Source organism: Trematomus bernacchii, unplaced genomic scaffold, assembly GCF_902827165.1.
Source record: "Trematomus bernacchii unplaced genomic scaffold, fTreBer1.1, whole genome shotgun sequence".
Lineage (NCBI taxonomy): Eukaryota > Metazoa > Chordata > Actinopteri > Perciformes > Nototheniidae > Trematomus > Trematomus bernacchii.
In genome coordinates, this window is record NW_022987714.1 from 16,718,586 (window position 1) to 16,862,764 (window position 144,179).

General features: G+C 42.4%; 5 protein-coding genes across 8 annotated transcripts in view; 4 read left to right on the top strand and 1 right to left on the bottom strand.

Annotated features, from left to right (window-relative positions):
- The first annotated feature begins 31,639 nt into the window (after nt 1-31,639).
- On the top strand, nt 31,640-73,748 carry LOC117491199 (phosphatidylcholine-sterol acyltransferase-like). Its single transcript, XM_034141055.1, has 7 exons — nt 31,640-31,790; nt 52,671-52,827; nt 53,455-53,570; nt 53,761-53,856; nt 63,396-63,620; nt 64,392-64,584; nt 72,670-73,748. The coding sequence occupies exons 1-7, from the start codon at nt 31,640-31,642 to the stop codon at nt 73,031-73,033; spliced, it is 1,302 nt and encodes a 433-aa protein (XP_033996946.1). The 3' UTR covers nt 73,034-73,748.
- An 18,400-nt stretch (nt 73,749-92,148) lies between these two features.
- pla2g15 (phospholipase A2, group XV) lies at nt 92,149-106,464 on the top strand. The gene is made up of 7 exons (XM_034141481.1): nt 92,149-92,484; nt 95,489-95,642; nt 98,405-98,523; nt 98,682-98,780; nt 102,272-102,496; nt 102,856-102,968; nt 104,665-106,464. Exons 1-7 carry the CDS (start codon nt 92,334-92,336, stop codon nt 105,064-105,066), a joined length of 1,263 nt encoding a protein of 420 aa, XP_033997372.1. The 5' UTR covers nt 92,149-92,333; the 3' UTR covers nt 105,067-106,464.
- A 1,958-nt stretch (nt 106,465-108,422) lies between these two features.
- Nucleotides 108,423-114,227, bottom strand: usb1 (U6 snRNA biogenesis 1). Of its 3 annotated transcripts, none has more exons than XM_034141122.1 (8): nt 114,118-114,227; nt 113,874-114,035; nt 113,056-113,195; nt 112,785-112,968; nt 111,961-112,014; nt 110,576-110,681; nt 110,239-110,322; nt 108,423-109,062 (listed from the first exon to the last, which is right to left on the bottom strand). In XM_034141122.1, coding segments are annotated over exons 1-8 (840 nt in total). In that variant the 5' UTR covers nt 114,120-114,227; the 3' UTR covers nt 108,423-108,954. The 3 variants fall into 3 exon arrangements, with proteins under 3 accessions (XP_033997013.1, XP_033997014.1, XP_033997015.1); XM_034141124.1 differs by having other exon boundaries at nt 108,426-109,062; nt 113,874-114,017; XM_034141123.1 differs by having other exon boundaries at nt 108,424-109,062; nt 113,874-114,227.
- Nucleotides 114,228-114,855: 628 nt separating this feature from the next.
- znf319b (zinc finger protein 319b) lies at nt 114,856-118,422 on the top strand. The gene is made up of 3 exons (XM_034141104.1): nt 114,856-115,213; nt 116,149-116,254; nt 116,340-118,422. Exons 2-3 carry the CDS (start codon nt 116,250-116,252, stop codon nt 118,195-118,197), a joined length of 1,863 nt encoding a protein of 620 aa, XP_033996995.1. The 5' UTR covers nt 114,856-115,213; nt 116,149-116,249; the 3' UTR covers nt 118,198-118,422.
- A 5,086-nt stretch (nt 118,423-123,508) lies between these two features.
- csnk2a2b (casein kinase 2, alpha prime polypeptide b) overlaps nt 123,509-144,179 on the top strand; it is a 22,267-nt gene continuing 1,596 nt past the window's right edge. Inside the window, exons 1-10 of one of the 2 annotated variants that reach the window (XM_034141931.1) lie at nt 123,510-124,554; nt 128,607-128,718; nt 129,283-129,384; nt 132,322-132,372; nt 133,562-133,621; nt 133,783-133,866; nt 140,059-140,169; nt 141,928-142,029; nt 142,358-142,458; nt 143,131-143,279. In XM_034141931.1, coding sequence (XP_033997822.1) covers nt 124,451-124,554; nt 128,607-128,718; nt 129,283-129,384; nt 132,322-132,372; nt 133,562-133,621; nt 133,783-133,866; nt 140,059-140,169; nt 141,928-142,029; nt 142,358-142,458; nt 143,131-143,279 — 976 coding nt within the window. In that variant the 5' untranslated portion in view covers nt 123,510-124,450. Of the gene's footprint in view, nt 124,555-128,606; nt 128,719-129,282; nt 129,385-132,321; nt 132,373-133,561; nt 133,622-133,782; nt 133,867-140,058; nt 140,170-141,927; nt 142,030-142,357; nt 142,459-143,130; nt 143,280-144,179 lie in introns of both variants that reach the window. The other variant, XM_034141932.1, reaches the window with a different exon arrangement.

Here is a 144,179-nt window from a genome sequence, read left to right on the forward strand (position 1 = left end):
ACACGGAGATCTGCGCACTCCTCTCTCTCTTTCATAGTGAGCTTTTCTGTTGGGAATTCCTGGTGGAATGGGTCTCGGATCCAGTCATAGTCCTCGATGTCAGCCACACGTGGAAAATAGCGGTCAAACCTCTCTTTTAAGGTCTGAAGGTGTTTGGCATATACAGCGCGCTCCCTAGCTGCCTGCGGCGCAGCTGATGCCAGCGGGAACATGTCCATGGAGCCCTGTTCCAAAGCCTCGCGCCACAGGATAAGTTTGCCCATAAACCCCCGAATCTTGTCTGTGGATGATAAAATGTTTTCATTCCTGCCCTGAAGCTTGGCGTTTAACTCGCTGAGATGCCCAAATATGTCTGCGAGGTAAGCCAGCCTGGCGCACCACCTCTCATCCGCGAGCTTGTCTTTATGTGGGACAGCGTGTTCACGTGAAAACTCCAAAAGCTCTTCCCGAAGCTCATAAAGACGGGATAGGACTTTCCCCCGTGACAGCCAACGTACCTCTGTGTGGAGGATCAGGCTTTGGTGGTCGGCTCCCATCTCGGCGCACAGCTGGGAGAAGAGGCGAGATTTCAGGGGCCTTGATTTGATGTAATTCACCATCTTCTCCCGTAGTATGGCTTTCCATTTCTTTGCAGAAGAAAAACGTCTCTTTGATAGAGTCAGCATCAACATATCTGACGTTTGCCAGAAGTTGGGCAGCCCCACTTATGTCAGTAGATTCGTCTATTTGTAGGGGAAATCTGCCGCTCGCCTGCAGTGCCATAAGACAGGTAACTTTCATGATACTGTCAGCTGACAGTTTTTTTCCTCTTTTCTTTCGGTGGTGGGTTGTCGGCAGTCTCTGCACTGGTGGTTGGTAGTTTGCTCCGCACAAGAAAGCGCTCCATTTTCCCTCTTGCGTGTTTCTCTGTTTTAATGTTGTCCTTCAGCCTTCGATGTGTCACGGTCTTATAATTCCCACCTGTGCAACTGCGTTAACAGCGAAATATGGGGTTCTGTGAGGATTTTTTTTTAAATAATTGTTTTTAGGTATAGAGTTTGCCTCTGTATTATGAAATGAGTGCATACAAAGTACTGATATAGTAAATAAAAAAATAATTATTTTTGTGTAGTTGTATATTGCAATAATAACGTATGGTTGTCACAAAATCCCACGGCACACCCGGACTTGCCTCACGGCACACCGTTTGGGAACCACTGCTGTAGATAATCACAGTAACCAACAATGTACTGTAGAAGATCACAGTAACCAACAATGTACTGTAGCTAATCACAGTAACCATCAATGTACTGTAGATAATCACAGTAACCAACAATGTACTGTAGATATTCACAGTAACCATCAATGTACTGTAGATAATCACAGTAACCATCAATGTACTGTAGATAATCACAGTAACCATCAATGTACTGTAGATAATCACAGTAACCAACAATATACTGTAGATATTCACAGTAACCAACAATGTACTGTAGAAGATCACAGTAACCATCAATGTACTGTAGATAATCACAGTAACCATCAATTAACTGTAGATAATCACAGTAACCAACAATGTACTGTAGATATTCACAGTAACCAACAATGTACTGTAGAAGATCACAGTAACCAACAATGTACTGTAGATATTCACAGTAACCAACAATGTACTGTAGAAGATCACAGTAACCAACAATGTACTGTAGAAGATCACAGTAACCAACAATGTACTGCAGAAGATCACAGTAACCAACAATGTACTGCAGAAGATCACAGTAACCAACAATGTACTGTAGATAATCACAGTAACCAACAATGTACTGTAGAAGATCACAGTAACCAACAATGTACTGTAGATAATCACAGTAACCAACAATGTACTGTAGATATTCAGAGTAACCATCAATGTATTGTAGATAATCACAGTAACCAACAATGTACTGTAGATAATCACAGTAACCAACAATGTACTGTAGATAATCACAGTAACCAACAATGTACTGTAGATAATCACAGTAACCAACAATGTACTGTAGATAATCACAGTAACGGGCCGTCTCCACGGCAGCGTTAAAAAATCTTGAAACGCTTCTGCCCATTCACTTTGAATGGGGTGACGTCACTTTTTTTCGCTTTCGCCAAAATGCATTGTGGGCAGGCGAGCGGAGATTCTCAGGATTTTCAAGATCCAAAGTTGAACAATGTTCAACTTTTGAAGCTGAGGAGGAAGCGTCAGCCAATCAAATCCCGTGTACGCAAATCTGACAGTTCAAGCTCTAGCCAATCAAACGGCGTGTATGCTGGGAGAGCCAGACCGCAGGTCATTTCCTCATATTCCAAAACATGGAGGAGAAATTAGCGGTAGCGAATCAATCACCCGGTGCTTTATGACCAGACCTACCGGGATATAAACCGGAGGAGCCAGGCATGGAGGGAGGTGGCAGAGACAGTGGTATGTTTTCGCCTGTTTTGGGGAGTTTATATCCAGTTTACTTCAGGCTTTTTGGCTTCATATGTCGCGGGCGGGAGATTCATGTGATTGGTTGATCGCAAAAAAATCCCCAAGCCTCAGATACGCCCACCTCCAAGATTTTTTTAACGCTGCCGTGGAGACGGCCCGTAACCAACAATGTACTGTAGAAGATCACAGTAACCAACAATGTACTGTAGAAGATCACAGTAACCAACAATGTACTGTAGAAGATCACAGTAACCAACAATGTAATGTAGAAGATCACAGTAACCAACAATGTTCTGTAGAAGATCACAGTAACTGTTACGTGCCGTAGTGTTTGTGTGTGTGTGTGTGTGTGTGTGTGTGTCTCTCTCTCTCCCTCTGGTTGTCCCTAGGTGCAGCCTCTCCCCAGGTGCAGCCTCTCCCCAGGTGCTCCCAATCCCCAATCAGGGCCTCCATATAGGACCTGAGGAAGGCTGCAGTCGCTCTCTCCTTCTCCTCTGGCTGCATGTGTGCAGCATGTCTCTGTCTCTGTGTGAGGCCTGTGTTTTTGTGAAGTGTTAGATGTGCTCCAGTTTGTTCGTGTATTGTTTATTTTGGTTTGCTTTGCAAGTTGGCTGGTGAGCCCTTTTTCTTTATCCATTAAATCCTCACTTTGTGGCTTTATAGCTCAGTTTCCTCTCTTTTTTTTTCTCTCTCCCGGTTATTTTCATATGTTGTTACTTCCCTCTGGTTCCCCTAGCCCAGTAGGGAACATAACAGTAACCAACAATGTACTGTAGAAGATCACAGTAACCATCAATGTACTGTAGAAGATCACAGTAACCATCAATGTACTGTAGAAGATCACAGTAACCAACAATGTACTGTAGATAATCACAGTAACCAACAATGTACGGTAGAAGATCACAGTAACCAACAATGTACTGTAGATAATCACAGTAACCAACAATGTAATTTTCGCACCTATGCCACCAGTCATATTATTTCATCCAGTAGCTAGTTAATCTTTCACCAGAAAACCGTTGAAAATGGCTTTTATGATGTTCCGAGGGATTCGGCGGCTCAGCCTAAGGTCTCAGCCTCTTGTGCGCACGAGCATGTTACCGGTGCGCCAAGTAGGAAGAGGAGCGCACAGGAGACAACCGTTTGATTGCAGACTGTTATGTTTATGTGGGGAAATGGTGGTGCATACATTATTTGAGATATATTTCAAACTCGGACTTCATTTTAAGGACATGTCGGCCAGGGGTGTAGAGGGAGCTATTTGTTTAAGCACCGGATTGGCAAAACAGGAGAGTAAACCAGTCTGCCTTGATCTATGAATTAATGTCCGGGACTCTCACGGTATCTGCTGCCCGCAGCTGTTTCATAGAAGGAAAACCTCCTTCACTTCATGAAATGGCTGTAGCATCAGGAGGCAGCGGGACGTACTCGGTAAAGAGCTGTGCCTTTTTACGCACCGCCTTCGCTGTGTTTAACTTAATCAGAACAGTTTAAGAGTGACTGCAGGCTGCTACGTGTTAACCACACACACATCTACACACATCGAACAACCAACAATGTACTGTAGAAGATCACAGTAACCAACAATGTACTGTAGATATTCACAGTAACCAACAATGTACTGTAGAAGATCACAGTAACCAACAATGTTCTGTAGAAGATCACAGTAACCAAAAAAGAAAGAACCAACCAAAAAACGCCATTTCTAGAATATCTAGAAATATCTCAAATCTTAAAGGGCCCATGTCATGGCCATTTCCACTGATCATAATTACATTGTTGAGGTATACTAAAATAGATTTATACTGTGTGTAGCAGGATGAGAGTCCTAATCCCTTAGAAAGCATATTCTCCTCTTTTGGCTCTTGTGAGCATGTCACCACCAGGGGGCACCCTATAAAAGGGCAGAGGTTTCTAGCTGGCTGTCTCTTGTTTGTTGGTACACAGACCCGCCCCACTTGCGTGTTTGCCGTGTTTGCTTCCGCCACCGGTGCAGTGGTGGATCCTCCGGGTGCAGCCTGTCAACGCTGCCATAGAGAGCATGAAGCTCTCTCCTCTCTGCGTCATCGATAGAAAGGCCTGATCGGGCCAATCCAATGATTAAGGGACATCTGCTGTTTTGCTTCACCGGATAAAGTGTATTTATCGGCACAACTGCTGTTGATCCTGCCTAAATGTTTGGGCTGCTGCTACTGTGTTGCTGCTTCTGATTGCTGCTTCTGGCCAGCTTTGCGTCGCCTACTGCGGAGGCTCGCTCACCAGTTAAAGTGCTACTTTAACTGCACGCCTTCCTGCTGCCTTGCTTGGGCCGACACTTGAAGTGTGGAAGTCATTGAACTCTGGGGCTAACTCCCCCCTATAACTTGTCCTTACTTTGGCCAACTTGATTTAAATTAGTTTGTTTATTTTATTCTAGTTAATTGTTTATTTTGTTTAACTGAACCTTTTCTCTTGTGATTTGTTTTTAAATGTTTACACAAGTTATCTGTTTGAGAACATATTTGCTATTGTGTTTGTTTATTACTTTGATTTACTTATTTAGCCCCCATTAACTGCATTTCCCTCTTTGTTCCCCTACTTAGTTACTGAGAGCTGAAGGTGGTGGTGCTGGTGTCCAAGGTGGTGGTTTTCCTCTCTTCTTTTGTGTGTGATGTGCTCCCCCGGGATTTGATTTCCTGCACGTATGACTGGGGTGATTTAAGTTTGGTTCGTTTGGGGATCCTTCCACTCACTCGTCGACCCTATCCCCCCACTGGTAAGCCTCAGCCCCTAATTCATTTTGTTTCCCTTTGTGCTACAGCCCTGTGTGACTGTTTCAAACTGCATTTTAAACTATTGACTTGTGCTAAATAAAATTGTATATTTTTGATAAATTGAAACCACGTCTCCGGCTCCATTAGTATTCGAACCTATGTGTCCTCTGAAAAAGTGTTAATATTTCCTTGGGTGAAACTCCCAAGGTGGCGTTGTCGGAATTGTGAATGGTTTAATCAAACCAACTTGAACAAATACATTCACCTATCCTCCCCTCTGCGGCTACTGCCACAAACTGGCGTTGTCGGCAGGATCGTGAATGGTGTAATCAAACCAACTTGAACAAATACATTCACCTACCCTCCCCTCTGCGGCTACTGCCACAAACTGGCGTTGTCGGCAGGATTTACTTTTTGAGAGCAGAGACGTGTGTTTCAATTATTATTATTAGTGTTGTATTGTGGCCATTGCTAGAAGCTAGTTTACCCTGTATTAAGTGTTTTATATTGTGTTCCGAAGCAAAACAGCAGTTGGTTTCTTGTGGACCTTTGGCAAGTCAGTGTTTATTATTGTGTATTGCCTGTCTATTTTGGTGCCCTATCTCCACTGAATTAGCAACGGTGTAGCTATGGAGGGAGAGTTACAAGAGTTGAGGGATTTAGTTGCGCAGTTAAAAACAGACAATGAGAGGCTGTTGCAGGAACGGGCTGTGGAGGTGCCTGGTCCTAGTGCTGCACCTTTAACTGCTACTGTTCCCCCTTCTAATCCTTCCAATGCTAGTGCCCCTTCAGTGGATAGACTGGTTTTTGTGCCCCGAGATAGGAAATGTCCTATGTTTAGGGGAAGATCAGGAATAGGGTTGAGTGAGTGGATCGAGGAAGTACAGGCTTGTATGAGAGCGCGCCGTTTGGCTGTATCCGATCAGGCATTTTTCTTGTTTGACCATCTTGAAGGAGAGGCCCGTGATGAGATAAAATACAGAGCAAGTGCAGAGCGGGAAGACCCTGTCAAAATAATTGCTGTGTTGACAGAGCTGTATGGTTGTTCTGATTCTTACGTAGCTTTACAAGAGGCTTTCTTCTCCCGACGGCAGCAAGAAGGGGAGACTTTGCAGGAATTCTCCCTTGCGTTGCTTAGTCTTATGTCATCTGTAAAGCAGCGGGCGCCTGATGACATGCAAAATGCAGAGGTTTTGCTACGCGACCAATTTGTAGAGCATGTCATTGATTGTGCATTGCGACGAGAGTTAAAACAGTTTGTGCGTCGACAACCTACTGCGGCATTACTTGATGCTAGGGCGGAAGCAATCAGGTGGGAACGTGAGGGTTTGCCTGGTGGCAATAGGGGCCGAAGTCACTCTGTCCCTTCAGTTCTTGGTCTACAGTATGGAGTTCAGGGTGGTCCTCAGGTGGTGACTGGCTCACAGGTGTCTGAACTGAGTGAGATGAGAGAGATGCTAAAACTCCAGCAAGAGCAGCTTAACACGCTTACTCAAAGCATTTCTCGTTTCCAGGGCTCTCAGCTGCGCAGTCGCCCCCCCTATAGTGGCCCCATCATTTGTAGACGTTGCCAGCTATCCGGTCATTTGGCCAGAGAGTGCGATGGGGTACGTGCTGCTCCTCGTGCTCGGCCGTCCTCACCTGCTCAACAGTCTAGCGGGCAGCGTCGTTTCACTCAGCCATCGGAAAACTAGCGCCTGCCGAATTGCGGAGCCACAGTTCGGGGGGTGGAGTCACAGGCTCAGGAGAAGCTTCTAAGCTCATGTCTTCTTGTCCACATTTAGATGTAAGCATGGGTGGAGTTAAGGTTCCTTGTTTGGTAGATACTGGGTCCATGGTGTCTACAATCACAGAGAGCTTTTTCCATCAGCATTTTGAACCCTGGGGCCAGGAGAGGCTCCAATCTTGTCACTGGCTGCAGCTCAGAGCAGCCAATGGGTTGGCCATCCCTTACATTGGCTACTTGGAGCTAGAAGTTGAGCTTTGTGGAAAGGTAATGGCAAGCTGTGGTGTGTTGGTGGTGAAGGACCCCCCCGGTGGTGTCTCTTCTGCAGTCCCTGGTATTCTGGGGATGAATATAATTCGCAGATGTTACAAGGAGCTCTTTGGCCAGCATGGTTTGGCCTTGTTTTCTTTGCCTCCTGTATCGGAGGCCCCCGAATCATTCATTCAGGCTTTGCAAAAATGCCATCAGGCCAGTGTGCATGCCCCTCCTGACATTTCAGGAGGGGTAAAAGTGCGTGGAAGGAAGGCTTGTCGTATCCCTGGTGGCATGATGAAGATTGTTGCAGCCACATGCTCAGAGCAGTACTCAAGTGGCACTGTGTTATTTGAGCCCTTGGATTCGGGTCTTCCGGCTGGATTGCTTGCCTCTCCAGCTCTGGTTCGGGTGGAAAGGGGCACCGCCTACATCCCTATTGTGAACGTAGGCTCCGCAGACGTGTTGCTGTATCCCCGCACACTGGTAGGCACACTCGATGAAGTTAGGCTAGTCAACTTGCCTGTTGGTGTCACCGAAGTACCATCCTGTGTGGCCAGAGTGGCATCCCAGGCTGCCTTTCCCTCTGTGCCTGACCAGCTGGATGCTCTAGACCTGTCTTCCTTGCCTGCTGAAGAACAGGTTAAGGTGCGGTCTCTTTTGACGAAGCACACATCTGTCTTTTCTGCTCACGAGGGGGACTTGGGTTGCACCACCTTGATCTCTCATGACATCCCTCTTCTTGATGACGTCCCCGTGAAGCAACGCTATAGGCGCATTCCCCCGTCTGAGTACGAGGTAGTGAAGGAGCACATCAACCAACTTCTTGAGTCACAGATCATAAGAGAGAGTTGCAGCCCCTACGCATCCCCCATCGTGCTAGTGAAAAAGAAGGATGGTAGCCTGCGCATGTGCGTAGACTACAGGCAGCTGAACAGCAAAACCAGGAAAGATGCTTTTCCTCTCCCTCGAATCAAAGAGTCCCTTGATGCGCTGACGGGTGCTCGCTGGTTTTCCACCATGGATTTAGCCAGTGGGTATAACCAGGTACCAGTTGCAGAAGCAGACCGGCCAAAAACGGCGTTTTGCACCCCGTTTGGCCTCTTTGAGTGGAATCGGATGCCCTTTGGACTCTGCAATGCTCCTGGCACTTTCCAAAGATTGATGCAGCGGATCTTCGGGGACCAACAATGCCAATCTTTGCTTTTATACCTTGATGACATTGTGGTATTCTCTTCCACCGTGGATCAACATATTGAGAGGTTGGAGGTTGTGCTGAGAAGGCTACAGCATGAAGGCTTAAAGGCTAAGCTCTCAAAGTGTGCTTTCTTCCAACGAGAGGTGCGTTACCTGGGCCATGTGATTTCTGACCAAGGTGTCTCTACTGATCCCAGCAAACAGGAGGTGGTAGCCAGTTGGCAGCCCCCCACTACCATCTCTGGACTGCGGTCGTTCCTTGGTTTTGCCAGTTACTACCGTAGGTTTGTGGAGGGCTTTGCCAAATTGGCTGCCCCTCTACATACGTTGGTGGCTGAGTTGGGAGGCACCAAGTCCAAAAGGAGATCAGAGCGTGAAATCGCTGGGAACTGGACTGAGGAGTGTCATAGGAGCTTTGAGGCTCTCAAGACAAAGCTCACCACGGCACCTGTGCTTGCCTATGCTGACTTCTCCCTCCCATTTATTCTGGAGGTCGACGCAAGCTTTGGTGGCCTCGGAGCTGTGTTATCACAGGAGCAAGGTGGTAAGGTCAGGCCCATAGCTTATGCCAGCAGAGGTCTGAGGCCCACTGAACGCAACTCTGCCAACTACAGCTCCATGAGGCTGGAGTTCTTGGGGCTCAAGTGGGCCATGACCGAGAAATTCAGGGAATATCTGCTTGGTCATAAATGTGTTGTTTTCACTGACAACAATCCACTTAGCCACCTGTCCACGGCAAAGCTTGGAGCCACTGAACAACGTTGGGCAGCCCAACTTGCGTCTTTCGACTTTGAGATTAAGTACCGCTCTGGTAGAAGTAATGGAAATGCTGATGCCCTGTCCCGTCAGCACCCACCAGGAGTGCAAGATCTTGAAGCTATGCTCCCTAGCACGTTGCTCCCCTTGCCTTTACGGCAAGCCTTGCCAGTAGCAAAGGCAACACAAACGGCTGTCATAGCCCTGCCTCATTATACACAGTCTGATATGGAGGCACTTCAGCAAGCGGACCCTCTCCTTCAGGAACTCTTGGTGTTCTGGAGAAGGAGGCAGCGTCCTAGTAATGATGAGAGGAAGCAGTTGTCCCGGCAAGCATTGGCACTGCTCCGCCAATGGGACCGGTTAGTTGAGAGGAGTGGGGTCCTCTATCGCCAGATCTTTCGCTCTGATGGGGCTGAAGCAGTTCTGCAGCTGCTTTTGCCAGCTGCTTTGAGAGAGCAGGTGCTCACCGAAGTCCACCAGAGGCATGGCCACCAAGGTATTGAAAGAACCTTGGAGCTACTTAGGCAGCGGTGTTACTGGCCAGGTATGTCCTCCGAGGTGGTACATTGGTGCAGCAGTTGTGAGAGGTGTCAAATTGCCAAGGACACTCGACCAGCAGCTCGTGCTCCCATGGGACACTTGCTGGCTTCTAGACCCAATGAAATTCTGGCGATTGACTTCACTGTCTTGGAACCCACCTATAGTAGGTTGGAAAATGTCCTTGTAATTACAGACATTTTTAGCAAGTACACTTTGGCCTTTGCCACCTGTGACCAACGAGCCTCTACTGTGGCTCAAGTTCTGGTCACAGAATGGTTTTCAAAGTTTGGTGTCCCAGCCCGTATACATTCGGACCAGGGTCGAAACTTTGAGAGCATTCTTATCCAACAACTTTGCAGCCTCTATAACATTGAAAAATCTCGCACTACTCCCTACCATCCGGCGGGCAATGGTCAATGTGAACGGTTCAACCAAACCCTTCACAACTTGCTGCGTACTCTGCCTGTGTCTCGGAAACGGGATTGGAACTCCTGCTTGCCACAACTACTGTATTCTTACAACACTACTCCCCATCAGTCAACTGGTGAATCTCCATTCTTGTTGATGTTTGGACAAGAGCCAAGGCTCCCAGTTGATTTTCTGTTGGGTAGAGTCCCTGATCCAGTCGGTGGTCCTGTCCATGAGTGGATTCAGGAGCATCAGGCAAAATTGCAAATTGCCTTTGAAGGAGCTCAAGAGAGGTTAAAAACTGCAGCAGAGCGCAGAAAGAGGTGCCATGACCAGTATGTCAAAGATGTCCCATTGAACGAGGGCCAGTTAGTTTGGTTGCGAGATTGTGGTGCAAGAGGGCGCCATAAGATCAGGGATATTTGGAGTTCTGTCAGGTATATAGTGGTGAAAGCACCAAAAGGCGGTTCGGTGTACACGATTGCACCGGCAAACGACCTGACCAAAACCAAACGGGTCCACCGCACTCTGTTGAAAGCTGTGGTTGGAACCCACTCTCCAGATGATGTCCCTGTCCCTCTCTCAATTCCTCCTGACTCACCACAGTCAGATGGTGAGCTTTCCTCTGATGGTGACCTATGGGTTTCAAGAAATGAAGCTCCGAACCCTCGTTCTACCAGATCAGCTGTGGTGACCCAAGAAACCCCTTGGTTGCTGTTTCCACCATCTGACGAAGCCTCCATTGAGGCCGGCCCTTCGGTAGCTCTCGCTGCCATGCCAGAATTGCCTTCCTCCCGCTTGGCTATTCCTCCAGCCACTTGCCCTGATTCTAGCGCAGTGACATTGCGACGGACAGCACGGTCAACCGCTGGGCAGCATCCTAATGTCCATCATCTCCCGAGAGCGTTGGGAGAATTGGTGCCTGTGGCCGAAAACTCTCCTGGTCCCGTGTCTAACTCTGTGTCGGTTATCTTTAGACCTTGGAACTAGGTTGGCTAACATTGGCTTGGATTCGTTCATCGTCGGGCCGACGATACAAATAGGGGGGGTAGATTGTAGCAGGATGAGAGTCCTAATCCCTTAGAAAGCATATTCTCCTCTTTTGGCTCTTGTGAGCATGTCACCACCAGGGGGCACCCTATAAAAGGGCAGAGGTTTCTAGCTGGCTGTCTCTTGTTTGTTGGTACACAGACCCGCCCCACTTGCGTGTTTGCCGTGTTTGCTTCCGCCACCGGTGCAGTGGTGGATCCTCCGGGTGCAGCCTGTCAACGCTGCCATAGAGAGCATGAAGCTCTCTCCTCTCTGCGTCATCGATAGAAAGGCCTGATCGGGCCAATCCAATGATTAAGGGACATCTGCTGTTTTGCTTCACCGGATAAAGTGTATTTATCGGCACAACTGCTGTTGATCCTGCCTAAATGTTTGGGCTGCTGCTACTGTGTTGCTGCTTCTGATTGCTGCTTCTGGCCAGCTTTGCGTCGCCTACTGCGGAGGCTCGCTCACCAGTTAAAGTGCTACTTTAACTGCACGCCTTCCTGCTGCCTTGCTTGGGCCGACACTTGAAGTGTGGAAGTCATTGAACTCTGGGGCTAACTCCCTCCTATAACTTGTCCTTACTTTGGCCAACTTGATTTAAATTAGTTTGTTTATTTTATTCTAGTTAATTGTTTATTTTGTTTAACTGAACCTTTTCTCTTGTGATTTGTTTTTAAATGTTTACACAAGTTATCTGTTTGAGAACATATTTGCTATTGTGTTTGTTTATTACTTTGATTTACTTATTTAGCCCCCATTAACTGCATTTCCCTCTTTGTTCCCCTACTTAGTTACTGAGAGCTGAAGGTGGTGGTGCTGGTGTCCAAGGTGGTGGTTTTCCTCTCTTCTTTTGTGTGTGATGTGCTCCCCCGGGATTTGATTTCCTGCACGTATGACTGGGGTGATTTAAGTTTGGTTCGTTTGGGGATCCTTCCACTCACTCGTCGACCCTATCCCCCCACTGGTAAGCCTCAGCCCCTAATTCATTTTGTTTCCCTTTGTGCTACAGCCCCGTGTGACTGTTTTAAACTGCATTTTAAACTATTGACTTGTGCTAAATAAAATTGTATATTTTTGATAAATTGAAACCACGTCTCCGGCTCCATTAGTATTCGAACCTATGTGTCCTCTGAAAAAGTGTTAATATTTCCTTGGGTGAAACTCCCAAGGTGGCGTTGTCGGAATTGTGAATGGTGTAATCAAACCAACTTGAACAAATACATTCACCTATCCTCCCCTCTGCGGCTACTGCCACAAACTGGCGTTGTCGGCAGGATCGTGAATGGTGTAATCAAACCAACTTGAACAAATACATTCACCTACCCTCCCCTCTGCGGCTACTGCCACATGTGCAATTTTCCAAACTCACATTGGTTTCGCATACAGCATCTCTGTCAAGCATGTGTATTCAGCAGTATTCACTTTTTCCACTAAACGACTCGTTGGAGCTCTTGCCCCCCCCTCCCTGTGAGCCTAGTGTGCTCCGATTGGTCAGCTCGGCCACTCTGTTCTGATTAGTCAACCACCAGAGAGGCTGCGCCCATGTCTAACAGTGCTTTTCCCGGCTGCTCTCAGCGGAACATCAGTCTTATCATGGCGTCGGTACAGCCGTATATTTTATATACATATATATTTTTAACTGTTGTTATAGAAGATTGTGACGGCCCCAGGGCCTTTGTCTTACGATGGGGTGGAGCTGAAGAGGCTAATCAGCACGATCACGGACACCTCCGGAGCCGAGGTGCTATTAAGCCCAGCTGCCCGGAGTCACACGACGGCCCCTGTCTCTCTCCAAAGCGGCTGCAGGAAGACTAACTCTGCGATCCTCTCAACCACCTATCTCTGCATTTACCACAATAAATGTGCCGTGGTTTTGTAAACTCGTGTATGTCTCCTTGTCTTTCCGTTGTGGCCTACGAGCCGCTCATAACAAAGAGTAAGTTATTTTTACCCGTTATAAACTACTACTGTTTGATGAGAAATCAAATCATGGTTTGCTATATATGAATGATATGTTATAGTTGCAAATAATTCAGGGAAGAAAGGATAGGCCTACTAAGTATTTCCATTAAACTTTATTTTTAGAAATGTACAAAATGAACGTAAATATACATATATTGTTGTCGGCATCTTGCCTATAGCAGCCGGGGCTTTTTGAGACGATGCCTCAGTGTGGTCGTCCAGTCATGTATTGTCCGGCAGGATCTGTCTGGACGAAATAAAATGCAAATCACAAAATATTAGAGAAACTTAGTTGTTTTAGATTCGTTAGTAGTAGTTGTGGTAGGAGCATACTTGCCAACCTTGAGACCTCAGAAATCGGGAGCATTTCCAAAACCACCGCGGGGGGAGGGGTGCTAGTGGATCGCCGGAGCTGTATTAGATTAACCTAGTGTTTAACATGCTTATTGTAGTTGTAAGTGCACTGCCTTGCGGCCTGTAGCACCATCCTTGATGGAGCATATGTGGAAAGGAAAGGAAAGGAGTGAGCAGAGGGTTGAATTGTCGATTCTGGTTCTGTTTGCTGTGACTATCTTCCTCACCCTCTCAGACATTCAGTTGCGTCTAAAGAGACGCGCTACCATGGAAACCAAACAATGGTGTAGCTGTATTAAAGTCCGAGTGGAAACAGTCCTGAGTAAATCTGATTTTGTCAGAAATCGGGAGAAATGCGGGAGAAATATGACCCCGGGAGGAAACCGGGAGAGGGCAATGAAATCGGGAGTCTCCCGCGAAAATCGGGAGGGTTGGCAAGTATGGGTAGGAGTGTGGATATATCTAATGAACAGCTTGCCTGCTAATATGCTAACCTAGCTTTGTTTACCTTGGTAGCTAACACGATATGAACGTTAGCTTGGAGGAACGGAGTGTAATAAAACTACTATGAACAAAAGTTAGTGGTTCATATTAGGCTAGCAATAACGTGTTTATAATTGCATTATTCTACGGGTAGTCTGCTACGTTCGGTCATACAATGTTTCCCGCTAGCATGTATAGCTAGCCTCGTAGCTATACATGTACTGTCACAATGTACGGTAAATCACCCGGAGTATACTGTATGAGTATTCCGTGTGTGTGACTGCAGACATTCTCCTGCCATGACAAACATGTAAGGCCATCTGCTGACATTGTAGTTGATATATTTAAACTCTAGCAACTTAGTTAGCACAGTTAGCACTGGCTTAGCAGACCGAAACATGTTTACACATTTAAACAGTCGTGGTAGCTACCTTGTTTGATAAATACACAAATAACAATGCAAACTCACAGGTTGTGTACCCGAATCTTCCCCTGCTCCAAACGGTCCAAACAAGCTGTGCATATCCGGCCTCAAACTGGGCAATGTTTTGGAAGCTTTCGTCTGTGAAATGCCGGTTCTTCGAACCTCTGGAGGAACACGCCGCTGCTGGTGTGGCCATAGCTCTTCGGGATTGGTCCATTTCGTTCCGGGTACCGCATGACATCAGGCGGTACCCGGAAGAATCAAATGGGCAGTGACGTATCTCCAACGAGGCGTTTTGGGGAGGTATTTTCTGTGTTAGAGTTTTACTCGCTACAGGGTGTACTTTGAGGGTTTTGACTCTGCACACCGTTTACATGCATAAAAACCTTCATAACACACAAGGGGACGGGTAATAACCGGAAAAGCATGACATGGGAGCTTTAAATAAACCAACATCTTTTTCTTAATATACATAATCTTGATGCAGTGTAATTACTAGTTTGTCTATACTATATATTTTATATACTTAGTAGATATATATCTTTAAGACCCTATGTCTTTGCAAACCGGAAGAACTACAACTGTGGTGCTTCCGGTTTCTTAGATAATGATTTGGGGGTTTTCATTAGCTGCAAGCCGTAATCATCAAGATTTACAAAAAATAAAGCCTTGAAATATTTCACTTTGTGTGTAGTGAATCCATATAATATATGAGTTTCACTTTTTGAATTGAATCCACGATATTCTAATTTATTGAGATGCACCTGTATATAGTGGCTTGGTCAAACCAAGTTGAAACCAAGGGATAATTAATAGTAACAGAATACACAAAGGACACTGACAAAAACCCAAATCCCCCCTTTAACATGGAAGCAGGTGGTTTGTCCCAATCTGTCCCAATTGGCTCCTTGCAGTATTTATAAGTCCTCAGTGCTCGGCCACTAGAGATGGCAAATCCGGATCCTTTTACGGACTCAGGGTCTTCTGAGTCAGTCATTGAAGAGATCCGGATCATACGAGTCATTTGAGTCATATGAGTCAGCATCACCAAGACCGTAGAAATCCTATCGGTGAAACCGAAAAGTTGATGCATTTCACGAGCATATTATTATTCCATATATTTTGAATATATATATATATATATTTGTATATATATATATATAATATCTGCATGTATATTTTCTATTTCGACATGTATATTTTATATTTTATATTTTATTTTATTTTTCTTTCTATTCTTGTATATTTTGTAGTTTTGTTTTATTGTAAAATGCCTTTTATGCTGCTGTAACAACAATTTCCCAATTTGGGATCAATAAAGTACTATCTATCTATCTATCTATTAAACTGACGTTATATTAACCTCCACTACACAGTGTATTTTGCTTTAATAAAAAATGTTGATCACAAAAAAAAGGGTTATTTTGCGATTTGGCGAATCTGAGTCTGCTGTTGACTCGTGCATGAGGACGAGTCTGCTGGATCTCTGGATCTGCTGCTATATACGGCTCCGAGTCCGCACGAGTCTGGATTTGCGAATCTGAGTCTGCTGTGGACTCGTGCATGACGACGAGTCTGCTGGATCTCTGGATCTGCTGCTATATGGTTACGGCTCCGAGTCTGCACGAGTCTGATCCGCTGTGTGTTGCACAGTGAGTCAGGATTTGCGAATCTGAGTCTGCTGTTGACTCGTGCATGAGGACGAGTCTGCTGGATCTCTGGATCTGCTGCTATATACGGCTCCGAGTCCTGCACGAGTCTGGATTTGCGAATCTGAGTCTGCTGTGGACTCGTGCATGACGACGAGTCTGCTGGATCTCTGGATCTGCTGCTATATGGTTACGGCTCCGAGTCCGCACGAGTCTGATCCGCTGTGTGTTGCAGCGAGTCAGGATTTGCGAATCTGCGAATCTGCGAATCTGCGAGTCTGCGAGTCTGCTGTTGATAGCGCGGGAGCCGGGTGCTGGAGGAGGGGCTATGCTCGTGCACATGACGAGTATGGATCTCTGGATCTGCTATGCTATTACGGTTAGGAGCCGTCGGCTCCTCTGAGTCCCCACGAGTCTGCAGGAAGTTTCACTGATCCGCGTCCCCTCCCCTGAGCCAAACGATCACTTCTGGCAGGCAGCTATCCTGTATACTTGCTAAAGGGTAGGTAGATGGACTGGGGTACGTTGTAATGTGATTTTACATGTTATAATGAGAGTAGCAAGTGACGCAATTTATAGTTTTAATTTGTACGTCACACCAAGTGTGGGACTCAAGGACTCGGGTTAATGGAGAGGGGAGACTCGTCACGACCAGCTCATTTCTAGGATCCGGGTTAATGATCCGGATGAATCAGGACTCGCCCATCTCTATCGGCCACACCCTTTGCTGAACCAGGAAGTAACCTCCCCCAACAGCCATGGTAACTCAAGAGACAAAGGGTCCTTCTCAGGTCGATTAAATGGAATCCTTGCGTCCCTCACTCGCGTCGTTTCCCTGCGTTTAGTCCCTCCCACCAGGGAAGCATGGAGAGACGCAAGGAAACCACGAGAAGCAGGGAAATGAGTTTTAAGAGCAATGGGACGTCCTTTCCTCCGGAGCGTCACGTGAAGCGACGTCCGTTTGTGATGACGCCGCACAGCTGATCGTCTGACAGCAGCCAGCTCTGTCCCCGTTATTTTCAATATGGTCTAGCTGCGGCCGCGGCCAGTACACGACACTACACGACACGCCCCCTACACGACACGCCCACCTGACACGACACTACGGTGGCTGAGAGACATTACCGTACATGGCAGATTAAAAGCGAGTTGACGACCCTTATTATTATTGAGATCGTACATGGCAGATTAAAAACGAATTGCAAATGTTATTGTAGCATTTTAAGCAACTATTAGGCAAATAAATTAATAACCTAGTCTATCCGTTTGAGACACAACAGTATAACTTTCAACCCAAATCATTTTGTCAACAAACGGTGGTTTAGTAAACTTTTCTTTAATATATAAAATAGGTATTAATGAGATAATCTATTGATTATGTTTGTCTAACTGCTACACATGTATTTTATACATAAATGTAGATATTTGTGAACATCTAAATATAGTTGTTAAAGGTTTTAAGATACATAATCACATCATGGGGTCATTAAGGAACAAATTAGGAGGGCCAGTCAGGCCACTAATGAGCTCAATCATTCACATGTATTATTATTACTTTATAAATTAAAAGTACTAGGGGTCTATTACAAAACCTTTGAAGGAATCGCATCAATTAAAATAAATGTATGGCAAGTATGATCAAATTAACATAATGTCAAGATATAGCCAATAGACAATCAACATGCTTTGAATATAAAGGAAGAAGAACAATAAACAGATGAACATTTAGGTTTTATGTGTAAATTGTGAACAAACCATCTTAATACATCTGGCAGTCTAAGACAGCAAACTCAGCTTCTTTAACTGCTGCTAGAACACAGTTTTACCATGGGGTATTTCTAACAAGACCAAAAAGATATACAAGGCTTCCAAAACACAAGAAACCAAAACAAACAAAACAAATAGATTTGGGGCCAAAGACCTTGGCAGACTTGAGGGCCCTTTTGAAGGCGTCAAGCGTGGGGATGTTGCAGATCTCCGCAGGGAGAGCGTTCCAGAGAGTGGGGGCTGCCATACTGAAGGCTCTGTCCCCGAAGGATCGCAGGTTGGTGCGGGGGGCCAGAGTCTGAAGACCGCAGGTTCCGGGGTAGGGCATGTGGGAATTGTATTGATTTGATACAAGCAAGCCAGTGTTTCATTGTGTACTTTCAACTACAGTATATGGTCCGGCAAGTTCAGCATTCACTGCATTCACTGTGATGAATATACAATAAGACACTGATACCGTTTTCCTCAATGAACATTTATTGAACAGAACATCATGTGGAAAATCAGAGGGGCACTATTCAAGCTGGTCTGCTTAAAAAAAAAAAATAACCTTTTAAATTGATCCCAACAGTAAAATCAACATGATTTTAAATAAAAATGTAAGTAGCCAGGATTGACCTGCAGGAGGTTAAAGCCTATTTAAATTGGTAGAGCACATTTTGTGTATTGATATCTTGTTGAAAAAAAAAAAAGTTTAACTCCATCTGATTCAGCCAGCTCTACCCTTTTGGTTGACATGTTATGCACAAAACAACCTCTAGATGTCACTGTGGTTCGAACAGAAAGCCCTTCAGCTAGTTTAAATCTTTATATATACAGTCTATGGTTTAAATGTCAGGCCTACAGCATGGCCACAAACCCCATCTAAAAACAGAGGCCTGATTGCATCCACCTGGGTTACTTGGCTCTACCCAATAACTATCTATCATTTAACTTTAAACCACACTTAAAATAATAATATAATTATACATATGTGCATGTCAGTATAGCAGCTAATACATGTTTTTTTTTTTAAAACATTCAAATGTGAAAGACACCTTCAATGAATATTTAAAACTTACACAAAATCAGATTCTTGTAAAAATGCGAGTACATTCCATCTGTCAAGCTAAAATATATACATATATCTTAGCTCTTAGCTTGACATGCTAACTGAACGAGCATGTTCAGTTAGCATATATGCTAACTGAACGTCGAGCATGTCAAGCTAAGAGCTAAGATATATATATATGTATTCCATTCCTTTACATTTAATATTTAAAATACAAATTAGCAAAATAAACACAATTACACTGCGCTAAACAGCCACATCGACAAACAAACGAGAACCTAAATAGTATGTAATTATATCTAAAACCACAATACGTTAATTACCTGTACTCGGTGCGCCATATTGTTTGTCTGTTCTCTGTAAACCTCATGTCTCCTTAAATATCCTTGCGTCAGCGTCAGTGTCGTCAATTAGCTTTTAATCTGCCATGTACGGTAATGTCTCTCAGCCACCGTATTGTCGTGTCAGGTGGGCGTGTCGTGTAGGGGGCGTGTCGTGTAGTGTCGTGTACTGGCCGCGGCCGCAGCTAGACCCTTCTCGTTATTTTCACAAACACCCCCGCCTCTGTTAGTACACATTTACTGACACAAACATTTGTATCATCTGTTGTAGACCCAAATACATTAAATAAAATAAGAACTCATTCTCAAAAAAGATAAACGCCATTCTTAAAATGTATAAACGAACAATAGTTGGATTAATATTGATTAGAGTGCACAATAGAAATAAAATAATTCAGAGAAGAAAAAGAGATATGTTATCCATCAAAACCCAGTTAGATTAACATTCATTGGATTGCACACTTAGTTTGTTTGTGTGGATATGTAGCAAATTAACATTTTGACTGACTGAATGGAAATGACAATAAATGAAAATGTAAAACGAAAAAGCGATCATGAAAATGTTTCCAATAAATGAATAAAATAATTTTTGACCACTTTGTTGTTCAGATATATCACATATTTGTAACTGAATGATGCATTCATTGAAACAAAACACAGTATAAACTGAGGAGTGAGTCCCGTGAGTTTCATGTGTTTTCTTCACTCCGCTGGGAAACTGCTCTCATGTCAAGAATCAACAGATCAGTGCATGCGCTGCATCGTCCAATCAGTGAGCGATACACAGTAAGGGGGCGGGGAGAGTATCTGAGGATTTCACCGGAGGATGGTCTGGTGGTTCCTCGGTTATCGCTCCTCCATTATCGCTCCTCGCTCCTCGCTCCTCGATCCTCGGTCCTCCGGCAGAAATAAGAGCCATGGGACGCTACTCAAGATGGCGCAGACAAATCAACTTCCGGTGATACCGAGGACCGAGGACCGAGGAAATGAAAATAGTCGACCTGAGAAGGACCCTAAGAAAGTAATTAATACAAACAATTTAGTCAGTTAATTTATGTAATCAAAATGTCTTACACGTGTAAGGTTTGTAAGTTCAGTACAGGGTCCATTCCTGCATGCATTTGGTTGTTTGCAGTGGCGTTTTTATATGTACAAAAGTGGTGGGGCACAAAAAACTTAGATGTCTATATATAAGCTTCTGCAGTGACGTGCAGTGAGGTTCATGGCTGGTGAGGCACTGGCACTGACTCTTCAGGTTTACAAATATTATATTTTGACCTAAACCAAAATATAATATTATTTTCAAAAGCTTTTTTTGTCTGATGCTTCGATTAATTTTAAACAGACAGTTCAACAAAAGGATACCCAAAAAATGTCATTTTATCATTTAAATATTGAATTGTTCTCTCTTAGTAAGATCCCATTTTCAATAAAATGGCGGTCTTACCTTGACTTGAAGATGAAGTCCATTTGCCTATCCTTCTGGACAAACATTTCTATTACTTTTTTGTAAAAGTCCTCCTTATGTTCTTGTAGTTTCAAAAGTCTATCATAAATCTAATCCATAGATTTATGATAAAAAAATTATAAAAGTAGGGTAGACATGTGGATGTTATCCGGCTAATCAAAACGTGCATTTATCTAACAGGTACGTTTCCCACAGATCTTATTTCGAGCTATTTTCTAAAATCCTCTGGAGAAATCTCATTGCTTTTTTGTCGAGGGAAGCCATGCGCAACTTACTTCCTGGTTTTAGGACGCGCCACTGCAGCTCTCTCGTCTCCTCTTCACACAGCACACTTTTCGCGGCACACGTACTTACAGCCAATCAGCTCTGAATGATTTGAGACGACGTATAGTGGGGATGGTAGCTCCGTGCCCCTCTGGTCATTATTTTTTTGCCACACACATTTCATTACAAAATACTCTGAGCATGCGCAGTGTAGTTTTTACAGTCACCGTTGACTTCACAGCGAGAGGAAGGGGCATAATCAGGTTTTGTCCCACATGGCTCTAAACAGCTCAATAGGCACACACTGTGACTGTAGACACACTAATTAGAAGAACACAGACTAAAACAGCAATGTACAGACGAATCAGATGATTAAACATGATCTTAAAATATATTTTATATATTTTTTTATTTTTTTTTTTGCATTTTTGTAATCATTATTTGTAATACTTTCTGCTGACACTAGGTGGGGCTGTGCCCCACCTGCCCCTAATGACCAGTCGCCACTGGTTGTTTGTATTCAAAGTGTTTTAAAATATTGTGTATTATCTAAGAATAGTGATAATCTCCATGTCTTTGGATATGAATATCGATTGTTTTATGGATGAAAATATTTATCATTTAGCACAAGAAAATACATGGTCTTGATACCGTTCAACAATTAAGAATACATTGTTAAAATGTATTGTTTGCTGTCTCCCTGTTATTGGTGAGCTTTAAAATTGTGTCAAGAATTTCTGGTAATCTGTAAATTACCAGCATGACATGAAATATACTATAATAAATGATTTTACAGTTACAATACAATACATTTTACAGTTGAAACACTATTACCGTAAACAAAAATAGAGTACTTTTTAAATGGCAGTGTTTTATTTTATAGTTAAAATACTATTACCTTAAACAAAAATACAATGCTTGGAAATTACTGTGTTTTATTTTACAGCTATAACACTACTTCTGTAACAAAATTAAGTAATTCAATATTACAGTTTCATTTTACAGTTAAAACACAAATACAGTACTTGGAAGTTACTGTGTTTCATTTTACAGCTATAATACTACTACTGTAATACAAAATAAAGTAAATGCTATTTACTGGGTTTCATTTTACAGCTATAATATTACTACTGTAATACCAAATAAAGTAAATGCTATTTACTGTTTCATTTTACAGTTAAAACACTATTACCGTAAACACAAATACAGTACTTGGAAGTTACTGTGTTTCATTTTACACTGTTACTGTAAATAAACACTTGTAAATACTGTGATTACCTTTACAGTATTTAACTGGCAACAATTGACAGGTTACTTACTGTAATTCATTTTACAGTATTTAACTGGCAGCAATTGACAAGTTACTTACTCTAATTCATTTTACAGTATTTAACTGGCAGCAATTGACAGGTTACTTACTGTAATTCATTTTACACTATTTAACTGGCAGCAATTGACAGGTTACTTACTGTAATTCATTTTACACTATTTAACTGGCAGCAATTGACAAGTTACTTCACATTTTTTTTTTCTACTTTTGTTTTGAAGTGAAAAAGAAGACATATCGTCGATAATGCAGACGAGAAATGAAATGGAGAGACATGTGGCGCGTTCACACCAAGTACTTTTCCCACAATAGTTCATGAGAACTTTAGTTCATGAGCGCTCTTTTAGTTCTGATGAACTAAAGCAGATCGCGTTCACACCAAAATGAGTTCCTGGGGGTGGATTAGGTAAATGAACCGCTGACGTCACTTCTTCTTCTTCTTCTGCTTTGGGTTTACTGGCAGGCCGCAAACAACTTCACGGCGAGTACAGTAGGTGGCGGTATGCACCTTAGAGTTGCAATCCGCCAAAAAATCGAGAGAAAAACAAGAAGAAAAACCTCCCGCGCCCACTTGCTGTAAATGAGGCGTCTGTTTACCTTCCGACCTCAGACATGAGCTTCGTCTGAGTTATTTAAGCAAACACAAATACAGATCGTCGACCAGTCAAATGCAATAGCAATGCTGATTCGGAAGCGTTAATTAATAATTAATTAAAAATATTGAACTCACAACACTGGTAATAACAAACTTAACCATTTCTCTTTCTATAAATAAATAGTGCTTGTGTTGGACGCCATTTTGAAATACAATGAAATTATCTTTTTGAAAGCCACAATAAATAAAGCTTCGCCAGTTTATAACCGATGAAACATGATGGTATCAGAATAATCACTTACATGTGATGTATCAACACAGTCTCACGGCATTTCGTGTTATAGTCACAAAATTAATCTATTGATTCGTGTTCACCAACACGATTTTCCCATTTTTTCCCATGAAATGTAATGAAAAATGTAAGATACAGGCTCCGTTTAATCGCCATGTAGGTTCTCTTTTATTGCACACTCAAGACAATATCAATAACAGCATCACGCTGTCCCAGGTGTGTCGTATGCATGTAAATAGAAGTTAACATTTTCAATATCAAATAAAGTGTCAGTAGTATCAAAACATATATATATATATATAATAACAATATAATAACAATAGGTAGGCTCAGCAGCAGACACACCTTAGTGCAAAGTGAAGTGTCAGTATTAATAACAGTGGCATATATATATAATCACAATAATACAAAATTAACTGTCCCAGGTGTAGGCAATTTGGGGTGAAGTGTCTTGCCCAGGGACACAACGACATGCTGACTGCAGTGGGTTTTGAACCTGTGCTCCCCTGATCCGAACACCAACGCACCAGACCACTGCACCACACGCCTCCCAACAAGTCATTGTACAGTTTATCAACGACGACAAGTTTTTCTTTATTTTTTTATTGAAGGCCTGTTGGATTTAATCAGCTCGCTTTGCACTGCCAGAAGCCCAGCCTGAAAGGTATTTTGTTGCTCCACCTGGCGCGCCGACACCTCCACCTGGCGCGCCGCCGAGTCAACATGGCGCTGCATCACCATGAGCAGCTGGTCGTCCGATTCCTGGGCCTTGTGTGAATGCAGCAGCCGTTCGTCGTGCATCTCCTTGGCACGCAGGTCCTCATTCTCCTTGCTGACCATGGCACGGCAGTCTATCGCCATGATGGTGTCAAGGAAGCTGTCATCCCGTGCCCGCTTTCCTAAGGAGAAATAAGCAAGATACAAGATCAGTTTAATCGCCTAGTAGGTTGTCAACAGAGACAACATTGGGCATGGTGCAGGCAGGGACAGTGTACAAAATGCAGGTGTAAAGTAGAAGATAAGATAGGATCAAATAATATCAAATAAAAAATAAATATCAAAGTGCCCTTATTTATTGTTTTGTGCTTAATGTATGCTTAAACTTTGTTTTATAGGGATTAGTGGACATCAGTTAGATGTGTAACCTTCTTTCAAGGCCAGAGTAGTTACAGTGTAAGTGGATTGACATCTAACATAACATGGCTGAGTACAATTATAACAATCAATAAAAAAAAGGAAAAATAAATAGAATTTCAATTACATTTCTACTTAAATGTGCAAAAATATTAGAACATCAGTATTTGGGGCATGCAGGTAATCAACTGTTTAAGCTTTTACCATTAACATGTAGAATGAATGGGGGGTGATAACATTTAAACATACACTTTATTCTTTACTTTTCCGTCTTTATATGTAGAAGATATGACTTATCTCCATCATGTTGTTTCCATAGCAACAACAACTTCCTGTCAACAGCGTAAACTCGCCTTCAAAATAATAAAATATTTTAGGTGGAGCTGTGGAAATGGTGACCAAACAATACACGGGGGTTCGGGGGGGATGCTCCCCCGGAAGAAACATATTGAGAAATGACCCCTTAAATGATGACTTCTGGTGATGTTAGAGGGGTGGGGAAGGACAAATTGAGGCTTAAAAATACGAGAAGACTGATCAATACCTCTATAATCTTCAGTGTGGTTAGCTATGAATCTTCCAAAACTTTGAAACACCTTGTCCTGGACATAGTTTCTACAGTATAAACTGTGCAACACTACAGTAGGCCCACACAAACTGCAGAACACCGGGGCTTTGGGAACACTCACATGATTTAATTCCCATTTAACCTGTTAAGGGGCTTTTTCCCCCGTTTTCTTTCTCACGAAACTATGTCTCAGGGCTTCTTAAAATGTAATAAACTATTCATGTGTCATACTCATTTAACGGGAAGAAACTCAGCTAACTGATGATATGAACCATTTTTACCGAAATAAAACACAAGTCTCACAAGAAGCTAACCTTTTGCTAAATGAGCCCTGAGCGAAAAAATGCTAACGCACTCTAGGTATAAATCGATCTATGTACTTATCGGATATGCACAAACAAGCTTATGCTAACAAGCTGAGATTCCACAGATTCTAGAAATATAAGTATCATCACTGAGCGATCAGAACTCGCGACAGGGGAAGCAAATACAGACATCACACAACGTAGCTTTGGGTAGCAAAACACGGAGATATGCTCACCTTTTGCTGTTATTCTGATCAAAAGTTGTGTTCAATGGCATTAAAACGAGAAAAACGCGGCTGAAGGTTAATCCATAGGTTAATCCAATGTGTCTGTCACTTTGAAAAAATTATTGATGATCCATAATTCAATTTTTATGTCAAAAACTGAGTTTTCATATTAGCTGCTAATGATAGCTTCCAGAGTGTATGACAGCTCCCTGTTTTGTCTCCTTGGATACAAGCCAAAACAACTCACAGACTGCCTTGGTCCGGGCGCTGAAATTGTAGCCCTTGGACCATCAGATCTGACGACGCTGATTGGCTGAAATTATGTTTCGGCGGCATAGTACTTTTCAGGTAGCAACAGTCAGCACTTTGTTGGCTGCTGCTGCACTTAGAGCTCTTTTCTTACCGCCCAGACGAGAGAGGGTAATGATACACGGGCAAAGATTTCTGCGGCCAGGCAGGAAACACATGACTTATCAGTAACTTTAGACATCGTAACACAATTTTAAATGAGATTTTATTGTAGATTATAATTTGTTCTGATACCTACTATATAATATGTACCTTGTTTATTAAAAATAAAAATGAAAATAATTTTTTTTTAAATATATCTTTTTATTTTATTTTTAATGACAATCTAAAATGTGGGAAGAGGGGGGGGCGGCGCCCCTAGCGCCCCTATGTTTGGTATTTTAAGCAAAAAACTTCACAGACATGTTTTGTATGGCCCTACAATATATTTTTCCAATATAGCATCATAGGTCCACTTTAACATAAATTACATTTTTATCACAAAAAACAATGGACACTTCCATTGTTAAATTTGATCTAGCAAAGAGTATTTTCAAAAACTAATCATATATTTCATTTATATTGTTGGGGAATGAGTTAAAGACAATATATATAAGGTATTGTGCATGTTGAATTTAGTTCTGTATTTTTTTTAAACCCTGAAATATGTCCCGGGTCAATTTGACCCGAACATTACCAAAGGGTGCGAAATGTGAACATAACACAAGGGTTAACCCTTGTGTGATGTTCGGGTCAAATTGACCCGATTTCCATTTTCAATGAATACAAAAAAATATAAGGATATTTTCGTTCAACCTGAAACTCAATGGCCAGGGCTTATTTATTGTGAAGGACATGTGGAATTGTTTTTATTTTTTTCCACTTGTGAAAAAATGCCCACCCGCATTTATGTCCTTCATAAGAGGTTCGGGTCAATCTGACCCGGATACAATACCAGGACAGACAGACAGAGAAAGACAGACAGAGAAAAACACACAAACTAAAGACACACACACACACACACACACACACACACACACACACACACACACACACACACCTGTTTGATCCTGTTTTCCCTTTATCTTTACCCTTTGTAGTGTGTACACAAAACTATCCTAGAACATTATAAACATTTTAGATCTTCCAGAAATGTATAAACATTTGACATTTTCTCGCACTGTCCCCCTCGCACATGCACGCCGGAGGAGGGACTAAACAGAGACATAACCTCACATTACAGTGTTTTCAATTTTCATTTCAAACCTTTATTTATCCAGGTGTATCCCATTGAGATCATTGATCTCTTTTTCAAGGGAGACCTGCTCAAGTAGGTTCCACATGAAACATTAAAACATAAACAGAACAACAAAAGGACATCATACAGCATCATTACAGGGATTACAATTTACATAACTATCCACATGAACTGGTACCAACAGCTTCCGATTGAGTAGCAACCGAGCTTTAAAAACATTTAGTGGCACCAGATTGCTCAGTTTCCATTTCAATTGCAGACTATTCCAAGACAGTGGAGCTGTGCATCTAAATGCTATCTTCCCTAAGACAGTCCTAGCAGTTGGCACATTTAACAAAACCACAGCATGCGATCTCAGGCAGTAGCCACTTACAATTCGCCGTGAGATCAGGGAGCAGATGTAGGATGGAAGTTTCCCTAACATGGCTTTGTATATAAAAATGTACCAGTGACTGAGCCTCTGTACAGTTAGTGAAGGCAAACCAGCCCTTGCATACAGGGTACAGTGATGGGTTAATGCTTTACAGTTTGTCACAAATCTCAGTGCACTGTGATACGCAGCATCTAACTTGACCAGGCAATTGGCAGGTGCATTCATATAAATCAAATCACCATAGTCCAGCACAGGTAAAAAGGTCACAGTGACTAGCCTTTTCCTGGCCTCAAGCGAGAAACAGGACTTGTTCCTGTGGAAGAAACCTAGTCTAACCCTCAGTTTTTTAAGCAGGTTATTGACATGACATTTAAAAGTGAGACAGTCATCAAGCCAGATACCAAGGTATTTGTAACAGGTAACCACTTCAAGTTTTATTCCTTGCGTAGTTACAATATCTAAAACAGGCTCTGGTGTCTTTTTAGCTTTTGAAAAGAGCATTACCTTGGTTTTATCAACATTTAAAAGAAGCTTAAGCTCAGAGAGCTGAGTCTGAATAATGTTAAAAACAGCTTGCAATTCAACAACAGCCTCCTTAATGGAGGGACCTGCACAGTACATAACGGTATCGTCCGCATAAAAATGTAAGGTTGCTCCATCGACATTTTCACCTAAACTATTGATGTAGATGGAGAATAAAAGTGGACCTAAAACAGAACCTTGAGGAACACCATTAGTAATGTTTAACCACTCATGGTGACAGCCCATCAAAATGAACACATTGGGACCTTTCAGAGAGGTAGTTCACAAACCACCCCACTGCATGGCTGGATAAGCCAATACTGAGTAGCCTCTGCTTTAAGATGCGATGATCGACGGTATCAAACGCTTTGGAAAGGTCAATAAATAGAGCTGCACAACTCTGCTTATTATCTAAAATACTCGCCACATCATTCACCACTTTCATTGTGGCAGTGATGGTGCTATGTTGCTTTCTGAAGCCTGACTGATGTTTAGACAGGATGTCATTTGTACATAAATACACCTTTACCTGTTCACTGACTAGGCGTTCAAGAACCTTAGCCAGAACTGATAATTTAGAGATTGGCCTATAGTTATTTAATAAAGTGGCCTCCCCACCTTTTAGTAGAGGCAGGACATACGCTGACTTCCACAATTTTGGAATGGTGTTTGTGCTGAGGGAGAGGTTAAAAAGAGTAGTGAGAGGTGGAGCAATAAAATCTGCAGCTATCTTTAAAAAGAAAGGTTCTACGTTGTCCGGGCCGGGCCGGTTTCTTAGGATCTAACTTGGTTAAAGCTTCTCGAACAACATCAACAGTAAAAGGAGTAAAACTAAAAGGGTTTTCCAAAACACGTTTTTCAGAGTCACAGACTGTGGTGTTCACAGAAGCAGAGTTAGTGACAGAATCAAACAGAGAGCCACAGGACACAAAATGCTCATTAAAACAATTTAACATAGTGGCCCTGTCCGATATAGTGCCAGACGCTGTGGTAATATGCACGGAGGTAGCTCATTATGGATATCACCGGTGGATATCGATTTTATGGCTTTCCAAAATTTTCCAGGATTATTCAGGTTCTTTGTGGTAACTGACAGATAATACTTAGACTTAGCACTTTTTATTTGTGATGTGAAGCTATTTCTTAGCTGCGTAAAGCGTAGCCATTCTACCTCTGAGCCTGATTTCCTAGCCTTTGCCCAGGCCTTGTTTCTCTCATGTAGGAGACTAGATAATTCAGCAGAAAACCAAGGATTGTCTCGTCCCTTCACTCTAAATGTACGCAGGGGTGCATGTCTATCTATAATTTCCATAAAACCAAGATAAAAATAAGACCATGCAGTTTCTACATCAGCACACAGATCGATGTTACCCCAATCAAAATCAAACAGATCATGTACAAAACCCTGCTCCACAAAATGTTTTTTGTCTCTCTTACTGATAACGCGAGGTTTAACCTTTTGGACTTTTGTGTCCCTAATTGTGGCTACAACACAGTGATCACTCAGATCATTTGCAAATACTCCCACAGATGAGTATTTATGGGGAACATTAGTAAATGAGATCAATTAAGGAGGATTTATTTGGGGACTTAATGTTAGGGCAAGTAGGACTGTCTATAATCTGAGTAACATTCAGAGAGATACAAAGGTTTTTAAAATCCTCTGACACAGAAGTTAACCAGTCCCAATTAAAATCACCAAGCAGCACTATTTCCTTGTAGTCAAGTTGAGATAAAAGTTTTGCCAATGAAGATAAAGAGTCCTTGACAGCTGAGGGGGGTCTGTAGCAGCCCACCACCATGACCTGTTGACCCTTTGCTACTTCGATATTTAAGGCTAAAAATTCTAGTTGTTTACTAATAGATTTGGAAACCATCTTGGTTACACAAAACTTATTTTTCACATAAATGGCAACGCCACCACCTTTTTTAGGACGGTCGGTACGATATACACTATAACCATTTAAGTAGATGTCAGAGGCCAAAATAGATTTATCTAGCCACATTTCTGATAAGACAATGACATCAGCATCAGTCGAGCTCGCCCAAATGCGGACAAAATCTAACTTAGGTAACAGACTGCGCACATTTAAGTGAATGAATCCGAACCCAGATCTAGAAAGAAAAAAAAAGAAAAAGAAAAAGAAAAAAAGAAAAAAAAGTGTATAGTGCAGAACTACAATTATCAGCAAAATGGCCAAAAGATATTCTGCTCAGAGATCCTTGGAGCTAATAATGGATGAGAGTGAGTGGAATGCATTAGAAGAACACGGTGAAGTGGAACAGGAAGACATTTCTGAAGATCAGGATAATGTGGAGGTAAACTCAGAATTTGACAGCGATTTGGAAGATGAACTTGACTCAGAGCCAGCTGCTGGAAGACCCCCACAGCCAGCCGCTGAAGGACGCCCACAGCCAGCCGCAAGAAGACCCCCACAGCCAGCTGCTGGAAGACCCCCACAGCCAGCCGCTCAAGGACCCCCACAGCCAGCATATTTATGTATATTTCACAGCCAAATACCTTTGGATGTGTGGTTCTTGTGTTTCAATTGCTGTTAAATTGCTTTATTTCCTTCAGGGCTTTGATTATTATATGACAGATTAAAAATAATTAATGAAAAAATGTTTCATTTACATTTGTCCTAGAAAAGCATGAGCAAAATGTAAACCTAGTTTTTATTACAGTGTATTTTTTTTAACATAAATTACATTTTTATCACAAAAAACGATGGACACTTCCATTGTTAAATTTGATCTAGCAAAGAGTATTTTCAAAAACTAATCATATATTTCATTTATATTGTTGGGGATTGAGTTAAAGACAATATATGGAATTGTGCATGTTGAATTTAGTTCTGTATTTTTTTTAAACCCTGAAATATGTCCCGGGTCAATTTGACCCGAACATTACCAAAGGGTGTGAAATGGGAACATAACACAAAAGTAGCAATACTACAGTGTAATGTACTCTGTTGAAAGTAAATGTCCTACATTCAAAATTGTATATTCAAAATATACTTTAGGTACAAAAAGTAAAAAATAATAAAAAATATTGTATTTTTTTGTACTATAATTTTGTATGCATTTGTTGCACTTGGTAAAGTGGGGATTATAACAATTACGTGATATACTGCTGGGTAACTTGACCCATAATAATACATAATAATGTATTAGTTAATCTATATTCTCTATTATAAATACATCGTGACAATGTAGTAACAACATTTGGAAAATAAATGTAGTGGTTTAAAAAGTCAGAATTGCCTCCAAAATGTTTTAAAGTAAAAAGTATTATAATTTGAAAACTCTCAAGGGAAGTACAAGTACCTCAAAATTGTTCATAAGAACAGTTTGAGTAAATTCCACCAATGTACACATGTAAATTCAACTTAAAAAAAAAATGAAATTAAAACAGTTTACCTTTGCCGGTGTGTCTTTTAATTTAATAAAGTATAATTAATAATAATCCCAAAAGAGGCAAAACAACATGTCTTTTTAAAGGAACACTTAACACAATTGAATTATTTTTCGTAGAAATAAATTGATTTCTTGTCTTCTCTTGGTCAGTCATTGACATTCTATTGTGTAAATACATTGGTGGGATTGGGGAGAATCAATAGGGCAATGTGACCTCTTATTATACATCCATGAATGTGACACGTTGTATTTGTCCCTGTGCCTGCTGCCTCCTACATGTGTGTTCTGACAGCTTGATTCATCATCGCGTTTGAGAGCCAAGCATAACAGAAATGTTCTGTAATTTGTTCCAAGTCGTCCAGGGAATGTAACCTTTACACTGGTCCGCCAGCTCCCCGCCTCCAGCACACACTCACACCGACACCCAGCACCGCGCAGTCCCACACGCAGTCTGAGAACCATGGGGCCGGCTGCTCGGCTCTGCTCGGGGCTGCTGCTCGTCTTCCTGCTGGGGCTCCATCACGCCTCCGGCTTCTGGATAATCAACGTCTTGTTCCCACCAAACGCCAAATCCATAATACCGAGCAACAGCACTCCACCTCTTATTATCGGTAAGCCAAGCAAAGGGACTGTGCAGTCAATGTTTAAATGTCTGATTTATTTTAGCATATCCAGAATGTAATATCTGCCTGCCTGACCAAGGTTTAATATCAACAGGGGTCCTGAAAGCCCCTAGCTAAAAGTTTGTCATATAGTTTTCGCTTATTTCATTGAAAGCATATGGGAACAGTGTGAATATAGTATTTGTCATATTTACCGTAACTGTACTCTCAGTTTCTCACATATTATAATTTTTTGTAAATATTATATTTATTTTTAATTTGAAATAATAGTCTTAACATTTTTTTTAAAGGTGGGGTAGGTAAGTTTGAGAAACCAGCTCGAGATACACTTTTTGTTATATTCCATGGAATGCTCTTAACATCCCGATAGCAATGAATATCTTAAGTGCTTTGACAAAAAATCCATAAAATGTCATCTGTGGAAGCCGTAATACTGTAAAAAGTACGACCAATCATTTTAGCCGGCCCGGCTAAAATAACTGGATGGCCTACCTGCCTGTCAGCCTTCCATCGGGGCACAAACTTATCTCGTGCCCTCATTGGTCATGTGCGCGTTCGTGTGTGTTGGAGGAGGGGCTCTGTAAGGAAGTGGCAGATTTTCTCCGGTTGTGTATTTTCAAATTCTAGCAATCTCGAGCCGGTTTCTCAAACCCCACCTTTAAATGCTTTAATATTAGTACTATTTTTTGCTACGTATTCTTGCCTTTGTGTCTTTGTATGCACCATTTATACCAAAGCAAATTACTGGTAGGCCTATGTGTAAACCAACCCACTCTCTTCAGTAGCGTGGCGTGGGGAAAAATGTAGGGGAAGCCCATTTTTTTTGGGTTGGGGGGGGGGTGGTCAATAACGTAACCAGATGAGTGATTACAGCGCCCGGTATCATTTTACACACATTTGTATCACACAGATGCAGGACTTGCACACGCCTGTTATCTAACCGACAGGTCCGCACGCACTCTCCAGCCGAAACAGCACAATCTATGTGATTTTTGGATTTACCGTGCCTCTCAATTGCCCGTGACAGGTTGGCAAGGTCGATGAATCCTGAAGTTGCCCATTAGGGTTAGGGTTAGGGTTAGGGTTAGGGTTAGGGTTAGGGATTGTTCAGGGAGCACGAATCCTTGTCAAAAAGAAGACATGGCCAGCAAAATAGACGCTGAAGTTTAGCGCTTCCAGTTAGCCACTCCGTGCGGACATAATTGTCCTCATTGAACGTCCGATTCGCTCCCTTTTTCCTCTGTGTACACAGCTCGAGTGTGGGCATTGACCTGTCATCTGATTTAATTTTTAGTTGCTGCTGTAGCGGAAGTTTAGTAAAGTTATGTTTGATTAAGTACGCCAAATCTCCACCCTCCATAATGCTTCATTTGCTTGATAATTTCAAACGGCGGTGATGACAGCTACAGTAGGCTACTACAGTACGTAGTAAAACTGATGTTGATGTGATTTGATTGGATGGCAGTGTCCAATCAAATCGCCAGCCGCCAGCCGCCTCTGAAGGGAAGCCAGAGGCGGCTGGCTTCCCTTGGCATGGCCCTGACCAATCACAGGTTGGCAGGGGCATCACGTGGGCCTCATCTGATTGGTCAATCCCTCAATTTTTTTTCACCAAGGGAAGCCCGATTCGGCTGGCCTCCTCTCGCAACAGTGAATGCAATCTACTGTTTCACCATAACATCTAGAGGGGCGCTGTTTGTTTCACTCTTTGTAAAATACTCAATGAGAGTGGGGGAGAGACGGGCCGGCAGCAACACACAGCAAAGGAGAATTATCTAAACAAAACAAAGTGTTTTTATTTATTTATTTAAATTATAACTACAATCCGAAAAAACAGGGGAAGCCTGGCTTCCCTTGGCCTCCGGGAGAAAACGCCACTGACTCTCTTCAGTCTGCGTACAAATTAGGGATCGACCGATATGGCTTTTTCAAGGCCGATATCGATACCAATTATTAGTAATCAAGGAGACCGATAACCGATATTTGGAACCGATATACATTTGCAATAAAATCAGAAAATCTTGGTGTCAAAATGTAGAATAACACAAACTCTAACACAACTTCTTTGAAATGCATTTAAGCATATATTATGTTTAATGAACTTTTAAACATCTTACAACTGGTTTCCTCTCTGTGCCCTTTTCTTTAGTGCAGCCATCTGCAATGAGTTAGAGAGAGACAGAGAGTTAAAAGTGGGGCTGCAGGCTGACATGCTTAACTAACAATAATGCTTAATTTATTATATCAAAACAATGCCTGTCTATCTAGCATAAAATCCCAATAAGCTGCTAGCAACTGCAAAACACTAGTGCTAGCTAATGTTTTGCAAAATATTAAAAGTGAGGCTATTACAGTAGACCTAACGTTAGTCTAGTAGCCTCACTTCTAATATTTTGGCTAGCTAATGAGCTTCACATTGTATCAACCTGTGAGACGCTGCGAGACGCTGTACACACCCCCAACTCTGACTGACTTCCCGCGTCCCTGTGTAACTGGGAAACTGATAGAATTGGATCATAAGATCGTGGTGTTTTTGCCGGCCCGGCTAAAATAACTGGATGGCCTACTTGCCTGCCAGCCTTCCATCTCAAGGTTCAAGGTTCAAGGTTCTTTATTGTCAAACTGACATAGCTACAGAGTAATTATGTAGTTGAAAATCTTATGTCACAGGCTTCTCCAACAATGCAACATAATAATAATACAGATAGTAAAAGTAATACAAAAAGAAAAATAGTTCTAAAATAAAGTGAGTATGTGGAATAGTGCAGTACGAGTCTATATACAAGTTATTGGAATGATATATATTAGATAGTAGATATATATTACTAAGTAGCAGATGAATGTTTGAAATTGTTTCAGCAGTTCAATTGTTTAACAGTCTCACTGCCCGCGGGAAGAAACTGTCAGAGTCTTTTTGTTTTTGCCAGGATGCTGCGGTAACGTCTGCCAGACGGCAACAGAAAGAACAGTTTGTGGCTGGGGTGATGGGGGTCTTTGATAATCCGTAGGGATTTCTTCCTGAGCCGCTGGGAGTAAAGGTCCTCCATGGATGGCAGCTCCGTCCTGGTGATGTGCTGTGCAGTTTTCACCACCCTCTGTAAAGCCTTACGATTGAGGTCGGTGCAGCTGCCGTACCAGGCCGTGATGCAGCCAGTCAGGATACTCTCTATGGTGCACCTGTAGAAGTTGCAGAGTATCCTGGAATCCATTTTGAACCTCCTCAGCCTGCGGAGGAAGAAGAGCCGCTGTCGAGCTTTCTTGGTGATAGTGGTGGTGTGAAGAGTCCATGTCAGGTCCTCAGTGATGTGGACCCCAAGGAACCTGAAGCTGCTGACTCTCTCCACCGTAGTCCCATTGATGGCGATGGGGGCATGTCCCTCTCCCTGCTGCTTCCTGTAATCCACTGTTACGTTCCCTCCCAAAATCTAGGGGTACGAAGGGGAGTAACAAAACACAGAACGACCAGCACGAGAAAAAAGAGAGGAAACTGATCTCTTTGTTCACACATGAGTTTTAATCCAACAATAATGGACAACCAGGTCCCACACAGAGACCCAAGATGACGTGCTGCACCCATGCAGCCAGAGGAGAAAGGGAGAGCGACTGCAGCCTTCCTCAGGTCCTATATGGAGGCCCTGATTGGGGATTGGGAGCACCTGGGAGAGAGGCTGCACCTGGAGACAATCAGGCTGCACCTGGAGAATCAGAGGGAGAGAGAGAAAGACACACACACACCCACACACACACTACGGCACGTAACACCCCCCCCCATAAAACCAAACAAGTGTTTGGCCACAGTTACCAAAAACACTCAGACTATTGGACATGAATCGTGACCCATTGTAATCGTAATCTCACCCACAGTACAGTACATCGGCCACCACCTTATCTGCTCCCCTCTTGTGCTTGATGACGATATTGTATTCTGGGTGCTGGTCTTTTGACTTTTCCGTAGACTGCTTGGAAGCTGCCACCTGCTGCTTCCAAGCTACACACCCTGCCACTAGATGACCAGGATCAAGACAAAAGAAACATAATCTCTTGGGACCTCGAGTTCTGGTCAAAACACAACCTGCAAACACCTTCGGATGAGTCTGAGCTAGGTCACCACCTGCAGCACCAGGGACTGAAACGTCTACAACCTCAGCAGTAGGATACACTTTACCCCCGGCTATATCGTTACCCATTATGAAATCCACTCCGTCGACAGGAAACTTGGGCAGCACAGCAACTGGAAAGAAACCAGTAGCCAGTTTAGACTGTACCTGGATCTTGTGAAGAGGTGCAGGCACACAACCCATCCCAATACCTCTTACCACCGCACTTGCATCACAGGCAGACTCAGCACTCAAGGGCAGAACACTGGCAAGAATGAACGACTGTGAGCCACCACTGTCTCGTAACACCGTGACCTGCCGCTGGTCCTCCACTTTTCCTGACAGAGAGACAAAAGCAGTAGAGATGAACGGTTTCAAACACTCATCAGGCCCTTTGTTAACAGTGGCCCGTCCACTATGACACACTGCTGTAACCAATCCCACCCCTTCTGGGGGCTTGCCAGCCGCTGTCTGCTCTCGCTTCCAACCTGCACAGTCTGCTATCACATGACCTGGGTCATGACAAAAAAAACACGCTCTGTTTAGCCTGGGATCTAACACTGGAGCACTGACACAGGGAACGTAATTGTCAGGAGCTCTACGATAAGTGTCTCGCTGAGGAGGATCACGCTGAAAAAAAACGCTCTTGTGTATCAGTGCAAACTCGTCTGCCAGAGTGGCAGCCTGCTGAAGGGTAGTTACCTTCTGCTCGTTCAGGTAGACTACCGTACGCTCAGGCACACAGTTCTTAAACTCCTCTAACATCATTAGCTCACACACTGAAGTAATGTCGTCAGCTTTACAAGCTCTACACCACCTGTCAAAGAGGACTTTCTTCTCCCTTGCGAAGTCCACGTAAGTTTGGCCAGAAGTTTTCATCAGGCCGCGAAAACGCTGCCTGTAGGCCTCAGGCACAAGCTCATATGCCCTGAGAACAGCACTTTTAACATTCTCATACACTAAACTATCCTCGACAGAAAGAGAAGAGCAAGCTTCTTGAGCCTTGCCGACTAGCTTACACTGTAAAAGAATAGCCCACACGTCTTCTGGCCAGCGCAGAGCAGCAGCAATGCGCTCAAATGCACCAAAATAGATCTCCACCTCTGATTCACGAAACACAGGGACCAAAGAAATATGCCTACTTACGTCGAAGGAGGCAGCAGGACCAGAAGATGTAACGGCAGAATCACCCCCCCCAGCTGCCTGAAGCTCTAACTGACGCATCCGGACAGCAGTGTCTGCCTCCACTTTCCTGATCTCCAGCTCCGACTTCCTGATCTCCAGCTCCCTCCTGACATCAGTGTCTGCCTCCAACTTCTTGATCTCCAGCTCCGACTTCCTGATCTCCAGCTCCCTCCTGAACTGAAAATCCCCATCACGCTCCTCCTTCTCCCACTGTAGACGAGCCATACGCACTTTTACCCTGGCATCTAATTTAGACCCCGTAGGTGAGGACCCTGCCGAAAACGAGTCCAACTGAGGCATGTTGAAAAGTTTTGCCTGTTCCGTAGCACTCAAAACACCTGGAGTAACACCAATGCGGCCTCCACCAGGAGACTCTGCTTCTACCGCCCCGGCCACCGTTCCAGGAGATTCCACTGAAGTAGGCAGACTCAAAACCCCCTGTTCAACTAGTCCAGTTAGCACCGTAGCCTTGAGTTCCCTCTTAACAAGAGCAGAGGAGACAGAAACGTGATAATGGTCAGCAACTAACCGCAAATCAACCTTCCTACACCAGTCTAGCTGACCCACAGTAGGACTGGCCACAAACTGCTCCAAAACAAAAGCCATCCTTATCAACGGCTACTTACAATGTTTTTTTTTTTTTTTTTTTTTTTTTTTTTTTAACAAACTTCCCCAGATCCTGCCTACCAAACTTACCTAACTATCTTCTGGAGCGTGCCGGGCTCGAGGCGACTTTAAAGGCAAACATCAGCGGCCGAAACCCTGAAACGCCTGCCCCCAACAGGGAATAAATCCCCACCCAGGATTACCCCGAAAATAAAAAAGGCAAAATAAAAAATGAGTGCCTGAAGGAAAGACTGATTCAGCCCAGCTAGACACTCCCCTATCTAAACTGAGGAAGCTTTTAAACAGCAAGAGACTTCACAGCCAATGCTACACAATATCAACGCTAAACCACAAACAGATACTCACTCTGTCTCAAAGATCCCGGACGAGCCCCCATTTGTTACGTTCCCTCCCAAAATCTAGGGGTACGAAGGGGAGTAACAAAACACAGAACGACCAGCACGAGAAAAAAGAGAGGAAACTGATCTCTTTGTTCACACATGAGTTTTAATCCAACAATAATGGACAACCAGGTCCCACACAGAGACCCAAGATGACGTGCTGCACCCATGCAGCCAGAGGAGAAAGGGAGAGCGACTGCAGCCTTCCTCAGGTCCTATATGGAGGCCCTGATTGGGGATTGGGAGCACCTGGGAGAGAGGCTGCACCTGGAGACAATCAGGCTGCACCTGGAGAATCAGAGGGAGATAGAGAAAGACACACACACACCCACACACACACACTACGGCACGTAACATCCACAATCAGCTCCTTTGTTTTGCTGATGTTGAGATGGAGGTTGTTATCCTGGCACCAAGATGTCAGTTTTTCAACCTCCTCTCTGTACGCCGTCTCGTCGTCGTCTGTGATCTGGCCGATGACGGTCGTGTCATCAGCAAACTTCACGATGGTGTTGGAGCTGTGTGTGGCCACGCAGTCGTGAGTGAACAGGGAGTAGAGGAGAGGGCTGAGCACGCAGCCTTGAGGGGCACCGGTGTTGAGAATCAGGGTGGAGGATGTGATGTTTCCCACCCGCACTGCCTGGGGTCTGCCCGTCAAGAAGTTTAGGATCCAGTCACAGAGGGCGCTGTTGAGCCCGAGCTCTCTGAGCTTGATGGCCAGCTTGGAGGGCACAATAGGCACGTTCACACCAAGTAATTTTCCCACAATAGTTCATGAGAACTTTAGTTCATGAGAGCTCTTTTAGTTCTGATGAACTAAAGCAGATCGCGTTCACACCAAAATGAGTTCCTGGGGGTGGATTAGGCAAATGAACCGCTGACGTCACTTCTTCTTCTTCTGCTTTGGGTTTACTGGCAGGCCGCAAACAACTTCACGGCGAGTACAGTAGGTGGCGGTATGCACCTTAAAGTTGCAATCCGCCAAAAAACCGAGAGAAAAAGAAGAAGAAAAACCTCCCGCGCCCACTTGCTGTAAATGAGGCGTCTGTTTACCTTCCGACCTCAGACATGAGCTTCGTCTGCGTTATTTAAGCAAACACAAATACAGATCGTCGACCAGTCAAATGCAATAGCAATGCTGATTCGGAAGCGAAGGCGGTTAAGAAGGATTGACAAAAGGATTAGACGACGACATGCACGCGCTACGCTACGTGTGAAATGAATAAACTGTGCCAGGTGTGTCGTATGCACACTAAATAGGCTCAGCAGCTAACACACCTTTATTATATATCCTCCTGAGAGCAACTGCATCCGTCTGCCATGAACCCTACAGAAACCTACGTGTTAGTTTTGGCCCATAGTGGCCTCCATTTGTGTCGTGTAAAATGGGGGAAATCAAAAGTTAGCAAATCCCCATGTTCATAAAAACATTTAGTTTTAGGTCAAATAATTATTACACTGCTCTAAAACTCACTACACTAACTCCTAAGATGTTCCCTTACTATAATTAATTAAAAATATTGAACTCACAACACTGGTAATAACAAACTTAACCATTTCTCTTTCTATAAATAAATAGTGCTTGTGTTGGACGCCATTTTGAAATACAATGAAATTATCTTTTTGAAAGCCACAATAAATAAAGCTTCGCCAGTTTATAACCGATGAAACGGGGGGTTACGTATTGTAACCCTAGTTATATAAACACAGGCGGAGCCCTCTACTGGACTCTATGGGTACTACCTTATCCCGCGTGCATTCTCCCACTGAGACTTCTATAGACGTAGCCGGCCCAGGGCGGGCCTACCTGAATGCGCGCGCATCACACCGTATAAAAGGAGGCCTCGCCTCCTGACTGCCATCCTATACCTCTCTTCAGCGAGCGGAACAGGACAGACAGTGCCCTGAGTAGAGGGCTCCGCCTGTGTTTATATAACTAGGGTTACAATACGTAACCCCCCGTTATATCTCTCACAGGCTCCGCCCTCTACTGGACTCTATGGGTACAGTGGGTGGAGCCCTGATGTATACGCGCACTGTCGTCCAACACCAATCCACCCTACTGCCCCTGACCGGCTTTTCTGGTCAGCAGCTGCTGCCCCACCCTCTCCTTTAACCTGGTTGTGACCGAGGAGAAATCTGGGCTGCGGCTGACAGAGCACACCCTGCTGCGCTTACCTCGCAGAAAGTGTGCTCAAAAAACAGTGCCGGGGGACCCCCCCCCCCCCCCCCCCCCGCCCATAGACGGATGGGGAGAGCCCCCTCGGGCCCTGTATGGGCTTACTACGCCCCTGCCTTCCTGAATCCCTAAGGATAACAGGGAGAGCGCCAGCGCCCATGCCTCACACTCAAGCACTGACCCCATGCAGAGTGTGAGAGGACTAAAAATGTGGGGGGGCTATCCTCCCCCTGCCTCTCGGCAGGAGGGGGGCAGCCCCTCCGCCCGTAACGGGCCAGCGCGCCCCTTGCCTATCCCGGGACCCTCAGAGGGCCCAGGAAAGGCGAAGGCGCATCACGTCCGGGGAGGGGGTCAGATGCCAACTGACCCACAACCCCCCCCTCCCCTACAAATCCTGTGTTGCCCCAGCAAGCACAGACAAGGAGAAAGAGCCAGACATGTCCAAGAGATAAAACCTTATAAAGGGGCCTGGCGTCGACCAAGACGCCGCTGTGCATATATCCTCCACACTCACACCGTTGAATAAGGCTGTTGATACAGCTACAGCCCGTGTGGAGTGCGCACAAAACCCCATGGGGCAGGCTCTCCCTGCCTGTCCGTAGGCATGTGCAATGCACTCGCAGAGCCAGCCTGCCAGGCGTTTCTTGGACAGAGCTTTCCCGATCACCCCGCCCCCGAAGCACACGAACAGCTGTTCGCACGCACCGAGCAGAGGAGGTGCAGTTTAGCCTCCCTGGCCCCACCATGGGGGGGAGACTAAAACCCCATAACTGAATAGCCCTCGACCTGAACGCACTCCTTAGGTTTTTAGGTACAAAGGAGCGGTTCGGTCTAAGTGTCGCGCCGCTCTGGTCACCCCGAATTAGTAAACAACTCGGGTGCACCGACAGAGCAGTTAACTCGGACACTCTTTTGGCTGCGTTAAGGCAAGAAGCAAAGCTGTTTTCCACGACAATGCTTTCAGAGAGGAGAGCTCCAGAGGCTCAAATGGTCCCGAGGCCAGAGCCTCGAGCACTAGGGGCAGGTCCCACTGCGGGGTGGAGACGTGCACTACAGGGCGCAGTCTCCTAACCCCCTGTAAAAACCGCGACATCAGTGGTTGATTAAAGGCTGACCTGCCACCAAATCCCTCATGACAGGACGAGATGGCTGCTGCATACACCTTCACTGTGGAATGCGCCAGCCCTCTGTCCACCAATAACTGTAAGAAGGACAAAATAGAGCCTAGCTCACAAGATAGGGGCTCTATTCTCTGCTCCTCACACCATCGCTGGAATCCCAGCCACTTCGGCCTGTAACAGGCTGTGGTGGATCCAGCTCTAGCTGCCTGGATAGACTGAATAACACTGTCAGACAATCCACCCTGTCTCAGCCTGTCCCTCTCAGGAGCCAAGCCTGGAGAGGTTGGCCGAGCGTGGGTAACGCCCCGATTGCACCTGCCTCTTGAGACATCGCCCCCCGAACTGGGGGATCGCCCAGGGCTGGCCCACCTTCATCTGTGTGATTTCTGAGTACCACGGCGCCCCGACGCGATCCGGTGCCAACCAAACTGCGAACCTTCTGGGACAGAGCCTACAGTGTGGCAGCCCCCACCCTCTGGAACGCTCTCCCTGCGGAGATTCGCAACATCCCCACACTCAACGCCTTCAAAAGGGCCCTCAAGACCCATCTGTTTGCCAAGGCTTTCGGCCCCTAATCGATCTGTTTTGTCTGTCTGACTTTTGTTTTGTTATGTTTGTTTTTGCCCTATTACTGTACAGCGACCCTTGAAAGGCGCTATATAAATGCAAGCTATTATTATTATTATTATTATTAGAATGACTGCCAGACGTTCTCGCCTCACTCTCCCCAGGAGAGGGAGAATGAGACGCAGCGGTGGAAAGGCGTATAGCAGCTTCCTTGGCCATGGCTCGTGTGCAAACGCGTCCACCCCCAAGGGCGGGTCGTCGCTCAGGGCCATGGAGAACCACAGGGCACAGTGGACCTGTTGCCCGGCTGGCGAACAGGTCCACTTCTGCTCTCCCGAACTGGGCCCAGACCTGCTTCACCACCTCCGGGTGAAGCACCCACTCGCCTGGCAGGGGCCGCCCCTCGACATGAGGTCGGCCCCTCTGTTCTCCAGTCCCGGGACATGGAGGGCTCTCAGAGATAACACCACCTCTGAGGCCCATAACCACAGCTCTTCCGCTGTGGTCAACAAGGAGGCGGAGCGGACTCCGCCCTGCCTGTTGATATAAGCCACTGTGGTGCTGTTGTCGCTCCTGACCATTACATGTCTCCCCTGAATTAGGGGCATGAAATGCCGAAGGACTAACACTAGTGCCCGTAGCTCTAGGAGGTTGCTGTGTTGAGACTCTGTCAGAGCCCAGCGCCCACCTATAGCCCTCTTCAGGCAGGTCCCTCCCCATCCTGTTCTGGAGGCGTCCGTGAACACTGTGATGTAGGAGGTCACCCGTCCCAGTGGAGACCCCCTCCGGAGGTGGTCCGGAGACCCCCAAAACCGGAGGTTGCCCTCCACTGAGGGGGGGGATGGTCACCAGCCGTCGTTTGTGCCTCTTGGGGTCCAAACGCAGGCTGGAGAACCACCTCTGCAGGCGGCGCATATGTAGTAACCCCAGCGGGACCACCATGTGAACAGCCGCCATGAGACCCAGAGTCTGCATGACAGTTAAAGCTGTCACTGTCGCCCCCTGTCGCAGCCTGTGCACCGCCCTGAGAAGGGACGCACATCTGCTCTCTGACAGGGTGGCACGCAGGGTGGCACGCAGGGTGGCACGCAGGGTGGCACGCAGCGCGTCTGCATCGAGCACCACACCCAAATACAACACCTGTTGGCGAGGTATGGGGGCGCTCTTTTTCCAATTGATCGCAAAACCTAATTTGGTTAGGTGTGTGATCAACTGTGCTGTGCAAAACATTGCCTGTTCCCGGGACCCAGCCATGACTATGAGGTCGTCTATGATACAGATACTTTCTGTGCTCTGGAACAATTTCCACATGAAAGTACGCGTCTTTCAGGTCGATGGTGGTGAACCAATCGCCTGGCTGCACAAGCCCTAGTAACTGTCTCACAGTTAACATGCGGAATTTCCTGCTGGAAATATGACGATTCAGGCCCCGGAGATCTAGAATAGGTCTGAATTCCCCTGTTTTCTTGAGAACCAGGAAATACATGGAATAAAGACCCCTCTCTCTGTGCTGAGGATGCACAACAGACACAGCCTGTTTCTGCACCAGAGCCTGAATCTCTGCTGAGAGGAAACCCATCTCCTCCTGGGAAGACAGATTTACCTCTTGCATGCCCATAAAAGGAGGTGGGATGCTGCAAAACTGGAGTGAATAGCCCCGTTTCAGCGTCCTGTCCATCCACCTTGTCAGTACACAGCTGAGTTTCCATTCCCCATAACATTGTGTTAATGGGCAAGCCCTCAGCTGTGGGGCCGCAGCTATAAAGCTGTGATACTCTCTGATGACCTGCTCCGCCGCAAAACTCCCCGTAAAGGGAAGATTCGCCCGTGGGGGGTCGAAGCAGAAAGGGCCGATTATCTATTGAGGACCCTGAACGCACCGCCTCACGTGTGAGCGCATGCTCCCTCATAATGCTATTTTCCTCACTATGGAAAACAGCATTAACCGGAGTTTTTACAGGCGTAGTGTGTTTTACTAAGGCCCCTGAACGCACCGCCACGCGCCTCTTTACAAGTGCGGGCGTTGCTATAATGCAGCCCCTATCACTATACTGTAGTAAACAGCATTATTTGGAGTTTTAGTTTCAGGCATAGAATGTTTTCTAACAGAAAAACGTCGGCCATAATGTCCCTGTACCCGCATCGCACTATAACAGTGCTGCCTGCGGTTTATCACTCTCATCTGCGCACTCCCACTAGCCTCCTCCCTAACGGGAGCTATAGCTGGGGCGGCGAGTGGGGAATTTGTACAGTCATCAACATGTGCAAGTGTATTGTGGAAACAAAGGACACTCAGACTTGGATACAGATCAACACCATCTTTATTTTTAAAGGTCTTAACGGGGATCTGGGCATTAAACAGGGAGGAGGCGGGATTCGCCCTCGCGTCCCCGGTAGAGGGAATCTCTCCCCCCACCGAGGCGCTACCTCCCCCCGCTAGTCAACTCCGGGAAGATGGAGCACCCCACCCGGGCGCTCTCTGCTGCTGCGGAGCCCCCGGCCGGGCAGCCCTTACCCGTGACTGGCGGTACCACGGGGCGGGCCGTGGAAGTGGGGGGCGCCGCCACTCGGCGCCTCTCCCTCCGTTTCACTGCTGCACTGCGCTCCCTCACCTGTGCGCGAGGAGCGCGTATCGGGGCCTGAGGAGGGTCCAGCGGTAGCATGCGGCTAAGCTGGACCCTCTCCTCCAGGCGACTGAAACGCTGCGTGACCGAGGAGATCGACCCAAAGAGCCCCTCCGAAGATACGGGGGCTCCGAGGAGATCCTCTCGGTCCTTTTTGGACAGCGCGGTGAGTCCCAGCCACACGTGACGAGACGCCACTGTGGCTAGGGAAATCACCCGCCCTGCTGTGGCGGCCACGCCACAAATCAGATTATTCATCTGACCCACAGCGCGGTCCGGATAACCACTCTCGTCCTGAGGCGAGAGGGCAGGGGCGTCTGCCTGAGGTTTCGTGATCAGGGAGACGCCCAACACGCCAAGATTATTGGCCGCAGCCGCCATCTGAGTACCGAGCTTGAACATCTTATCCAGATATTCCAGGGTGTCTCGGTCCCAGGGCAGCGGGGGCAGAGGGCGTTTACCCTCCGCCCAACCAGCCGCCCGCGGGAGCAGATGGACCGCCAGGCTCTCATCGAGGGGGGGCACACCCGTGTCCGAGCGATCCACCACCTTACTGATACCCGCCATGGCGGCTACCGGGGCCTTCGTTTTTAATGGCTGGTGCCATGTCGCCTCCACACACCGCCCCTTTTAAGTTTCTGCTTGTAAGCAGGCAGCAGCAGCAGTGAGATGTGGTCTGATTTGCCGAAGGGAGGGCGAGGGAGAGCCTTATATCCATGTCGAAAAGGGGAATAAACATGGTCCAGTATGTTTCCCCCGCGCGTCGGGCAGCTGATGTGTTGGCAATATTTTGGCAAGACCTTCTTCATGTTGGCGGTGTTGAAATCTCCGGCCACAACGAACGCCGCATCTGGCCGCGAAGTCTCGGTCTTATCAATAATCCCAAACAGCTGATCGAGTGCCATGTTGTTGTCGGCGAGCGACTGCGGCGGGATATACACTGCTGTTATCACAACAGATGTGAATTCCCTCGGCAGGTGAAAGGCCCGGCATGTGATCATGAGGTGCTCGAGATGAGCGGAACAGTCCGAAGAAATAATCTTCACATCTGTGCACCGGTTGTTATTAGTCATTACACACACACCGCCTCCCTTACTTTTCCCAGAGTTAACTGTCCGGTCCTGATGAAAAATAGTGAATCCGTCAGGAACAATGGCGGATTCCGGGATAGCGGGGTTGAGCCAAGTCTCAGTGAGAATTAACGCGTTACAGTTCTTAATGTCCCGTTGAAAAGCAATCCGACTTCTGAGTTCATCGAGCTTATTTTCAATGGATTGAACATTAGCCAGAAGAATACTCGGAAGAGGGGGTCGGTTTCCTCGTTTTCTCAGTCTGACCAGCAGCCCGGCACGGGACCCCCGCTTGGTCTTCTTCTTGCGTCTCTCAGGTAGGGCAGCAACAGGTAGCCATGGCAAATCTCCATTGTCTGTCGGAGGGTTATTATTATCCACGAAGTTTCGAATGTGAAGAAGTTCCTCTCTGCTATATTGTATGGCAGAGTAGGTGCGGTCGTCTTGCATGTTGCGAACCATGTTAAAAGTAAAACGGCAAAAGTAAAATAAATACGCACAAAATACGAAAAGGGGCAAAGTTGGAGAGGAGCCCAAAGACGATGCGGCCATCTTCACCGGCGCATCACTAATCTGTGCACAAACTTATCTCGTGCCCTCATTGGTCCTGTGCGCGTTCGTGTGTGTTGGAGGAGGGGCTCTATAAGGAAGTGGCAGATTTTCTCCGGTTGTGTATTTTCAAATTCTAGCGATCTCGAGCCGGTTTCTCAAACTTACCTACCCTACCTTTAATGCATCAATAATTATAATCAAAACATATCATATATATTATTCTGAAATGGACCAATCTGCAAAATGAGAACTTTTACTAATGATAATTTAACTATATTTTGATGCTAACACTTTGGTACTTTTACTTGAGTAACTTTTGCAATGCAGGACTTTTACTTGTAACAGAGTATTCCTACACTCTGGTATTTCTACTTTTACTTACGTACAATAAATTAGTACTTCTTCCACCTCTGTGTGGGAACATGCACCAGCAGACATGCTAAGGTGGTTCCTGCCTTATTTTATTTAGACCCTGTGTCAAGTTTAAATACTGTGTCCCCAAAAAAAACAATAATCACCAGCCTCAATGACTACCGCCCAGTAGCACTCACCTCCATCATAATGAAGTGCTTTGAGCGGTTAGTCAAAACCTTCATCACCTCCTCCCTCCCTGACTCTCTGGACCCCCTGCAATTTGCCTATAGAGCAAACAGGTCCACAGACGACGCCATAGCCCTCACCATCCACACTGCCCTCTCACACCTGGACCAGAGGAACACATATGTGAGAATGCTGTTGTGATGCCCCTGTGGGTCCATCATTAGAGAGGGTGTGGCTGTCCTGTCTGTGCTGCATTGATTGCACTGATTGCAGTAACTCAGGGCACCTGGGTCTGGTGTCCTGCAGCTATTTAAAGCCTCTCTGCTCCTCTCTCTGCTTTTCCCTACAGGTCTCCGGTTTTGTTGAGTATATGCTGTTGTTACTTTAGTTGCTTTACTTTGTGCACCTCAACACCCTCACACATACACGTCCATGCAACCCTCACCCTGCATTTACACTACTGATACCACTGGCGTCCACACCTCATGCTTTATTTATTGTTGCACTTCATTTGATTTGGCTAATTTGAATTGTTTGGTTAAATAAACACATTTTAGTAACCGTTGACATGGTGTCTCTCTTCTTTGTTGTGGCCTTTTGAGCCGGGTCGTAACAGCTGTTCATTGATTACAGTTCAGCATTCAATACCATTGTGCCCTCCAAGCTGGCCATCAAGCTCAGAGACCTCGGGCTCAACAGCGCCCTCTGTGACTGGATCCTGAACTTCCTGACGGGCAGACCCCAGGCAGTGCGGGTGGGAAGCATCACATCCTCCACCCTGATCCTCAACACCGGTGCCCCTCAAGGCTGCGTGCTCAGCCCTCTCCTCTACTCCCTGTTCACTCACGACTGCGTGGCCACACACAGCTCCAACACCATCGTGAAGTTTGCTGACGACACGACCGTCATCGCCCAGATCACAGACGGCGACGAGACGGCGTACATAGAGGAGGTCGAAAACCTGACATCTTGGTGCCAGGATAACAACCTCCATCTCAACGTCAGCAAAACAAAGGAGCTGATTGTGGATTACAGGAAGCAGCAGAGAGAGGGACACGCCCCCATCGCCATCAATGGGACTACGGTGGAGAGAGTCAGCAGCTTCAGGTTCCTTGGGGTCCACATCACTGAGGACCTGACATGGACTCTTCACACCACCACCATCACCAAGAAAGCTCGACAGCGGCTCTTCTTCCTCCGCAGGCTGAGGAGGTTCAAACTGGATTCCAGGATACTCTGCAACTTCTTCAGGTGCACCATAGAGAGGATCCTGACTGGCTGCATCACGGCCTGGTACGGCAGCTGCACCGCCCTTAATCGTAAGGCTTTACAGAGGGTGGTGAAAACTGCAGAGAAAATCACCAGGATGGAGCTGCCATCCATGGAGGACCTTTACTCCCAGCGGCTCAGGAAGAAATCCCTCAGGATTATATAAAAGACCCCCATCACCCCAGCCACAAACTGTTCAGTCTGCTGCCGTCTGGCAGACGTTACCGCAGCATCAGGACAAAAACCACCAGATTCAGAGACAGCTTCATCCCGCAGGCAATAAGACTGTTAAACAACTGAACTGCTGAAACAATTTCATAACATTCATCTGCTACTTAGTAATTATTTATCTATTATCTAATATATCATTCCAATAACTAGTATATAGACTCGTACTGCACTATTCCACTTTTTTTTTTTTCTCACTTTTTTTAAAACTATTTTTCTTTTTGTATTACTTTTAATATAGTATATTTTAATATTGTTTTAATATTGTTTTAAAATTGTCTGCTTAGCTGTATTATTGTGTTGCATTGTTGGAGAAGCCTGTGACCTAAGATTTTCAACAACATAATTACTCTGTAGCTATGTTAGTTTGACAATAATGAACCTTGAACCTTGAACCCTTAGTTCTGTGTTTGCTAGCATATTTCTGAATAACTGGGCAAATGATGAAACTTTTGACCAAGTATTCAATTATAGAAACGTGTAAACATTGCACAAACTGAAAGTATGTCGCCTCCCTTTTCTTCTTCTTCAGATAGTGGAAGAAACAAGGGGTTAATACCAGCTTTATCTCTCTCTAACTCACTGTCTGTGTATTGATGTCTAGGCTATCAGTGATGCTGTATAATGTACTCTGTACATTTGACCTTGTGTTTACTGTATGTGACCTGCTTTTTTATTTTATTCTCAAAAAGGAAATAATACAAATTTAGGGGGTGGAGTAGAAATGCATGATATCGAAAGAGTCAGGGAAATATCACATGGACGAATAATATTAAGTAAAAAGATAATAACTATGTTGATGGCCTTTCTGTCAGACTAATTGGAAAGTCATTTCACTCATTGCTGAATCCTTAAAAAAACTATATATTTAACGTTGTTTTTATTGTTAAGTTTCATTTTTGAAAACGTTTTTTGCCAATATTATTATCACATGTATAATTCAATATAAAAGATATTATATATGTAGTAATGACATGAAGATGTTTAATGGAAAATTATAACAATGTCAAAGTAGGTTCAAGATTTTTTTTCAATGTATTTAATTTACAAACGCCCCCTGATAGCCTTAGCATGGAATAGAGACAACATGTCTGTTTGTCTCCTGCTTATAGGTCATACTAAGTCTTTTCAGCCTCAAAGGGCCAAAGTTTGATCTGGTGGTCATGCTCTGTAGGGTTTTACTTCTCTGGCCTTGTGAAGACCATGGGTGTTTCTCAATCGCGAGTAAAGCTGCTTCAGAGCCACTATTTCAAGCATACTACGTCATCGAGTGCCGCCGAAGTACTGTTCCAATCTCCAGCATACTTGGAAATCTACCGAGCCCGGCGTACTCCGTTTGGAGAAATATCGAGTCTGCACATGAGTAGACTTTGCGGTCTTAAAATCCCCACAATGCTTTGCGCACGGACCAATTTCCCCAAATCTGTGGCGGAAGATGTAAGGCGGGGCCTCTCATATGACGCACACCTGCACACTTGCTAGCGTGTTCCACACTTCGTTTTCCGAATGCCAGGAAGTATTCTTGACTCGCTTCTGAAGCAAGATGCTCGGCAGACATGTGCTACCAAGCAAGCGTACTCGCGATTGAGAAACACCCCATGAATTTGGCCCTCTTTCAATTTTAGGTCAGTATTTCCTTCTTCATTTTCCCTCCTCTCTGACCTTTAAATCTGGATTCCTTCTATTTTCATACCGACTCTTTACCTCATTTAATCACATCACTTTAGGAGCCCTGCTGTGTTAATCACACTACCCCACTGTTATCTGTCTGGGTCATGTTTTTCATTTGTAACACTAAGGTTTTAATTATATTTTATCCTGTAAAGTATTAGAAAGGCTTCTTGGTTAGACGTCTTAGCTTAAAAAGCCATCGGACATTAGATTAGTAAATTTAGCTTGACAAATACACAAAGAAAGATACACAGCTAGGGTCTCCATTCAATTTTGTAAACATGATGATGCTAAAAAAGCAAGGTCAGCAACCCAGATAGAGTAAAGCTGCCCCAAGTACATACAGTAGATAATAAGTAGATAACATGTCTAGACCTGCTCCTGTGTCTTTGGTCGTTTTCATCATGTGATCTGAAAGGGGCCAGTTTTAGAAAGAGAGACTTTGACTTTGGCTTACAGTAGATCAAACCAAAAACCAGCTAATAAGCTATGAATTTGAGAAAAAATTGGACTTGTTTGGAATCGTTTTATAAAGCTTAAAAAAGGGCTAAAGAATGGAGTCATACTGCTATGCGCCCTTCAGTCCAGCAGATATTGTTATCCTTCTGGAAGAATTCAAGAGTTACAAAGTAATATTGGAAATAATTCAGTAAAAGATAAGGGTGTTACAATCAGAACTGACATTTTGCTGACTTCTGCTCTTCATTCAGGTTCAGGACAATTTTCTCGCACAATTATATAGGGCTGGAAATGATAAAAGTTCAACAAAGCTCTTTTTGACAAGTCATGTTTTCCTGTCGATATTTGTGATAAGATGGATGATAGTATGTATTTGTTTTACTTTAATATGTCATGTTCTTTATCTTAGTCTTTATTGAACAAGGACAATGCATACAATACTTTAATCTCAAAGAGAGAAAATACGCTATATGACAGAATATGGCTAAAGGCTAATTTCCATCTGGGCAGGTACACACATAACAATCAACAAACACTTTAAACATGTCTTATTGTCTATCGCACTAACAAAAAGTGTTACCGTGAAGGGTACCAATGTTTGAATTCTAACTAAGACTGATTGTATGTGTCATTAACTACTGACCTTCAAATTGCTACCAAATAACCCAATAGCGCAGACGCTCTGACGTCAAAAGACAATAAAATAATGCATTGACTGTATAAATATATAATATATCAGAAATTAAACTCATTTGTATTCAAGACATGTCGGGTTTGTTTACGCAACCATTATTAGGAATTAGATTTTTTGTTTATTTTAGGATTCCCTGCAGAACTTTTCTCTTCCCACCCTTTGTTTGCAGTCAAAAGGTTGTTAACCAAACATGATTCCTGCAGTCTGCTGCAAAGGAGCCCAGACTTGAGGGTTTCCACATGTGGAAAAGTTGAGAAATCCCATGCCAATCACTGTTGAAACACAGAGAAAACCTGCTGTTTAGTCAAAATAAACATTTTAATATGCAGTTTTACTTATTTTTAGATCCACTGTTACATATTCTTTCCTCAAAAGAAGTATAGATGCTGTGGTCTTCAGATTATGTTGTGAAATGAAGGACTGTTATGAAAGCATCAAAGTTAATATTGGACATATTTTTTCTATATATTTAATTAACCATCCCAACATATTGTGGGATCCAAACTTTGAGTCTTAACTTTGGCTCTTTCCAAATATAACAGATTCTCTATTTTACAGTATAGGTGAAAAAAAAGACAGTTCAATGACCAAGGATCTACAGCAGCAACCTTTTCAGCTGGTGACCCTTGAAGGTGGTATATGGAATTTTGGAGAAACCAGCTCGAGTGCGCTACAATTTGAAAATACACAGCCGGAACAAATCTGCCACTTCCTTACAGAGCCCCTCCTCCAACATACACGAACGCGCACACGACCAATGAGGGCACGAGATAAGTTTGTGCACAGATGGAAGGCTGACAGGCAGGTAGGCCATCCAGTTAATTTAGCCGGGCCAGCTAAAATGATTGGTCGTGCTTTTTACAGTACTACGGCTTCCACAGATGACATTTTTTTATGGATTTTTTGTCAAAGCACCGGTTTCTCAAACTTACCTACCCTACCTTTAAGATATTCATTGCTATCGGGATGTTAAGAGCATTCCATGGAATATAACAAAAAGTGTATCTCGAGCCGGTTTCTCAAACTTACCTACCCCACCTTTAAACTAGGGCAAAGTTGACTTGCAACAGCTTGTTGCAATATAAATACCAAAAGTCCTCCTTCAAGATCGCCAAAAAAAATGCAATATAATATATTGGCCCGGCCTATGCATTACAAATGCTTTTAATAAAACAATTGGACATGCACCCCAAGTTCATGGTGATTCCAAACACATTGGTATGAACATATTTGGACAGTTAAGAACTTTTGGTGCTCCTGGAATTGACTTCTACTACTTTTTCTTCTTAACAGAAAAATTACACAAAAAATAAGAGAAATGTATGGCACCTCAACATTTTTGAGAAAACAGAGAAGAACAACTTCTATCTTTGACTATACAGAGTAGTTGTTGTTTATTTTACAGCTAAAAGCTGAACAAGAAACATTTTGGAAAACAGAACTCTCAACACTTAACGTTACAAAAGTAACCCATTGACCTTGTTACTGTGTAAGTGTAAAGGTAAAACAACAGAAAAAAAGCATAGTGGTGAATTACCCTACAGTGCTTCGCTTGAATTAAGATTCACTGATATAACATGTGTATTTGTGTTTATGTGTGTCCAGTGCCAGGGAATTTGGGGAACCGTCTGGAAGCAAAGATAGACAAGCCGACGCTGGTCCACTGGATGTGCTACAAGAAGACTGAGCACTGGTTCCCCCTGTGGATTGACCTCAACATGTTCATGCCAGTAGGTGTAGACTGCTGGATTGATAACATTAGGTAACACTGACTGCCTTTTAATGCCTATTCTCTTCTGTATCATGTATTAGCTTTTAGCATCTTAATGATATAATAGAGTGGTGCAGAAATAAGTCCTAAAGCTTGAAAATGAGTTAACATTTCCCCTCATCTGGAAGTCAACCTTCTTCATGTTTATATTGGTTAGATACCTGAAATAAGGTCTGTGGTTAATTTAGGATATTTTTACGTTTTGTTCTACGACAAAAAGTACGTCAGCAAATACTCTGCTTGTCCAAATGTTCTTTGTGTCATGAAAACGGCAGTTGCTAACAAGTGACTAAATTAGATTACTAAATGTCATCATGCCAAATGTTAGCCATACTAGCTCAGCAGGGGTGACGTGTATGTATGTAATGTAGTTGGTTAAAAGCCTATCGCTAGCTATTTACCTATGGCAATTGCATTTAAGCTTGCTCACCGCGAGGTGGCTGGGTGTTACAGCTAGTTACGTTTTCTTTTTATGGTTGTACTATGGTTGTAATAATATCTGAAAAGAGCTAAAATATTGCCCAGTATAATTGTCCTGTCTGATATTAAAGTCACATTTGAGAATGTTTCTGCCCAAGTTCACTTTCATAATTCTCCATGTCCATTTTTGTGCCCCAGACTTGTTTACAACAAGACGACTCGGCGGTCTTCCAACTCACCAGGGGTGCAGGTGCAGGTGCCAGGATTTGGGCAAACATATCCCATTGAGTTTGTCGACTACAATAGACTGGCCGGTAAGAAACATTTAATGCTTGGTTTGGGGTTTGTCTAAAGATGAAATGAAATTAATGTAACCAAGCAATTGTGCTTAATTCCTACAGTACCTAATCAAATATCTTTGAAGCTCAGCTGCTTTTTACCAAGTGATGGCAAGTTGATTTGGCATCTGGCATTCACTGAGGGTGCTGCTTCTGGGTTTTGCAGGTTATTTTCACACTATGGTGCAACATTTGGTCAACGTGGGCTACACGCGGAATGAGACAGTCCGAGGAGCACCGTACGACTGGAGATTAGCTCCTAGTAAGTAGCAAAATTACACACACATGCACACAAACACACACAAGATTATTATAACAATCAAGAATGTGTTCGCTTGGAAGTATAAAAAATACATCAGAAGGGAGAAGGTGGTGAAATAATAGGTGAAACAACAGAATGTAGTAAAAACATTTAATCAGTAAACAAAAAATATAAATGGAACTCATAGAGGCCTGGATTGTTTAGAAGTCTATGAGAAAATGACCATACTTATCACTTAAAGGTTACCTATTATGCAAAATGCACTTTTTTATGTCTTTTATACATAAATATGTGTCCCCGGTGTGTAAGGAGACTCACAAATGGCGCTTTTCCACTGCAGGACCTAGCACGGCTTAGTACGGTATGGTTAGGCCTTGGTAGGCCAGGCTCACTTTATGCTGCGCTTATATTACAGTTTAGGAACTGGGGTAGTAACTATAGTAACGCAGTGCAGGCGGGGCGATCGGCTGTTCGGCGGGCGGAGCGACGCTGCGTAAAACTGCCGTGACGTCATCTTCAATGCGAACCACAAAACCATAACATCAGCCGTTAGCTGTTAGCACTCAGAGCTCACAGCTCCTCATATCTGTTCAGAAACTAGACAAAAGTTATACAAGTACAAACGGGGAGACTGTCTGTGTCATGGCGAATACAGTCGCTGGTTTATTTATGTCTGTAGGCCGTTGAGTGTGGACGGAGCATATACAACGTTAGCTTAGCCTGTTCGATCCGATTTCCATTCAGAAAACACGCATTTTAAAAGGTTTTTCAACTGCCGTCTTGTCTGCAGACCGGTATCAGTATGTTGTTACCTCTGCATCATTTTGAAACGTGTATTACAAATAAATCACGGTAACATATGTTCATTTTGTTGTAGTTGTAGCCCCCTTGCCAGCGATTCTCTCTGACCATTCAGCAGTCGAGAGTTTACGTCACTAGTTTAGCAGTGGCGAGCCGTCAGGGCCCTCTAGGCCCTCTGTGAGGGCCTAAGATATTCTAAAAAATAATATTTAAAAACATTTAAAAAAATAATATATTTTTTTAAATATATATTTTTTTAATATTATTTTTGTTATATTTTTCATTAGTTTTACCGAAAAAAAACTTGATTTAATTGTATTTAAAATAACATTTCCAAAGAAATAAATCCTTCGAATCTGCCTGTTCAGTCTCTGTTGAATGTGAAGGGTTACATGAAAGAAGCTCGTCTGGCCCTCTCTGCGATTCACAGAGGGCCCGCTATAGTAACTGAACGAGAGAGTAATGTCAAATGACAGTGCAATTGACCAATCATATCTTCCCTCTAAATGGGTGGGTTTTATTATCGCGGACTTTATGACAAGTTCCGCCCGCTGTGAAACTTTTCTTGTTTCCATAGCAACAACAACTTCCTGTCAACAGCGTGAACTCGCCTTCAAAATAAAAGCATGCCAAATTACACTTAAGACATACAACTGCAACGAAAGTAACAAACACAATGCAATATCATTTTCAATGTCAAAGAACACAAATGGGGTTCCCAGGTGTTGTTTTGTGTGGTAGAGGGTCGCTGTCATTGATGCGTTTTGCACCCTGGGCTAGGGATGCATACCGGTTCCCGGTATTACCGAAATACCGGTTACTGGTGGCTACGGTATACCGTACCGAAATCAGATCCGGTTTTCGATACTTTTTTTTTTTTTTTTTTTTTTTTTTTTTTTATTTATTTTTTTTATAAAAGTGATGCATAATATCCTTAAACTTGTGCCCAAACCGTCGGAATTACGATGTCAATTTCGCAGTGAAACTCCGCAACCAAGTCACTTTTGAAAATCTAAAGTGTGGCTGCATATGACTGCCAGTCTGAATGGTGGGGTCTGTAACCACTGCCAGTCTGAATGGTGGGGTCTGTAACCACTGCCAGTCTGAATGGTGGGGTCTGTAACCACTGCAAGAAGTTTATTTATGGGAAAGGTGGCAACACATCCAATCTCCAACCAATGCTGTCTCGTATGGCAACCAAGTACCTTTGTGTTCAGGGAAGCAGCGTGCCAAGCGAGAGTGTTCAGTTTAGCAGGTGATATCCTACGCTGTGAAAGGGCCCGTTTGGATCCAGAGAGAGCAGATATGCTCATCTTCTTGAAGATGAATGCACAAAACTGAACTGTGATGGGATTTGTTTTCTTTCATCAGGCAAATGTTGATTTTAAGGATGCTATTTGTTTTATGTGCAATGCCGAGATCTCATGATCCTTTATGTGTTCTCTGGTCAGTCGAATCTCAGATTGAATATTAATTACACTGGTGCTATTTTTTTTTTTCATTGACAAGATGTACTATTCACGCCTGATGGTTGTTATAAATGATATTGCAGAATCAGTTTTCTTCATAGATAATGTGTTTTTCATTGTTTGTTCAGTACTAAAAGGTCCAAGTCCCACAATTGAATTTAATATTCATTTGACATGTTAACTATATAATAAAGCGCTTCATGGGAGTAATTGCGGGGTGATAAAATGTTTCCCTTATGCAACATGAAAGTATCACGATATGTATCGGTTGAGTATCGGTATCGTTCAGTGGTATCGGTATCGGTATCGGTATCGTAAAAAAGTCAACGATATGCATCCCTACCCTGGGCCGTTGTTTTGATATTCCGCTGAAGTATACGCTGTGACGTAATAACTCTTTTTTTTTCTTTTTTTCGAGGGAATTGGTGGGGGTCAGAGGGCCTAGGTATAAAGCTCACGGCTCGCCACTGTAGTTTAGCATATTCAGCCCGGTTGTTGGCCCGGTAAGAACCTCAATTTTGGAGGGCCAGAAAAAAGGTGAAAAAGTAGCCCTGAGCCGGAACTACCCCTAGTGGAAAAGTTAAAAAAAACTTAAACCGTGCTGTGCTGCAGTGGAAAAGCACCAAAAGTGTCATAAAATAAAACCCTCTCTCTTTTCCTCCGTACCCACATCTCTAAAAACGGGCATACAATGGAGCTGATCCAGATTTGCTGCGGTCTTGACAACATTAAGTAAAATGTGGGCTGGCTTTACGCCCACGGCCCTATCAGAAACGTGCTGTATCAGGAACAATGCGTGACGTGTTTTGGAAGTAATATGGTCTGTGTTCACATTAGCAAGCATCACTAACACTCAGAGCTAACACTGTACTGGAGAGAGTATGTGTAAAAAAGACGGATATAAAAAGGTACTCACCTTGTAGTAAACCCGCAAGAGAAAAAGCATTTGAGCTCCATACTGTTTCAGAAATAATCCTCTATAGGCGCGTTCACACAAAGTACTTTTCCCACAATAGTTCATGAGAACTTTAGTTCATGAGAGCTCTTTTAGTTCTGATGAACTAAAGCAGATCGCGTTCACACCAAAATGAGTTCCTGGGGGTGGATTAGGCAAATGAACCGCTGACGTCACTTCTTCTTCTTCTGCTTTGGGTTTACTGGCAGGCTGCAAACAACTTCACGGCGAGTACAGTAGGTGGCGGTATGCACCTTAAAGTTGCAATCCGCCAAAAAACCGAGAGAAAAAGAAGAAGAAAAACCTCCCGCGTATACTGCCGCGCCCACCTGCTGTATATGAGGCGTCTGTTTACCTTCCGACCTTAGACATGAGCTTCGTCTGAGTTATTTAAGCAAACACAAATACAGATCGTCGACCAGTCAAATGCAATAGCAATGCTGATTCGGAAGCGAAGGCGGTTAAGAAGGATTAACAAAAGGATTGGACGACGACATGCACGCGCTATGCTACGTGTGAAATGAATAAACTGTGCCAGGTGTGTCGTATGCACACTAAATAGGCTCAGCAGCTAACACACCTTTATTATATATCCTCCTGAGAGCAACTGCATCCGTCTGCCATGAACCCTACAGAAACCTACGTGTTAGTTTTGGCCCATAGTGGCCTCCATTTGTGTCGTGTAAAATGGGGGAAATCAAAAGTTAGCAAATCCCCATGTCATGTTCATAAAAACATTTAGTTTTAGGTCAAATAATAATAATAATTACACTGCTCTGAAACTCACTACACTAACTCCTAAGATGTTCCCTTACTATAATTAATAAAAAATATTGAAATCACAACACTGGTAATAACAAACTTAACCATTTCTCTTTCTATAAATAAATAGTGCTTGTGGACGCCATTTTGAAATACAATGAAATTATCTTTTTGAAAGCCACAATAAATAAAGCTTCGCCAGTTTATAACCGATGAAACATGATGGTATCAGAATAATCACTTACATGTGATGTATAGGATGCTACACAGGTCACTGTAAAGATAAAGTGTCAGAGGAGAAATAAGCAAGAAATGTAATGAAAAATTTAAGATACAGGCTCTGTTTAATCGCCATGTAGGTTCTCTTTTATTGCACACTCAAGACAATATCAATAACAGCATCACGCTGTCCCAGGTGTGTCGTATGCATGTAAATAGAAGTTAACATTTTCAATATCAAATAAAGTGTCAGCAGTATCAAAACATATATATATATAATAACAATATAATAACAATAGGTAGGCTCAGCAGCAGACACACCTTAGTGCAAAGTGAAGTGTCAGTATTAATAACAGTGGCATATATATAATCACAATAATACAAAATTAACTGTCCCAGGTGTAGGCAATTTGGGGTGAAGTGTCTTGCCCAGGGACACAACGACATGCTGACTGCAGTGGGGTTTGAACCTGTGCTCCCCTGATCCGAACACTAACGCACCAGACCACTGCACCACACGCCTCCCAACAAGTCATTGTACAGTTTAACAACGACGACAAGTTTTTCTTAATTTTTTTATTGAAGGCCTGTTGGATTTAATCAGCTCGCTTTGCACTGCCAGAAGCCTAGCCTTTTTGTATTTTGTTGCTCCACCTGGCGTGCCGACACCTCCACCTGGCGCGCCGCCGAGTCAGCATGGCGCGGCATCACCATGAGCAGCTGGTCGTCCGATTCCTGGGCCTTGTGTGAATGCAGCAGCCGTTCGTCGTGCCTCTCCTTGGCACGCAGGTCCTCATTCTCCTTGCTGACCATGGCACGGCGGTCCATCGCCATGATGGTGTCAAGGAAGCTGTCATCCCGTGCCCGCTTTCCTAAGGAGAAATATGCAAGATACAAGATCAGTTTAATCACCTAGTAGGTTGTCAACAGAGACAACATTGGACATGGTGCAGGCAGGGACAGTGTACAAAATGCAGGTGTAAAGTAGAAGATAAGATAGGATCAAATAATATCAAATAAAAAATAAATATCAAAGTGCCCTTATTTATTGTTTTGTGCTTAATGTATGCTTGAACTTTGTTTTATAGGGATTAGTGGACATCAGTTAGATGCGTAACCTTCTTTCAAGGCCAGAGTAGTTACAGTGTAAGTGGATTGACATCTAACATAACATGGCTGAGTACAATTATAACAATCAATACAAAAAAGGAATAATACATTGAATTTCAATTACATTTTTACTTAAATGTGCAAAATATTAGAACATCAGTCTTTGTGGCATGCAGGTAATCAACTGTTTAAGCTATTACCATTAACATGTAGAATTAATGTTGCAAATGACACATGAAATTATTGCAACTACAATGTATTGTTAGAGGTAGCATTATGTCCAGCTAGCATGCTAATTGCTAACGTTATATTATCGTTTTATCCCGGAGGGAAAAGCTAACTAGTTTCCAATCCAGAGAGAAACACCTCGCCTGAAACACACGATTAGTGCCATGAGTTAGTGAAGCAAATTACAGAACATTGCACACTTATTCACAAGTCAAACGTGTTCATAGCGGGCACGGCTGAGAATAGCTAGCTAGCTAGATGTTGTTAGCCAGCTTGGACCTATGATAGCCAGTTCTAGCATGGCTAGCTCGATCTACTGAGCAAATAAAAGTACATCTGAGACCAGTATTGTGCAGATTAAAACAGTGCAGTGCATGTATTTTATTTTACCTTAGTTCGTCGTTGTCCCGACATGACTTTGCCAGGTCTGCTAACTTTGCTGAGCCACAGAAACTGCATTCAGTAGAAGCTAGTGATGGGAATTATGGCTCTTTGAAGGGAGCCGGATCTTATGGCTCCCTTCCTTTCAAAGAGCCGTTCAAAAGAGCCGTTCAAAAGAGCCGTTTTTTTAAAAGGGGGCGGGGTTACTAGGTTTATCTGCGAAATAATCACCAGGATAATGATTGACTGTATTGCCAGACCTAATGTAAATAATCTGCATTGTAAACATGACACAAGGTGGCGCCATATGCATGTCATTCATGTCAGTGAATGTACTACTGTGAATGTACCCTCTGTATGTGTTAAGTCAATAAAGTTGCATTGCCTTGAATGAAATTCACGCAACTCTTAATATTAGATACTGTGTTTTTAAGTGGCGATGGAGATTATTTGTTGACCCTGCTTTAATTAAAGGATATTTTGCCTTTACAAATGGTACGCTTTATCACTGCCTGGGTTTTGGTTGAAGTGCATCCAAATGCTGCTGCATTTTCGCGTTTGGCTCATTTTCCATCCGAAAAACACGTCGTCTACCTGTCCAGTACCAGTTGTTATGACTTCTCTCTCGCGTATTCCGTTAAGACCCACCCCATCTCACTCCTCGAGCTGAAACCTACCAATCAGAGTAAGGGCGGGTCTTCGCAAAATACGTGTGGGGAACAAAATCAAGCTTTTTAGTGGCGAGTTTATATTGGCAGGCAGTGAGTGCGGACCAACGATTGAACAATAAAAAGAACGGCCCTCACCAAGTACGACTCGGTTCCCCATCGTTCGTACCAAAGAGCCGTTCAAAAGAATCGGCTCGTTCACGACCGACACATCACTAGTAGAAGCTTCTGAATGCGGCGCTTCGCGTCCTCCGAGTAAATCGCCAGAAGCGCCGATACATCCTCATCACTCCACCGCTCCGATGATTTATTTAGTGTTGCCATAATAACTGCTTTCACAAAGTAATCTACTCGTTGGTGCGCTGTACTGAGCTTAATGCGAGCAAATACAATGGCGGCCTTCAAAACAAATTCTAGAGATTCACGGGGCGTGGTTTGCATTCCGCACAGCCAATCAGACGTATGAACTTTTTTCTCCCACGAAAGTCCCTGCTCTCTAGCAGGGACTGAAAACGGGGTAAAAATGGTTCTGATTAACTAATTTAGTTCCTGGGGCTTTTTGGTGTGAACGCAAATATATCGTAATTTGCTGGTCTTAAGACTTTTTCAAAGAAGCATGATGTTCATTTGTAAATAATTGTCCCATTAACCTGTTACGCACCATCCGCCCGGTACCGGGCGGATAAACGCGTCATTTGCAGGAAACAACGTCTAAGGAATCTTAATATTGAATAAAACTATGAATGTGTTATATCCATGTAACGGGAAGAAACTCAGCTAACTGATCTTTTTAATTCACTCAGCCTCTGAATTAGCCACGAGCGAAAAAATGTAACCTAAAACGGCACTTAAACTCACTCATAACTCCCTTATTACTTATCCTAGATGCACAACCAACCACTCGTTTTTGGTGTCCTGGAGACACTGAATCTAGTGGTGCCCTCCTCAACACTCAGTGATAAACATTCGTGACGCTATAAACGAAAGCGTACATCATAACATGTGGAGCTAAGTAGCTAGAAACGCTAACATGGCTTACCTTGGTCAAAACTGGTCTTCAATGGCATTCAAACGATAAAAAAACGATACTGCAGTTAATCCATAGGTTCATCCTATGTGTCTGTGCCTCTTTGAAATTATTTCTGATAATCCATAAGCAATAAAACTGCTTTTTAGTTTCCAAACTCCAGAAGGAGAAAATCTGCAAATCTAGTTTCATTTCTAGACGCGCAGCCCCCACCTTTTCTCTTTACAATGAGTGTGTGTGTGGGCCTCCCCCTTCGATTCTATTGGCTCTAACGGTCAGAAAGGTGTGTCAACGATCCAAATCGAGCAAGGGGGGCCAGAGATAGGTCAAATCCACCCAAATGACCCCAGAAGTGGGGGTTTTTGGCTAAATCTCTCTAAAAAGGTCAAATTTCACTTGTTTTGCATCAATCTTGATACAGGGTACTTATTATATGTTGTACTTTGGATTCCTAAAGCTTTTAGTCTACTAACCCATCATCCAAGGGTAGTTTTCACTATCTGTAAAAAATAATTTTTGGACGGACACTATAATTTACAGTTTTTTACTATGTAAAATCTGAATTTTCTTTAAAATAAAAAACATTTATATTGATTCTGACACTTCTACATCCAACTCACAGATGTAACCTTGCTTTGATAAAAGAAATTATTCATATAACCCTTTTAGAAGTTAAGTTGTAGTCATTTGTTTTGGGCATGTCATTTTCGAGCCTGAAACATGAAAAACAGGCTCGGTGCTTAACAGGTTAAGAGTTACATTGAGAATAAAGCAGTAAGATGGCAATGGCCAAAATGCCAAATTAGAATCTTCAAATCCGTAGCAAACAAACCAATGGGTGAAGTCATGGAGACTAGGTTCACTTCTTATATACAGTCTTTGGTTTTTGTTAAAGCTCCACCAAGAGAAATTGGCTACTTGGAGGCAATTGAATAAGCTCCTACAACATTGTCAGCATGCAAACATTTGCTGATTTACCCATCCAGTAAACATGTAGCACTAGCAACATTAGCAGTGATTAAAGTTGTGTCTGGTCTCTTGACAGACTTCAGTTTGGTGTTCCCCCTCTTTCACTCCTAACTACCTCTAGTTAAATATTTGACAGTTAAGAAGCTAAATGCTCAATTAGCTTAGCATGAGCTAACTTTGCCCAACAATTCGTCTTGGTTCGTTCAAGGTGCTATTGGTGTAGAAATATTTTTTTACTCAACTCTTTTGGCTTTTTGGCCTCTTTTTAGCTCATTGTTTTGTTTTTTTTAATTGCAGACAAAGTGACCAATTGGTGATAAATAAGACATTTATCTAGCAGTTTAAATGTTTTGTTTTCTCAGGGATTGGTGGAGACCAAAAGAAAGCTACGGACAAATCCAAACACTTACAAATGTTGCCTTTTTTCTGATAGATGCCTACATTTGCAACCGCTTGCTAGAATATTAGCTGCGGAGATACAACTGAACCTCTACTAAAGCATAGCATCGCTAACTACTTGCTAGGTAAGTTAGCCTAACTTTGAACTTGCAACATGTATACATGTGCATTGGTGTGTCTGCTCTGCACAGCTCTGCAGATCACCACTCTGTGGACAGCGGTTTGAACCAACATTTTTTTTTTGCTGCTTAAAGAGTTATACAGTTCTTGCTGTCCGCGTTGCTGCAGAAGCATATAGGTGTGAGAGGTCCTTTCATAGTTAACTACAGTCATTGAGAAACCCTGCCCTCTGATGATGGTGTAAGATGGACACGTGCCCACTTTCATCATGATATCGATAAGAGCAACAATAAGCAGTATCGGTATTGATAGAACCGTCACAATACCCAATTTTAAGTTATACTGATAATAATAATGAGATCAAGGATAGTAATTGATCATCATCACGCATGATAACAAAGAAAAACACATGATGTCCCCTCCTCCAACAGATGAGAACGCAGAGTATTTGTCGAAGCTGCACGAACTGGTGGAGGAGATGTACGAGGAGTACCAGAAGCCTGTGTTCCTGCTGGCACACAGCATGGGCTGCCACTACGTCCTCTACTTCCTCAACCACCAGCCTCAGGCCTGGAAGGACAAATACATCAGGGGCTTCATTTCCCTGGCAGCTCCATGGGGGGGCGTTGTCAAAATACTCAGAGCCCTGTCGTCAGGTAATGGCCAGTTTGGAAATCTACAATAAACTTTGTGACATACCTGTAGTTTCTTGTTTTTTACCAATATCATTATTATCCACTCTGACCTTAAACTGATCCCCCATTACATTGCTTTAAATTGTATTTGTTGAAATCGATTTTAAAATCTTCAGACCCTGTATATCTTCACCACTTTTCAAAAACACCTCGGAACAAGTCTGCAGTGAAATGAGCGCTTGGCCCAAAGTTGCTACACATTATTCAGAGAGAAACACAGAGTAGCAGTTTTGTGTTTTTGTGATTTCCGAAGAGAGCTGGTTTGAACCAGCTTGAAAAAAATAAACACAAACATGGGCTATGAGAGGGTCAGTTTCGATACACCTTTCTATATTGAAACATTTCTATGTACTCTACGTCAGATTAGATGGTTATTTACTTTCACTGTTGATCTGTTGCTAATAAGATACAGGAAGTCAGCAGTCTAAAATGAACAAGTCATAGGTTGAAATGTTAACATGTATATGCCCTGATTAAATATTATTCAATAATGATAACATTTCTGTATCATGAGAGGAAGCCACGTATTTCAACAAGGGGAAATTCAAATACCTAAAGACTGACTTACTACCGCCCAAAAAGATGATGACAGACTTGCTACATCACAAATCACTTACAATAGAATACAAACGCTATATACTGCCATAAATAAGACAATGCTATCAGAAATGTTTTCTTATAAAACGTTCATATTTTATTACTAAAACCTCTCCTATTCCTGACTTGTTGCAGGAGAAAATGACGGCATCCCGATGATTTCCAACATCAAGATCCGCGAGGAGCAGAGGATGAAGCCCACTAATCCCTGGATTCTGCCCACCAAAGCCTGGCCAAGCGACCACGTGTTCATCTCCACACCCACCATCAACTACACCAACCAGGACTACCAGCGCCTCTTCACAGACATCAACTATGAGGACGGCTGGTAATTTACAGATTTAATCTAATCAGGGCTGCCCCTCTGAGTCGAATAGTTATCTCAGTGGTGGTTTTGGTCTCTTTTACATAGATTTCTTTGATCATTGATAAGCTATTTTAAGTTCTTGTTCAGTTTTAATGCTGAATGACTATGACTTTATCCCAGAAACAAAGGACTATGTCTTTGTCAAAAATAAATAAAAATAATTATAGGCTCATCAAGGCAATCAGAAAAGAAAGTGACAATTTAAAAAAAGGATTATTATATATTTATACATTTATTTATTTTTTATATTATATTATTTTATTGAAGTACAGATACAAACACACAGTGTTACAATTGAAAACAGTTTTTCCTTCCATTTGACATTTCCACCCTTGTCAGAACTTCCCCTCTTAACACCTCACTTATCCCCTCCCCAGTTGAATCCAAAATGACATAGATTCCATATAGGAAAAGACAACAAAGTAAAAATAAATAAAATACAAATAAATGAAATCAATTATTAAAATGTATTGGAAAATAATTAACATTAACTAACAGTGCATAACATTGAATACAAAAACGATATGAATAAATAATATACCTCTGCTTCTTAAAGAAATGTTATCTTCTCAAGTTTAAGAAAGATATTTATCGTTTTCAAAACCCAACCCTTCTATCCATCCTGGTACTGCAATGCTAAAAGAGGGTAATGCTAACTCTGCTTAAAGCTCCCATGTCATGCTTTTCCGGTTATTACCCGTCCCCTTGTGTGTTATGAAGGTTTTTATGCATGTAAACGGTGTGCAGAGTCAAAACCCTCAAAGTACACCCTGTAGCGAGTAAAACTCTAACACAGAAAATACCTCCCCAAAACGCCTCGTTGGAGATACGTCACTGTCCATTTGATTCTTCCGGGTACCGCATGATGTCATGCGGTACCCGGAACAAAATGGACCAATCCGGAAGAGCTATGGCCACACCCAGCAACGCTGGCCGCACCCTCTGCCAGCCTAACATTTACTGTTGGAAGCTCTGGTTCAGTTCACAATCGATCCAGTCATGCCAATGCCAAGGACCTGTTTCCTGAAATGTGAGGAGAAATCTGAGCTGTTTGTCCTACCGACGGAAGAACCACGACGAAGTCAGTGGTTGACATTTCTTTTTAACACTGTTCCTTCAGAGGTTCGAAGAACGTTACTGTGTGCGCGGCATTTCACAGACAAAAGCTTCCAAAACATTGCCCAGTTTGAGGCCGGATATGCACAGCAATTGAAACTGAAGGACGATGCTATTCCTAGTTTGTTTGGACCGTTTGGAGCAGGGGAAGATTCGGGTACACAACCTGTAAGTTTGCATTGTTATTTGTGTATTTATCAAACAAGACTGTTTAAATGTGTAAACTGTGTCGGACTGCTAAGCCATTGACACAGTGCTAACTGTGCTAACTAAGTTGCTAGCGTTTCCATATATCAACTCTAATATCAGCAGATGGCCTTACATACATGTATCTCATAGCAGGAGAATGTCTGAATTCACACACGAAATACTCATAGACAGTATACTCTGGGTGATTTGCCGTACGGTCAGTCGCGAAACGTAATTACATTATAGCTGGCGTAGCGTTTATGCTACCGAGCTAACCAACGGAGCTAGACATGGGTTTGCTCGGGTAAACATTTTTGTTATGCCAGCTACAATGAATGTAGCAGACTACCCGTATAAGATTGCAATTGTAAACACGTTCTTGCTAGCCTAATATGAATCACTAGCTTTTGTTCATAGTGGTTTTATTACACTAAACAAGCCCAACTTACTGGGCTAACGACGTTGCTAGCGTTTAAATATATCAACTACAATGTCAGCAGATGGCCTTACATGTTTGTCATGGCAGAAGAATGTCTGCAGTCACACACGGAATACTCATACAGTATACTCCGGGTGATTTACCGTACATTGTGACAGTACATGTACATACTGCATGTATAGCTAACGAGGCTAGCTATACATGCTAGCGGAAAACAATGTATTCATGCCAGTTACAATGAATGACCGAACGTAGCAGACTACCCGTATAAGATTGCAATTATAAACACGTTATTGCTAGCCTAATATGAACCACTAGCTTTTGTTCATAGTAGTTTTATTACACTACATTATAGTTGCCGTTCCTCCGAGCTAGCGTTCATATCGTGTTAGCTACCAAAGTAAACAAGAAAGCTAGGTTAGCATATTAGCTGGCAAGCTTACTGTGTTGATAAGATAGATGGATTAGATAGATCCACACTCCTACCACAACTACTACTAACGAATCTAAAACAACTAAGTTTCTCTAATATTTTGTGATTTGCATTTGATTTCGTCCAGCCAGATCCTGCCGGACAATACATGACGGGGACGGGACTACCACACTGATGCATCGTCCTAAAAAGCTCCGGCTGCGATAGGCAAGATGCCGACAACGGGGAGGAATTGATGATATACCGTGTATATATGTATATTTATATTCATTTTGTACATTTCTAAAAATAAAGTTTAATGGAAATACTTAGTAGGCCTATCCTTTCTTCCCTGAATTATTTGCTCCTATAACTTATCATTCATATATAGCAAACCATGATTTGATTTCTCATCAAACAGTAGTAGTTTATTACAGGTAAAAATAACTTACTCTTTGTTATGACCGGCTCGTAGGCCACAACGGAAAGACAAGGAGACATACACGAGTTTACAAAACCACGGCACATTTATTGTGGTAAATGCTGAGATAGGTGGTCGAGGGGAGAGGATCGCCAAGTTCGTCCTTCTGCAGCCGCTTTGGAGAGAGACAGGGGCCGCCGTGTGACTCCGGGCAGCTGGGCTTAATAGCACCTCGGCTCCGGCTCATTAAGGTCCCTATACAAAGTTATATAGGGATGTGAGGAGCTGCAGATCAGGGGGTAATTATATACAAAGTGTAATCATTATATTACTAAATGGTGATCGACATATGAATCTGGAATCTGTAAGCAACAGGAATGCAATTTTGGTATTGGAAGCATTCTGGTGTCCGTTTGAAATGTGCCAGGAGTATCGACTGTTCTGCCCTCGCAATGTGCGGCCATGCAAAGCTAGACAGGTAGCTAACAACTTGAATCCTCCAATAATCACAAGGCTTTAGCTTTTCTTGATGTTTACTGTACGATTCTCATTGTGAAACTAGAAATACAATACAGAAATAAAGCATACATTAGTACATATATAACTGATATACATACATTAATTCAATTAGTCTGCGTCGCATACATACACTCATACATGTACACAGCATCTGTATGTAATGCTACTAACTAAACCCATTTAACCAAACAAATACAATTCACCATTTTACCATCAAAGGCATATGAAAACAACAGCTTACTCTAAATGTAAGTGCAATAAACACGCCAACATTAATAATGCAATAAGCCTAAACATAGTAGGCTTGTTTGAGACAAGCGAGACCTGCGCAGACCTGCGCAATTGCGATCAACGTCTTGCTAGTGCGTTGCATGATGGTTAGTCATTTTGTCCGACTTGCTCAGGAGGCTCGCCTACATGAGACGTTGAAATCTCGCGGGACAAAGACGCCCGCAGACTTGAGAGCGAGGCGCGGCGAGGCGGCGCAGTTTCTCTCCACGGGCTGCGGAAGCGAAATGCTTGATGGGAAACGACTCGCTGGTATCTCGAGCTGAGCGCTCATTGGTGGTTTTTACCCCGTGCTGCTGATGAAACTCTCCATTGGCTCGGCAAAAGTGTGTTGTTGTTTTGTGTCAGTTTTACGTCGCCACTTCCATTCACATTTTTCATCATTGTTCCACAATGTTTATCATCATGAAATTAATATCTATATATTTTATACTATACTTGCACTGCTTACCGTTGTCATACTTTATATATCTTAGCATATTCATACAACACACTGTTCATACTAGGCTAGGCTACTGTGTATATCTAGTGTATTCATACCCCTCACTGTTTTTTCATCATTCAATTCATTCTATATTTTATTCTGTAGATTGTGTACATTACTTTTCACTTTACTGCTTGTTGCACTCCTGGTTAGAAGCTAAACTGCATTTCGTTGTCTCAGTACCTGTAATCTGTGCAATAACAATAAAGTTGAATCTAATCTTGAGCAGGAACAAATGTATTTACTTAGTACATATCTGACATTAACGATTAAACACATTTGTGCATGAAGAGAGAAACTTGCTCTGTCATAGGCCTACTGGGTCAGGCTGCAAGGAAGTGGAGAGGAAAATATCACAAACAGAATACTACAGGATTGCTGGGAATATACAAAGTTCCAGGGGCGTGGGTTTGGCTGGACAAGTAAGGAGAGAACGAGGGCATATGGAGTGGAGACCATAAAGTTTGCCAAAGCAAGCCCATTTAGCCGTGTTCCCCCATGGCTTTCCCCAGAAGCTAACATAGATGTGAGTATCATAGAAAGGAAAAAAGAGTGGCAAATAAATGAAGTGGGAATTAAAACGAGTATGTACCTGAATGAAAAGTATTACAATTACCTCAAAATGTATACAGATGGATCTAAGAAGCAAGAATGCGTGGGGATAGGCGTGTATATACCAGAATTCAAAATATCAATCTCAAAACGAGTGTCACATAACTTATCAGTTTATACAGCAGAAATACTCGCAGCAATTATTGGGCTACAATAGGTTGAAGAGACCTGATAGGGTGATATGCACAGACTCACTATCTGCTTTGGAAAGCATACAGTCGACAATAACTGTTAGAGAAGATTTCATGATTGAACTTAACCATTGCTTACTGAGACTTCAGAGAAGGGGAATAGATGTGCAGTTATGCTGGGTGCCTGCACATGAGGGGGTTCAAGGGAATGAGCATGCTGATAAATTAGCAAAAGATGCATTACAGAAGGAAATAGCAATACCAGTTTCACTTGGGAAAGGAGAAGGAAAAGCAATAATTAAGAAGAAGGGTATGGAAATATGGCAGAAAAGGTGGGAGGAAGATCAGAAAGGGAGGAGATACCACAAGTTACAGAAATCAGTCATAATAAAGATCTATACAGAAAGGAACAGACGGGAGGAGATCATCATCACTATAACTCAGATTGGATCATACAGGATTAAACGGCACAATGTTTATAATGGTAAAAAGCGAAGTTGAAGAATGCAGGGGGTGTGGAGTGAAAGAAAATGTGGAACACATCGTATTACACTGCAACATGTACAAAACAGAGAGGGAAAAACTTTTGATAGATAACATATCTCTTTTTCTTCTCTCAATTATTTTATTTCTATTGTGCACTCTAATCAATATTAATCTAACTATTGTTCGTTTATACATTTTAAGAATGGCGTTTATCTTTTTTGAGAATGAGTTCTTATTTGATTTGATTTATTTGGGTCTCACAACAGATGATACAAATGTTTGTGTCAGTAAATGTGTACTAACAGAGGCGGGGGTGTTTGTGAAAATAACGGGGACAGAGCTGCTGTCAGACGATCAGCTGTGCAGCGTCATCACAAACGGACGTCGCTTCACGTGACGCTCCGGAGGAAAGGACGTCCCATTGCTCTTAAAACTCATTTCCCTGCTTCTCGTGGTTTCCTTGCGTCTCTCCATGCTTCCCTGGTGGGAGGGGCTAGTCGCAGGGAAACGACGCAAGTGAGGGACGCAAGGAATCCATTTAACCGAAGTGAAACGCAGCCACAGGGTGTTTCTCAATCGCGAGTAAAGCTGCTCCAGAGCCACTATTTCAAGCATACTACGTCATCGAGTGCCGCCGAAGTACTGTTCCAATCTCCAGCATACTTGGAAATCTACCGAGCCCGGCGTACTCCGTTTGGAGAAATATCGAGGCTGCACATGAGTAGACTCCGCGGTCTTAAAATCCCCACAATGCTTTGCGCACGGACCAATTTCCCCAAATCTGTGACGGAAAATGTAAGGCGGGGCCTCTCATATGACGCACACCTGCACACTTGCTAGCCTGTTCCACTCTTTGGGTGTTTCTCAATCGCGAGTACGCTTGCTTGGTAGCACATGTCTGCCGAGCATCTTGCTTCAGAAGCGAGTCAAGAATACTTCCTGCCATTCGGAAAACAAAGAGTGGAACAGGCTAGCAAGTGTGCAGGTGTGCGTCATATGAGAGGCCCCGCCTTACATCTTCCGCCACAGATTTGGGGAAATTGGTCCGTGCGCAAAGCATTGTGGGGATTTTAAGACCGCAAAGTCTACTCATGTGCAGCCTCGATATTTCTCCAAACGGAGTACGCCGGGCTCGGTAGATTTCCAAGTATACTGGAGATTGGAACAGTACTTCGGCGGCACTAGATGACGTAGTATGCTTGAAATAGTGGCTCGGAAGCAGCTTTACTCGCGATTGAGAAACACCCTTTGTTTTCCGAATGCCAGGAAGTATTCTTGCCTCGCTTCTGAAGCAAGATGCTCGGCAGACATGTGCTACCAAGCAAGCGTACTCGCGATTGAGAAACACCCACAGTCTATGCATGGGACCTTATTTCGGAAAAGTTATGCATTGAAGTCAATGGAGAGAGAAAGATTATATTTCGATCCCGTTTGAATTGTGCCACGAATTACACATATGATGTTTGTCAATTTAAAAGATAATTTTACAAGTCAAAAAAATACAAATGTGTCGTAAAACTGTGAAGTAACACTTTTTTTGTGTGAAACCGCTCAATGAACTACATCTCCCGTCTCGCACCACACACCAAGACGGCCGTCACGTTCGCACATTTCACCTCTTTCTTTCAGAATGAGGCGAAAAGTATTAAAAGAGGTGAAAATCACTACAAGTCTGGGCATGTTGAGAGCTGTACATACACACAAGGGGAGTTAGTCGGTTCCGTAAGAGCCAGCATGCGGGATCGGGATTCTGGGATTTGTTGTCTTTCTAGTTGCGTATTTTTCATAGTCTTATATTTCAACAGTTTTACGACAAACTGTGACTTTTTTGACATGGAAATTATTATTTAAGATTGACAAACATCATATGTGTAATTCGTGGCACAATTCAAACGGGATCGAAAGATAATCTTTCTCTCTCCATTGACTTCAATACAAACTTTTTCCGAAATAAGGTCCCATGAGTCTCTCTAGAAAGGAACTCTGCAGCACCGGGGGTGTTTCTCAATCGCGAGTAAAGCTGCTCCAGAGCCACTATTTCAAGCATACTACGTCATCGAGTGCCGCCGAAGGACTGTTCCAATCTCCAGCATACTTGGAAATCTACCGAGCCCGGCGTACTCCGTTTGGAGAAATATCGAGGCTGCACATGAGTAGACTCCGCGGTCTTAAAATCCCCACAATGCTTTGCGCACGGACCAATTTCCCCAAATCTGTGACGGAAAATGTAAGGCGGGGCCTCTCATATGACGCACACCTGCACACTTGCTAGCCTGTTCCACTCTTTGTTTTCCAAATGTCAGGAAGTATTCTTGGCTCGCTTCGGAAGCAAGATGCTCGGCAGACATGTGCTACCAAGCAAGCGTACTCGCGATTGAGAAACACCCCGGGAGTCGGCTGCATGTCGTGACGTCAACTGAAGAAATTCCCTATTACATGCACACATCCTAGGTACCACAAACGAACACAGGGGGGCAGTATAAACAATGCAAATCAACCTTAATGATTTATATTGAACAGTTTTACGAATATTAATCTTCAAAGAAAGGCAACACATCGACCAATCACTGTTTTGTGAGGGTCGGAACCTGATTGCTGTCCAATCCAACTAAGCGTTTCTTATTTATTTATCTGCATTCATATGAAGATATCTGTTTTTATAAATTAGCTGAATTTGTGTCCCTCAATTCAAATTCCATTCTTGAGTTGCAGATCGAATTGTAAACAATGACCGGCAAAAGGAAGAGAAAGTTTTGGTGTGGATATCCGTTATCAATAAAGTGGATATCCCCCTTGCTACACTTTACACACATCATTTTGGCCATTTCCCCCAATGATTAAATCATTGAAAGCCGATTAAACAATACTAAAGACCCTTTTCACAAGTAGTCATATGATCCATTGTATCTATTCGATTTTACAACCCCATAATCTTCTTGTTGGTTGCAGGCACATGTGGGAGGACACCAAGAACCTCACTGGAGACCTCTACCCTCCTGCTGTCGAGGTGTGGTGTATGTACAGCGTGGGCCTTCCAACTCCCGTGACATACATATACGACGAGGAGTTTCCAAACAAGGACCCGGTGGACTTTGTCTACGCCGATGGGGACGACACGGTGGACAGCTTTAGCATGAGCCTTTGCAAACAGTGGGCGGAGCAGCAGGAGCAGCCTGTGCATGTGACCGAGTACCGAGGGCTGGCCCACCTGGACATTGTGTTCCACGAAAAGGTGATCACCCAAGTCCAACAAATCATGGAGGGCCAATCAGACACTCCCAAGGAGATTGATGTCCGATATGGAGCAGAATAGAAGAGCAGTTAGGAGATTAAACAATAAAACATGTGAAATGAGGTGCTTTATTTTCTATGGTAGACTTCTAAATCTGTTTAAATGTCAAGCATTAGCACATGTCCAACATTATTAGCACCCCCTCTTGGCAAGGTAACTCTTTTAAACGTATCTGGGCCAGGAACAAAGCTAACCTTGACCCCCCCAGCCCATAACCATGACCCCCTTATCTAAACTAAAGGCTGATGACTTGTTTGACCCTGATCTGTTTATTCTCCTATACAAACTGTGTAGTTAGTTTATGTTCCGTATATTTGTTGGTCACCATGATGAGGCTTATGGCAATGATCATGGTACGCATAATTATCCCAATAATTACAAACATATTAATAGGTATATTTGTTTTAATGATGGATTATTTAATGTTGTAGTATGTGTAGTTTTCTTACAGTCCAGTAAGACAACTTCAGATCCTGATACATCTTTACAATCTTTACAAACTCTTTGGAAAGTTGAGAGTATGACTGTTATGAATTTGATAAAGTGACCTAACTTGTAGCTTATTTTAGTTTTTATTGTTTATGCTGTCATTGTAATATTTCTATTAAGATGTATAATAGAAATATTTATATTCTTAGATACATTAAGCTAGTGATGTGAATTTTTACTGTTTTGTAAACGTGCCAAATGTTTTTGAATGTTTCCACTTACAATAAAGACTATAATTTCACAAAAATCACGCTTATCAAATGTTTACTTAACCCTTCTCTTGCATTTCGGGTCAAAAGTGACTGAGTGACTTTGTTTTTGATCATAAATATTGTGTTTTTCATCCAATTGCCTTAAGACCTTATGTTATCCTCCACACTAGGCCTCTGAACATATACAATTGACGATCACCACTTGCATTGATTTATTTGTGATTTAATCAACAGTGAAACACCCATGATGCTTTCGGTCAGAATTGACAGCCATAGGAAATGAATGGGTATCAGTGTATTATGTTCATCCTGCAGATGGAAAACATCACACACACTCACACACAACCCTTTAGAAGCATTTAACATGGCACAGTGGCACGGACGGACTGTTGTGAAAAGTATTTTTGTTTGCACACACACACACACACACACACACACACACACACACACACACACACACACACACACACACACACACACACACACACACACACACACACACACACACACACACACACACACCACACACACACACACACACACACACACACACACACACACACACACACACACACACACTGTGACGACCCCTGCTTTACTGTCTCCTGTGGTGTGTGTGTATGGCCCTTTAATGTTCTCCCTCTGTTGTGTCAGCGCTGATTGAGGACACCTGTCTGCTGGCACCAGAGGATTTAAAGGCCTGAGCAGACTCTCGATCTCTCTCCCCCGCAGAGGACCTGACCGCGGAGCAGCCACATCGCTTAGCCTTTTTGCTTTTCCTTTGTGTTAGTTTTTTTGGTTTACGTTAAACTTTTGTTAATAAATATATTTTTCATATATGTTCAGATTCAGATTCAGATTCAGATTCAACTTTATTGTCATTACGTAGTACATGTACTAGTGACGAAATGTAAGTTTTGGCATCTGACCAGAAGTGCAAAATAGCAGTGCAGGAGTCTATTTTGTTCAATGATTCCATTCAATGCAGGAAGACATCTTATGGGGACTTTGCTTCTTTTGAATATGTGGCCCTTCAGCTGAAATGCTCCTCTCGAGCTCTGTTCCTAAATATCTATAGACCACCCAAATACTGTGCAAGCTTTTTTGATGATTTTACTGAACTGCTGTCTATAGTGTGTATTGACTTTGACCGTTTAGTCATTGTTGGTGATTTTAACATCCATGTTGACAACCCCCAGGACAGAGGGGCTAAAGAACTGTTTTGTGTTCTTGATAACTATGGACTGACTCAGCATGTGGCGGAGCCCACGCACAATAAGGGGCACACTCTGGACTTAATTATCTCAAAGGGTCTGAATATCTCAAAGGTTGTGGTGACTGATGTTGCACTCTCTGATCATTCCTGTGTTTTCTTTGAGAGCTCTATTTCTGTTCACAAAAATGTTCAGAAAGAGGTAACCACAAAGCGATATTTAACAGAAAATACTAGGGAAATGTTTACTCATAATTTTTCATCCACACTTGCCCCTGCTAACATCTCAGTAAATGAGCTAGTAGATCATTTTAATTCAAAAATTAAAAATGTTATAGATACCATTGCTCCAACTAAGGTAAAGGAAGTGATTAGCAAGAAAATATCTCCATGGAGAAAGGCCATGACCGTGAGAACAGAAAAAAGAGAGTGTCGAAAAGCTGAACGTAGGTGGCGAAAAACAAATCTCCAGGTTCACTTTGAAATCTATAAAGAGAGACTTGGCCTTTATAATTTGGAATTGAAAAACGCACGACAGTCTTTCTTCTCTGACATCATTACCAAAAACAAAAACAACGCACATGCCTTGTTTGCTACCGTCGACAGACTAACTAACCCCCCAGTGTCAGTAGCCTCTGAATCTCTATCCACCAGGGCGTGCAATGATTTTGCCTCCTTCTTCACTGACAAAATTCAGAAAATTAGACAAGCAGTCAGTGCCTCTACATCAGGTACAGCAAATGTTTTGTCCCTATGTCCACCTAATATCAATTCAAACACCATGACACAATTCCATCAGATTAATGGTAAAAACTTAGAGGACATTATTCAACTTCTGAAATCCTCCTCCTGCTGCCTTGATATTATTCCAACAGGATTTTTCAAAGATGTTTTTCCTTGCATGGCCTCAGATCTACTTCATATAGTAAACACATCTCTTCACTCAGGTATTTTTCCAGAGGCCCTGAAAACTGCAGTCATTAAACCGCTCTTAAAAAAGAATAATCTAGATGCCTCAGTAATGAACAATTACAGGCCAATATCAAACCTGCCATTTCTAGGTAAAATCATTGAAAAAGTTGTATTTCAACAGTTGAGTAACTTCTTGCATTTAAATAACTGTTTGGATGTGTTCCAGTCAGGATTTCGTCCAAACCACAGCACTGAGACTGCTCTTGTAAAGGTCTTCAATGACATCCACTTAAACACAGACAGTGGCAGAACTTCAGTGTTAGTATTATTAGATCTCAGTGCTGCGTTTGACACTGTTGACCACAACATATTACTAGACCGACTAGAAAACTGGGTGGGACTTTCGGCAACAGTTCTAAATTGGTTTGAGTCCTACTTAAAGGACAGAAAAAACTTTGTTTCTATAGGTAAATACACATCTGAGTTGACAAATATGACATGTGGGGTACCTCAAGGCTCCATCTTGGGGCCTCTTCTCTTTAACATCTACATGCTACCACTGGCTCAGATAATGAAAAACAACAAAATAAGTTACCATAGCTATGCGGATGACACACAACTTTACGTAACAATTTCACCAGGAGATTATGCTCCAATTCAAACACTGAGTAAGTGCATTGAACAAATCAATGACTGGATGTGTCAGAACTTTCTCCAATTAAACAAAGATAAAACTGAGGTAATGGTTTTTGGAGCCAAGGCAGAACGTATAAAAGTTAGCGCTGAGCTTCAGTCTGCAATGTTCAAAACAACAGATAAAGCCAGAAATCTAGGTGTAGTCATGGACTCTGACCTGAGTTTCAACAGTCACATTAAAACAGTTACTAAATCAGCCTACTATCACCTAAAGAACATATCTAGGATTAAAGGGCTAATGTCACAGCAGGATTTGGAAAAACTTGTCCATGCTTTTATCTTCAGTAGACTCGACTACTGCAATGGTGTCTTTACAGGCCTCACTAAAAAAACTATTAGAAAGCTGCAGCTAATTCAGAACGCCGCTGCTCGAGTCCTCACTAACACTAAGAAAGTGGATCACATCACTCCTGTTCTGAAGTCCTTACACTGGCTTCCTGTGTGTCAAAGAATAGATTTCAAAATATTGTTGCTGGTTTATAAAGCTTTGAATGGTTTAGGCCCAAAATACATGTCTGACCTACTGCTAAATTATGAACCATCCAGAACTCTCAGGTCTTCAGGGACTGGTCAGCTTTCTGTCCCCAGAGTCAGAACTAAACATGGTAAAGCAGCATTCAGTTATTATGCTCCAAATATCTGGAACAAACTCCCAGAAACCTGCAGGTCCGCTGCAACTCTTACTACTTTTAAATCCAGGCTGAAGACTTTTCTTTTTGCCGCTGCTTTTAATTAAACTATTCACATCTTAAACTGCACTGTAACTTTTAACTTTTATCCATGTATTTTTTCTTTTAATGTTTATTTTATTATCTTTTCTTTTTAATGACTGATTTTAAATGCCATTTTTAAAATGTCTTCCATTTTTGTAAAGCACTTTGAATTACCTTGTGTTGAAAGGTGCTATATAAATAAACTTGCCTTGCCTTGCCTTGCCTTACATAATAAGAATAATTATACATGGAATTATTATAAATAGAATAATTATAAATAGGCTATAAACAGATTAATCTATACAGTGTAAACGGCATTGACAGTAAAATATATAAACAGGTGGGTGGTGGGTATGGGCTTGAGTCTATCAGCGGGCAGAGTTCAACAGGGTAACAGCCCTGGGGAAGAAGCTGACCCTGAACCTGCTGGTCTTGGACTGTAGGCTCCTGAGGCGCCTCCCGAGGGTAGGAGGACGAACAGATAGTTTGCAGGATGAGAGGTGTCTTTGAAGATGTTGTGCGCCCTCTGCAAACACCGTGGGTGTTTCTCAATCGCGAGTACACTTGCTTGGTAGCACATGTCTGCCGAGCATCTTGCTTCAGAAGCGAGTCAAGAATACTTCCTGGCATTCGGAAAACGAAGTGTGGAACACGCTAGCAAGTGTGCAGGTGTGCGTCATATGAGAGGCCCCGCCTTACATCTTCCGACACAGATTTGGGGAAATTGGTCCGTGCGCAAAGCATTGTGGGGATTTTAAGACCGCGGAGTCTACTCATGTGCAGCCTCGATATTTCTCCAAACGGAGTACGCCGGGCTCGGTAGATTTCCAAGTATGCTGGAGATTGGAACAGTACTTCGGCGGCACTCGATGACGTAGTATGCTTGAAATAGTGGCTCTGAAGCAGCTTTACTCGCGATTGAGAAACACCCAGAGTCTCTGCCTCAGTGGAAATCTTGTGGATGAAGAAGGACTAAGTTTAATCACTAAACATCCAGAGTAGTACACAAATGCTTCACTGGCTCTTGTTGTGAGTTATTACAATCAGGTAGAAAGACACTGATTATAGTATTTCATATCTAAAGAGTATGATCATTCAGTTTAACAGAAGAAAAACAGCATTGACACACAGTCCTCTTAGTGTCTAAAGCTGTCCAGTAGAGTGATACACAGGACCTGTGTATCTAACCTAAGCATTCACATCCAGTCTTCATGGTTTGTAACTGGAAAGAAACATGTAACTAATACCAACATTGAGCTGTGGTTAACTCACCTGTTGAATGTCATCATAGTGGGACTCAGATGTCATGGCAGCATGTTCATACAGAGGCCGTTTCTCAATCGCGAGGATGCTTGCTTGGTAGCACAGCCGAGCCGAGCATCTTGCTTCAGAAGCGAGGCAAGAATAGTTCCTGGCATTCGGAAAACAAAGAGTGGAACAGGCTAGCAAGTGTGCAGGTGTGCATCATATGAGAGGCCCCGCCTTACATCTTCTGCCACAGATTTGGGGAAATTGGTCCATGCGCAAAGCATTGTGGGGATTTTAAGGACGCGAAGTCTACCCATGTGCAGCCTCGAAATTTCCCCCAAACCAAGGACGCGGCCTCGGTAGAATTCCAAGTATGCAACAGTCCTTCGGCGGCACTCGATGACGTAGCATCCTTGAAATATTGGCTTGGAAGCCAATATCCTCACGATTGAGAAACGGCCAGAGTCTCTGCCTCAGTGGAAATCTTGTGGATGAAGAAGGACTAAGTTTAATCACTAAACATCCAGAGTAGTACACAAATGCTTCACTGGCTCTTGTTGTGAGTTATTACAATCAGGTAGAAAGACACTGATTATAGTATTTCATATCTAAAGAGTATGATCATTCAGTTTAACAGAAGAAAAACAGCATTGACACACAGTCCTCTTAGTGTCTAAAGCTGTCCAGTAGAGTGATACACAGGACCTGTGTATCTAACCTCAGCATTCACATCCATTCTTCATGGTTTATAACTGGAAAGAAACATGTAACTAATACCAACATTGAGTTGTGGTTAACTCACCTGTTGAATGTCATCATAGTGGGACTCAGATGTCATGGCAGCATGTTCATACAGAGGCCGTTTCTCAATCGCGAGGATGCTTGCTTGGTAGCACAGCCGAGCCGAGCATCTTGCTTCAGAAGCGAGTCAAGAATACATCCTGGCATTCGGAAAACGAAGAGTGGAACAGGCTAGCAAGTGTGCAGGTGTGCGTCATATGAGAGGCCACGCCTTACATTTTCCGCCACAGATTTGGGGAAATTGGTCCATGCGCAAAGCATTGTGGGGATTTTAAGGACGCGAAGTCTACTCATGTGCAGCCTCGAAATTTCCCCCAAACCAAGGACGCAGCCTCGGTGGAATTCCAAGTATGCTGGAGATTGGAACAGTCCTTCGGCGGCACTCGATGACGTAGCATCCTTGAAATATTGGCTTGGAAGCCAATATCCTCGCGATTGAGAAACGGCCAGAGTCTCTGCCTCAGTGGAAATCTTGTGGATGAAGAAGGACTAAGTTTAATCACTAAACATCCAGAGTAGTACACAAATGCTTCACTGGCTCTTGTTGTGAGTTATTACAATCAGGTAGAAAGACACTGATTATAGTATTTCATATCTAAAGAGTATGATCATTCAGTTTAACAGAAGAAAAACAGCATTGACACACAGTCCTCTTAGTGTCTAAAGCTGTCCAGTAGAGTGATACACAGGACCTGTGTATCTAACCTCAGCATTCACATCCAGTCTTCATGGTTTGTAACTGGAAAGAAACATGTAACTAATACCAACATTGAGTTGTGGTTAACTCACCTGTTGAATGTCATCATAGTGGGACTCAGATGCCATGGCAGCATCTTCATGCAGAGTCTCTGCCTCAGTGGAAATCTTGTGGATGAAGAAGGACCAAGTTTAATCACTAAACATCCAGAGTAGTACACAAATGCTTTACTTGCCTGTTGTTGTGAGTTAACACACAATATCCACCTCATAGTTCAATAACAGGTCATCAAGTCAATGGCCATCATTTAAAATCATCTTTTGTATTAATAGCAACTGTTGAACTTTCTGACATTTCAATTTTCCATGTGACTAACATATTGGACATGGCAGAGCTAAGTTTGTTGTGAAAATAGTGTTAAATGATAGATTTACATAGCAGAGTGTTGATACAAGACACCATTCGTAAATACCTTGCATCTCCATGGCCAATCAGAATCACTGTAGTCATAAGCTATCTCTTTTCCGGGACTGATGTCTTTGAGTGCAAAAAGACAAAGATGGGGCTTTCCATCCACTTTGTTCAATTTCATTTTGCAGTTCGGGTTCACATGGTCATCGTTGACAAGTCTCCCTAGGGAGTTGTCCTCTTTGGCAGCATCAACACTGATTGGGCAAGGACACAATTCTGATTACAAACTAACAGTATTACAACCACAGCAAACTAGCATTAGATAAAATACATATAGACAAAAAAAGGCTCAAAATGTACACTGTATGCCCAACTTAACATCAAGATAGCAGCGTTTGTATGTCTGGGTAACTACACATTTAGAAATAACATTACAATATTTACTTACCATAACTCTTGTCCATTTATACGAAAGTCAAACATGAAAACCTTAAGTGCATTATGGTATACTTGTTGCCGGTGTTCACGTTCAGATTTAGTTATGACTTCCCCTCTATATTCAATTAGGAAGTCTCCGTTTTGAAAGGGTCGGCAGCTGAACACTCCTCGACCTAACAAAGATCAGAGGATGGGTCAGGAGAAGTGATGAGGTTAAACAACAATACACATTTGTCATGCTAATGACAAGAATAGTAAGCAAATACTTTTGTCACTCACCTTTGAAGGAATTTATGAACTTCACATCAAATCCATCCTTGTCTTTGCACAAGGATGTAAAATGTGCAGCCTCTTCTCTAGGTTTAATCTTTGCTCTCCGGGGTCTTGCTGATACCATATCCAGCAAAGGGTTAATTTTCACTATTGGTGAGAAAACAGACCCTTTGCTTATCTACGCAAGCCATGCCACTGAAACAGCTCAATATGTGTAACAATGGCTGCTAAGTCAGTGCATTTGGCATCTATAAACAAAATAAACTGTTCAGCTTCATGTTTTCACTGGATGCTTCCCTCACAATCTCAACCACAGTGTTAACGCTGTTATGTATAGGTTATTGTATGGGTTTAAATGTACTTTACACTCAGATGCAGAAACAGATGACTAACTAACAGGCTGCTTCCAGCAGCTAACAGCTTGAAAAGTGCAGACAAATGTAAGACATGGAAAGCTGTGATTATAAGACGACAATAACATAGGTAACAGTCAGCAATCACGCTAAATATCTGAGATATTTCATCAACTTAATCAGAGCATAGTTCACTGTTTACGCAGCAACGGGCTAACAGCTATGTCTGTGAAGCATGCTACTTTTACAATGTTTTACTCACATGGAATTGGAACTTACCAGGATGAATTACTCTCATCAATATTATCTACAAATGCTTGCTCAATAAATGTATGGAAAAAACTGCCTTAAATAACATTATTTTGAATAAAAAACTCAAATGTAGGCCTACTGACTAGATGAATGCTGACACGTGTCCCCAATTAAGCTAGCATTAGCCGTAGCTGCTAACGTTTTAGCCTAAAACGTGTCTCTAATTCCAGTGTTTCCCCTACCATTGTCTTGGAGGGGCGCTGCGCCCCGCCTGAAATTCAAGGTGTTTAAAAAAAAGATTGCAACTAATCTATAGCCTATCTACTGTCACTTTTCACATTGAACATGTGCTCTTTTATTAAATAAACTACATGCTTTCATTTTAAGTTGTGAGTTTAGTGTTTTTGACCCTAAGAAACAATGATGCATTAATCAATAACAATAATCCACAGCTCCTCTCTCTGCTCCAGAGGATTTAAAAAATATATATCCTAATGCCACCCCCCCCCCCCCCCCCCCCCAAAGCAGTAAACCTAGGGGAAACACTGAATTCCATACAGTTTCAACAAGCTTCCAATATAAAAACAGTGAGAAGCCTCGAAACAAGAATGAAAACATAACATATTAGCTGTGTCATTTAAGTTTTTACACCAGTCCTACCTTGAACTTCTCCTCACGTCTGGCGAATGAAATGCGAATATGCCCTGACTGTCACCGCAGTCCGGGGAGTCCCTCCCCCTTGTGAATTTCCACGGACTGCTGATTCCCAAACGTCAAGATATTATTAAGGGCAAATGTATACATTCACGATTGGATGCATGTAAACAAAGATAAAGTTACCTTATTAAAAGTAAATTATAACTTATTGTAACATTTAGCTGAGCTCCATGTAATCCGGATACTCTGCCTATTTTTCGGACATATGATGATGCCTGCTCGGCCCGGGCCCGGACACAGAAATAATTTGCGTGGTTACCCGCTGGGGTATTGCGAACTAAAAAGTTGCCTGGCTGGTGCATGGGCTGGAGCTGCGAACCAAAACGTGAGAGGGTTACGTTGCAGGCTGTGGAAAGATTAACCTGAACTATATAGCGAGTACGGAGAAAACAATACAGTTGCTACATAAGCAGTAGAGCTGAGAACGCAGTGATTATAACACAACCCCACATATTAATGTACATAGCCTATGTAGTAATGTTACGTAACATTAACCAGTACCCGTACATTTTCCACCACATTTTAGCTGACTATCCGTTACTATCATTGACCGTCATAACAGCGGCACAAGCCATTCTTCTGTTGTTGTTTTATACAATAATGACATAATATAGTATTAAACAAAAGCCTGATAATTAAATGTCTAAACTGCAATGAAATGTAGGTAGTATTAGACATAATAATAATAATAATAATAATAATAATAATAATAATAATAATAATAACAATAATAATAATAATAATAATAATAATAATAATAATAATAATAATAATAATAATAATAATAATAATAATAATAATAATAATAATAATAATAATAATAATAATAATAATAATAATAATTACATAATAATAACATAATAATTATTATTATTATTATGTTATTATTATTATTATTATTATTATTATTATTATTATTATTATTATTATTATTATTATTATTATTATTATTATTATTATCATTATTATTATTATTACACACACAGCATTTTTCACAGAAACATGAATTGTCAGGACCATCCGGCAGTCAGCCAATCAGAGCTCCTTCTGTGTGAATATTCATGAGCGGGTGCAATACCCAAAACCAGCTGTATGAGCGCTGTTCTGACACACAGAAAATACACAATTTCTGGGTTTTGTGGATAAAAAGGTCTTTTTTTTTTTTGGGGTATTTAAGCTTTCTACACCTATAGAAACACTTCTACGCTTTTAGAATTTGTATTTATTAGCAGGACACCGACCCTGTCCTGTTAATACAAAATGTCTGGCTAATGTCGGTGTGTATTCATACCAAAAGTCCTCTTAATTAACAAAGGTGCACACACACACACACACACACACACACACACACACACACACACACACACACACACACACACACACACACACACACACACACACACACACACACACACACACACACACACACACACACACACACACACACACACACACACACACACACACACACACACTTGTGCTTATGACCCCCCACACCTTCCAGACAAAACAATTTAATCTAAGTTACGGGAACCTCTCACTTTCTCGCGCTGTATGATACAATGTATCATACCTTCTCACAGGTGCGAGCTCTGTGCCCCTCGAGAAAGAAAAACCTCTCACTTTCTCGCAGTAAATGCCCCTCCATTACTGTTTCTCATGCAGTGATATTTGTGCCTTGCTCACATTTGACTCATTGACACAATGAGTAGGCGACCGATTAGGCGATTTTCTGTCAGAGAGGCTCTGGACAAATGTTTTGAACCAGATGAAGAGGAGATTGAACCAGACATAGAGGACGATGTCTCAGAAATGGAAGACAACAGCGATCCAGACTATGAGCCTGACCAACAGTCAACAGACCAGGGAGAGGCCCCTGAGGGATAGGCCCCTGAGGGAGAGGAGCCCTGAATATTTATTTGTCTCTAAATGTTCATTGAGGAAAACGGTATCAGTGTCCTACTTTATTCATCACAGTGAATGCTGAACTTGATGGGCCCACCGGTGGGTCCGGACCATATACTGTAGTTAGTACACAATGAAACACTGACTTGCTTGTATCAAATCAATACATCCCATACATCATTGGAACGGGAAGAATCTCAGCTAAAACACCAACTAAAGCATTTCCATCTCCAGTAAACACAGCCTACATGGCAAGCATTTTTATAATATACAGTAATGTACAGTAAGCACTATCTTTGAACTTACTGCACAATTATAACATGAAATTCACCCCAGAGGCCTGTACTACGAAGCCGGATTTTCGCTTAGCCGGTTGACTTCAGGGAAAACTCGGGCTTTCCGGTCCTACGACGCTGGTTCTCTTTTTAGCGGGCTAGATCTCCATGGTAACTTATGCTGAGCGGCTAACCTCCTCGGGAGGAGGTTAGGTTGCAGGCTAAGAGATCAACTCAGTGAAAGCACCGCCTGCTGACCAATCAGAGCTCCGTGTGCGGAGTTTAAAGCTATCAAATCATATTACAGGATAGAGGAAATACAGAAAAACTGCCGTTGCAGGAAAGACGGCCGGCAAAAATCAACTGACTGTGTGAACGTGAAAATTAATAGAATATCCCCTCCCATCTTCAGAGCAATCTGACTATTATAACATTAGCGTTAAGAAAGCTTACTTAAATATCTGCCACAACATAAGTAACCGGATCAGAGTAACATTAAGTACAGTCCGCGGCACTGTGAGTGCAGACGTCGATGTGTCCCATTATCATTCATATCATATCACATCATAATGTATCATATATTTCCTTATTTGAGTCAGCTTCTTGAGCCGTATCTGGCCGTGCAACACTCACAGTGTCACATACTGTATGCAGAAGTATTATTTTAAGCAACACATTAAGTTGACGAAACACTCGAGTCAAATGTAATTAAAGTCAGATCCACTCGTGTCTTGGACGTGATATCATAAACCTGTTAATGTACGCATTCAAACGCTTTTTCTTTTACCAGCTGTATTCACCTTGCAGGTGCAGCTATGTGGCTTTTATCCTGGATAAAGTGTTTAAGTCATGGATGTTTAAAGTTTCACTTCTTCATATTTGACTAATATTAAAGTTCACTTTTCATTCAGGAAGTATGACGCTGCGCTGTCAGTACGCTTGTCCATGTTTGAGATTGGTCGAATGCTCCAAATACCACCCCATTCATGTGAACGTGCACCTAACTAGATAGGACACGGCTGGCTTGAGCGATCCACTTGATAACCAGCGTCGTAGCACAGCTTAGCGAGAGCGCGTATGTTTTGGATTGGGCCAACCGGCTAACTCAAACATATCCAGGTTAGGTTGAACCAGCTTCGTAGTACAGGCCTCTGGTGTCATTCTGTCTGTCACCCCTTGATTCTACTTGCTTTGACTGTTCAAATGAGATGTCAACCATCAACATTGGATAAGGGGATCCAGAGATATCACTGTGCAAAACACACCGGTCAAAATAGTATGGGAAGGGGGGGTATGACCTAACCCAAGAGAAGGGTTAAAGGGCCCATGTCATGCTTTTCCGGTTATTACCCGTCCCCTTGTGTGTTATGAAGGTTTTTATGCATGTGAACGGTCTGCAGAGTCAAAAACCCTCAAAGTACACCCTGTAGCGAGTAAAACTCTAACGCAGCGTCCACACGGCGGCGTGCGTTGAAGCTTGCAGGTGGGCGTGTCTGAAACTCGACCGCCCCGGACACAAGGGCACGCGGTTTGATTGGCTAGAGCTTGTTCTGGCATATGATTTGATTGGCTGACGCTCCCGTCGAAGCTTCAAAAGTTGAACATTGCTCAACTTTTGAAGCGAGCAACGCGAGCAAAGTGAAGCGACGCTCCCACAATGCAGTTCGGCAAAGTGTGACGTCACCCCATTCCAGGGCCGGACTGGGACATTAATGGCGCATTTCCACCGCAGGCCTCGCTCGACTTAGTACAGTTTTGTTAGGCCTTGTTAGGCCCAGCTCACTTTAATGCTGCGCTTCCATTACAGTTTAGGAACTGGGGTAGTATCTATAGTAACGCAGTGTAGGCGGAGCCGTGACGTCATCTTCAATGAGCACCCCAGAAAAACAACATCAGCCGTTAGCTGTTAGCACTCAAGCTCACAGCTCCTCATATCTGTTCAGTACAAACCACAGACTGTCTGTGTCATGGCGAGTACAGTAGCTGGTTTATTTATGTCTGTATAGGCCGTTGTTGTGAGTGTGGACGGTCGGAGCATATATTGCGTTAGATTAGCCGATCTCCATTTAGACAACGCGCATTTTAAAAGGTTTTTCGCCTGCCGTCTGTCTGCAGACTTGTCAAAGCATTAATTCATGGTTTTTACTAACCGGTATCAGTATGTTGTTACTTCGGCATCATTTTGAAACGTGTATTACAATTAAATCACGGTCAAATATGTTCATCTTGTTGTAGTTGTAGCCCCCTTGCCAGCGATTCTCTCTCTAGTTTAGCAAACTCAGCCTGACTCAGCCCTGTTTGTTGGCCCCGATAGAACCACGATTTTGTCGGGCCAGAAAAAAGGTGAAAAAGTAGCCCCGGGCCGGAACTAGGCATAGTGGAAACGCAACCAAAAACGGGCCCGGTGTAGGTACCATATGTGTTCGGCCTACCAGATGTGTTCGGGGTCCGTTACGCTTACCAATGACGTCACGCATTGGCTGTACGGTAACCCAAGAGGACATTTTACACGGTCAAATTCCGAATGTATTGAAACTCCAGACTCAACGTAAGAGCTTGAGCCTCTTCGGGGGGTGCTAACATTTAAACATACACTTCATTCTTTACTTTGTCCGTTATTATATGTAGAAGATATTACTTTTTTCTCCGTCATGTTGTTTCCATAGCAACAACTTCAAAATAAAAGCATCTAAATAGATTTGTGTTCTACACACCAAAATACGTTATTTGAACACCCCTCTCGATCGATTTACAAGAAAAATTAGTATGGCCCGCCCTAATACACCAACGCAGTTTTTAAAGATATACATTTTTCAACACAGAATCATTTGCCAAATTACACCATATCCAATCATTTTACGAGTCAGAAAATGCTATCTGTTCATTGCAGTTATTGTTTATTGAATTAGATTACCATGAGCTCAACATAATTATGTAGAGTACAAGTCCACAGCCAAGAAAATGTTATTTGCATATCATTTTATTTATGAATATGGAATTATGGAATTCTAACACTGGAATTTGTTATTATTTACTATAACTTTATTATATTATTCGGGTACAGCCCTACTGTACCAAAATATCCGAATATTCGTTCGTTGGAGTACTATTCGGGTTTCAATTTCGTTATTCAGATATTCGTTTTTGTTTTTTTTCCCCGTTTTTTTTTCAAATTGAATTTATTGAAATCTCCAATATCAACGTAAGAGCTTGTGCCTCTTCGGGGGGTGCTAACACTTAACCATAAACGTTATCGTTTACTTTCTCCGTCTTTATATGTAGATATTACTTTTCTCCGTTAATCTCTGTCACGTTGTTTCCAAAGCAACAACAACTTCCTGTCAACTGCGCTAACTCTCCTTCAAAATAAAAGCATGTCCATAAATAGGACATGCCAAATTACACTTAACACATAGCCTATACAACTGCAATGAATGTAACAAACACAATGCGATATCCTTTTCAATTTCAAAGAACACAAATTGGGTTACATTAACAAATAACTATAAAACAACAATACTGTAGAATAACAAAATGAATGCCGTGAATACACTGAAATACACGTGTTGAAGCGGTTCGCTGCTGATTACTACGATTCCGTACAGCAGGGGTTTTCAAAGTGTGGGAAGGTGAGCCTCCCCTCAGAGAATATAAGAACAGCCGCGCCCCCCCCTCCCAATTATTATTGCTATTATTATTATTATTATTATTGTTGTTGCTATAATGCAGGGGTATTATTATCCAGTGGAATGCCCTTACCTACTGGCCTAGTTAAATCAAAGTGGTTACTTATTTTTGTCTGGGCAGTGTAGTTTTACACACCATCTTATTTGACTTTCTCAGGGCAGAGCCCCACAAAGAAAAAAATATATGTACACACGTAAGGTCATCATCTTAACAGTTTTTAATGCTCGAGTCATCCGTGAGCAGAGCATCAAGTTGGCATGCCTATTACAGCTGAATGCGGCGATTACCATCTTGTTCAGCAAAACGCCTCACAAACGTATTAACATCCAAAGCTTTAGTGCGTTTTGATTCAATGCTGAGCACAGCCAAACTTGACAGTCTCTTCTCTGTCATTGTAGACCGCAAATACCTTATTCCTTCCGTGTACTTGGGTCCGAATGCTTCTCGTTTTCTGCCGCCCGTTCAAATGAAATCGCCGCCAATCACATTTCCTCGCTCGCGCCAGGGTTACAAGGCTCGCGTCTTGTGCTGCATTCACTTGCACTCGGACATCAGGGATTTTCTCTGATAAATGTCCGATGAGCCACAACTTTTATTTCAAAACAAAGCTGCCAACTGGGGTGGCCAGACGCTGTCTCCTCTCTCACTTTAGGTAACTTCACTAAAAATCGATCCATGTTGCCGCTCGCATAAAGTTAGCTGAAGTTAACGAGCTAGATTTCATTGTTTCTCTTTATTTTTTTCTCACGCTGCGCCTCCCCTGAAGCTCTCTGGCGCCCCCCAGGGGAGGCGCGCCTCACACTTTGAAAACCGCTGCCGTACAGCCAATCACAATGGGTGACGTCATTGGTAAGCGACGGACCCCGAACACATATGGTAGGGCGAACACATATGGTACTGACACCGGCACGACACTGCACGCTTAAACCGCACTCCGTGCCATGGTGGAAATGCGCCATAAGTCAGGCCGGGAATCATACACCCAGCCAGGCCACTACCAGTTGTTTTTTTTGGTGCCATTTTGCTGGATTTATTTGTGAATATTTACAGCGTTGCTGCCCATAGTGATAGCCCTATAGTTTATATCTACCCAATAATATATACATATGGACAGGGGTTACTATTTAAAAAAAAAAAAAATGTGCAAATGTATTTGGGAACCTATCCATGGGAACATATTTTAAATGGGGGTGGACCTCAAATCCTCTGGCGGGGTCCGGGGGCATGCCCCCCGGTAAGATTTCTTTTTAATTTTGGAGTTAAATGCATCAATCTGGTGCATTTTGAGACTAGATCTATGGAAACACCCTGATGAAACAGATCTTTAAAAAAAAATTGAAAGTTGTTTATTTATTTATTTTTGGTTTATTTATAGTTGTGAGTGTGTCTGGGCTCCTGAATCAGCCTCTCCTGTCTCCCTCCTCTCCCCCCTGCTCCTCTTTGAGGCAGCAGCAAAGACTAGTTTTAGCTAGTTTTTAGCTAGTTTATCTTACATTTGTTCACCTATTTAACATTTTTTCTTTTTATACATGCATATTTTACTAATCACTCCCCCCTCAAATGGAAATATGTGTTTACATAAATGGTAACCAAACAGTTTGTTAACTATCTAAACCAGGGGTCGGCAACCTTTTTGATATGAAGTGCCATTTAAAAAAAAAAAAATTATCAGCGTGCCAACGATCGAGAATTATCAACGGGGGGGGGGGGGGGGGGGGGTGTGTTGAGGATGTTGAGGAGCTTGACGCTCGTGATCTATCAACAGGAGGGCGGGGGGGCCTCGCTGCGGGGAAGCAGTGTGTGGACCTGTCAGCGCAACTTACATGATACCGAATTTAACAAACACATTTAAATAATTGGTTTAAACGGCATAATAATAAGGACGATCGTCCGTTCTGTGATTCTCCAGAACACACATGTTATGATATTAGGGTCATGCAGAGTGAGATGAGATCGCTGTCCCTTTAAGAGAGAGAGAGAGGGGTGTGGCGTGTGCGTGTGAGTATGTTTCTGGAAGTGAAACGAGGCAGCAGAAAAACAGAGGTCTGTGATGTATTTTGTGAAACAGAAGAACAGCTAAATAAATGCAACGGCCTCTCAAGAAGAGCTCGCCTCTCTCCAGTCATTTAAGCTAAAGTGGGTTATTGAACCTGAAGCTCGTTGCTTCTGCCCTCCTCGACTACGGTCTGGGAGCCGACAGGAAAGTTCAACACACAGATGGCCAGTCCGCCCCTTTGTAGCATATTATTTCAATGAGAGATGAGCAGATCGCCACTGGGCTTTCAACTAAAGACACACACAGCCACGCAAAAACTGCGACATTTGTAAAGCTCCTTATGGGTACTGCAATTTGTGAAGTGCTTTCTTCCGTGGTGAAACGATCAGCACTGCACCACGGAGGAAAGCGGCAGAAAGTCACCTGGAGTTAAAGAGAGCGGGGCTGCGTTGCGTGCATGGCTTCCTTCTGCAGGTAACGGGGAGACGCGCTCTGGCGGCGGTCTCGTTCAGGATCCGAAAATACAATTTAAATATTTTGCACACTTATTCGACTTATTCCTAGTGTGCCACTGGCTACGGTGCCGCGTGCCAATGCTGGCACGCGTGCCAGGGGTTGCCGACCCCTGATCTAAACCCTCGCGCTAATGGAGCCTCGCAACCGTGCCGCGTCCCACAATGCGCCGCATAAGCGCATAGGTGCGCTGCATTTGCAGCTCCGTTGAGGCTCCCTCCGCAAGATGAGGCCCCCTCCGCGAGGTGAGGCCCCACGCAGTCTGCGTGATCAGCCTGTAGGGAGGGACGGCCCTGTCGGCAGGCCACATCATGTAGACAGACAGTCACCTTGTGTGAGGCAGACCCACATTTGCGCAGCGTTGCGTTCACAATACATACAAAAAAAAGAAAATCGCCAGGCCGGTAGGCCACTTAACAGGCCAGGGGCCTCATTTATAAAGGGATATACAAAAAATATATAAAAAATGGCGTACGCCAGTTTCTACGCAATGTTTGTGATTTATAAAATACTAACTTGACGGGAAAATGTGCGGTCCTCCACGCAAACTCTAACCCATGCGTACGCACTAAGCACAAAAACGGGAGAGACGAGAAACTGCGACACCGTTGACAGAAGGAAGAATGGAGAGAAATATGTGGAAATAATACCATAAATAAAATGTTACCTCTCATTTATCATATATGAAGAATTCATTTTCAAACATTGATTAAAGCCAATCTTAAAATGATTAAACAAACGCCTGTTTGCGACTCCTCAGTGCACACAAAAACATAACTTGGAGAAATAAATAAATACGGATATGTTATTTAAAACCACCTCGAATATGTTGTGTTAATGTTATGAAATGTTTTCTCATAAATGATGCGGTAAGCAGGAGGACAGAATTACGCCTAAACTGACGCCGTTTTGCATTTCTATAGGTTGTAGATACGAGCATGGTTTTATATACTATCACGTTTAATCGTGTTTTATGCCGTTTGCCAAGACTGGGGTGTCTCCTGTCCCCGGTACAAACACAAACATTTCTGTACCTATTTTTTTGCTTTGTACTACGTAAGCAACCTTCCCACGTGAATCCTACGCAAGGCGTTATAAATGAGGCCCCTGGTGAATACACATACTATACAGAGATGCTGTATGAGAAACCAATGTGATTTTGGAAAATTGCACAATTGAAATCTATTCTAGTAGACCTCAACAAGGGAAATATGATCAGTAGAAATGGCCATGACATGGATGGGGGACCTTTAAGACAAATGTCAAACTTTATCTCGCTTTGCGTCTGTTCGGCTACATCTGCGGTCGATTACTTTTGCCTTGATAGCTGAAAGTCGTGTTGCTGGGTGGATTGCTCTGTAATCTGTACCTCGTGATCACTACCTTGTTTACTGTTCATCAGTCAACAGTGAGGTACATCTGATCAGAGAGCTTTAACAGCAAACCAGAGAGAATCCGCCAAAGACCGACACACACCGAAGAGGCTACCATGACCGCCCGGCTATGAGACATCTGGAGCCATGGCGGCTTGGCACCGGATAACCGCCCTATCTTCGCTGCTCCAAGTCGGGTTGTTATTGTTGTTATTTTCGGCTCGGAGCAGCGGGAGAACGCTGGAGAAATGTCTCGGTGGCAAATCTTGTCAGCCCCTGAGACCGCCCGTGGTCCTCAGTAAGTGTTTTCTTCATTGTTTTTACTCTTGTTACTGTCTGTTGCTTTATAATTGCGCAACAGCCCGGCAACCAGCACATCAACAGCTAGCTACCGTGGGCAATATTCAAGATGGGCCAACTCCCTTCAAAGTTTAGCCAATTATATATTTTTGGGCTTTTTGTAAACCTTATAACGCTTCATATAAATCTCAGCAATGTTCAAATTACTATTCGGCAATTCGGCTGTTATATAGATATCCAATGTGTGCATACGTCGATTACAAACTTTTTAACGTTAAATGTTTGGCCTGTTGGTTCATCTTCATCTTCCAACAAAACGCCCAAACATTGGTCGTAGAGAACAGTGTGTACCACGGGTTACTTACATGTCAAAATTAACCTGAAGAAATTCAATTTCAATCATTGAAGTTGGTGCCGAATAGAAAACCAAGTTCGGAAAATGTATTTGGTCATCGTTTGTTGAGGATTTAATTGGACTGTCAAGGAATGTATTTAAATTTGTATATTTGTGAAAGTAGTCTGGCTTGGTACTGTCAGGGAAAGTATTTCGGATATCGGGAACAAGAGCCCTTATTACCACACTAATGTGCACATATTTACAGGATTAGTTAACATTTAACCCGTTTTTATTTGCATACATCATGCAGGTTGTTCTCCTCTTCAATGTGAGATTGTGTTTGTTTACAGGCAGAGCAGTGATCATATGACTTGAGTTATTCATGCAGCCAATCATGTGTCCAGATTACAGAGGAAGGCTCTATCTAACTTTGTCCTAAAATACACTTGTATGCCTTTTATTTAAATTTCAATCTATAATCCATGCTTAGAGATATAACATTACCCCTAAACAGCTTACATATCTGCAATTTCTCCTCTTACACAACTCCTTTTTGAAAGGTTCTTGGGTTTAGAGCAATCTTATCATTGTTTACAACCACAGCCTCTGTCTGTCCTCATGAGTGTGTCATAAGAGCCTTTATAGCTGCTCGACCTACAGTGATCTGTTGCAGTTTGTTTGCTAAGGTGGTTATATACTTGTGTGTCTTGAAATAATTCTTACTTAACCTCATGTTGATGCTATTACAAACCAAGTTCCTGCAGATTGAATAACTTTGTTTAAGATTGGTGGTATAACACACATCAATAGAGAATGGAAAAACACGTTGCTTTTCTTTACCTCTGTCGTGTCCTTTGATTTAATTATCAATAGTACAGTCGTTTCAAACTGCCATTTAACAAGCATTTCAGTGCTTATTGTCACTCAAATTGGTGCAATTTATAACATTTAGGGACAAAAGCCTGTGTGCGGCTTTTGTAAGTTTGTCACATTAACAACCTGAAGGTTTTTTTTGTTTCCGATTTCCAGTCCACTTTGTAGAAGTGGTCAATATTTATCATGCTAGACCAAATTTGAACCTTTCTGATAAATGAACACTGACTCGAACTCACCCCATATACCACTTTCTTAATGTCAAATTTAAGCCCAATAATCAGGAACATCATACTTTTTTTCTTAAAGCACTGAAACAAATTACACATTTATAGCTTAAAGGTGGGGTAGGTAATTTTGGAGAAACCAGCTCGAGTGCGCTAGAATTTGAAAATACACAGCCGGAAAAAATCTGCCACTTCCTTACAGAGCCCCTCCTCCAACACACACGAACGGGCACATGACCAATGAGGGCACAAGATAAGTTTGTGCACAGATGGAAGGCTGACAGGCAGGTAGGCCATCCAGTTATTTTAGCCGGGCCGGCTAAAATGATTGGTCGTGCTTTTTACAGTATTACGGCTTCCACAGATGACACTTTTGTATGGATTTTTTGTCAAAGCACTTAAGATATTCATTGCTATCGGGATGTTAAGAGCATTCCATGGAATATAACAAAAAGTGTATCTCGAGCCGGTTTCTCAAACTTACCACCTTTAACATTTGAACGAATAGAGAGAATAAATCTTCTTAGTTTCAGTCTTTCAAAAAAAACTCTGATGTCTGCCTTTTCTCAATATTATTTATTTTCAATGTCAGTGTTTGAATCTATATGCATTTGCTACTGTGCATTCAGCATTGAGAACTGGCCCAATACATGACTTTACAGCTTTGGATTGTTAACATCAATTCCTTAATGTTCCAGTGGGAGAAATGTGGCTTGCAGCAGAGCTAAGATGAACAATGGCAGGACACATATACAAGTACAACAATAAAGTATATTAAAAGATGTAAAAGGAAATGTGAATGTTTTAAGATAGGATTGGACAGGACAATGTGATGCAGTGCCAAATATAAGCAAAAGGTGCATGGGTGGAAAGTAGTTATTACCTTTACCTTTTAAATCTGCATGTTTTTAAAAGCTATCTCTCTTGCTATTGATAACTGATACAAAAGTATATCCATTTTTAAAAACAAGTCGAATTGCCATCAGAATTTATTATAATTTAAATCTATCCACAATCCACATTATGTCATTTTGGACAATCTTGCAGTGGAAGCATAGTTACAGAATGGTGGCTAATCGCTAATGTTTTTTTTTTTGCGAACATGACTCTTTGCTAATTTGGCTAATTGCTAATATGACTCTTTCCTAATATGGCTTATTGCTAATGTGGCTCTTTTCTAATGTTACTCTTTGATAATGTGAGTCTTTGATAATTTGATTAATTAGGCTAAATGCTGGCTTATCTCTTAACTGCTTTTTTGAAAATGTACTAATCTGGCTCATTGCTAATGTAGCTTTTGCTAATATGGCCAATTGCTAGTGCAACACTTTGCAAATGTGACTTTTTCCTAATGCTAATGTGGCTAATTGCTAGTTTGGTTCTTTGTGAATGTGGCTAATTGCTAATGTGACTCTTTGCTAATGTTACTCTTTGCTAATGTAGCTAATTGCGAATATGACTTTGCTTATGTGACTCTTTGCTAATTACTAATTTGACACTTTTGAGCCTAATTGCTACTGTGAGTTTTTACTACTGCAACTCATTACTAATGTTGCTCGTTGCAGTTCCGGGGGATTTGGGAAACCAGTTGGAGGCAAAGCTGGATAAACCCAGTGTGGTCCATTACATCTGCTATAAGAAGACGGACTTCTTCACTTTGTGGCTCAACCTGGAGCTGCTGATTCCTGTAGCCATTGACTGTTGGATTGACAACATAAGGTATGACGTGGGTTTCTATGTGCACATAAAGTACTGTTTGTCAGTCAGGTACTCACCAAATTCACAAGATGTTCTCTCATAAAGTTTGTTTGTCATGTTTTCCATCAGAACAACAGAGAAATATGATGTTTGTTTTCCTGCCTCTATTTTATTTTGTGTGAAGAGATCACTAATATTACATTTTATAATTATTTAATGTTAATCTGGGTGTTATTTTTCTGCAATAAGGTGACCCTAATATGTTTCGCCTATGCTGTTTTTGTAGGAATACAAAAAAAAAACATTCTGTGGGGCAAATTCCAAAAGTGCAAATCCCTGGAGGGGCTGTCAACAGGATAGAGATGGGGTACATGGGTTCAATGACCTCTCTGCATGAACAGTTATCAACCTACATTGGAAAAACAGACCTTTGAACCCCCATTAATCAACAATGCACAGAAGGAAACAGAGGAAGAGTTAGCATTCCTTAAATGTGTCCATCACCACTCAACTGAAAAAGACTTACAGGTCACATATTTAGCCATTCAACTTATCAGATCTTACAAAACGTATTAGAGCATATTATTATATAGCTTAAATGGTGTTCAACTGGGACAAAATCCTGTAATTCTGAGAAGATATATTTTGTATTATTGTTATTTAGACTTAAGAAACTACAAAATCTCCTTCTTAAAAACATTGTTGTGCTTTTTTTCAATCATATTGAATTGTTGCTCTGCTCCCTAATAATACAATGTGCTTTTATTTATCCAGGCTGAAATGAGCTAAATAAAAGGAGTTCTCATCCAAAAAATGATAAACATTCAACATGCAAACAGCAGCTAAAGCATTGGTTATCTTGACCAACATTGTGAAATGAGGGCAACCTGAGAAGATATCTTGTGTAACTGGCTGATCAGTTGACTGGCTGGCATGGCATTTTGGCAAATGCACAATAGTTCATGTAAAGCTCAGGCTTCTCCTTAGAGTTAGGGAAACACAAACCAGGAATTAGATTGTATGATTTTGTTGTTGTTGCAAATACAGATGAATTGTCAACTGTTTTTAAATAATTGAGCTATAATTTAAACATTTTCATTTAAAGTGAAATCTTTCAATATAAGTGCACTTATGATGGGAGTACATTCAATACATGTTAGTGTTTTTAGGTTTAATCTTGAAAAGTCTTGCTCATAATCCTGTTAACTAATAATACTTTGGGCATAAAGCTATCTTGGGTAATGACGCTTACAGGATAATGCTAAAAGCTAAAACATATTGTTACAATAGCAAGTAGAGACGAGCTATTCATTCAGTAACCTGCCTCGGTGGTGAAGTCACACATTATCCATCCAAAGAGTTTAAGTTTTGAAAATTGCAGTTCCCATAATATACATTGGTGGCTGAAGAGCCTTTATGGATGTAAATAAGAAGTTTAATGTTGAGTCAGACAATTTACATTGGATTATCTTCATACCAAAGAAAAAATATGAATGTGACAATATTCTTCGGCAAATTCTGCAGGCATTGGATCCCTGGAAAGTGTAAGGTTTCTAAAACATGTGACTATGATTTGACTGATTTATGACTCAGTGAAGTTAATTGCGAGGCAAATTGCAGCTCACTTAATTCCCATGAGACATGAGTAATTCTACGGGTTTATTCATGTTGAGTTGCGTGCCGTGAGGCTAAATGGAACTCTGAGTCAGTTGACGGTTTTTAGTTCAATAACATAAATCCACTCTGGCCAATTTAACTGAACTAAGAGCTTCAACCTACCATATTGTTAAACATATCAAAATGTAATTGGTTCCCAATGCTACTCAGTCTAAGGCTTTTCTGCCATCAGCCGGGCTCCTCCTCTCCTCTTGCCAGTGTGTCCTTGCCGTAACCAACACAACCACTAAGCTTTATTAGAATTATTGTGCGATTACATCCATAATACAAAGTAAAACCACTTTTAGCTATTAGAAAAAAGGTTGGCAACACTAACAAGGACACAATACATATTGTTTTTCAAGACTTTCTGTTGTATATGCTAATATTTGCAAGGAAACCATACCTGGTGGCAGACAGAATTGCAAAGTGATAATATGACCTTTAGGGAACCAATCAGAACGCAGATGGTCTCATTATTCTATAGCCATCACATTGTGCGATCAATATTACTTTATGATACTTAGTGAAGGAAAAATGTTTCTATATCCTCTTGCTATTAAATAAATTAACCAAAATGCAGTTTATGGGCTTATCTATTAATCAGAGTTTTATAGCTTCAAAAAAATCTAGATTTCATTGTGCGACACTTCGTTTTACACATCCTCTTTCACATCTGCATGGGAGTTTTCGAGTGAGGGAAGTTGTTTGTCACACAAACCGAGGATGTGGGATGATGGTGATTATAAATGGGAAGTGTATCTAGCCTTGTAGTAAGATGTATCTGTGAGTGTGAATGCATATGGTTTACCAAAGAAGCAAAACGTGTGTGTGTGTGTGTGTGTGTGTGTGTGTGTGTGTGTGTGTGTGTGTGTGTGTGTGTGTGTGTGTGTGTGTGTGTGTGTGTGTGTGTGTGTGTGTGTGTGTGTGTGTGTGTGTGTGTGTGTGTGTGTGTGTGTGTGTGTGTGTGTGTGTGTGTGTGTGTGTGTGTGTGTGTGTGTGTGTGTGTGTGTGTGTGTGTGTGTGTGTGTGTGTGTGTGTGTGTGTGTGTGTGTGTGTGTGTGTGTGTGTGTGTGTGTGTGTGTGTGTGTGTGTGTGTGTGTGTGTGTGTGTGTGTGTGTGTGTAGGCTTATCTACAACAGTACCACACACAGCACCTCGTCCCCCCCGGGTGTGGAAATCCGTGTCCCGGGTTTCGGACAGACGTATTCTGTGGAGTATCTGGACCCCAGTAAACGTAGTGTGGGTGAGTAAAAGGTCCAAAACCGTTCTTGGGAGAAGTGGGGACCAAGCAAAAATGTCCTTGCCTTTTAATGGGTCCTTACTAGGGTAGAAAAACAAGAATGAAAGGTGTCAGGGAATGTTTTTTTGTTCCTAATGTTTGTCTGTGTGTGTTTCTCCTAGGCATGTATTTCTTCACTATAGTGCAGGCGATGGTAGAGTGGGGCTACACCAGAGATGATGATGTCAGAGGAGCACCCTATGATTGGAGGAAAACCCCCAGTAAGCCACCATGCACACACTTACATTAAAACCCTGGACCGTTACCCTAAATGATGAGCCTTCACTAGTAAAACCCAAATGACACTTCCTCATTCTTGTCGTTTTAAAAAATGATTTACTAAAACACTCATGAACTAATTTATAATTGGAGAACCTGTATGTGGTTTGTGTCCAGATGGAAATCATGGCGGTTTTTAACATGTCCCTAGAGAGTTTAAAAAAAGATATATTATAAAACATATCATGAGGGAAATAAGATGTGAACACCATGGATGAGCAAACACAGAAAACACATTCAGACAGCCACATACCCAAGGAACGAATAAGGGCTGCACAGTTATTCAATATTCTATCAAAATTGCAAAATGCACTAGTGTGATATTCAAATTGCAGTAGGTACAATATTTGTTAAATGCTAAATAAGTGTTTTAGTTGGAGCTTTCCATAACATAAGCATAACACTACTAGCAAATGAGAAGTTCCAGAGAAGAAGGGCTATATTGCAAGCTGAGTCTATATGTTTAACAACCATTACCGCTGTTTCTGGCGCCGTTTACACGAGGAGAAAACTGCTTGTATCTGCATAGTTTCGCGTGCGTATAGCCCTATTATTTACACGAGGCCGATAGAAACTGACCCCACAAACAATAACGGGTCCCAAGGTGGATAGATTTGCAAACGAAACGCTCTGGGGGGTCAACCGAGTCCGTGTAATCACCTCTATACGAATATTTCCTGGAAAAATAGGATAGCCCCGCCTCTCCTGCTCACTGCTGTACTAGCAACTATCAAAAATAGCTGTGTTAATTAAACGCACAAGGGGTTCTTGAATGAAATAATATTATAAAAGGCAAACCAGAATTGTTAACGCCCAATATACTCCTTAAACAAAATAAACAGAGTCAGATTTCATGCATTGATCCATTATATTGACAAAGGTGCATCTCACCCGGTGTTTGTAGAGAATATCTCTCTTTCTGAGCCGTCCTCTCGATGCAATATCCACAGAGACGTGCTTCTTGGTTTCTTTCAGTTAACTTCCCCGTTGCATTTATCCATATGCTGAGGAAATGACTATATCCCGCTGAATACCAGCAATCGCCACACACACTGACTTCCTCCTGTCAGTAGCTACTGCTAGTGCTACTGCTACTGACCATGCTACAGATATTAGTGCAAAAATATACAGCTCCTCTACCACAACCATCAGCAACAACAGATTCGGTTTCTTTCAGTTTCTTTCAGTTTCTTTCAGTTTCAGTTTCAGGGCTTAAACAGAAGGGTAGCCATGGCAACATTGCTGCGGGGCTGCTCCAGGCTGCTCTTCTTCGCGGCTTTTGGTGTATTTTGGCGGAAGTTACAGCGCCACTTACAGTCCCAGCATATGTACTACAGCGTTTCCAGCGGCCTCGTTTAAACAGACACGTTAAATGAAACAAATGCATGTGAACGGAAGACTTTTTTGAATACGCATACTGTGCATAAACGCAAACGGTCCCGTGTGAGCGGGGCCTAAGGCTAGTTACAAGCTAACAAACTACATGGAGAAATAACAAATGCTAACTAAGCTTACCATTCTGATATGTCTGCTTGTCGCACATTTTGGTGCATGAAACTATCCCTGCAGATCACGAGGCAGCTGCAGAGAGGCATGCCGTTCTTTTAATGTGGGAGAAGTATGTTTAACAAATAATAACTATAGTCCCATATTTCACATACATGTTTTTGTATTAAGTTAAAAATATATATATTTTTTTTCCTAGACAGACACATAACATCTAGAAAAAACTGGACCAAATGCTTGACAGAATACTCAAAACTTAAAAATAGGATCATGCAAAAAATATGTTTTGAGCATTAATTATTCTATTTTGATCTCTCAAATTAAGCACTCCAATATTGTCATACCCTTTAAGTTGTGTTCTGTGCATTGAGGCGAAAATCACTACTTTAAAGCGGACCTGTCTTGCTAAATGCACTTTTTGATGTATTTTATACATAAATATGTGTCCCCGGTGTGTCAGGGAACTCACCCAGCGTCAGAAAATAAAACCCTCTCTCTTTTCCTCCGTACCCAAATCCAGGGGCGTCGCCTGGACCTGAAAACATTCGGGGCTTAGCCCACAGTGGCGGCGGCACTACAGTGGCATTTTTCACTAAAGCCCCGGATGCCCAGGCCAGGCGACGCCACTGCCCAAATCTCTAAAAACTGGGGTACAACGGAGCTGATCCAGATTTGCGGCCGATATGACGTCATATCGGCAATGCAGACCCACAGCACTATCAGAAACGTTGCTATCAGAAACAATGCCCGACTGTTTTGGACGTAATATGGTCGGTGTTTACTTTAGCATCGCTAACACTCAGAGCTAACCTGTACTGGAGAGAGCATGTGTGTGAAGAAGCAGGAAATAAAAAGGAACTCACCTTGTGGTATAACCGGCAAGAGAGAAAGCCTTTGAGCTCCATACTGTTTCAGAAATAATCCTTGATAATCCATGATAAGGCGTTTCATCACGGCAGTTTCTGCCGGTAGAATCTCCCGCATGAGCAGGCATAAACTCCGCCCCTCTTTTTTATCAATTAAAAAAAAAAAAAAATGTATACCCAAAATCAGCACTTTTGAAACAGGAAGTGAAATAGAGGGATATGAGGCATGGCTAGAATGGGTGATCTGTTTGGTATTTTGAGCAAAACACTTCATATACATGTTTTTTATATATTTTTATATATCTGAGACCCATGCTATTGCCTAAAAATAGCATGAAATCATACATTTTAGAGAATCATTTAGCAGGCATGTTAATTGGTTTAAGAAACATTCGCGTCTTTCAATTTTGTAAGTCAGTGTGAATGTCTTTGTACATTAGGAGGAAACCAAACAAAAACACTGTTCCAGCCAGTCATGGAAGGTTTCTAATTTCTCTAATTCCCCTCCTCGACTCCCCTCCTCGACTCCTATCCTCGTGTCTTGCAGTATAATGAGACAATAACAGGCTACAGATGCGGACATATATACACACACACACATATATATATTTATATATATATTTATATAAATATATACAATTTCAGAATCAAACAAGTATGAGAGCACTCTCTTAATAACGTAACACTATCAGAGACTGGATATACATCCATGCATTTAGAGAAATTAGATGTCCTTCAACATGGCACGCTGAAATCCATTTCCGGGTCACTACCGGAGGACCGAGGAGTCGAGGAGGGGAAATTAGAGAAATGAGAAACCTTCATGGACTTTTTGTCCTTTTATTTTGAGAGAGGTGTTTAAGGCAGTGAAATCAGAATGGAATTTCCTCTATCGGGCCACATATTTGACCTGTCACACTCTTGTTGCAGCCCTTTATCTGCATACCAGGAATGAAACAAGTGTTGGAAGTGCTCCAACCTAAAAATGAAAATACGGGGACTTCCACAGCTAGTGGGGGAACTTTGTTTACTAATCTTCTTTGTTGTGTGTCCTTTCTCAGATGAAAATAAGGAGTATTTCCTGGCGCTGCAGAAGATGATTGAAGAGATGGCAGAGAAGGCAGGAGGGCCCGTGGTGCTCATCGCTCACAGCATGGGCAACATGTACACCCTGTACTTCCTCAACCAGCAGCCACAGGCCTGGAAGGACCGATACATCAAAGCATTCATCTCTCTGGGATCACCGTGGGCCGGGGTGGCCAAGACCCTCCGGGTGCTCATCTCTGGTAAGAGATAGAACTGCTTTGTGGAAACTGTTTTGCTTATGTAGGGGGTCTTATCTAATCTAACACATTATGTTATGCAATCATTACTGGACAGTAAAGACCCTCAAACGTTTACATATTTCTCATAGGAAGTTAATGAGTGCTGTTTCAAATAATGAGGAAACAGCCGTTGTTCCTCTATAAGTTTACTTTATAGTCGAACCCTGTTGCTTAAAGGACAGTTACATCAGCTCCTGTGTGTTGGTAAATGTTTTTTAGGAAGCCACACAGTAAAACTCTCCTTGGTGGTTTATGGTCTGTAGCTGTTCTCAGCTCAGTTTCACTTCTCTGTCACTGGTTTCTTTTCTCTGTTCCTGCAGGTGATAATAACCGCATCCCGGTGATCAGCCCGCTGAAGATTCGCTCCCAACAACGTTCTGCTGTCTCCACCTCCTGGCTGCTGCCCTACGCCCACTCCTGGGCCGAAGATCAGGTGGGGTTTTTGGCCACCTGTCTTGGCTTTCCGAGTTTTCAGTATAGCATTGGAAACTTCAAAGCTTTATTTATAATTAAAGCTCACAGAAGTTAGCAACTTACTGGTGAATATAGTGAAGCACTTAGCTATAAAGCCAGATCATTTATTTTCTATGTGAAAAATAAATCGTAATAAATCATATTAATGGGGTATAAAAAACCCAAAAATATATAATATTTAGAGTAAGATTAAGCTGATTGCAAGACAGTGATATATATAAAGGGGTCTTAGATATGTCCTCTTAATGTCATCCAAATGCTTCCCCTTTATCAATTCATAGTAAAACACAAGGGCAAAAATAATAGAGAGGTAATTATTAGGGCTGTCAGTCGATTAAAATATTTAATCGCGATTAATCGCAAATTAATCGCACATTTTTTATCTGTTCTAAATGTACCTTAGAGGGATATTTTTCAAGTTTTTAATACTCTTATCAACATATGAGTGGACAAATATGCTGTATATGTTTGTTTATTATCATTTGAACAATGACAAATATTCTCATGAATATTAAACACAACAACCTCTGAACATTACAAATATTCGCCTCAATTCAACCTGGAACCTCTCTCATACAATAATACTGTGTGTGTGTGTGTGTGTGTGTGTGTGTGTGTGTGTGTGTGTGTGTGTGTGTGTGTGTGTGTGTGTGTGTGTGTGTGTGTGTGTGTGTGTGTGTGTGTGTGTGTGTGTGTGTGTGTGTGTGTGTGTGTGTGTGTGTGTGTGTGTGTGTGGTGTGTGTGTGTGGTGTGTGTGTGTGTGTGTGTGTGTGTGTGTGTGTGTGGTGTGTGTGTGTGTGTGTGTGTGTGTGTGTGTGTGTGTGTGTGTGTGTGTGTGTGTGTGTGTGTGTGGTGTGTGTGTGTGTGTGTGTGTGTGTGTGTGTGTGTTGTTGGTGTGTGTGTTTGTGTGTGTGTGCTGTGTGTGTGTGTGTGTGTGTGTGTGTGTGTGTGTGTGTGTGTGTGTGTGGTGTGTGTGTGTGTGTGTGTGTGTGTGTGTGTGTGTGTGTGTGTGTGTGTGTGAATGAATGTGGAGACACTGTGATGGATCGTTGGAGCTATGTGCAGCTCAAGGCATCTATGCTCGAACGGGAGCTGCCTGGACGCTGCAGTCATGTTGCGCGCACTATCCGTGCTGAGTGTGCTGACTTCCCATCAGGAAGTGTCCCACTGTCTGGCTACCTGCATAAAGTCAAGTGCTCGGCGCAGTTGTCGGCGAAATGTCATTGAAACAGCTCCTTATATCCGTTAGCGTAGCTAGCTAGCACCAGATGCTAACAACAACACGTAAGGTGTGCCTCGCTCGCGCGAGTCGCGCCACACATACACACTCCCTCCCGGTCCTCCCGATGGCCAGTCCGGGCCTGCCGGTGAGCGTGGAAGTGTGGTCTGCCACAAGCGGGCGGCAGGAGCGGGGCTGTCAGCATCAGCTTGTAGATGGTATTTTACACTCGATGCGCTCTGAAACTATGGCGGCCGAGGACAAAAAATACACATGCGTTAATCGCGTTAAAATAATTAGTGGCGTTAATTTTTTTTTGCGTTAACGCGTTAATAACGCGTTAACTTGACAGCCCTAGTAATTATATAAATATACTGAAATATAAAATCTGAGCAACAGCACTGAGCAACAGTTATGTTTCTCCATCCATCACCAGGTGTTGGTGCAGACCCCCACCACCAACTACACCGTGCTGGACTACCAGCGCCTCTACAAGGACATCGGCTTCGAGGACGGCTGGATGATGCGGAAGGACACGGAGCCGCTGGTGGCCGACCTCAGCCCCCCCGGCGTGGCCGTCCACTGCCTGTACGGCAGCGGCGTCCCCACGCAGGCCAGCTTCCAGTACACCAACAAGTTCCCCGACGTGGAGCCCACGGTGGTGATGGGCGACGGGGACGGGACGGTCAACCTGCAGAGCGCCAAGCAGTGCGTCCGCTGGGTGGTGGGGCAGAAACAGCCCGTGATGTTGAAGGAGCTCGACGGGAACGAGCACGTGGACATGCTGCTGAACTTCACCACCGTGGCTTACATCAAGGACGTGCTGTTCTCCCCGTGATGCTGGCAGGAAGCGACACGTCTCTCCGGACAGTGACTGCTAATGTATTCTTGTGTACACCACTATGCTTTAGAAAACATTGTTACATTTAAAAAAAAACTGATTTTAACTTAATTTTATATACTGAAAACTCAGAAAAGTTGACTAATGAAATATATTGTCAACAAATTACACATAATTGTATTAGGATAGTTGATATTAGGTTCAACTTAATATTATTGCTTTTAAATAACCTAATACAATTATGTGTCATTTGTTGATAATACATTTAATTAGGGTCAACGTCTCAGTTATGTCAGTGTAGCTTTAATTATACAATGTATGTTAATGCCAGGTTGTTTACTATTGAGTAATCCTAAATTCAATGACTTTTATATTATCAGCTTTTAAACCCAAGATTTTACCTACTAAATCTACAATAGGACGTGTGTATGTACAAGTCAACCAGGGATATACTGTATGTGCCACTTTCTTAGGTTATTAATCAAAGTCAGATGATTTATTCATGTTGTGAAAGAGATTTCTGACTCTAATGTAAGCTCAACAGTAAAGCATATACAGCTTTTCTATAGTTCTAAGTCACGTTTCAGTGCTTTTAGTAGACGTTTGCTGATTAAATGAGTCGTGTGCTGAAGGACTGGATCCACATCTGGGATATGGAAGTTGGTTTCAGTCTGGTTGAAGCCACTCAAAGGTCATATAGCATGGTTAAACAGTTTTACACTTTAAAGTCCACTTACTGGCTTTTCTATGAGCTTTCAATCGCATCTCACAGTATTAATTAAAAGTCAGCTACTTTTATAGAGTATTTAAAAATGAATATATATTTTTTGTTGAAGATTTTTTGCTTTGAATTAGATCGTACAGGCGAAGATAATCAAAAAGAAGCGAGATCGGATCAAATCCTGGGCTATTGATGATTTTTTTAAGAGTTTAAACGAATACATTCATTTCAAATTCTGCTCCTGATTTCTAAATGACCAAAAACAGAGAGGTAGGGAGAGGCTATTTGTTGAGTCGGTGTGTTGCAATTTGTGCATACTTTAACCTGCTTTATTAAGCTCTTTCTCTTAACTTTCCATGTTCTGTACAGTACATTTTAAGTGGTTCTGTACATATGTTGTGCCTCCACGGACTGGATTTACACAGGCACAAATAAGGGACATATTCTGTTAAATTGGATATTTTATTTGCTGTTTATCATTTGTAGTTTTTCTCTTAAAAATTTCAGTGCAGAGTTTTGTCCTTGTGGACCAGCAGTCAGAGTCTCTCTGGCCCCAGTGATTGTTCTGTGCCATGCGCGCCCCTGAGGGCCACACCACTGATACTCTGCTGTGAACTATCATAAATGTGTCAAACTTTTGTTGCCTTCTATATAATAAAACATTTCAAATATCAGCTTGATTTTTCTTTTAGTGCTCTAGGACAGTAGTCGGAGAGAATTGTCGTTTTAACTTTATTTAGTGACGACTTTTTCCCTTCATGTGTTCATGTCTGTTTGGGAACCACTATTGAGGTTTCAATACTGATAAAGTCCACAACTTCCCTTCATTGTGGCTTTCCACCCTTTGAATGTGAGGCTTCTCACACATGCGTCATGATTCTCGGAAAAAATGTTTTTCCGTGACATTCACCTTTCTGGACCCTGATCTATGGAAGCCTGTTTGCGCCACAAATTATGACTTACTATCTCATGACTTACTTTCTCATAATGACTTACTGGATACATTTTTTTATTTTCTGTGGCGCAAACGGGCTTCCATACTTATCACATCTCGTAGCATTAGCATCCCATGTGCAAAGAAGTAGAAACCAGTAGCAACTTTATTTATATACATTTTTAAAAAACAATGCATATTCTTATGCCATAGAATGGTGCAGAGATGAGTCCCAAAACCCGTAAATGAGTACGCATTTTAGCACAAACTCAATGTTTCTTTGAACGTGTTTTGGGTGAGATGCCTGAAAAAGGTCTGTGGTTAACAAGCTGAGATTTTCACAATAGCCGCGTTCACACCGGAGTACTTTTCACCGTACTTTTCGCGTTTAGTTCCGTTAGTACCCCTTATGTCGCGTTCACACCAAAAATCGTACTTAATCTCGGGAACTTTTACCCCCATTTTTAGAGCCCGCTGAGAGATCGTACTTTCCTGTGGGTGAAAAGTGCCCCAGTGCTGATTGGCTGGGCGAATTGCAAACCACGCCCCGTACAACTGTGAAAATGTTTTGTAGAGCCGCCATTGTTTCTCCTCGCTACAAAAATCCAGCACACCGACGGAGTTGTTTTTGAAAGCAGTTATGGCAAGCATCAAGAAATGATGAGGAGGTGTCGGCGCTTCTGGAGATCTACGCCGAGGACGCGACCCAGGGAATGCTACTGAAGCCAGTTCAGTAGCTTTCACTCGACCTGGGAATCGTGCACAGCCCCACGGCACACCGGCTAAAAATAAAGAAACTCAGGCAGGACTACAAACGGCGGATTCAGTGGCCAACGATGACGACCACGACGAAGGTAAAATCAACTACATGCACTGGGGTTTTAATCTGCACAATAATGGTCTCAGATGTACTTTTATTTGCTCAGTAGATCAAGCTAGCCATGCTAGGCTGAATAGGCTAACACCGGCCCCGAGCTAGCTACATCTAGCTAGCTAGATATTCTCGGCCGCTATGAAAAGTTTTGACTTGTGAATAACTGTGTAGTGTTTCTGTAATTTGCTTCACTAACTCATGGCACTAATCGTCTGTTTCAGGCGAGGATGGACAACTCTCGGGATTGGAAACAAGCGAGCTTTGCATTCTAGATCACAGCGCTTGGTCGTCCTCCTTACCAGCAACCAAACGCAAAGGTACACACACTGTAACTTTGTCTTGAAAGAACGTTACGCATTGAACTGATGTTCACAATCATGTTTATTTCCTTCTTGGTACAATTATGAAACAGCGTGAAAACGTATTCGCCTAGACCGGCATTTACAAATGTTCGCGCCTTTTTACTCTCTCACAAACATTGTAAACATCCGGGCTAGAGGTCACATGACTTCCGGTACGAAAACTTGCCTCAACAACATTAAACAAAGTTCAAGCATACATGAAGCACAATCCTCCGTGTTTGAACCTCTTAAATCGCTGCATAGCCGATTTATTTGGACTGGATTATCCCAGAGGCTAAACATTCTTTATAACACAGTTTCAGATTTGTGAAACCTTAATTTTATTTGTGAAAATACAAAAGAAGAGAGATTTCAGTGCTTTTTCGCATCCTGGCCACATTAGACCAGGTCCTGATCTAAAACCACTATACCTAGACTCATCAAATCTGGACTGGATTATCCCAGAGAGTCAAAAGATTCTTTATAACACAGTTTTGAGATTTGTGAAACCTTAATTCTATTTGTGAAAATACAAAAAAGGGAGATTTCAGTGCTTTTTTTACATGTAGACCACATTAGACCAGGTCCTGATCTAAAACCACTATACCTAGATAATAATTACCCTATACCTGAATGTCCAAAACTTCATAAAAACAGCGGTTGCTAAAGAGACTAAAAAAAGACAACTGACTGTCATTATGCTGAACATAAGCCGCCTTGAGCTTAGCGGTGGTGACGTGATCTCACGCGACGGTGATGTAGCTCCTTTATAGCCTAACTATAGCTTTTTACTTCTGCAAATTTAATTTATGCTTAAAGTGGTGTAAATATGTGGAGCCTACAAAAAAACATCACCACTGCACCACTCTAGGGAGCCTTGATTGTCGTTGTTTGGACCTGCCACATATCTGCCAGCAGTGTCAATACTAAGAGGGTTTAAGTGTTCCAGCTCTGTAGTGTGTCAGAAGAAAACAGCTGTCAATCTTAGGACGTCAAGGTTTTCATGTATCCACTTTCAGGGCTTCAGAGGGAAGCGGAAGGTTTTGTTTCCTGTTCTGAAGCGCAGCTCCTCGCAGTCCAACTGCAGCACGAATGGTCCTTCTTCATGGTTATCAACCAGACTCTAACAGGAAGAAAGGCAGACATTGATTAGCATTGACATTTAGTGCAAGATATTTTGTCAAAATTCCTGTTAGTGAGTGAAGTCCTCTTTACCCAAAGTTAGTCAGTAGTGTTCAGCACAATTCACATGTAGACCATTGTATGATTTGTTGGTGTTATCTAAAGCATACATTACACCTAGACTCTACCAAGACAAGAGGTCAACTGTTAGTAGTTCAGACCTTTTTTATATCGCTTAACAGAATATTGGCTGATATTGACCACACTCTTGGGTCACATGGTAGAAAAAAATAGATCGGTAAATAATGCCTTTTGGCTCAGTCAGTTTGATTACCTGTGTTCATTTTGCTTAAGATACTTTAGGCCTACATTTTTTTTCTTTTTATTTAATCGTTTATTTGGCAGGGACAATGCACAGTAATGAACACTTAAAACATTAAAATGTGTCAAGTGTAACAGTGCCAGATTTAGCTTTGAGCTAATTTCCATCCGCAGTCCCTCACATAAAACATTTAAGAAAATGACATTTTACAAACATAGCAAAAACAAAATACATGATATGCAAAAAGTGCAAAAGAGCAAGAGCAGCATACACAAGTATTTATGACATGGTAATACAATATAACAGCCACGTCATATAAAGTGCAAGAGGAGATAAAGTGGTCCGTCTACGGTGGACCTCACAGTCTCCTCTGGTTTCTGACCTAGTGCAGCGTCCAGTGTGTTTTTTGTGGATGAAATATAACATTACAGTACCACATTCAATTAATATCATAAAACTGCCCAAAGGTACAATAAGGTCACTGTAAATGTATTCTGTACCGCAGACTCATAATAAGTTCCCATTAGAAATATTATAGTGATACAACAGCAGATTAAAGAGCTCCGTAGGGTCCTGTTAATCACGTTTCTTTCCATCGTGACCCAACCCAAGAGGGTCTCTTTAGATTTTAAATCTTTGGCATGAACACAGGTTTTTCAAAAGGATGCATTACTCAAGAATGATGCTTTTTAACAGCTTTATAATTATAACACATATACTTATTAGTGCTTTCTTTGTGAAAATCTATGTAATAGAGACACCTGTTAAATGACCCCCTTATATGTTGGCATTTATATATTGGCAGAACATTGGAATAATTTAAGATGTAAGAAACACAGAGTGGGGTCAGTGTACCTGCATCCCCTGAATGCACCCCTCCTTCATCTGTCCCGTCAGGTCTCCAGCACACCAGGCCAGACTCACATGGAAAGAAGGATCCTTCAAAACAGACCAGGGTGGATGTTAGGTTTACAATCATTTATTGAATAGTAATTATTTTTACAATAAGTCATATGGGACAAACTGGGTGTTTTAATGCAAACAATACACCTGTCCTATTAGCTCAATATCTAAATGTAATTTAATAGTACCTAAACGACAGAAAAAGACTAATTCAAACTTAAAGAGTGACACACACAAACTGGTCTTGCTATATATTTCAAAGGATAAAATGTGTCTCTCAGACAGTGACCTTATAGAAGGTGTCCAGGTGAAAATCCGTCATGGTTTTGTCCACTTCATGGACCAGGTCCATTAACTGAGCATGCCCAGCGCACACCTCCATCCCCAGAAACGTCCTGCGGGGGACAACACACAGAGAGATAAGATATTTCTCACAGACACATTAAGAATTAAAATGTATACTTGACAGATAAGTCAATAACTTTTTGCAACAGTTAAAATTGAATGTGTAATGCAAAATGTTGATATATTATCGAAACTGTGATCTGAGACTAACGGACCGTCCACACAGCAGCGTTAAAAAAATCTTGAAACGCTTCTGCCCATTCACTTTGAATGGGGTGACATCACTTTCCGCCGAACTGCATTGTGGGCAGGCGAGCGGAGATTTTCAGGATTCAAAGTTGAACAATGTTCAACTTTTGAGGCTGAGGTGGAAGCGTCAGCCAATCAAATCCCGTGTACGCAAATCTGACAGTTCAAGCTCTAGCCAATCAAACGGCGTGTATGCTGGGAGAGACATACCGCAGGTCATTTCCTCATATTCCAAAAAATGGAGGAGAAATTAGCGGTAGGGAATCACCCGGTGCTTTATGACCAGTCCCTATTTACCTACCGGGATACAAACCGGAGGAGCCAGGCATGGAGGGAGGTGGCAGAGACAGTGGTATGTTTTCGCCTGTTTGGGGAGTTTATATCCAGTTTACTTCAAACTTTTTTGCTTCGTATGTCGGGGGCGGGAGATTCATGTGATTGGTTGTTGGTGCCTTGCTCGCAAAAAATCCCCAAGCTTCAGCTACGCCCACCTCCAAGATTTTTTTAACGCTGCTGTGTGGACGGTCCGTAAGTATTCTTGGGGATTTTTATTATTTTGTTGGTTTAGAAATGATGTTTTATTTGTTTGGTTTTTTCATTTTTTATTTGTCTTATCATCAATGTTCAGTTAATACTTTCATACAATTGTGATATTTTACTATAATTATCGTAATATGGCTTAATTGTTTTATTTTCATGGTTTTAAAGTCATAAGAATTTCTAAATGTACCAGACTGTTTTATTATCAGCCTTAACCACTTGTTCCTTATATCCTAATAAGTGATGAATATTTATCAAAATACCATTGTGTTAAAAATATGTGAAAGTACCAATGATCAACTCTACCATAATATTGCTGAACCCATATGGAAGCATTTGGTCAAAACTAATTGTGATATTTGATTGTCTGCATATCACCCAGCCCTAAGACTATATACCTAAAGACCTATGACTGAATAATACCCACACACACATATCTTTTTGTTTATAGCCCATTTGCCAGTGACTTACAGTAGTTATACATGTATACAGTACATGTTAATAGTGAGAAAGGGAGATAATTAAAAGCAGTGCCTGTACCTGGTCCTCTCAGCGTTACAGTAGACCCTCAGTCTCCCTGCTGTGCACAGAAACCTGGAAACAAGAAACACAGCATGGACACATTTCCACCAGAGTCAGATTCTGATGCAACTTGACTATCTTTTATTAACGATGTTCTCTATTCCACTTACTCCAGTGCAAGTTATACTGCTGCTGCATACTGTATGCCGTTTTCCTCACCTTACCTGCAGAGATCCAATATGTATAGTATTTCATTGATTACCTATGCCTGCACTCTCTTCATTATTCTTGTCATACTGTATGCTAAGTACTTCTCTCACACATGCATTTTCACAAAAACATTTTTTATTCAACTTCAGACTGGTAGTGCAACTGTGAAAGCGTAACACTTTTTTAAAAAAAACAAGCTTTTAGTACAAATGCATGTGTTTTGGGAAGTAGCGAGCATAGAACTGAGTAAATGAGACTTGAATTATACCCAAATGGATAGATTGATATATATTTCAGCTTTTGTTAAATGCGGCCAACATTTTCTTGATTTCATCTAGACTTTTCTCAGTTTTTATATTCTACGTTAACAGTGGAGGCTTGCCTCAGTATTCGCCACAAGTTCATGGAAACCCACTGTGAATAATGAATACACAAATGGTTATCTTTATGAGTAATATTACTGAAAATGTAAGGATTTTTTGTCACAATTGAAATACTTGTCCTACAAATGGCTTCCTGTACATAGTGTTCCTGTACATATGTTCTGCAAACACACTGGTGTTAAGCAGAAAATAAATGAACAAATCCTATCAAATATGAGTTTCCTTCGTTGTATGGGTATTTGAGCTTACCTCTTGCAGTGCATCAGACCTGCCTTCAGGCTCTGGGTGACGGGTTGGATCCAGTGGTGTCTGAGCACCACCGTCTGAGACAGGCTGAGGTGGAACTCCTCCTGCAGGGTCAAAACCGCTCCATGGGCACTGGCAAACGAGAGCAGATCCTCCAACAACTCCATGAACTCCTCCTCAGGATGGTCTGATGTGCAGAGGAGAGAGAGAGAAGGTGGATTAAATCAATTAGAATGAAGTAATTACCAGCAGCAGTATGGTGTGTTGGTCTTACATGGTAAATAAACGTAACTGGCCCAGTTGCCTCTCTCATGTTTGAAGGAGCGGATGCGTCCACCATGAAGAGAGCTGTCTTCAGTCTCTGCGTCCTCTTCATCTGGAAACATGGCCAACAGGCAGCCAGGGAGAGGAAGCCTAATGAAACACACACCGGTGAGACCATAGGTTAATCCTCAAGGGGTTGGCCAGGAGAAGAAGTTGAATACATATTTTATTTTTAAATAAATTACCTACTTTTGGTCATATTTTACAAAATGTGTTTACTGCCTCATCCTGTATATATGGTGTATGTTTCTCTGTCGTGTTGGAATGTTATGTGACTAGGTAAAATGTCTCAATATTTGTAAATTATGCCACTTTCAAATTTAATTCTACATTTTGTAGGCACGTTTTTACATTTTTTAATCTTACTACTTTTATATTACAGCTTTTACTTTGCAGATTAGGATGACTAATACAAAATATAAATCAATGTATAAACTATGTTATATTGTTGAGCTACCTAGAACTATATACATATAAAGATACTCAATTAAACCCTTCCTTAACTAACTGCATCAATATTTATAATACAACAATTTATATCAAATAGATATGGTTCTGAAATGGGCGATACAGTACATAATGAGTGCTATAACTTTTGCTACGTTAAGCATATGCTAATACTTTTGTGCTTTTACCTGAGTAGCATTTTGAATGCAAGACTTCCATTTGTACTAACTTTTTTACACTATAGCACTGCTAGTTTTACTCAAGTAAAATATCTGATAACTTATTTCACTTCTGCAGACCGACACATTGACAAACACACACCTTGATTTAGGAGCCTGTTGCTCAATTTTGTGTTTCTTCCTCGCTGGGCCACCGTTGTTACCATCCTCTTCCTCTTGACACTTTCGAGAAAAACTGTTGTTTTCATCAGTCGGTACTGCGTCCTCACTTTCCTCCGAGCTGCTGCTGTAGCAAACCAACATCCTGTCATGTGTAATGTGTCAGAGCATAGCGAAACTTAAATACACATGTACATTTGCTATGAGACAGATATTAATTCACATACATATTTAAAGTTCAAATGTAGGCCAGATAAGCACGTTGACTGGGCTACAAAACGTATTTTTAGCGGCAAATGACAACCATTCGGCGGGTTGTCAACGCAGTCCTGCGCTTCCGGTGTAAACAACCTGTTGTAACACTAATTTTGTTCCCAGTGAAACGCAGCCCTGGCTCAAATTAGTTCCCCTTTCAGAGGTTTGAAACGATATGCATAATGAAATCGAGAAATCTGTCAAAATGCATGTTAGCCCCATAGACTGTATATATAAAGGTTAGCCCTCACAACATTTAAAAGAGGTGACAGCTACTGGTGAACCGAAGAAGAAGAAAAATAAGAAATACCATATTTTAAAGTGTTGTCTTATAAACATTCACTATTCACTATTTTATTCTTTATGACTCTATTTGCGAATAAATGTGTTGAATGGGGAAACGTTTACAGAAGTAAAAGCGTGTGTGCGTGTGTGTGTGTGTGTGTGTGTGTGTGTGTGTGTGTGTGTGTGTGTGTGTGTGTGTGTGTGTGGTGTGTGTGTGTGTGTGTGTGTGTGTGTGTGTGTGTGTGTGTGTGTGTGTGTGTGTGTGTGTGTGTGTGTGTGTGTGTGTGTGTGTGTGTGTGTGTGTGTGTGTGTGTGTGTGTGTGTGTGTGTGTGTGTGTGTGTGTGTGTGTGTGTGTGTGTGTGTGTGTGTGTGTGTGTGTTCTGACTGAGCATGCCAATGAACTATTGGTTTATTCATGTTCCCGTGTGCGGGCAGGGGCTCAGAAGCTAGCTGATAGCTAGCTAGCGAGCAATTTATAACAAAATGCATGTGTTTTCGATTGCTGAGAGAATGCCTTAGGAGTGGAATACATGTATACGTGAAACGAGACCGTTTATCTGGCAAATTGGTAATCCGTGGGAGAATTTTCACCAATTAGTATGACCCGCAAATAACATATTTTCCGGCCCCCGGAGCACAGTGCTCTAACAAGAGAGCATCCAAGCACCGTTTGCGGATGTGAAGAAGGAACCTAATGTTATTTGGGGGAGCAACGCTAGCTAACATACTGCAGACTGTCATTTTATCGGGGATATTTTTGCAGGCTTGACTGGACTCCACAGGTATGTAAATGCTTCGCTGTTTACATGTACCACACACTAGCTAAGGTGTCTCGGCAGCAGTAGCTACTGGACTGTTATTTTCATAAGGCTAGTCCGTTAACGTTAGCTCTTCCCTGCGCCTCTGTGGCTGAGTTAGCATGTGGCTAGGCTAGCTGGTTAGCCTACTGATCTTTGCCTGGAGACGAACAGGCAAATGCGCAGACGCTGTCTTCCACTTCTTTTTTTTACCCGCGAATCGTTGAGCATTTGGATTTCTACTTAATCGTTTGTAAAAATAACAGGTTTAATAATCATTTACATTTACGACTACGCGTTAAAGTGTCCAAGTGTGTATGTTAATGAATGGTTCAATGCTGTGCAATTCTGCGTTCACGTTGCACATCTCAAGTTGTTTGAAATACATTTTTCTGAAATGGGATGATTACAGCAATGTCAAAATGCAGTACATGTAATTGTAAGGATGTTTTTCACAATACATGTCTTGTGGGTGATTCATTATGACTGATGCAAACAGGCTTTCAACAGATTACCTCTTCTATAGTTGCTACTAGTAAACTAGATAGGAAGAATCTGCTGTGTTATTTGTCTTGAGGGGCTGCCTGCATAGTCTTGACCCAGCAGTTACCTAATATTGCAACACAGATCACAGTACTTAGTAGTAAGTAATTAAGTGTGAACGTTTAATCCTGCAGAGTTTATCAAGAAAAATCATCAAAACTGATGTAGAAAATTACATTTGCAATCTTGAACAACAATTTTGAAAGCATTCTGCTACAACAATATAAATATACATATTCATTTTGACCATGGTATACTGGCAGTTTGATCAGTGGATGTTGTAAATACAACATAATCTTACATCTTTGCTTTTGAGTAGTAGCTCCTTTGATTGCACATTGATGTTCTGTCTCACCTTAATTATTTTGTTCATACAGTTACCAGTTAAATGCCACAAATGAAGTCAAAGTAGGAGGATTACTTCCATCCCTCCACACAAGTCAGATCTCCACTCCTCTGGACAGTTCCACTTGCTGAAATGGAGTGAGTTTTTTTTTCATTTTTTCAAAACAATCTAAAGTCTCAGCTAATTATTTAAATATGTTTTAATCTCCATTTCTTGCCGCAGTTGGACCGCACCGGCTGCCAAACTGAATCCCTACTCCCGAGCCCGCATGCCCGAGGCCTGGCAGCAGCATGCAGTCGCTCCACCTCCAGTCGTCCACACCATACCTCCATCTGCTGAGAACGCATTGGGCTGTGCAGTGTATGGCATTGTACTACAGCAGGATGCTACGTCTTTACAGCAGCCGCAGCAGACCCAGCATGGACAGCACAGCCAACAACACAACAGTCAGCAGCATGGAGGGGGGCAGCTCAGTCAGCAGCAGCAGCACCCCGCCCAGGCCCAGCAGAGCACCCTGCAGGTAGCAGCGGAAGCAGGACACAAGTGCGGGGCCTGTGGACATGATATCTCTCACCTGGCCAACCCACACGAGCACCAGTGCATGGTGAATCAGGACAGGTCATTCCAGTGCACTCAGTGCTTGAAGATTTTCCACCAGGCGACAGACTTGCTAGAGCACCAGTGTGTTCAGGTGGAGCAGAAGCCGTTTGTGTGTGGAGTTTGTAAGATGGGCTTCTCTCTACTCACCTCTTTAGCGCAGCACCATACGTCCCACAACAGCACCAACCCAATGAAGTGTTCAATATGCGAGAAAACCTACCGACCCGGTTCTTCTGGCAACACCACGCCCACCTCAAATACTCCCCAGCAGCCCAGCAGCGACGGGGCGTCGGCAAGCAGCAGCTCATCCATTCTACCGTTTCCCTCGGCGCGAGACCGGCCGTACAAATGCTCCGTTTGCCAGAAGGGCTTCAAACACATGTCAGAACTCACGCGGCACGAGAGGGTGCACACGGGCGAAAAACCCTTCAAATGCGACACATGCGACAAGGCCTTCAGCCAGTCGTCCCATCTCCAGCACCACCAGCGGACACACAGCAGCGAACGGCCGTTCAAGTGCGCCGTTTGCGAGAAGAGTTTCAAGCACCGCTCCCACCTCGTGCGTCACATGTACGTGCATTCGGGCGAGCACTTATTCAAATGCAACTTATGCGAGCTGCACTTCAAAGAGTCGTCGGAGCTTCTCCACCACCCCTGCCATCCGCAGGGTTCCCGGCCGTTCCGCTGCGCCACGTGCGGTAAAGGTTTCAAGCGTCCGTCTGACCTCCGGCAGCACGAGCGCACACACTCGGAGGAGCGTCCCTTCCACTGTGACGAGTGCCAGATGAGCTTCAAGCAGCAGTACGCACTGGTGCGCCACAGGCGAACGCACAAAGACCCTGCGGACCGCCCGTTCAAATGCAACCTGTGTGACAAGGGCTTCATGCAGCCCTCACACCTCCTCTACCACCAGCACGTCCACGGCATGGACAACCTGTTTAAGTGCGCCTCATGCCAGAAAGAGTTCAGCCAGTCTGGAGAGCTGCTCAGACACAAGTGCGGCGATTCGTCCAACACCTCGCCAGACAAGCCGTACAAGTGCGACGTTTGCGGTAAAGGGTACAAGAAGAGTTCTACGTTACAGCGGCATCAAAATTCTCACTGCCAGGAGAAGCCTCTAAAGTGCTCCCTCTGTGACCGCCGATTCCTGTCATCTTCAGAATTTGTCCAGCATCGATGCGACCCATCCCGAGAAAAGCCGCTGAAGTGCCCTGAATGCGAGAAACGTTTTAAATACTCCTCGGACCTGAACAGACACCGGCGCGTGCATACAGGGGAGAAACCGTACAAATGTGGCCACTGCACCAAGGGCTTCAAACAACGCGAGCACTTGACCAAACACACGAGCACACACTCCAGAGAAGGGCAGTTTAAATGTGTTTGGTGTGGGGAGCGTTTCAGTGACTTAGGCTCTTTGCAGGATCACACAGTGCAGCACACAGCCGAAGGCGGTGGTTACCCAGTGCCAGAGTGCTTATAAAGACTTTTTCTCTTAAACAGACAGTCCCCATACTGTTGTTGTCTTGTCCATCCACATTTGCAGGATATGATTATTGCATTCATTACAACATCAAATGTTTGATGCTTTACTAACCCACTTCCCTTTTGTTCTATGACCCTGTCATTCCATCAGATATTTTCTTTTTTCTTTCTGTACTTTCTTTTTTCTTTGTTCCACATCTTTCTTTTATCCCTCCTCTCCTCTTTTTATCATTACATTACATTACAATACATTACAATACATTACATTGCATTTAGCTGACGCTTTTATCCAAAGCGACTTACAAGAAGTGCATTCGACCAGGAAGATACAAACTTGAAGAAAACCGAATCATATAAGTACATCAGGTTTCATAGAGCCAAAACATTTCAAGTGCTACTCAACTGGCTTTAGATAAGCCAGTCCTTTATTAGTATATAAGTGCTTTGTTAGTAATTCTATCGCTCGAAGTGGAGTCGAAAGAGATGAGTTTTCAGTCTGCGCCGGAAGATGTGTAGGCTATCTGCTGTCCTAATGTCAATGGGGAGCTCATTCCACCATTTTGGAGCCAGGATAGCAAACCGACGTGTTTTTGCTGATGGGAACTTGGGTCCCCCTCGCAGTGCGGGTGCAGCGAGCCGTTTGGCTGATGCAGAGCGGAGTTCACGTGCTGGGGTGTATGGTCTAACCATGTCCTGGATGTAGGAAGGGCCAGATCCATTCACAGCATGGTACGCAAGTACCAATGTCTTGAAGTGGATTCTAGCAGTTACCGGAAGCCAGTGAAGGGAGCGGAGGAGCGGTGTGGTGTGGGAACATTTTGGAAGGTTGAAGACCAGACGAGCTGCTGCATTCTGGATGAGCTGCAGAGGTCGGATGGCACATGCAGGTAGACCAGCCACCACAATCAGACAGTTCTAACAGTAAAGAGGCAACAGCCACTTAAGCTGCCATTAGCCAAACTTAAATCAGAAAGAAACAGGTGCCATAATGCAGGTTGATGCATTAATACTTATGTCCCACCTAATTGAAGGAAAAAAAAGTTATTTCATTAAACTGTCTTATGTGACAGCTATAGTTTTCTTTTAATTTGGTACTTTGAGAGGCCCTATTATGCCCGAAATATCCTCTAGAGGGAGTTTCTCGCCCACACACGAACTGATAGTGTCCACTAGAAGGGGTTCATTCTCTTGTTATTTCTTCCTCATCCTCTTTCTCTCATATCTCTTCTCTGCTCTTCAGTTTTTCCATTCATCTTTGCTTTTTGTGTCCTCCCCTTCCTGTCTCAGCCAGTTCAGTATCAGAAGACTGGAGATTTGACTAATGCCTCAGACTTTAGGTTATTATCTCCCTACAGTAATACAGAAGCAGTGTTTCTACTCCTTGTGGCCAGTGACTCTCTTCGGGTTTTAGTTAGGGCTGTACCGAATGTAGGTTTTTTACATTGGCAGCTTCTGTTGAGGTTTTCCAATGAAGCTTCAAAAGTCTATATCATATTTTATGAAGACATCACCCTGAACAAAAAAAAGTATTCTTGATGGAGCACTTAAATAAAACCCACAAAATATAATCCCGTTATCTCTTTTTTATATCGTGGTTCTATAATTGTAATTCATGGTGCTGATAATACAGGTGCACTACAAATGCAAAAAAAAGCTGTGCAGCATTTGAATGTTAATGTAACTTGACAAATTAAGTTTTGGGAAACTATTCGGTACAGCCCTAGTTTAAGTAAACTTTTAATAAAGTTTATGAAGTGGCCAGAGTTTTAAGATAATTGTCCTGCCCTACATTTGGATGTATCAAAACAACAGTGAAACAGCGCCCAATCTCAAAGGTATGTAGACTAGCAAAGCAGCTGAAGAAAACCATTACAAAAATAATAATACCACTGTTACCCTTCATTCCTTTATATTTCACACTAATATAATGCTCATATTCCTGCAGACGTCCGTCGTGTTCGACCTCTTTGTACTGAAAATATCCAACTTTGATCGTACACTTCCTGTCTCAGCCTGTACATACTATGGATGTGTGAGTGTCCATTTTCTTACAAAAGCAACATTATGTATGAACTGTTTTTTTTGTATTCTTGCTACTATTTACCATGTGAAATGTTTTTTGGAAAATGTTCTTTTTGTAGTCCATGTTGTAATTGTACCGGTGTGTTGCAGGGAACCTTAACGAGCACTCTGCATGTGTGTGTGTGAATGTTAACAGTATTCTGTCAAACAGGGAAATCAAGACTGTAGAGAATTGTATTAGAAATGTTTCAGCAGACCTGCGCCTTTTTGTTTTGTTTTTATATATATCTATATATATTTGCTAACCTTCCTGGTCTGCTGTTTTTGTTCTTTTTGTTAAATATTTTGAAAGAAATATTAATACCGTTGTTACCTGTTACATGTTGCGTTGAGGTGGATGCTGTGTCCTACCAGATTGAATGACACCTTCCTGTTCTTCGAGTGCTATGAGATTGTATTTGTGCTTTAGAAGCCGAAGTTGGTTAAATCGTCAACTGTGATCGCCATGTTTCCCTTAACCTCTTCAACTTTTTGAATCATGGTTTGAATGCAGTATTTAATGCAAAAGGAGGAAGCCAAGGAGATTGTTTATTCTGGCTTGCAATTATTTCGTTTTAGCATCAAAGCCCTCTGCCCTTCATCATCATCCGCCATTTTTATTTCCAGAATCTGGCAATATAAGACTGAAAACGAGATCAAGAAATACTGTTAATCTTTAAAGAAAATCTTTATTCCTTGGGCCTTGGGATCAGTTAAGGATAAAAAAGGCTTCAATTTATTTATAAGGTACAGAATGTACAATTGTCTTAAATCAACTCGAATGATCAATAAGGGTTGTTAATGCCAAGACTAAATGTGTGCTTTTCAGTAGGCGGACTCAAAGTGAGGAATAATAAAAAGTAAAAGGAGAAAAAAATGCGCTTCTTAAATCTGGGTTTAAAAACCCCATCCCATATCCAACCCACAGTCAGGGAAAGGAGAGTAGTATCTCCTCTTTAAGCACAAATTCAATAAATTCACCCCTCTTCATTATAACTGGTGGTTTCAATAGATAAATAATCAGTTTACCCCTCCTACAATCATCCCTTTCTTTTACAGTTCCACTAAATAACCCGTCGGAACCCGGTGTCTGTTGCTCTCTGCATGCTTGCTGTGTTAGTTCCTGTGTTCTGTTCCTAGGAACTGGTCCCCCCCCCTCCTCCTGAGCACTGTTCCCTCCTATAGCTTTTTCAATTGTAAAGTGTACTTTATGTGAATGATGTTGAAAAAAAGAAAAGGAAAAAAACATTGTGGCGACGTACAGTGTGTATACATTCATGCTAAAACTATCTGTATGTATGTAGCATTCAACTACACAGCACTAACAAATAAAACCTTTTTCCATTTATACAATTGAATGTGATTCAAAATAATTCTTGAGATGTTTTGTTTTTCTCACACATCCAAAACTGCACCAATCTAATTTGAAATCAAAACTGACTTTTTCCAAACTGCTTCTAATGTGTGATAAAAGTTAATAGTTACACATTAAATAATTATAGTGTAAATACAGTTGTCTTTTGTATATTTTAAGTGTTGTGTTTTTCATAATTTTTGTATTGAATTTGACCCTTTATATGTAAAGTGAATGTGCCTTATAAATTACATGTATTATTATTATTTGTATTATTATTACTTGAATATTTAATAATAATAGAAGTCAGGGGCGGTTCTAGGGGGGGGGGGGAGGGGCAACAGGGGCCAGTGCCCGTAACACTGACGAGGGACCCCCCTGTGGCCCCCTCCAAAAAAAAGGTTACAATATCACGATTTATTGGAACTAAATCCAATCAGAGGCCCGGATGTACAGTGGAGATAAACTGTTCATTACCTTATAAAAGCAAATACTGTTTATGTTTTTCAATTCAATTATCACTTAAAGGTGGGGTAGGTAAGTTTGAGAAACCGGCTCGAGATCGCTAGAATTTGAAAATACCCAACCGGAGAAAATCTGCCACTTCCTTAAAGAGCCCCTTCTCCAACACACACGAACGCGCACATGACCAATGAGGGCACGAGATAAGTTTGTGCACAGATGGAAGGCTGACAGGCTCGCCGGAGCTGTATTAGATTAACATTAACATGCTTATTGTAGTTGTAAGTGCACTGCCTTGCGGCCTGTAGCACCATCCTTGATGGAGCATATGTGGAAAGGAAAGGAAAGGAGTGAGCAGAGGGTTGAATTGTCGATTCTGGTTCTGTTTGCTGTGACTATCTTCCTCACCCTCTCAGACTTTCAGTTGCGTCTAAAGAGACACGCTACCATGGAAACCAAACAATGGTGTAGCTGTATTAAAGTCCGAGTGGAAACAGTCCTGAGTAAATCTGATCTAGTCAGAAATCGGGAGAAATGCGGGAGAAATATGACCCCGGGAGGAAACCGGGAGAGGGCAATGAAATCGGGAGTCTCCCGCGAAAATCGGGAGGGTTGGCAAGTATGGTGGCGCTACAGCTATTGGGCCAACTCCACCAATCAGGAGGAGACAGCCACGGCCATTGCCGTTCGAAAGCGCTGGAGACGCTGTAGTACATATGCCAGGCCAGTAGATGGTGCTGTTCTCACTGAATCTGCCCTTGCTAAAACAGGGATAAAAAAGTGCAAATTGAGCAAAATGAGGCATAGCTAAAATGCATGATCTTTTTGGTATTTTGAAAAAAAAAAAGTATAAATATGCCTTATATAGGTATGGTCCTACACTATATTATTCAAATATAGCATGATAGGTCCACTTTAAGATATTCATAGCTATCGGGATGTTAAGAGCATTCCATGGAATATAACAAAAAGTGTATCTCGAGCCAGTTTCTCAAACTTACCTACCCCACCTTTAAAGTTACTAAAACAAATACTCTAAATGAAAAAAACTACTGAAACAAAGGACTGTAATTTAAATGTACAAAAACCAATTACCGTATTCTATGTTTATTTTACACAATTACTTTATACTGTCTTTGTCTTTTTATTGTGCCCCTCTCATGAAATAACTGGCCCCAGCCTGGCCCCCCCAGTAAAATTGGTCTAGAACCGCCACTACTAGAAGTTCAGAAAAAAATGACATGTCATTCAAATAAAAAGCCACATGGACTAATTATCAGAAGTAAGAAGTACATGTACTCATCAGCCCCAGTCATTGTTTGTTTCGTCCTTTTACATAATTGTTACAATATTACTTATAACATTTGAACAGCCAAGGTGGAAATTATTTTAGTAGTTTATTTACAGATACAATGTTTTTGACAGAAAAAAAGCCATCATTGTGGCCCTCTGTCACATCCTCCCCACTAGAGGGCGCTGTGTCCCGGCGGCTTAGCCCAGCATCACATTCCTCCTGTTCGCCCCGGCAGCCCGCGGCTTCACATCCGGGCGGCTCTCTCGCTCCTCTTCAATCGCAATCCGCTTCCCTTCCCTGCGCTCTCGACCGGGGAGGTCCGTGGCTGCAGAAGAAAACCCCGAATCCCGGGCCCTCCGTCCGCGTCTGGTACTGGGCCCTGAGGCGCTGCTTCCCCGCACAGCCGGTCGCACATGACGCGGGCTCCGCCGATGGTGGTGCACGGCGCCGAGCGCTCCCCATCGGTGCGACATCTACGCGCTGAAGTAGCATCGCTGGCTAACGTCAGCTAACAACATCGATCTCTCTGCTGCTGCTGTCACATCAACAGTTGATTGAAAGCTAACACTGGACCACCGAGGGATCCCCCCAATCCCCGACCCTCCGCCGGCTAGCGCAGGAAGCCCACCGGTTACCACCCCCATTTCCGATTTAGGGCCTGCAACGACAGTTGCCTCTGAGTTTTAACCCGTGATATTTAAATCACGGACCCCCGTTCCTCCTCCTCTGTGGCCATTTAGGGGTCCGTTTTATCTACCTCAACATCCCGATGCCTCCCCGCCCCTGTGTAACCTCAGCCGTACTATCACCCAGACTCTGACCAGCCTCCTTTCGAGCCCCACCGACATCCGCTCTGCTGCTTCTGACAATCCCACCAAGGAGCGCTGCTCGGCGGGCACTGATTGAGGCGAACCCCGTTGGACATCTCCGGTTCTCTCCATCCCTTTTTCCCAGTCTGGCTGCAGAGGGAAGCTAGCTGGCTGGCCTGTTGTACTTCATACCCACCCACTCAGCAAATTGTGTCTATCCCCTACCACCCCATCTAGTGTGTCCTCCACCCCAGCAGACCCCCGCTCCGCCATGCCGGGTCCGGTGGCCGGTAGCAAGTCCCGTGTTTACGCAGACGTCAATACGCTGAAGAGCCGGGAGTACTGGGACTACGAGGCCCACGTACCCAACTGGAAGTGAGGACATTTCTATTTACTGCATGCATGTCTGACCACAGCAGAAAATGTGTTTGCATGAGGGGAAGAAGAATAAGGAATGTGTAGCAGATGGTCTATTATTAGTGCGAATGCTGTTTACACCAAATGCTACTCCTTCCACATACTTTCAGCTAGAGACATCATTCCAACTTTAAAATGATCACAAGACCTTCAGCTATTAAAATGTTATTCAGATTTTTGATATCTTTTACATTGAGATATTTAACTTAGTTTGGAGCTTGGTAAAGAGGCCTTCTTCAGGTTTTAACATTAGTGTGTATTGAGCAGTTCGTTAAGGTTAGAGTGCTTTGATCTCAAAACAGACAGCTTGAAATTCTCCCACATTTTTTTAAACCTGCCATAATTCCCAAACCCTACACTCCTTGGACATAATTTTTCATGAAAAACGTAGGAAAACCTCTCCTACGTTGAAAAAATAAAGAAAATAAAGAAAACAAATTAAAAGTCCACCTAGCTCCCAATAGACTCTCATGTTACATTTTTCCGGATCTTTCTTCAGACTAGAGAGAAGTAAACTTTAAACAAACTGCTCCCATCTCCACATTTTACACACAAAACCTAAAAAAACAACATCTATCAGTTAATTGGGGTTCCCTGATGCTCACGGTCCGGTAATTTGTTTTATAGGAGCCATAGTTTTTGAACAGGTGGCAAAATTGTCAGATATGATCCTCAATGCATTCTTAATGGGACTCAGTGCTGCAGTTGGTTACCATGGTGTTGCTGGGCAGATTGGGCCCACACACCTGAGTGACATCATCTAATCAGAGCAGACACGCCAACAGACAGACTGGTACTATTCTTTTAAAAAAAAAAAAAAAATGTTATCAGCGTGCCGACGATCGTGAATTATCAACGGGGGTGGGGGGTGAAGAGCTCGACGCTCGTGAACTGTGGACCTGTCAGCGCAACTTACATTAGGGATGCTCCGATCGCCGATCCGATCGAGTGGGCGGGGCCTATGGGGATCTTCCATTTAAAGAAATGTTTAAAACTCAGTTAATGGGGCTCATTCACTGGCGCTTCCACAAACAACCAACATAATTGTTACATTCAAATGAAGTAGCCTACATTATTCAAGTTTACATTAACTTTGGATAATAACACGGGAGAAATGAGCTGAAGCGCTCTCTTTTCCTCTCTCCCCCTCTCTCTCTCTCCTGACAGCCTGTCAGTATCTCATGCAGCTCACTGATCCAGTAATGAGTGACCCGACAGTGAAGAATACATATATTTATAACTAGTTCCAGAGGTAGATCAAATAGCTAAGTGTGTTAGGTCTAACTCTTGTGTGTTTTGCTCCGCTCACCGGTCCGTCACAGCGGGTGGAGCTGCAGGATTTCTGCTTCACACACGTTGCACCGCTATTTTATTGTCATTTTCGGACACCTTAAAGGGGACCTATCATGCAAAATGCACTTTTGTACGTCTTTTATACATGAATATGTGTCCCCGGTGTTCCAGGGAACTCACCAAGTGTCAGAAAACACAACCCTCTTTATTTTCCTCCATACCCAAATCTCTAAAAACGGGGCTGCAACGGATCTGATACAGACTGATCCAGATTTGAACACTTCACTGACGTCACAGAAGTGGCGCTACGGCTATTGGGCCAACTCTCCACCTATCAGGGGAATGTGGGGTTGGGCCACGGCCGGCCATTGCCGCTCGAAAGCGCTGGAGACGCTGTAGTACATATGCCAGGCCTGTAAGTGGCGCTGTAGTCTGCCACAAAAGCAGCGAAGAAGACTTCCCGCCCATAGTTACCATGGTTACCCTTCTGTTTATTCTCCGCTGTGGCTTTTTTTTCTCCCTCCCCGAGGCAAGCGTTTGCTCCCGCTGCTTTAATTCAATGCAATCCCTCCCCGTCGAGGCAAGCACTGTAATTCTCTCCGGTTAGTCCACCAGCAGATGACAAACACCCACCTCTCCGCCTCTTCCAAGGAACGAGGGGACCGTGCGGCAGAGTTTCAGTTTCAGTTTCTTTCGCCGGTCAAGATGTCCGTTAAAGTTTAAATCTTCCGGACAACATTTGAAAAGTGCCGGTCAAAGGTGGTCTTTGTTATTTATTGAGCTTTAAAACAAATGAATAACGACTCTATAGGCCTATAATAATATAATAAAACCATAGACTGTATATATAAATAAAACACAGAGGACGGAGATCTTTTTTTCTCCCCCTCTTGACTTGATCAGAGCACGGCTTCTCTCTCCTGCAGGGGGGCGTGCTCAGCTGCAGCTCACAAAATCAGCCCCGTAGACAGCAAATGGCACATAGAGCGAAATGAGGCATGGCTAAAATGCATGATCTGTTTGGTATTTTGAAAACAGAAACGTATAAATATACCTTATATAGGTATGGCCCTACAATATATCATTTAAAGGGCCCATGTCATGGCCATTTCCACTGATCATAATTCCATTGTTGAGGTCTACTAGAATAGATTTATATTGTGCAATTTTCCAAACTCACATTGGTTTCTCATACAGCATCTCTGTAAACTACGTGTATTCACTGAATTTCACTCTCTGCCTTTAACGGCTCGTTGTAGCTCCAATAGCTCCAGCCCCCACCCTCCCTGTGAGCACAGTGTGCTCTGATTGGTCGGGACGTTGTGAATTGCGCTGAGCTCCGTGGAGGTGTTGTTTCCTTGTTAGCGATACACAGCCAAACACAGCCAAACTCATCCTGAGCACACACAAAGTCACAGCCGAAGTAAAAACAATAAGTGTGGCTTGATATTGAGTAAGAAAAAGGTTGATAAACGCTGTGAGAATGGGTCTGCAGAGAGAATTTCGCCGCGATCCCAACTGTCTGTTATCAGCCTGCAGCTAGGGAGGAGAAATCAGCAGAGCTGCCTGCTCCCTGCACACAGATGTGTGTGTGAGCAAGTCCGTGGATTGGTCAATTTGGACCAATCAGCGGGGGCTTAACGTAACGGCGCCGCGGACGTAACGTAACGGCTCCACGGATTGGTCCATTTCGTTCCGGGTACGGCTTGACATCATGCCGTACCCGGAACGAAATGGAAGAATCAAATGGACAATGACGTATCTCCAACGAGGCGTTTTGGGGAGGTATTTTCTGTGTTAGAGTTTTACTCGCTACAGGGTGTACTTTGAGGGTTTGTGACTCTGCACACCGTTTACATGCATAAAAACCTTCATAACACACAAGGGGACGGGTAATAACCGGAAAAGCATGACATGGGCACTTTAAATATAGCATGATAGGTCCACTTTAAAATACTGCCAGACTGGTGAAGCCATTTTGGCGAGCTTGTTTTGCCGCACACAGAGAAAAGTGTCATGTATTTTACGTCTCGCGATCGGCATTTTTAGAGAGCACCGATCGATCGGCAGAGAGTGACTATCGGCCGATATCGATCGCCACGCAAAAACTGCGGCATTTTTACAGCTCCTTATGGGTACTGCAATTTGTGAAGTGCTTTCCTCTGTGGTGAAACTATCAGCACTGCATTACGGAGGAAAGCAGCAGAAAGTCGCCTGGAGTTAAAGAGAGCGGGGCTGCGTTGCGTGCATGGCTTCCTTCTGCAGGTAACGGGGAGACGCGCTCTGGCGGGGGTCTCGTTCAGGATCCGAAAATACAATTTAAATATTTTGCACACTTATTCCACTTATTCCTAGTGTGCCACTGGTTACGGTGCCAGGGGTTGCCGACCCCTGGTTTACAGCATTCGCACGCATTTTCTGCAGGAAATGCATTTTCTAGTTATACATGTAGCTGTGAGGGTGTGATGACACTGTGATAGTACAGTCTCCCAGCCCACCACCCTGCTGCTCTGCTCTGTCTGACACACACCTTCATCTCTGCCCCCCTGCTCACCCTCCCTGCTTACTTAAATAACCTCTCAAGATCACAACCACACATGACTTTTTCCCCTTAGGCTTCATCGAGGGCACTTGACACACACTGACTTAATTACATGCTGAAATTATTTTCTCTCTTTCACACGAGCCCTGCACTGTTTCTCCATCTGTCCCTATAGCAATCAGGAGGACTACCAGCTGGTTCGTAAACTGGGCAGAGGGAAGTACAGCGAAGTTTTTGAGGCCATCAACATCACCAACAATGAGAAGGTGGTGGTCAAGATCCTGAAGGTGAGCACTTTGCTCTCCCTGCTTAACGCTGCATGTTCTTTCTGAGTTCTGGAAAATGTGATGGGCATCTTAAAAATATATTTTCTGACACTAAATGGCAGATTAATCTAAAGATGCTGGATTAAAGGGGCCCTATTTGGCCTTTGGTGTTTCCCCTTTCCTGTAGTGTGTTTTCGTTTTTGTTGCATGTAAATGGTCTGCCAAGGCTAAAATCCCAAAGTTCCCTCCAGTGCGAGTTTCTTTCCCACACACTCAAACAGAGATGTTAAACTTTTAATAAACGTAAAATGGTTATCGTCATGGTGATGCAGGGGACACTTGATGATGCCTGTTAGTACCATTGCTATTAATTGTTGGTCAGAGTGAAAGCCAGCGTCGGCCATTTCAATGTGATCATCTAAAAGTGTCTGTACAAACATTGACAGACTGAATGCAGCAGCAGCATGCAGGCTCAGCAGCTTCAACATATAGAGTCAGGAATAGCACATAAACAGACTCTGCTTTTTTCCCAGTCTTGTACCCTTTTCTAAATTACTCTTTTTGTTTGGTTTCATATGGAATTAGCCGGTCAAGAAGAAAAAGATCAAGCGAGAGATCAAGATCCTGGAGAACCTGCGAGGAGGGACCAACATCATCCGGCTGGTGGACACCGTCAAAGACCCCGTGGTAAGGTCCCTAATGTCTCTTCTGTTTAAATGGGAGAATGAATGGAAAAGTGTGCAAATAAAACATACTAAATGTTTAAGAATATTGGTAAGTGAGTTCACACAGTTATTGGACAGGGAGACTGTTATTAGCTGTTGTTGCTTTTTTTATTTGGTTAACAAAGGGATGAAATAACTCAATACCATATTTGCGGTGTTTGCTTAAATGATTCTTATAGGGACATGACGATAAGGGTTGCACAATTAATCAAATGTTAATGACAATCAAAATTGCATCAGGCGCAATATTTGTTACAGGCAAAATATATGTAGGTATTTATTCTGAACGACGTATTGTGGTGTTGATATCAACATGGCAAAATCTGTCAAAAATAATCACAATTTGTTATTTTTTCCAAATCGTGCAGCCTGACACTGATTCAAATCACTGAAATCGTGGTACTGTTAATTTTGTGATGCCTTGGTAAAGCCTGAAGGAGGGAGGACATGATGCAGATTACACCACAGTCACATAGCCATTTCATAATTTTGTCATAAACGGCTTGACAGCTATTTTTCGTTGCCATTTGTTTGTGTAAATGAACGTTGATCTTCTCCTTCACTCATTAGCTGTGAATGCCTCGGACTCTATTCACTAATTGGCTGAATAGGACATTATACAGACTGAGTAATAGATGCTGGCAGGGTAAAGTCCGTTTGCTGTCGGGTCGTAGGAATCGGACACTTGTGTTCTCACATACAGCTGCTCAGGATAACGTCTAGACACGGTTGCAGTGCATGTGTAAAAGGGGCTACAGTTACTCTTCTGAGTGTGCTTAGTGTGTGTTACCAGATGAATAAACTGTATTGTGAATGTATTTCGCTGCAATGTAGTTTACACCTTAAATAGACACAGTGTTTTAGAGTTCAAAATCAAGTTGAGTAATTCTTGACTGTATGGTTTTGTTTTGGTCCACTTACTTTTCTTGATCTCAAACAGCTACCTTATATATGTCACATACCAATATTAAAAGCAAAAGTAGGCAACAGCCAACATTTCATGAAGTTTCCAAAGAAATCATGGGAATCTGGAGTGATAACGTGTGTTGCAAAAAATGACAGAATCACTTTTTGAGAGGCACTGATTTTTTATTTTCCTCTGGATCTGATTTATCATTGTTATCATTATCCTTTTTGAAAATAAAACCTGTTGCCACGTGGAAGAAAGAAACATTTCAATTGTTATTTCTAGTTTATCATCCAGTGTTTCGTCGGCTTGATGTTTCGCCTCGCTATATTTTCATTTTTTGTCAGTTTGGTGCAGCATTTTCATAGCCTCTGTTTAAATCTGTGCTCAAGATCTGGCACCCAGTGGCTACATTTTTATAAATCATCCGGAACACAGCCAAATGAAAAGAAAATCCAGACAGAGGGCTGAAGAGACTCTGAAGGCTTCTCAATTCTCTAATTTCCCCTCCTCTACTCCTCGGTCCTCCGGTAGTGACCCGGAAATGGATTTCAGCGCGCCATGTTGAAGGACATCTAATTTCTCTAAATGCACATCGAGGACCGAGCATCGAGGAGGCTCTCTGGAGGAGCTATAATCGAGGATACACTGATGGGTCCTCCACGGATGTATTTCCGGCAACAGTGATGTTTCAAAGAGTCGTGACGCACGGCCGGACTGATCTCAGCCAATGACAGCTCTGCATGCATCCCCTGGATATTCTTTTATTAACGGCTTTCATCGCGATGCGATGTTTCCAGTGAGAACAGCTGTGAGGTCCGTGCAGAAAGCAGAGCAGTGTGTATAATATATATCACTCAGTATCATATCCAGTCTCTGATAGTTTTACGTTATTATGAGAGTGCTCTCATACTTGTTTGATTCTGAAATTGTATATATTTATATAAATATATGTGAGTGTGTATGTCCGCATCTGTAGCCTGTTATCTCATTATACCGCACTGTGAATGAATTAAAAGTAAATATATAAGTGGTCATGAACACATCTGTCCATCAGACAGAGGGCTGCTGTGCCTCCTGTCATCATTAATGGACGTCTCTTTAAAATGACCGCTCAGAGGAGAGGAGTTCTCATTTCTCTAACCGCCTGCTGCTTCCCCTCCTCTCTCCTCGGTTCCCCTCCTCGACTCCTCCGCTCGCATCTCCTGTGGGCGGGACTAAGACACGAGGATAGGAGTCGAGGAGAGGAGTCGAGGAGAGGAGTCGAGGAGGGGAGTCGAGGAGGGGAAATTAGAGAATTGAGAAGCCTTCTCTGCTGATACAAACACACTTCCCACACACTTCATGTGGGTCATAAGTGATGAGAAAGAGGGATTATTTTTGTATGATTCTATACTTTGTTATTTTTAGGAAAATCCTACTCATTAGGCAATTTTTAAGACTGCTGTATCTCTAACAAACCAGGAAGGAAACATATTTGAAAAAGTTACCATTCATTTCCTCAGTTAACTGAATCGAGTATTAAGTAATATAAAAGTACATCATTTCTTTATTTTTCACTTTTTATTGCACATTTTCATTTTCATATAACCTTCTGATATTATAGAATTAATTTTTACTATTTCTTTCTTTTTCTTTTTTTTTAATTCTCAAATATAGCAACTGTCATGAGGGATACAAAAAAAGTAATCGGATTCTGATTTTAAAATCCATTCATTTATTTAATAATGCCCATAGTTTCATGCATACACATTTACAAAAACAATACTACAAGTTCAATCAAGCAGTGACTGATTATTAAGCATGATGCGGATGATTTTACTTTATATTGGGTTTGGGTCCAGTTCTCTTCCAGCAGGTTAAGGTGGTTGTTGAATCTGTGTTTTGATCAGGAATGAGCCACATACTGCTCTTGCCTTTATGTCTATCTTTGTCTGATTCCTTCTCTCTGACACTTCCCTTTCCTCTCTCCTCTCTGTGGTGGCTGTACAGTCCAGAACTCCAGCGCTGGTCTTTGAATGCATCAATAACACAGACTTCAAGGTACAATGATCCCCTTTCTTCTGCATGCTTCTTATTCTGGGGTCCATCATGTCCCATGTTGTACTGTCTTCATCAGAGTGCAGGTGGCTTCAGCTTTTTACTTATTTCAAATTAAAGATTACATTACATTTAATTTCAAAGCGATTTACAATAAGTGCAGTCAACCACGAAGAAACTAATTCAGAACAGCAAGAATCCTGAGTGTACATTAGCTTTCTATAGAATGGTGCAGTGATGGCGTATGTTTGTTGGCTAACCCGGAAGTTAGCATCGCTACGGCTCCCTCGACAAAAGCCAATGGGATTTTTCCATTGGAATATTGCAGAAAATAAGCTCTGTGGCAAACACATGCTTATGACGCTTCAACGTTTTTTTCAGGAGGATAACCTCCACATATCGTCCAAAGTTGTGATTTCTTAAGTGGAAATACAATCTTCAGAAGTAAAAAGCTATGGTTAGGCTATTGACAAACTACATCACGGTTGCTAACTTTACAACAACAACAACGCTAAGTTGAAGGCGGCTAACATTCAGAGGAATGGGTAGTCATTTAGTCACTTGCTAGCAACCACCATTTTAGGACACATAGAAGCGTTGAACATTTACCAAGCCCCCAGGAAGTGCTCCGGACTCTGAGGAAAATATTCGTAGTGGCCAAACTGCGATACTACAATCTCCGTATCAGTCAGTGACGTCACTGGGCCCAGAATACTTTTTCCCATTGACTAACATTGGGAAAGAAGCGTCTGTAAATCAGCGGATAATTCTTTTTAAAATGAAATAAACCGCCCAGTATGAACACTTTTATAGCCCTTATTTGAATCATCAGGTTTTAAAAGTTGTAAAATGCAGTAAAAGCCGAATCCAGATTTATTTTCTCTCTCCATTCATTCTACTGAGCCGAGATCGGGGGCGGGGCTTAATCGTTATTTCAGATATCTAACAAAACAAATAAAACGTGTTCCAGACGAGGGAACCGGAAGTGGTAAAATGCTAACTCATTTCTGGGTTAAGACTCATTCCTGCACCACTCTGTAGGCCAAACTATTGTAGGTGATACGGCAATGGCTTCAAATGAGCTATACCTTTCTAAGCGCTACATAGAAGGTTTTCTTTTTTTTGGCCAAGGTGCAGTCAGTCTGTGACAGAAGACGTTCACTCCCTGATGTAAATGTGTGTTTCCCTGCAGGAGTTGTACCAGAAGTTGACAGATTATGATATCCGTTTCTATATGTACGAACTACTGAAGGTAAGACATTTTAAAAATTATTTTAAATTATGTTGAAATTACAAGACATGAAATGTTCCCGCTTAGTCTCTTATTTTGGCAATGTGCCTGAGAATGAGAAACGTTGTGTACACTAATGTATATGATTGCCTGCTCTGATATCACATCTGTGTGCGTGTCAGGCTCTGGACTACTGTCACAGTATGGGAATCATGCACCGTGACGTCAAACCCCACAATGTGATGATCGACCACCAGTTGAGAAAGGTAGGTGGTGCTTAATATAGTCCTGTTTCTTTCCTCACACACCCACACACACTGGATGTTATCTCACCTTTGTATTTCAGCCCCTCTTTCACACTCGCTCTTGATTTATACTCTCCCCCATTTGAAAAGGAGTCATTGTTAGTTGGTAATGCGTTAATAGGGGCTTCTATACATATGGTGTACAGTGAGTGATCCTCAAATTTAAAGCAGATGTAATTGTCATCTAAATATATCTGTTGGACTGCTACAAGACAGTCAGAGCTGAAATTGACAGATATTCATATTTAGGAAATATTTTTATAATCATGAAATTAATTTCTGTGATTTGTTTTCAGCCTCTGAATTATTCAGCTTTTTTTCAGTTTTTATTATAAACTATAATATATATATATTTTGGTTCTGGATTGACAAAAAACTATTCATTTAGATACATCCCTTTTTTTTGTTCTCAACTGGTGAGTCGCGACCCACTTCGAGTGGGTCGCAGATGTGTGAGTGAAGAAAAAGATAATATATCTTTTTTTTTCAAACTTTTATTTTGAAGGCTCGATTTTCCAACGCTGTGCATGATGTAGGCGTTGGACTGGCTGTCACGTAGTGATCATCTTCTCAATAAAACATCTTTGCTGATATTTTTTTGAGTCTTCTGGCCAATCAGAATCAAGATTGTTGCCGGAAGACCCCACGGAGAATAACTTTGCGGTAGAACTATTCTTTATACATCCATAGGTACAACTTCAGATAAAAATTAACACATAATGAAATATGATCCCCGGTTTGATGATTGACAGGTCACAGAACAATGTGGGCTATCTACCCTTACCCACAATTTAAAGTAATTCACACAGACAAGTTCAGCTGTCAGAACAAAGTGAAAAAGAAACAATGGCATAAAATATTATTAATATGTCAGGTAGTAATAGATTTATTTATTTTCTTCTCAGAGTGTACCAGAATGCGTAGTTTATATGTTAGTATTTCTAAAAATCTCTAAAAAGACCCCCCTTCTGGGGTTGAGTTTTCAGAACCAGTTAGAACCAGGGCCGTAACCATGGAGTCAACATTGGGGGAGACCAAAAATTCAATACAAATTTGAATACTAATTTCCTGCCATTCTAAAGGAAAATATATAAAAATGCACTAACACATGAGATACTTTAAAACCTGTTAAATCCCATGCCCCCGCCCGTGGGGGCAAAAAACAACAATATTCACAAACCTGTGTCTCAGGCATGGACGTAGGAAGCATCCTCAATGTGGGTGGGACAATTTGACGGGGGGTGTGGGCAGGTGGTGGACCTAACCTCCTCTAGGGGATTACATTTTAAATGTTGAAGTTAAATGCATCAATCTGGTGCACTTTGAGAGCAACATGAGGGACTAAATCTATGGATACATCTCTCATCAATACCCATGTGAAACAGAACTGTAAACAGATTTACTTTTTCTTTATGCATATTTTACAAATCACTCCTTTTAAACTGTATTTTGTGTTACTGTCCTATAGTATGAGTTGGAATGATTTCATACCTGTTATTCTCTTATTTTGTATAACTATAATGATCATATAAAGGTGTGCCTTGTAAATACTTGTTTACATAAATGGTGATCAAACCGTTTGAGACCCACTACTTAGACTAAAGTGAACTATCTAAACACTGAGTCCGTTACCTCACTGAGCTGTAGTTATCAGCCTCTCAGTCTGACAGGAGAGGACTCTCCCTCCACCTCTCAGAGAGTCCGTTACCTCACTGAGCTGTAGTTATCAGCCTCTCAGTCTGACAGGAGAGGACTCTCCCTCCACCTCTTTAATAACAGCGCCTTATATCCGGGTGCTAGTGGAGCACGCTCGTGAACTGTTAGCGCCGGAGCCTTGCAGCGGGGAAACTGTGGCGCGCATCATTTTACAACTAAAGACACAGCTACACAAAAAACGCAGCATGTGTACGGCTCATCGACCGATGGGTTCCAGAGATATGTCAAATCCACCCAAATGACCCCAGAAGTGTTTCTTTTTTGCTAAACCTTTCTAAAAAGGTCAAATTTCACTTGTTTTGCATTAATCTTGATACAAGGTACTTATTATATGTTATAGTTTGGATTCCTAAAGCTTGTAGTCTACTATCCCATCATTCAAGGGTGGTTTTCACTATAAGTCATGTTTTTTTTTGGACGGAAACTATAATTCTTTTTTTTTTACTACGTTCAATCTGAATTTACTTTAAAATAAAAACATCTATATTGATTCTGACTTTTTTCTACATCCAACTCACAGGTTTATCATTGCTTTGAGAAAAAAGATTATTAATTTACCCTTTTTAGAAGTGAAGATATAGTCAATTCTTCTGGGAATGTCATTTTCAAGCCTGAGACCTGAAAAACAGGCTTGGGGCTTAACTGGTTAAAATGTTTTACCATAATGTCTAATTGTGCATTGTATTACATCACCCTATTTTATCTAGTTTAGCTTTTCTTGTTTCATTGTTTGTAATGGCAGAGATTAGGGATGATTAAAGTACAACTATAACCATAATCATATTAAAGCATTTAAATCCATAGAAAGGTCTGTGCCACGCAATTTCAGAAGAAACAGGAACCTATTATTGCCCTTTTGTTTTACAGTCACGACTCGCACTAGCTGCTTGCCGCTCAATCAAATTCAAAAGACCCCCCACTTACAAGTACAGTAGGTGGCGGTAAGCACCTTAAAGTTGTTTGCAACCCGCTACAAAACAAGAGAAGAAGAAAAACTGATACAGGATCTGTTTAATCGCCATGTCGGTTTTCTTTATTGCACTCTCAAGACATAACATTAAATAGAAATATTTTAAATGTAACTAAAGTGTCAGTTGTACATGTCAGTAAACATTGTCAATATAAAATAAAGTGTCAGTTGTACTATATAATAACAGTAATAACAATATAAAATAAACTCCCAGCTGTAGGGAGTCTCAGCAGCAAACCCACCTTTATTATATATCTTCCTGAGACCCACTGCATCCGTCTGCCATAAACACTATGCAAACATACATGTTAGTTTTGGCCCATAGTGGACTCCATTTTGTGTTGTGTGAAATGGGGGGAATTAAAAGTTTAGGTCAAATAATATTTAAAATTATATAAATTGTCATATTTGTGTATGTGCCCCTGCCATTCCCCCACAAGGTTGCAACATTGATGATAAATAAATGACAAATAAAGCTTTGCCAGTTTATAACCGATGAAACATGATGGTATCAGAATAATCACTTACATGTGATGTATAGGATGCTACACAGGTCACAAAAGATAAAGTGTCAGGAGAAATAAGCTTAATCGCCATGTCGGTTTTCTTTATTGCACTCTCAAGACATAACATTAAATAGAACAATTTTAAATGTAAATAAAGTGTCAGTTGTACCTGTCAGTAAACATTATATATAAAATAAAGTCATAACAGTAATAACAATATAAAATAAACTGTCCCAGGTGTAGGGATATTCCCAGCAGCATGCACACCTTAGTGCAACGTTGTGTGTCGTGTGTCAGTATTTACAAAAACTATACCAAATAAACTGTTATTAAATGCAGTTTGTCGCTCATCCTGCCGCTGCGCCGACGCTTCCTCATGGCGCAGCGCCCACACTTCATCCTGGTGCTGCTGGCGCTCCATCTGCTGCCTGGCGCTCCATCGAGGTGAGCATCTTGTCCTCCGTTTCCTGGGCCTTGGTGAACAGCACCATCTGATCTCCACGCAGCGACTCATTCACCACGGCACGCCGGTCCTCCAACGCCTGGGCGGTGTCAAAGAAATTCGCATCCCGTGTCCGCTTTCCTAAGAGGGGAAAATAAGCAAGATACAATATACAAGTTTAGTCGCCATGTAGTTTTACAACATACTAGGAATGTGTTTTTTTGTATTTTCACAAATAGAATTAAGGTTTCACAAATCTGAAACTGTGTTATAAAGAATCTTTTGACTCTCTGGGATAATCCAGTCCAAATAAATCGGCTATGCAGCGATTTAAGAGGTTCAAACACGGAGGATTGTTCCTTTTTGAAGAGTGCTTCATGTATGCTTGAACTTTGTTTAATGTTGTTGAGGCAAGTTAAACATAAAATATGATGAATATTATGAAATAAACATGATTGTGAACATCAGTTCGATGCGTAACGTTCTTTCAAGACAAAGTTACAGTGTGTGTACCTTTGCGTTTGGTTGCTGGTAAGGAGGACGACAAAGCGCTGTGATCTAGAATGCAAAGCTCACTTGTTTCCAATCCCGAGAGTTGTCCATCCTCACCTGAAACAGACGATTAGTGCCATGAGTTAGTGAAGCAAATTACAGAAACACTGCACAGTTATTCACAAGTCAAAACGTTTTCATACAGCGGAGAATATCTAGCTAGCTAGATGTAGCTAGCCGGGGCCGGTGTTAGCCTATTATGGCTAGCATGGCTAGCTTGATCTACTGAGCAAATAAAAGTACATCTGAGACCATTATTGTGCAGATTAAAACCCCAGTGCATGTAGTTGATTTTACCTTCATCGTGGTAGTCATCGTTGGCCACTGAATCCGCCGTTTGTAGTCCTGAGTTTCTTTATATTTAGCCGGCTGTGCACAATTCCCAGGTCGAGTGAAAGCTACCGAACTGGCTTCAGTAGCATTCCCTGGGTCGCCTCCTCGGCGTAGATCTCCAGAAGCGCCGACACCTCCTCATCATTTCTTGATGCTTGCCATAACTGCTTTCAAAAACAAACACAACGCACGGAGCGTTGTGTTTTTGTAGCGAGGAAAAACAATGGCGGCTCTACACAACATTTTCAGAGTTGTACGGGCGTGGTTTGCAATTCGCCCAGCCAATCAGCACTGGGGAACTTTTGGAGCACTTTTCATCCACAGAAAAGTACGCTCTCTGAGCTGGCTCTAAAAATGGGGGTAAAAGTACCCGAGATTAAGTACGATTTTTGGTGTGAACGCGACATAAGGGGTACTCACGGAACTAAAACGCGAAAAGTACGGTGAAAGTACTCCGGTGTGAACGCGGCTATTGGCACTAATAAAAGACTGGCATATTCCTTCAAGGTCCAGTCTGTCCAGTTTCTTCTGGTGCACATGACATATGGCCACATTATTCAGCCTTGTTTGACTCATCGATGATCTAAGCCATGTCTTAAGCCTCCCCAGGGAACTAAAACTCCTCTCAGCCTCTGCAGAAGAGGCAGGGACGACCAACAGAAGCCTTACTAAAGCTTCCACCTGACCGAAGAGACCTCTCACCTCTGGCACCATTTCCCGAATAATGCAACATCTGAGCTTGTTTCATAGGTGTAATTAGCCCCAAACATGGCATAGATTACTTTAGGGCTAACTAGAAAAAGATACCAGAACTGATGGAGGGCAAATTAAAACATGACTGACCTGCTTGGAGCATCAACGCTAACTGAAGCTGGACTCCGACGTGCGACAGCTAAATACACCCCCCGGGTACAAAATAAAGGTATGCATAAACAAACAAAGGCGGAACCAATTTACATATGAAAAGAATATATCATTTTGGTGAAGTTCACAATAACAGAAAATAAAGATTTTCAAGTGTACAAATAGCCAAAATAAATGGTTACATAGTGGCGGGGTGCTAGTGGAGCATGCGAGCTGATTTAGCGCAGTTCACCAGTGTGTGCGCAGGGCACCATTGTACACACCGACGTTAACAGCAGCCCCGTCTGTGCACACTGTGACCGACTCTGTCGTCCAGTGATCTAAGCACCTTCTGGAAAAGCTTCACAAGTCCGTCGGTACGCAAAGGCGCTTAGTGACACAAGTGACGTTACGCGTTTCAGATGTTTGCGGTGCATGCGTACCTGCGTACCAGTTATGTGCACCCCTGTGTATATATATATATTCTTTTTTTTAATATATATATATATATATATATATATGGGTATGTGGCTTGTAAACAGATGTTTAAATACACAGTTTATTATTGACTTAGAGTTTATATGAGGGATTTTGGGGGTCTTAAATAGTGCTTTGGGTAGTAGAGTTCCTCCATTGATGGCAGCTCCTCCCTACTGATCTATATATTGTGTGTGTGCCACTTGCTAAGGCTTGCTGACCAAAGGTTATGAGAGGTTACACTTGTTTAGTTACACTTTTAAATGTTCTTTTGTGAGTGAAGTTTAATGAGGACGTATTGTGTGTTTCCATAGCTACGCCTTATAGACTGGGGACTGGCAGAGTTCTACCACCCGTCTCAGGAGTATAACGTCCGAGTGGCCTCGCGGTACTTTAAAGGCCCCGAACTGCTGGTGGACTACCAGGTAACACACACACCTCCAACAAGCCCACTTACAACTCACATTTACAGATATTCAAGATAAAAACACACAACATGTTCATATAAAACGCTGACAATCACAAGTATGTAGGGCTGTACCAAATATAATGATTTTCTTCTTTTTAATGTCATTAAAAAGTTCACTGTAGATACGAAAGGTATTTACAAAACAATATGTATATCCAACAACCATAAGTAATACTTACACATAATAAAGAAATAAAAGAGACAAGAAGAGGGAAAAAAAGGATATTTAATTTTTTTTAAACATTTGAAGTTTCTATTGAAGTCTTCAAATAAAGCTTCCAACGTCTTATTTTTTATATAAAAAAAAAAGCGCAAAATACTATTAAATATAAGATTAAATTGTAAGTTCTTAATCAACTTTTTTGAATTAATGTAACTCGTCATTCTGTTCCTCCCTTTGTGTGCGACAAGCATGAGAGCTAACCGTTTCTTTGGACTTAAAGGGGACCTATCATGCAAAATGCACTTTTGTACGTCTTTTATACATGAATATGTGTCCCCGGTGTTCCAGGGAACTCACCAAGTGTCAGAAAACACAACCCTCTCTATTTTCCTCCATACCCAAATCTCTAAAAAAGGGGCTGCAACGGATCTGATAAAAACTGATCCAGATTTGAACACTGTACTGACGTCACAGAAGTGGCGCTATGGCTATTGGGCCAACTCTCCACCTATCAGGGGAATGTGGGGTTGGGCCACGGCCGGCCATTGCCGCTCGAAAGCGCTGGAGACGCTGTAGTACATATGCCAGGCCTGTAAGTGGCGCTGTAGTCTGCCACAAAAGCAGCGAAGAAGACTTCCCGCGCATGGTTACCATGGTTACCCTTGTGTTTATTCTTCGCTGTGGCTTTTTTTCTCCCTCTCCGAGGCAAGCGTTTGCTCCTCCTGCTGCTTTAATTCAATGCAATCCCTCCCCGTCGAGGCAAGCACTGTAATTCTCTCCGGTTAGTCCACCAGCAGATGACAAACACCCACCTCTCCGCCTCTTCCAAGGAACGAGGGGACCGTGCGGCAGAGTTTCAGTTTCAGTTTCTTTCGCCGGTCAAGATGTCCGTTAAAGTTTAAATCTTCCGGACAAAATTAGAAAAGTGCCGGTCAAAGGTCTTCTTTGTTATTTATTGAGCTTTAAAACAAATGAATAACGACTCTATATAATAATATAATAAAACACGGAAGACGGAGATCTATTTTTCTCCCCCTCTTCTGACAGCCCAGCAGCTGTTAAGAGCGCGCTCCCCTCTCCTGCAGGGGGGCGTGGTCAGCTGCAGCTCACAGAATCAGCCCCCTGCAAAAACAGTGCTGGAGAACAACAAATAGAGCGAAATGAGGCATGGCTAAAATGCATGATCTGTTTGGTATTTTGAAAACAGAAACGTATAAATATACCTTATATAGGTATGACCCTACAATATATCATTTAAATATAGCATGATAGGTCCACTTTAAAGGTATTTGAATTCTAAAAAGAAGTTGACTGTTAATAATATTAGTAATTGTATCTAACAGTGCATACATGCCAGGTTTAAACAGAATAAAAAGACAGGAAAAAAAGAAGCTACTATGACTTGAATGTTGATTTAGAAATGTAGATTTAGCTTACAAATCTTTGGTACAGTCCTACATAAATTGGATAAAATGTTGTCAGCACACAAGGATAATTCTGATGTCTGTGTTCTCATCATCGGCAGTGCTGTTTGATGATTTTGTGTTTCAGATGTACGACTACAGTCTAGACATGTGGAGCTTGGGCTGTATGCTGGCCAGTATGATTTTTCAGAAAGAGCCCTTCTTCCACGGACAGGACAACTACGACCAGGTGAGTCTGACACACCCGTGACACCAGCAGCTTGACAGGAAGCAGTTTATTACTGGTTTTCTGAACACACACTGAATTAAATCAAGAAGAAATCTGGCTTGCTTCTCAGCACACTCAGGGTGTCCTGTGTCTCTGTTAGACATGTAATGTAGACGAAACTGTGTTTGTACCTGGGTCTGTTATCTGATGTTCTCTGTGGTTCCTCACTCTCAAGTGTCAGTTGTAGTAACAGTACACACTGCTGTCGTTCAGCACACACATAATGTAACAAACTATGTTTTTATATTTCAAAGTGTTAAACAGAATACGTGTGTTGTGTTTTTTTTAGTTGGTGCGGATTGCCAAGGTGCTTGGGACAGACGAGCTGTTCGGCTACCTGCGTAAATACCACATTGAGCTGGACCCGCGCTTCAAAGACCTGCTTGGACAGTAAGTCCACTCACACTCTACTTATTGTGACATACAGTTGTTTTATGTAACGTAGAAGTCTAATTTGAATACAGGGCTTAAAATACCCAAAGGGGCTGCATAGAAACAGTTTGAAAATCTGCCCTGCTGAAGTCATAAGGAACATACTCAAAGGGAAATATTCATATGTTTACCTTTCAGTTCTGCATATGTCCTCACACTCAAGCCCTTCTGCTGTCTTGAGAGGGAATAAAAACGGTGTTTATTGGTCTATATGAATAATTTCCATTTAATTTAAAAAGTAACATGAATGAGAGATTGATTCATTTATATTTGCGTAACAGAAATGTCATTACATCCCGTCAATGCAATCCCAAAAATATATAAGTTTGAGCCTTCGCCTGCCTTCAATAGCTACCATGATCATTGGAAAGTTTGCACAATACTCTCCCTTATAAAAGTGCTTTATTTAACAACTATTTGAATTGCGTATATATTAGCGCTTATATTTGTGAAATTGACTGTTTTTGATTTGAGTGTTGTTTGCATAGAAAGGGGCAAACTTTGTGCCAAATTTGCAAATAGGGCAGAAGCAGCGAGACCCTCTTTGCTTAGCAGCTCAGTTAGGGGCGCATTTTACCATGCGTACTTTGAGAACTATGCTGATTCTTTTTGTGTTCTTTGTTCCTGCAGGCAGAGCAGGAAGCGCTGGGAACAGTTTGTGCAGACAGAGCACCAACACCTGGTGAGTCCTGAAGCTCTGGACCTGCTGGACAAGCTGCTACGCTACGACCACCAACAAAGACTGACTGCCACAGAGGCCATGGAGCACCCCTACTTCTGTAAGAAACACACGCATACTACATACATGTTTTGCTATAAATATTAGGACCATAACTCGATATGCATGACGTAAGGACACAAATTCAAACACGTTTTGCTATAATTGTGAGGACCATAACCCAATATGCATGATGTGAAGACCATTGATGGGGTCGTTACTCAACAAAAAGTAATATATTACTCATTACTTTAAATAAAAGTAATATATTACCTTACTTCGTTACTCTCTACATAAAGTAACTCGTTACTCTTTACATTACTTTTGCGTTACTCAGCAACAGCCTATAGCCAAAACTTAAAACTTAGGCCTACATGTGTACACATATAACAATTACTATTGCAATAAGGAAGACATAACACAAGTTAATAATGGTAAACATTCTAGTTTTTGCTGCTTTTTCGGAGTCGGCACACACTCAACATCATCACTCTGGGTTCGGGGGTCTTTAGCTACTAGCTTCGTGTTAGCATGTTGCCTTTGCAGGTGCTTGTAGAGGTTTGATGTTGTTGTGTTTGCAGCAGTGCACCTTACCGTCACATTCCTGTCCTTTCTTCTGACACATTTAAAATAATCTTGTCTACCCCTGGAACTAGCTAAACTATTATAAATATGTTTATTATTTACTGTCGTGTCGGGTCACTCATTCACTGGATCAGCGAGCTACATGAGACACAGACGGGCTGGCAGGAGAGGGAGAGAGGAAAAGAGAGGCTCCAAAGTTACTGTACACTTCTGAATAATGTAGTAACTACTAGAGTCTAGTCTGTCAAAGGGAGAATCTAGTAATTTTTTCACGCAATGTTAGTAACTATAGTGTGATTACTGAATTTATAACAGTAACGTGTTACATTACTCCGTTACCGACAAATGTAATGTGATTACAGTACTTTGTAACGCG

Excerpts from the sequence above, each read along its gene's own strand:
- LOC117491199 (XM_034141055.1), top strand. The coding sequence starts at position 31,640 with ATGGGGCCGGCTGCTCGGCTCTGCTCGGGGCTGCTGCTCGTCTTCCTG. Across the intron at positions 53,857-63,395 it reads CGACTGGAGATTAGCTCCTA|ATGAGAACGCAGAGTATTTG; the intron begins GTAAGTAGCAAA and ends CTCCTCCAACAG. Across the intron at positions 64,585-72,669 it reads ATCAACTATGAGGACGGCTG|GCACATGTGGGAGGACACCA; the intron begins GTAATTTACAGA and ends TGTTGGTTGCAG.
- pla2g15 (XM_034141481.1), top strand. The coding sequence starts at position 92,334 with ATGGCGGCTTGGCACCGGATAACCGCCCTATCTTCGCTGCTCCAAGTC. Across the intron at positions 92,485-95,488 it reads GAGACCGCCCGTGGTCCTCA|TTCCGGGGGATTTGGGAAAC; the intron begins GTAAGTGTTTTC and ends TGCTCGTTGCAG. Across the intron at positions 98,781-102,271 it reads TGATTGGAGGAAAACCCCCA|ATGAAAATAAGGAGTATTTC; the intron begins GTAAGCCACCAT and ends GTCCTTTCTCAG.
- usb1 (XM_034141122.1), bottom strand. Across the intron at positions 112,015-112,784 it reads GGTCTGATGCACTGCAAGAG|GTTTCTGTGCACAGCAGGGA; the intron begins GTAAGCTCAAAT and ends TCTTGTTTCCAG. Across the intron at positions 109,063-110,238 it reads GGTGCATTCAGGGGATGCAG|AGTCTGGTTGATAACCATGA; the intron begins GTACACTGACCC and ends TCTTCCTGTTAG.